At 32.7% G+C, this 110,829-nt stretch overlaps 8 protein-coding genes and 2 pseudogenes across 9 annotated transcripts; 5 read left to right on the top strand and 5 right to left on the bottom strand.

Annotated features, from left to right (window-relative positions):
- Positions 1-913: 913 nt before the first annotated feature.
- On the bottom strand, positions 914-2,340 carry LOC11427619 (putative disease resistance protein RGA1; annotated as a pseudogene).
- An 836-nt stretch (positions 2,341-3,176) lies between these two features.
- On the bottom strand, positions 3,177-6,597 carry LOC11437530 (glyceraldehyde-3-phosphate dehydrogenase A, chloroplastic). Its single transcript, XM_003624505.3, has 5 exons — positions 6,337-6,597; positions 6,071-6,187; positions 5,147-5,454; positions 4,201-4,445; positions 3,177-3,889 (listed from the first exon to the last, which is right to left on the bottom strand). The coding sequence occupies exons 1-5, from the start codon at positions 6,376-6,378 to the stop codon at positions 3,387-3,389; spliced, it is 1,215 nt and encodes a 404-aa protein (XP_003624553.1). The 5' UTR covers positions 6,379-6,597; the 3' UTR covers positions 3,177-3,386.
- A 5,623-nt stretch (positions 6,598-12,220) lies between these two features.
- Positions 12,221-13,639, bottom strand: LOC11437531 (WD repeat-containing protein LWD1). Its single transcript, XM_003624506.4, has one exon. The coding sequence runs from the start codon at positions 13,566-13,568 to the stop codon at positions 12,510-12,512; it is 1,059 nt and encodes a 352-aa protein (XP_003624554.2). The 5' UTR covers positions 13,569-13,639; the 3' UTR covers positions 12,221-12,509.
- Positions 13,640-17,633: 3,994 nt separating this feature from the next.
- On the top strand, positions 17,634-19,341 carry LOC11439015 (pentatricopeptide repeat-containing protein At3g26630, chloroplastic). Its single transcript, XM_024770520.2, has 2 exons — positions 17,634-17,752; positions 18,025-19,341. The coding sequence occupies exons 1-2, from the start codon at positions 17,705-17,707 to the stop codon at positions 18,985-18,987; spliced, it is 1,011 nt and encodes a 336-aa protein (XP_024626288.1). The 5' UTR covers positions 17,634-17,704; the 3' UTR covers positions 18,988-19,341.
- A 6,937-nt stretch (positions 19,342-26,278) lies between these two features.
- Positions 26,279-35,843, top strand: LOC11437257 (acetyl-coenzyme A synthetase, chloroplastic/glyoxysomal). The gene is made up of 19 exons (XM_024770689.2): positions 26,279-26,430; positions 26,566-26,908; positions 27,022-27,165; positions 27,260-27,415; positions 27,894-28,016; positions 28,148-28,316; positions 29,127-29,209; positions 29,519-29,620; positions 29,716-29,804; positions 29,903-29,993; positions 30,972-31,085; positions 32,165-32,241; positions 32,331-32,409; positions 32,627-32,695; positions 33,012-33,187; positions 33,376-33,432; positions 33,577-33,667; positions 33,812-33,910; positions 35,327-35,843. Exons 1-19 carry the CDS (start codon positions 26,423-26,425, stop codon positions 35,510-35,512), a joined length of 2,256 nt encoding a protein of 751 aa, XP_024626457.1. The 5' UTR covers positions 26,279-26,422; the 3' UTR covers positions 35,513-35,843.
- A 1,736-nt stretch (positions 35,844-37,579) lies between these two features.
- LOC11427620 (eukaryotic peptide chain release factor subunit 1-3) lies at positions 37,580-41,171 on the bottom strand. Its single transcript, XM_003624511.4, has 2 exons — positions 41,024-41,171; positions 37,580-39,200 (listed from the first exon to the last, which is right to left on the bottom strand). Exon 2 carries the CDS (start codon positions 39,173-39,175, stop codon positions 37,868-37,870), a length of 1,308 nt encoding a protein of 435 aa, XP_003624559.1. The 5' UTR covers positions 39,176-39,200; positions 41,024-41,171; the 3' UTR covers positions 37,580-37,867.
- A 6,903-nt stretch (positions 41,172-48,074) lies between these two features.
- LOC11435742 (transportin MOS14) lies at positions 48,075-67,242 on the bottom strand. 2 transcript variants are annotated; one of them, XM_024770424.2, is made up of 24 exons: positions 66,802-67,241; positions 65,189-65,287; positions 64,833-65,057; positions 64,615-64,734; positions 64,248-64,331; positions 64,102-64,161; positions 63,510-63,638; positions 62,222-62,283; positions 61,731-61,787; positions 59,584-59,704; positions 58,776-58,910; positions 58,289-58,369; positions 56,771-56,884; positions 56,588-56,667; positions 56,207-56,342; positions 55,769-55,918; positions 54,707-54,792; positions 53,111-53,298; positions 52,932-53,024; positions 51,851-52,038; positions 51,633-51,744; positions 51,196-51,353; positions 50,105-50,221; positions 48,075-48,797 (listed from the first exon to the last, which is right to left on the bottom strand). In XM_024770424.2, the coding sequence occupies exons 1-24, from the start codon at positions 67,009-67,011 to the stop codon at positions 48,573-48,575; spliced, it is 3,030 nt and encodes a 1,009-aa protein (XP_024626192.2). In that variant the 5' UTR covers positions 67,012-67,241; the 3' UTR covers positions 48,075-48,572. The 2 variants fall into 2 exon arrangements, with proteins under 2 accessions (XP_024626192.2, XP_039683282.1); XM_039827348.1 differs by lacking the exon at positions 48,075-48,797 and adding an exon at positions 48,805-49,698 and having other exon boundaries at positions 50,067-50,221; positions 66,802-67,242.
- Positions 67,243-71,989: 4,747 nt separating this feature from the next.
- On the top strand, positions 71,990-74,932 carry LOC11435743 (INO80 complex subunit D). Its single transcript, XM_003624514.4, has 2 exons — positions 71,990-72,541; positions 74,346-74,932. The coding sequence occupies exons 1-2, from the start codon at positions 72,096-72,098 to the stop codon at positions 74,599-74,601; spliced, it is 702 nt and encodes a 233-aa protein (XP_003624562.1). The 5' UTR covers positions 71,990-72,095; the 3' UTR covers positions 74,602-74,932.
- A 7,415-nt stretch (positions 74,933-82,347) lies between these two features.
- Positions 82,348-90,719, top strand: LOC11442447 (fatty alcohol:caffeoyl-CoA acyltransferase-like; annotated as a pseudogene).
- Positions 90,720-98,883: 8,164 nt separating this feature from the next.
- LOC11441023 (hydroxycinnamoyltransferase) lies at positions 98,884-105,143 on the top strand. The gene is made up of 2 exons (XM_003624518.3): positions 98,884-99,706; positions 104,121-105,143. Exons 1-2 carry the CDS (start codon positions 99,254-99,256, stop codon positions 105,003-105,005), a joined length of 1,338 nt encoding a protein of 445 aa, XP_003624566.1. The 5' UTR covers positions 98,884-99,253; the 3' UTR covers positions 105,006-105,143.
- The last annotated feature ends 5,686 nt before the right edge of the window (positions 105,144-110,829 follow it).

The raw sequence follows: 110,829 nt of genomic DNA on the forward strand, positions 1-110,829 counted from the left end.
TAAAAGGAACAATCAAACAGACAACAGGAAGAAAAGAAAACAATCTGAAACTGGTTTGATAGCATGTAGGTTTCATTTAACTTGTGATAACAAGATAAATATAACAACATTTTGGCATGATTTTTCACACTTACTCAACTTTTACTCTCTGTCCTCCTGGTTGAGAAGTAGACTAGTGGGGAGGTTTTTTTATAGTGCTCATGCCCAACAAGAGCAATTAGAAGAATGACAACATAGGAATATATCCATGGGGAATTCATGCTCCATAAAGGCAGTGACTTAAAAAGTTAAATGATGAGTACTGGCTTATAAAACAAATACTTTAGTTCAACACAAATGCTATTTCAAACATAAATGTTTGTTTGAATACTGGAACTTCCAATTCTTTGGCTTCATCAAACATACAGATACAAACATTTTGAGAATCTAAAACCTCTTGCTGCTGGCATGGCATTCGTTCATCTTCTCCAAAGCCATCAACTACTTGAATGCTGAGCAATCATACCTGACTGTGGTTAACATTTTCCGGACAACCCTCCAAGTATTCAAGGGTAGTGAGGCGATGCATGTCACTTGGAAGACTCAACAGTCAAAAATTAGGAGCCTCTTAAGACGAGTCATTGTTGCTAGACACTCAGGAAGGGTCATAAGATTGGGAAATTTATAAATGTTTCATCATCAATCTTTGGATTGGTCTTTTATTGTACAATGATAGGTTTATCATCTGACAGTCTGAAATTATCAGATCCTGTAATTTAGGAAAAATAAAGAGGTAAGGTAAGGACTCTAGACTACCACATGAAAGAATAGTCAATTTTTCAAGGGAATTGAGTTCTTGTGCTTGGCTGAATAGAAACTTCATATTCTCACAATCACAAAAAGACAACACTTGAAGATGGTACAAGTTTTCAAATTATGTCAGTGACATAACTGATTGCTTTCTTGTTATGTACAGTTCCCGAAGGCTAATCAACATCCCTAGCCCTCGAGCCAATGTTTCAATCTCCGTGCATCCAATGAGTCTCAAATCTTGCAAATAGATTGGGGAAGTCTTCTGATTTTGCGATTATTGATAAGGTTGAGAACTCGCAAATGCTCCAATTTAGCAATCGAGTTAGGTAGGGTATCAAAGGAAGAATCTCTTAAACCTAAATATCGCAAGTATTTGTATCTTGATATCCATGTGTTCAGCAAAGTTTGACTATCAAGGCCCACTCCTTTCATGGGAAATAAAATAGTTCTCAAACTTTTGGACTTGGGGAAAAAACCAATGTCCAGTGAATTATTTTCGACAACTGTTACGTGTCTTGTATGTTCAGGTATATTCCTAGTATGTGAATCTACCGCTACAAACTCCTCTTTCGCAACATAAAGAGGAAGATCATGTATCAAATCATGTACTTTGAACATAAAACAGTAGCCAAAGTGTTCGAAATCTTGAAGAAACAATCTAGAGTTTAACTCCTCAATATATTCTCTTGCAATATCCTTGAGTTGTTCAATTCCAATCCGAGATTGTACAATTCCAAAAGCCATCCAAAGACTACAAATATTATCACTAGAGAAGGCATAATCTTTGGGATAAAGGGAAAAGAAAGCAAAACATTGCCTCAAATAGGATGGCATTTGATCATAGCTTAACTTCAATGCAGGTAAAATATCATCTTTCTTCTGTTCTAAATTCCATATCTCAGAATCTCTCACAAATATCCACTTATTTAAATCATATTTTGAGAATAAGGAACTTCGTAATGTTCTCACAGAAAGTGGAACCCCTGCACATTTTTTCACAATTTCTTTGCCAATATGCACGAGATCTGGATATTTAACTACTTCACCTTCCTTAAATGCCCATTTGACAAACAAATTAAAGATAAACAATCTCCTAGAGAAAGACCTTCCAAAACGTACGAGGGAATAGTACCCATCATTGAAGCAAATGAGTTGCTACGTGTCGTCACTATGATTTTGCTTCCTGCTGCACCGACTTTTATCAAATCTATCAACTCAATCCATTTTGCACGATCATCATTCCATATATCGTCTAGGACAAGCAAAAACTTCTGACCAGCAAGTTTATGTCTTTAACGACTTTGTAGCTGCTCAATATCAAAGTTGTTGATGTTTTCTTGGTGAGCAAGAGAAACACTTGGTGGAACTGAAGCTGGAGCAAATGTTGAAGCAGAAGCGGAGTTGATGATGTTAATAATTATCTGATTGATGTTAAAATCATCAGAAATGCATGCCCAAGGGTTTGGATTTGGCTTCATATATGGCAGACTCATCAGCTAGCCACTCTTAGTACAAGTTGATGGTACAAGACACCGTTGATTACAGCAACTAAAACAGGACTCGATTTGATAATGTCAGGTTTTGAACTTATAACTTATAACTGCATATGTCAAAAATGATTTGCTTGGTAACGTTTTTCTCTTACGAGCTTACAAATTATTTTTACTAGTTTGTAGCTTATTTTGATAAGTTTATTCAATTAGCTTATAACTTGTTATTTTTTCCCTCCAATCAACTAACTTATCTGATATAAACTATATGTTAATTTATAAGTTCATTCAAAACATAGCCTTTGTCGATCACACTTTATAATGGACATTATGTTTTGATTCACTTCAATTATTTGCTGTAACTTCTAAGTTCTAAAACTGGTTGCTTTGTATCATGACAATGCTTGACAGCATGTAGTTTTCATTTTATTTTTGATAACAAGATAAATATAACAACATTTTGGCATGATTTCTCACATAATCAACTTTATTCTCTACCCTCTTAGTTGAGAAGTAGACTATAGGGAGGTTTTTTATAGTCTTCATGCCCAAGAGCAATTATAAGAACAAAAAAAATGAAAGGAATCAACGATGACGTCAATTTCATCATGAAAAACCAAATGAACTAAAACATCATAAAAAATAGATATAAAGAACTCGTAAATTAATTAATCCTAATATGTTAGGAGTTTTTATCACAGAAACCAGATGGTGATTGGCAGTTGAAGAGGAATAGGAAGATAGGTGGTCAGTTACTGTTTTCAAGAATAGATGAAATAACTTTCGCCATCCTTCTTGCATGATAAACTGGTCTATTTATATAGCAACATTCAATCATGAAAAAGAATACACTTAATATTTTGGAAAAGGAGAAACACACTATTAATTTGAATCTTGAATCCACATATAGATTTAAGGGCCTAGTCTCACATTTATATTTCAAGGTAAAAGAATTTATTGCACAATGAGGAGCAAGAGAAAATTGATGGTTCTATTTCTCAATACAAGTTTCGAAAGATAAGAGAAAAATGAAGCAAGAAGTGTACAAAATTACAATGGCACATGGTACATACATATATATAATTAGCAAATATTATTCGGCTCTCACTTCCAGTTATTGGCAACAATGTCAGCCAAATCAACAACCCTTTGTGAGTAACCCCATTCATTATCATACCAAGCAATCACCTTAACCATGTCATCTCCCATAACCATTGTCAATGACGAATCGACGGTTGAGGACACATCAGTGCACCTAAAATCTACAGACACAAGTGGCTCATCACAAACTGAGAGAATACCACTCAGCTCCTTGGCTGCACTGTCTCTGAAAGCCTCATTCACTTCTTCAGCAAATGTCTTCTTTGAGACTTGAACAACGAGGTCCACCACCGAAACATTTGGTGTTGGCACACGGAGTGCAATACCGTTGAGCTTGCCTTTGAGTGATGGGAGGACAAGGGCCACTGCCTTTGCTGCTCCGGTTGAAGTTGGCACAATGTTAAGAGCTGCTGCTCTTGCACGCCTTAGATCACGGTGGCTAGCATCAAGAAGCCTTTGGTCACCGGTGTAGGAGTGAGTGGTAGTCATGGTACCCTTGATGATACCTGTGTCCCAATGTATCTTAATATGTTAGAAATACACAAATGACATAAACAGCTTAATTAAAAAGAGTTCATCATACTAGAGATTATTTATGTATAAACTTTAATGTGTGGAGTTTATGAAATATAAACCGAGTATATCATAAGTTATTTCTATAAACTATTTTATATACTTCATATAAGTATTCATATAATAAAATAAGTTCAAATTAACTATTCCAGATGCTCAATCCTGTGATATACTCTTTCTGTTTTGTATTATAAGCAAAAAGGTACGCGTATTTATTAGAAAATATGGCGATAAGGTACATTACCGAATTTCTGATCAAGGACCTTGACAAAGGGAGCAAGGCAGTTAGTGGTGCAAGAAGCATTGCTGATGATATCATCAGCATGGCTGTAACCATCAGCATTGACACCAACCACATAAGTTGGGATGTCTCCTTTTCCGGGGGCTGTGATGAGTACCTTCTTAGCTCCTGCTGTAATGTGCTTCCCTGCACCTTCTCTGTCCACAAACACTCCAGTTCCTTCAATCACCAAATCTATTCCCAACTCCCTGCAATAGCAATAACAATCTTTATAATCTGTGCATTGCTGCTTAATAATGAGGTGATTAACAGTTGATATACAATATTAATGTATGCCTAATACGATACTGTGATCTCCTGTTTGTTGTTCCAATTTAGTTGCCATACAAACACCATCACACATCATATCAAATTAGATAACTGAGATCTATTTAAATGGTTGATATAATCTGACAAATATTTTTTATATGCACCGACTAGAGATCAAATCTTATTAGAGTCTATTTCGATTGACTTATTTGAGCTTACCTACTGACATAAACATTTGTGGGATTGTTTGACAGTTTATAGACTACTTATGACATGTCTATAATAAACTATTTCCATCTTATTTATTTACGTAGGCTCTACATGATAACTTATGAAAACAGCTTATCAGTTATACGAAAACAATTTGATTTGATTTTATCTTTTGTTGTCGAAATAGTTTATACCTAAACAGTTTTATGATAAACACATTCTATAAGCACCTAATTGAAATTCTTATCCAAATAGAATTGAATATCTATCACTTGTATCATACCATGACGGTAAACGATTTCTATTTCTTATTTCCTAATTTTAGTTAGTTACAAAACATTCACATTATATGAAGCAAAAATAGCTAAAAATGTGTTATCAAACCACACAATTCATTGCCACAAAATCAATGAATGAAGGAAGAGCTTACCCCCAAGGAAGGTTGGCAGGGTTACGGTCGGAGACAACTTTGATAACCTTTCCATCAACAGAGATACCATCAGTGCCAACAGGTTTAACATCAGCATCAAAGATTCCAAGTGTGGAATCATACTTGAGAAGGTGAGAGGCTTGCTTTACACCTCCGGTGTCGTTGATGGCAATGACGTCAAGAGGCGAGTCCTTACGACCATGCCAACATCTCAAGAAGTTCCGTCCGATCCTTCCAAATCCGTTTATGGCTACCTTAATTTTTGCTTCCACTACAACACCTTTCTTGGATCTTCCACTGCTTCCAACCTTAAAATGTACATACATAGATAGAAAGATTGATATATGAAAAATTGTAAAACATGTCTCTTAATTTGTTTATTCAGTTAATGGTAATCACCAAGTGTGTATTTTTGGGATCCGGCTACCCTGCAGTCAGGGATTCTCCGCATTCATGCAATAGGGACATAAGTGGCCGTTCTATCAACATCAGATGATCCATATTCAAACTTGATATTTTAAATTATAACGACAAAAAAACGATATTTTTTTAACATTTTGATCTTGATTGAACGGCCACCTATGTCTCGACTGCGTGAACGAGGAACCCGAGTTGATATTTTTTGTGCAAACACATGACCTAACACTAATGTGATATGATATGAAAACTAGATGAGCCAATATATGAATCTAAAAGACTTGTTCTATAAGTAAAATGGAAAGATTAAATTTATTACATAATTTTGTAGCTATACATTAATATTGTTGAGCATAGATTATCCATAGAAGTCATTAAGTGTGCCTTTAAAAAATCCATGTTAGACTTGGTGATTATGAAAATATCTTGTACTCATACACATACTTTTATCAAGTACTTTATTTTACAACTAAAATTATAAGTCATTCACTGGAAATAGAAACTTACTGCATTGGTTTGGAAGGAAATGACAGAATGAAAGTCATCTGAAGTTTTTCTAGAAAAGGGAAGATATCCTGATGAGTTACGGAGACCAGAGAATTCAGAAAAGCCTTTCCCATTTACCTATATAATAAACCAAAATAAATGAAACATTAGTATAAAGCAATTAGCCCTAGCTTTATTACTACAACATGGTACTACTAGTTAGTATATGAGTTTATAAAATAAAGATACGCTGCATTAATAAAACATTGGATAAAAGAATGTTGAACCTTAAGAGCTGGGTTGGCTACAGAGAAAGTAGCCGAAGCCATGATTAAGCCTACAAGGAAGAAGAAGTTGGAGTATAGAGTCTTGAAGGGAAGCAAATTCTTAGTTATATGTTATGTTACTATAAAGTGTAGTAAGATGTGGGTACGTGGATGTGTGGTTGTGACTCATGAACCCAACCAAGTAAGGATTAGATTTTGGATAGCATTTTCATTCAATGAATGGTTGTAATTCATGCTTTGTTTTTGTGCTTGTAGTAAGTCCAATCATGAATGTGATCTTACTCTCACTCACTCATTTTTTTTGCTATTGTAATATGATGGTTGGGCATGAATCTTTATGGCTTAGATTGGTTTTCTAGTTACATCAGTGGACAATAAAATTCTGTCAAATTATATAATTTTCTTTTTTATAGTTTAAACATATATAAGATCATTGTTTTTAGACTTAGTATCCTCCACAACCAACTATGAAGACTAATCATCAGGTCTTGTGGGATTCAAATGATGAGCAAACTCTTCTCAAGAGTTTATACGAAGTTGAATGTCTAATTTCAAATTTAAACGCATAATCTTGGTTAAGACATTGATTAAAATAGAAGAAACTTGTGACATCTTGTTTAGATGATTTTGGATAATATAAAATTATGTGAATATAATGTAGTAATTATGTGAATATAATGTAGTAATAACTTGTGACATCTTATGTAGATGATTTTGGATAATATAAAATTATGTGAATATAATGTAGTAATTATGTGAATATAATGTAGTAATAACTTGTGACATCTTATGTAGATGATTTTGGATAATATCAAATCCATGTTGAAAAAAACGTAGGTAAAAAATATAAAATAAAATATGTTGGCAACATGAGAAACCAACAAAGAAGGATTCAATGCATATAAAGTGAGTAGAATATATAAATAATTTAAAGAGAGAAAAACAAGATTTTTGTTGACAAATTCATGAATTGTTGTGATATATCTATAATATTTATCTTTAATTTATTTCTATGCAATATTAGAATTATTACTCATTTTACAGTTTAAAGTAAACTTTGGTTAGAATATAGTCTGATTTAAAAAAGAAACGACAAATATGTGACAGTGGGATACTAATGGACAAAGAGTCGTATGGCCATTTTTCATTTGGGGTCAAGTTGAACTCGACATTTGCTAACAAGTCTCGAATCCATTTTCCAATTTGTGTTTCTTTCTTAAGGTGATCACTCATCAATAAACAAACATGTATGTATGTATCAAGGATATGCTTACTTTTTCGACAAAGAAAAAAAAAATTAGAGAAAAGGATATGCTTCTCCATCCATATTCCATAGTATTCTCAATACTACTACTCTCCGTTTATATTGATAAATAAATATCAATTGAACTCTTAAAATGTTGGTGTCATTTTTTCACAAATTAAATTTGCAAGTTCAGATTTTCATAAGGACATCAACAACTACACTCTTGAGTTAAAAAAAAACCACTACACTCGCACCATGGGAGTCCACATATATTTGGGGTAGCTCTTTATGGACATTAAATTGTATTGATCAACTGATAAAATAAAAATTGTTTTATTCTCTCCTACTAGGTGAATAATTTGGATGAATTGCGAGACGAGTGGCAAATTGACAAAAACTACAGTTTATAGCTTCACAAAATCAAATATTGATGGTATTTCAAACCCGCACTCATCCAAACATGAGCTAAATCGTTTATTGTGAGTCATGTTTTCCACTCTCCCTCACTTTGAAACTCTGCCTCCCTCTATCTAAGCATTCTTCCTAGCTTCCTCTTCCATTTTCTATTGTGATTGACCTCATTCTTCCATTTCTTCACAAATCAAAGCCTCATTACCTGTCATCTTCAAGTACCATTGGGATTCATGCTATAGGTTATGATCAAGGTAATTGAGTAATTTTGCTATTATTGTTTGTTTGTGAGGTATAGAAACATGCTATAGCTTATCCTACACATTGCGGGGACCGGGGAATAAAGGGCAGCAAGCTATAGAACTCCAATGCTGCAGAATAAGATATTTAGAGGATAATATCTGTGACGCTACTTATTTTATAGGTGAGGTTTCACATGGGAAAGTTGATTCCTTTCCCATCATGGAAAATGTGAATTTTAACCTCCAAATGCAGGTCAACAAGTTACAATAGTTTTTTGTTTGTTTGATGGTTTTGACAAAATCAAAAAGCTAGTTTATCAAGAGAAAAAGAGAGAGACTAGACAGAGTGGAACAAAACTCAGCTTCCGCCTTCACCCTTCTTCTCCCTTTGAAAACAAAAACCCACCACCATCATAGCCTTTCCATCCGCCGCCGCCGCCGCCGTTAGTGTATGTTTTCATTTCATTTTGTCAGTTTTATGGTTGTGTTCAACAGAGCTGGAATTTAGAAGGGCAATAGTTATATATTTTAATAATTCATGATATGTTCAACCATATATCAATGGAATAACACAACAGTAATAAAAAGATAACTGCATCTCAATTTATTATGTGCAAAAAAAAGTTACAGAATTGTAATGGAGTAATTTACAATGTCATATATACTACTTAAATCTAATTACAATTCCAAAATTACATTCCACAAATGATTATAAAGTAGCTCGCCAAAATACATATGAGCAACCAGAAATAAAAAAATCAAAATCTGGAAAACCTAATTTGCTTCTTCAGTATCTTCTTCTCTAAACAAATTTGTGAAAAAATCCAACCAGTTTTCAATCCAATCTGCAGAAAATAAAATTCATATATTTTTCTATGTCTCCTCCTCTGAAAAATCCAATACAATTTTTGTACAAATCAAAACGATAACAGAGGGAGGGGCGACGCTCTGAAGGGATGGTCGACTGAGACAGTGATGGTGGTGGTTGCAGGAAGGCAGCGATATGGACTAAAGGGAGATGGGTTATGGTATGGGTTTATAAAACGGGTCTGAAATGCTCTGAACATAGTCAACAGCGAGAAGGGTGGTGGTGGTTAGATGACGGCGGTGAGATCCTCTGAACGTCGTTCTGATGATGGTGGTGGATTGAAGCTTTCGGCGGCGGCGGTTGTCGTTCAGAGGAAAGGAAAGGAAAGGAGGGTTGTGAATAAAATAAGATTTAACCTTGCAATGTGGGGTCACAATTTTTAAAACCAAAAAGTTAACAATAGGTTGGAGGTAACCCATCTCAACCATTAGATTTTTTTATTAATATATCAATGGTCAAAACATCACCTTTCCCATGATGGGAAAGGAATCAACCTTCCCATGTGAACACACACCTATTTTATATTATGTGGATTATATAAGAGGCAATTGTCCACTCAACTATGCTACTATATCATCTGTTTATTCCTCATCCAGAAACGGCCGACAGAAATGAATTATGTGGAAAGAAATGAATGTTTCCCTAAAATAATTAGAATGGTCAAACCGCCACCTTGCAAAGCACATTCTTTCCATCACCTTATATCCTATAATTTGACCAGTATAATATAATGTATAAGTACGATTTTGATTCATCTTCTAGACCAAAATGTATTTATTTAATACATTTCTAGCTCAGGTTCCTGCTGTATTTTGCATCTATAAAATATAAACTAGAATAGTCTAGCATGGTTGTAACCCTTGCTTGCTTATACTGGTCGGTTTAAGTTCTCTAAGTTTGAAGCCTCTGTACTTTAGCTAATTATAATCATTTTATACCATTTAGAGTAAAAAAGACACTGTATAAAACACTACAATACTTGACCCCCAAAAAAAAAAAACTACAATAAATGCATTATCATTAGTTTAAAATGCACCAGAATTCAGTGACATCAGATTTAGAGAATTTCAAACTCATTCCAGTTATTCTGAAAGTGGAGCAGTGGAGTCTGCTAAAATTATGTTCCCAATTGCAGGTTAGGCTCCTCGCTAATTGAACAACTCCAGTAATTGGAGGCTTCCATTTGTATTTCCTTTCCTCACACAGGACGTTCAGATTACAGCAGCACGGCTGATTACAACGACTATACAATAGTAATTCTAGTAACTGTAGTATATGGCTTGTATTCAGATTAAATGTTGTCGAATTGACTTTTAAAAGTTCAGTTTAGCATAATGTTTGAAAATCTCAGTCATCACCCATCCAATTCTACGGTATCGTCTTTCATCTAAACCAGGACTGATTCATGAAAAGAGAGAAAATAACAGAAAACATGACAGAACATATACATTTGTCAATTGCAGATCACGGGAAATAGCGGTTTGTTCAAATTCCGCTACGCAACACTGCTATAGTGTTGCATCATCACAAATTTTTGTAATAGATAGCGTATCTACCACATAGAATCACCACCTAACTTTTAATACAAACAAGAAACTATCTAGAATTTCAAAGCAAGGACATTTCCAACACTGTTTGATTTTGCAGATCCAATAGAGATTTTTATAAATGTTTTTAATCTTCTGTGGATTCACCGCAATCAGCATTGTGGGGAAGGACAATATATGCCGTAGTTTGGAGGATTTGATTAAACATTTGCTTTCAAAAACTATAGATTTCGTCTTAATCGGATAAGCATTGTTCCTACCGCTAATCAGTGGGCAGAGTGTTTAGTTTGTGATCTTTGTGTTTTAGACAATGTAATATAAATATGGTAGTCAATAGCGGCCAATAGCAGCGCTACAGCGGCCGCGCGTAGTATAGCGGTGACAGACTACTACGGTTGCCGTCATAGCATGGCTCTTTGAAATAGCAGCCGCGCCGGCCTGGATAGCAGAATTACGGAGCGTATCAGTCTCCGAGCGGGTAGCAGATCCAAGGCCGCTACTTCATTTTAATGGGAAAAACAAAATATACCCTGATTTTAAAACACTTTCGAGGGTATTTTGGGGATTTTCCTATAAACCCTAAAAAAAATCAACACTTTCCCTCTTCTCTCATCTGCAAGCACCGCGAAAAACACTTCCTCTCCTCTCTCTTTTCACAAACACAATCTCCTCTTCTTCGGTAAATTGCAGTCACGATTCCTCTCTTCAGGTTTGTTTCTTCCTCCTCTGTTCTCTTTTTTCTTTTCCTATGTTCCATCTTTTCCTCTGTTTTATTGATGTCTTTGGTTATCTCAATCTTTTCCTCTGTTCAGTTTTTTTATAAAAGGATTGTTTCAACATACTGGTTGTCTGGTTTAAAGGGTTGTACTAATTTTACAACATACAAATATCAAGGTTATGGATCAGATTTTATTCTGGTTTAAAGGGTTATGATCTTGGGCTTTATTGTGTTTATGTTTCATGCGATTTGAGTTTTATATTGATTAAATAGCGGTCATACTGCTATACGCTATCCCACTTATGGGGTCGGCCGCTACGCGCCGCCATCCAGGATTGACTACTATGAATATAATGTTATTTCCTATGAACTTCGATCTTTCATAACCTACTTATGTCTAAGATAACAGAGGTACACCACAGAACCCTGGTCTGTCCAAGGGAGACCAACATACATACCCACATGTAGAGATTTAAGAAAAGGAGCATGGTAGGTCTCCCTATCCCAATTACGCCACTTTCCATCAGCTTTCTATTAGGTATAGGGGTTTCCAAATAAATGTTAACAATTAAAGATATCAGATCATAACCCAATAATGCTTGGATAAAATGACATGTATCTCTTACGACTTAAATTGGGTCTCGGGATTGAACTCGATGCCTAAAAAGACAGCCTCGCAAGTCCAGCCACACACAGCTATGCTGAAGGTTTCGGGTGAGAAACGAAAAAGATATCGGGCCATAATCATAGTCATACAAACAAAAACAAAAGAAAAATGCACTCATTACTCATTATCCAGACAAAGCAATACCAAACACAGCCTAAGCACACAAACGATTAAAACCAAAACTCTTAAAACGTAAGCACCAAACACATAAAGAAAACATAAACAACACTGAAGTCTAAATACATTTACATAAATGGGATTTTCCAGCTAACAAGAATGTAACAATACATAATAGTATCTTAACCATCCAATATTTCTTCCACCAAACCCAAAGTATCTTAATCCTAAACCCAATGAAAGGTTAAATCTTTAACAACAACAAAAAAAAAAAACAAATACTAGTAAAATTTTCAGTTTTTCATAAGACTCAACTTGCCTCTTGAGGAAGACTCAACCAAGCAAATTTTCAATTTTTCAAACCCTAAGAATCTGAAGCTTAGTCGAAAAAGCAATAGCGACCCAATCAGGCTGAGAAGAAGACCATTGAAGCTGTTCAATCTCAGCACCAGCAGTATAAGCCAAAATAGGATCAAGCCCACCTTCAACAGGCTGCCCCATTGAAGAAAGATCCCAAATCAACGCCTGAGAATCATCACCAGCAGTGCAAATATGACAAGAACTATGTGGCGCCCACGCTATGGCATTCACACTAGCTTGATGCCTCTGCAACTCCACCACCGGTAGCGTCGGAAAACGAATATCCAGCACAACAACCTTAGCAGAATCCATTATAATCGTTGCCATATACCTAGGATCTTGTTTATTCCAACCTAGCCTAACCAACGGAGTATCAGGTTCAGAACTTTCGTAAATTATAGTAGAATGTTCTTTATCACGTAAATCAAAAACCCTAACAGACCCATCAGCAGAAACCGATGCAAAAACACCAACACCACCCCAAGCTATATCATAAACCTCTTTATCATGGGCAATTAACTGCGTATCAACGGTTTCTTTCTCAATATCCCAAATAGTACACGTTGTATCAATACTGGAAGTACCAATTCGACGAGGTTCAGCTTCATTCCAATCAAAAGAAGTAATTGGGCCACAGTATTCACTGTTTTTGTTACCATTGAGAAGAGTTTTGAGTTCGACGGCACGAGAGTCGGAAGCTGATTCGTCGGAATCGGAGATCCGCCAAATACGGAGGAAATCGGAGGAGGTGGCGAGGAGGTCGGGGCGTTGGCAGTCTTTGTCAGGGATGAAGATGGATTTGGTGGGTGGGTAAGGATGTTCGAAGGAGAGATTTGGGTCGGATTTGATTTCGCCAGTGGTGTCATCAAGTTGAACGATTTCGACGCGGTTAGGGTATTGTTCTAAGAGAGAAGCGATAGCGAGGCGATATTTTTTGTCGCGACGGACGCTCCAGTTCATAGCGTAGATGTGCCATGGTGCTTCGTAAGTGTAGATTTCGGAACGTTTTTGTTGCTCGTCGGAAGTGTCTTGGGTTGGGTCGCTGCTTGTGCCCATGAGTTGAGTGAGGAAGGAGAAAAGAGAGATTGAAAAGAGTGGCTATAGAAAGAGAGAGAGATAGGGTCAATCCAAATGGGGGGGGGGAATACTTTGGGACCCACCGTTTTGCCAATGTTTTTTTTTTTAGTGGGAAGGGAATGAAGATGTAGGAGTAATATTGACATTTGTCTGTGTTTGTTATGGTTTCTCTTTGGTGAGGTAAACTAAATCTTTGGATCTGAAGATTATGGCTTTCTTCTTAAGTTCATTGAGTGTCTCAGACAACCTACAAGTTAGTGAATTTGGAAAAAGGATCATGGTTTCAAACCATATAACATTGCACGTGATTCCACCCATGAACTTTAGGTTTATGATTTGAGATTTCTCGCCATTGAAATGATCCGTGAATCGTTCAAGGTACTCATTAACTTCCTCGATCTAACTAAGAAGGTTTAATACTTTTGTGTTGTTGGTTGTAAATTGGGATCTCAGATAGTCATTACTATCTCAAATACATGGAAGGGTGCTTACAAACCGGATAAGTCCCGCATATTAAGGAATAGTCTTCTAGATAGTGCTTCTAGTTGGTGAAGTCGTTCCCCCAATATGAGAAACAATTGGAAAAGTCTAATATCTTATAAAATACATGCTTCATTTACCACGAGGTTGACTTAAGGGGTAGTTTTCACACCACATCATCCCTTGTTAACCTCTATTTTTTCTTGCTTCTTCTTTATAGTGCTGAGTATTTTGTCTTGGATTGTACATGCATTACGGATCCTTGACCTAACAGCTTAATTGGTATTCGGGTTGAGCCTTTTAGATCGATACAATTACATAATGTCTTGATTTTGATGTAAAATTTGTCAAAAACAAAAGTCCAATGGTGCTTTTAGTTCACTTATTTATAAATAAATATTATGCCGTCTCTTCGATAAGTTATTTATACAACTATTTTTTCCATCATTCATTATTGTTGTGAGCGGTTTGGAATTTTTCTCTATCTAGTATAAAAGCTAAAAGATAAATATTATATATACATATATAATAAAAAATTGAATTTGATAATCATTAAGATTTTTACGTGAGATTTTTATTAAGATTAAATGATAAATTGAGTGAGCTAAAGGGGTAAACATGATTGATTCGAATTTTATAAATGGCTTCTCGTAAGTTTCAACTCCCAAAGTCTAAAACCTATTTAAACGAAGTTAACAAAGGTTAAATATTTTTATTTATAAAGTGATAAAAAAATCAATTTATTACATATACAAATGAATAAAAATATGCCTCAAATTCTCATGTTTGTTTATACATTCATCATCTTCTTTTCTCCATTTTTTGTTGTTACAAACGGCAGTATGTCCCTTTTTACACCATTTTCAAATTTATATTATACACAATATTATATTATCTTTCAGTAACATTTCATTTTTTCTTTCAAAAAAAAGTAACATTTCGTTTTTCTTATTTGTTAATGCAGCGACTTCTTGCATTACCGACGATGATTGTCCAAAGGCGGTTTCTTTTTTAGTTTTTAAGTGCATTGATAATATTTGTGTACGAGTTGAAATCTTGTAGATAAGGTTTTTCAAGAATTGCCATATTGGTTGACCCCCTCCCCTTTCTTTGTCTCTCTCTTCTCTCCTTCTCTCCTTCTCAAACCCTAGCTATCACCCTTTTCTTACTCTTCTTCTTCTTCTTCTTTTCAGAGGGTGATTTAGAGTCAATTTTGACCAAAAAAATCACCCCCTCGAATTGTTTTTCCTTCTATCCTAATTGAATAAGTGATTTCACATATTTTTTGTTTTCTTTCGTTGATTTTTGTGATTTCGTCGTCTCAGAACGACTCTGTTTGTTTTGATTTCCTGTCTTTGTGTGTATGTTTTTTATTTCCCGTCTTAGTGTGGTGTCTATTTGATTCAGGTTGAAAGATTAGTTTTGAGCAAGTGCAAATCCGATCAATGACAATGATTTTGGCGTCGCTAACGTTGCAAATCCGGAGACATGAGTATTCCAGAGACATAAATATAGTCATATTTGTAGGCATATATACTTTGTTGTTTTATGCTATTAACATGGATGTTGTGAGTTTGTTCACAGATTCATCCTTTTTGTTTTTAGTGAATTTAGATTTGTATTGTATCGATATACTCTATCAATTTGAATAAATGAATATCGTTTATTTTTGTCAAAAAAAAGAATTGCCATATTAATGAGTTATAATTCTCAACATTTATTAAAATAAATAGAGGGGCACGTTAGAATATTTTTAGAGGATATGCATGCATGCGTTTTTTTTTCAAGGGATACATGCATACGTTTTTTAAATGGGGGATATTATTTGATGATTTATACACAAAACTATAACAGAAATGATAGAGATATCCACGTCTTTTTTAAGAAATGGATATGACCCTTACTTTATAGGGTGCTGCTAACCAGTGTTTCTGGGGCATTAGATAAGAAATAATAAATATGCAATAAATAAATGAATCTCAATTGATTTATCTAAATTATAGTGAGATATAAGTCAACTAATTAAATTAAGATATAGTTATTTATCATCTACAAATAAAAACGATAATATAAAAAAAACATAAAGACAAGATGTAAAAAAAAGAACAATTTTTTTTTTTTGAATAATACCTAATAAATTGAACGTAGCGTAAAAAAAAGATTGAATATTTTATTTTTTGAAAGATAAAAAAAAAAAAAAAAAAAAAAAAGGAAGATTGAATATGCTATTGATGATGACAGAGAGATATTGAATATAGCATTTATTAATTTTAAATAGTTGAAATATTTTATACTTTAATTAAGGTAAACCAAGTGAGATCCATTTATTTATTGCTTATTTATTGTTCATTATCCCGAGAGCACCGATTAGCATTGCCCTACTTTATATCAACCACGAAAATCAGCTGACAAAACATCGACTTTAAAGTTGCAATAAATTATTTTAAATTGAGAAAATAATAATTCTTGAATTTTATGACAATATATTTATGAAATTGTAACACAAGTCAAAATAATATATTTAAATTTATATCATGAGATTTATTTAGGTCAAACATGAGGTATTATTGCATGACACATAAAATGAACACGTGGATCGCACATCGATTCTCCGTCACCAAAATTTTAAGTAGGACATTTTAAACTCATGTATTTTACATCAAGGAAGACAAGAAAACTAAAACAAGAAACATACAGCAGTTGAACTAATTCAAACCGCTGCATCATCACCCTTTGTCGCAAAATTAATTCCGGTGCAACATATTTTTGTGTCTTTACCCCCCAATTAAACACCTTTAAACACTATTATATTTATTGTCTTTTCATTTCTTAGACAATTTAATTCATATTTTTAGCGATGAACATATAAGATAAGAAAAATAAAGAACTACCCAAATATGGTCCATGTATAATGATTATTCACATAAATATATACTTGTGAATTGTGATGATACATAATACACAAAAGTCATACATTCATAAAAAAAATCCATTACACCTTTTAAAAATGTTAGAAATATATTTTTGGTCCTGATAAATATATACTATTTTGACATTTAAAAAAGGAAAAAACCATTTTACAATGAAAATGAATATTTTTCAATTCCAACAATAAAACTTTCTTTATAAAATGAGACAAATATTTGTTTTTTTTCTTCAAGTCAATCTAATAGTTATAAATTCACCGTAAAATAAATAAGTGAAGAATTTGAGATCCGAAATCCACATCATAAATATAGCAATGTCATACCAACTTAGCAATAGCTAAAGTACCTATCTTTTTTATTTATGGAAGGAAATATCACTCTTTGGACACATGCATACTTCATTCTATGGCTATGATTTTGACAAAATTCCCATTCATTTTACAGATGAATACTCTTTCTTCTAAGCACACACTCATCACTTTCTTTCCATTTTCTTGGTTTGGAATAAATGTTACCTTATCCTAAGTAACTGCAACTGCAACATAACAGAAACTCAAAAAATGAAGGTATCATGTTACGCTCCACATGTTAACATACCCCAAGAATTAAGATTTGGTTCAGAAGAAGCTCGTTTGTTTCTTCAAAACTGCAACAATTTCAAACAACTGAAACAAATCCATGCTAGAATAATCCGTTTTCGTCTTACTCATGACCAATTACTTATCAGAAAGCTATGTCAAATTTCTTCATCATATGGTAAAATTGATTATGCTTCTTTGGTTTTTGATCAACTTAATGATCCTGATATCTTTACTTGGAATGTTATGATTAGAGCTTATAATACAAGTGGTTTACCTCAAAAGAGTATTTTTTTGTTTAAGGATATGATTTGTTGTGGTTTTTTACCTGATAAATTTACATACCCTTTTGTTATAAATGCTTGTATTGCTTCTGGTGTTATTGATTTTGGTAGATTAACACATGGTCTTGCAATAAAAATGGGATTTTGGAGTGATGTTTATGTGCAGAATAATATGATGAATCTTTACTTCAAGATTGGGGGGGATGTTGATGATGGGTGGAAGGTGTTTGATAAAATGCGTGTGAGGAATGTGGTTTCGTGGACAACTGTGATTGCTGGGCTTGTAGCTTGTGGGAAATTGGATACTGCGAGGGAAGTATTTGAGAGGATTCCGTCGAAGAATGTTGTGTCGTGGACGGCGATGATAAATGGGTATGTGAAAAATGATAACCCGATTAAGGCTTTTGATTTGTTTGAAAGGATGTTGATTGATAATGTGAGGCCGAATGAGTTTACACTGGTGAGCTTGATTAAAGCTTGTACTGATTTGGGTAGTCTGAAATTGGGCAGACGAATGCATGATTTCGCATTGAAGAATGGTTTTGAGCTTGGACCTTTTTTGGGTACTGCTCTTGTTGATATGTATAGCAAATGTGGTAGTCTAGATGCTGCTGTTAAAGTGTTTGGTTTAATGGAAGTGAGAAACTTGGCTACCTGGAATACAATGCTTACTAGCTTCGGTGTGCATGGGTTTGGGAATGAAGTGCTAGACCTTTTCAAAGAAATGGAGAAGGCCGGTGTAGTTCCTGATGCTATCACTTTTGTTGGTGTTTTGAGTGCTTGTGTTCAAATTAATGATCTGGAACTAGGCCAGAAGTATTTCAGTCTCATGACAGAACATTACAGTTTAACACCTATCTTGGAACACTATACGTGCATGGTTGGACTCTATACTCGTGCTAATGAGTTAAATGAGATTCGCACATTAGGGGATACAATGTCATTGTCAATAGAAGCAAATCATAATGTTGCAGAATTGCTACAAGAGAGTAAACCCACTGGTTTTGATGACATGGAGAAACTCATACACAAGCATTACAGGGATTCAGATTTATCAGAATTCGTTTTAGATCATTCTGCAACTCCAACCCAACCAAATTCCAACCCTTGGATTCAAATTGTATCATGAATTCCTGATCCACTGGTCGAGATTTGACTGCACAGGGTTACTACAATATCAACCAAACAAGTACGTGAATTGTGACTTGTTTTAACGTTCTCTATCACACCATGTGCGAGCTTATGTGAATATATCGTCTCGGATGCTATTGAGAGAAGCTGCATACAATATAGCCAACTGGTGCCTCTAATTTTGTGTACAGTATGCTACTGGAATCATAATCATCTACACTGATATTTAGCATTATAGAATAATACCAATTTTTTAAAGCAACACAATGACATCAAGTTGATCTTGAAGTCATTTATATTTGTTGAGAATGTATTATTTGACCTCCAAAATAATATTTTTTACATTTTTGAAGGCATATAATGTTCTTCCCCACAAAGCTGATTGCGGTGAAAACATAAAAGATTAAAAACATTTATAAAAATCTCCATTGTATTAGCAAAATAAAAACAGTGTTGGAAATGTCCTTGCTTTGAAATTCTAGAAAGTTTCTTGTTTTTATAAAAAGTACGGTGATGACTCTTGTGGTGACTCTATGTGGTAAATAATTAATCTGTTGAAGTTGCTTTGTACTATGTATGTTCTGTGTCATATTTTCTGTTATTTTCTTTTTTCGATGAACTGGTCCTAGTGTAGACGAAAGACAATACAGTTGAATTGGATTGGTGATGATCGAGATTTTCAAACCATATGCTAAACTGAACTATTAAAAGTCAATTCGACAACATATAGTATAGTCATTATATAAGTCGCGCTGCTGTAACCTGAATGTGTTTTATGAGGAAAGGAAACACAGATAGAAGCATGCAATTACCAGAGTTGTTTCACTAGTGAGGAGCCTAAACTGCAATTGGGAATATATAGTTTTAGTAGACTCCACTGCTTCACTTTCAGAATAATTGGAATGGTTTGAAAATCTCTAAATTTGAAGTCACTGAATTTTGGTGCATTTTAGACTAATGGTGATGCATTTACTGTAGTATTTTTTACACTGTCTTTTTGTTCTAAATGTAATCATGATTATGATTATAATTAGCTGAAGTACTGAGACTTCAAACTTAGAGAATCTGGTATAAGCAAAGCAAGAGTTACAATCATTGCTAGAATTCAACTAAATCATAAATCATAATGGAATACCGTAAACTACTCAATGATATGCAATCAAAGATTCCCAATCAATAAAGAGATATATATGTGCACAAATTCTTTATATCAAAAAATATACAGCAGGAACTGAGCTAGAAATGTATTATTAAATACGTTTTGTTCTAGAAGATCAATCTAATCCTACTTAATTATGCATTATTATTATCCTGGTCAAATTATAAAATACGATAATGGGCATGAAATCCATCTCCACGAACTTGGAAAGGCGGTAGCTAGGGGTGGGCATGGTTCGGTTAACCCAAAAAACCGACCGAACCAAACCGAAATTTTGAAATGGTTCGGAAAAATTGAACCGAACCGTTTTAAGTTTGGAGCTAACCGAACTGAACCAAAGTTATGGTTTGGCTAACCATTTACTTACCTATTAACCATACCGAACCGAACCAAAACAAATATTTTTTATCCAATGAATAAAACCACTTTTATTATAAAAAATAACACATTAAAATTAAAAGTTAGAATAGTTTATTTCTTCAAAAACAACTTATCTTATGCAAAACAGTTTATTTTAAAAAACAGCTTATTCAAAAAAACTTATTTTATGAAAAACAATTTATTACGATCTCTTTTTAAAAAATAGTTTACTCAAAACCGCTTATTTTATGAAAACACCTTATTTTAAGAAACAACTTATTCAAAACAGCTTATTTGATAAACAACTTATTTTATGAAAAACAACTTATTCAAAACAGTTTATTTTATGCAAAACACCTTATTTTAAAAAACAACTTATTTTATGAAAAAAACTTATTTTTGAAAATAGCTTATTCAAAACAGCTTATTTTATGAAAAACAGCTTATTCTAAAAAGCTTATTTTATTAAAAATAGCTTGATACGATCTCTTTTTAAAAACAACTTAATCAAAACAACTTATTTTATGCAAAAAAAACTTATTCAAAACAACTTATTTTATGCAAAACAACTTATTTTAAAAAATAGCTTATTTTATGCAAAACACCTTATTTTAAAAAACAACTTATTCAAACAACTTATTTTATTCTAAACATGTTTTGAATAAGTTGTTTTTTTTAAATAAGTTGTTTTGAATAAGCTGTTTTTTTAAAATAAGTTGTTTTTTTTAAATAAGCTGTTTTTTAAAATAAGGTGTTTTGCATAAAATAAGCTTTTTTGAATAAGTTGTTTTTTAAAATAAACTATTTTGCATAAAATTAGATGTTTTGAATAAGTTGTTTTTCAAATAAGCTATTTTTTTAAAATAAGTTGTTTTCATAAAATAAGCTCTTTTGAATAAGTTGTTTTTTAAAATAAGCTTTTTATAATAAGCTATTTTAAATAAGTTGTTTTTTTTGGAAAGATCCAACAAAGAGTTCAAGTGGTTTCCTTAAAAAAAAAAAAAAACAGTTCAGGTGGTTTGGTTTGGTTCGGTTCAAGATGGTTCGGTTATGGTTCAAGAACTGTTAATAAATTAACGGTTCGGTTCGGTTCGTGAACCATTATAATGGTTCGGTTATTTTTTGCGCGGTTCAATTCGGTTCATGTTTTTTTGTCCACCCCTAGCTGTAGCATATTTACATTTGGTTCCCTCCGAATATATAGTAGGGCTCGAACCCGAAACTTTGAGATCAAGACATACATTTTTAGCACTATACCAAATATTTAAGTTTGAACCTTCAACTCCTTTAACCCTTAATTCAAACTCATTGATCTATTTAATTTCACTTTTGAAAACTTTATTGTATTTTTAAATAGAAAAATGATATTTGTACAACAATTTTGATACAATTGTCTCAAAGGTTATACCAAAATGGTTGTCAAAATATCAATACTCTTTTAAATATGCATGTAAAAATCTTAAACGATGCTACAATGTAGGAAGTAAAAACTAACCAAAAATTATTCGGGTCTAACGAAAGAAGTAGGATCGCAACATAGAGAAGTGAAGTTTAAATATCGATGGTAAGAGGTGTCCGTAAAATGATTGACACATCTAAAATAAGATTAACTTCAATTCAAAAATCTATTAGAAGTTAAAAATATTAAAAAATTAAGATTAATATGACATGATACAGATGTCAAACCAAAAGCAACCAAACTAACCCGCCGGCATGGTGCTACCTCAATCCAATCAAAAACAACAAACTCAAACATCGTCCAAATCCAAAGTTGCTCTCTAATCATTGTCCAAAAAGAGACCTATTTATATACCATTGAAAATGTCAAACCAAAGCTCTCGGAAATTACTAGTAAGTGCTACCTCATTCTGATTCAAATTCTTTGAGGAAATTGAGCATCCAATTCAAATTCAGTGTAAGTTTTTATTTCTTTTATAGTATTCCTTTTTTGATTAGTCAAAGATTTCAAACTTTTCATTTTTTTATTTTTCATACTTATAGTATTAACAAGTAGGTCAAGTAATTTAGTAGGTAAAAATTTACTTTTTATAGTAAATAAATTTGAATATCAATCCTTATATCGTAGCATTATATCTAAGGGACTACTATCCTTAAAAAAAAAATCTAAATGATTACTAAAATGTCTCTCATGATTGAGATAAACTTATGATGACATCGCATTAGTCATTTAGATTCCTTTAAACGATGGCTTTAAATAAAACAAAAGACCACGTTATCTTTGCTTCATGACTCTTTTTGCAATAAAAAATTACTAGTATTTTTGTAAAAAAAAAAGGTTAACCTCGTGTGCTCAACGCTGTCTTATTCTTTTAAAAGGTGTGTTATTTGAACAACCAATTCAATGACAACTTTTGTGACAACCACTAATCTATAAAAAAAAAGTAGATAGTGACACGGAAACCAAAGCAATAGAGAGAAAAAATAAAAAAAAATGTGAGTGTAAGAGATAAAGTTGTCATAAAATGGTTGTTAAAATACCATTTCTCTTCTTTTGAATACTAGTTGCTTTCTACTCAAAAAGATATTCCCTTTTTCTTTTCATTTTTTGATAAAATAATCATCCATATTTTTGTTGTTGAAACAATTGTCGCCATCCACTTTTACAAGCTTTGTTAGGATTTTCCATCACAACATGAAATCACAACAACAAACTACCAATTCTTCTACTTTAACAAACTACCGTCCAATTCTTTGATTTCTCCACCTAATCATTTGACCTACCCAATATCTCTCTCATGCAGCCTTTGATCTTTTGTCAGACCATGTACAATGGCAAAAAAATTTCAATGCCTTTCAACATCTATTTTTTCAATTCCCAACACTCCACATTATTTTCTCTCTCATAATTTAACACTCATTCAATTTTTACATCTCCAATGATTTTTTCATTCAACACCCTACCCCACCACCTTTTATTTCTTATTCTTATTTAATTTTATATTTTTGTTTTTATAATTACCTAAATGGTGGTGTTTGAGATGGATATTCCATCATAGATCTCTGATATGGATTAAAGTTGTTTGGAAAAGAGGATGGATGATTGAAATTTGATGCAAAACCAAAATTAGACATGTTTTGAGAATGTTGATTGGGAAATTGATTTGGATTTTGAGGATTTTGGTTGGGAAATTGATTTGGGTTTTGAAGATGTTGGTTGGGAAATTGATTTGGGTGTTGATAATTGTTGGAATTTTGATAGCTAAATGGGTAATCAGAAGAATTTTGGGTGTTAAATTGATTATTATTGGGATCCATTTCACTAAACAAAGACTAAAACTTCAAAAGAAATGCTAATTATAAGATTAAGAGAGTGAAAAATATGATTTTTTTTTCTGTGTCCAAATCAAATGTTCCAAGTCTCTATTTATAGAGAAAAAAAATTACGAATTTTGGTGCGAAAAAAAAATCATTTGCAATGAAATAATTGAGTCCAAATTATTAAGAAGATAAAAATCCAGTCAGCCAATCAGATTGCACCACGTGTCACACTTTTTATCCAAACTCTCTTCTCTCTCCGCGTACCCTGCCGCTGACGCGCCCTATCGACGCTGCCTTACACGCGCTTAGCGTGACCAACGAAAATGCGACGCGTGGCATCCGGTTCAGAATTTCAACATGTTGAAATAGTTCATCATCTCTTTCATCCACCTCATTTTCAATACCTCTTCTCCAATGGTTTCAACTATTGAATTTTGCTTTCAATAACCCCCATTGGGGGTGGTCTTAGTATGTATGTGTACTTTCACTGATTCTTTTTTCTTTTTTGGTGAAATACTTCTTCTTCAGGTTATAAATATAAGAACAAGAAAAAAATTACACGTAAGTTTAACTCAGTTGATAGAGATATTGCGGGATTTTGAACTATATTATTTCTAAATATAATTAAATAATATTCCTGTTGGATCTCTTGCTTTCAAGTTCTAATATTATATGTAAGGGTTGGGGTTCTAATTTCAGACGCTTTACCTTTTCACGTTTAAAATGTGTATCTAACCTATATATATATATAATGGTCCCCGTGAGCTTAACTCTGTTGGTATGGACATTGCATAATTTATGCACGGGCAGGGGTTCGAATCTCAGACACTCCACTTCTCCATAATTAATTGTGTGAGCTCTAGCCATTAGGCTACTAGACAAAAAAAAAAGGGTTAAATATGATTTTGGTCGCTATAAATATACCAACTTTTCGTTTTAGTCCCTCTAAAATTTTCCTTCAACTTTTAGTCCCTTAAAAATTTTCAATCTTCACTTTTGGTCCCTCCTTTATAATAAAATCATATGTAGAATTCATATTTTTGAATAAAATTTTGCAGAACAATTCATAATATTATAAGAATTTCTCCCAAAAAAATTTAGAATTTTTTAACAGAACATGAATTTTTATATTTTTTATGGTTAAAAATTCATATTAAATTTATGTTTAGTTAAAAAATTCTTTTTTTTTTTTTGGGAAATATTTTAACAATATTCTACACATTTCTACACAATTTCATTCAAAAATACTAAAATTAACTTTAAAAAAGTAGTGATAGAAAATTTTATAGGGACTAAAAGTTGAAGGAAAATTTTAGAGGGACTAAAACGAAAATTTTAAAATATGGTTCAAAATGTATTTGGATTATATCTGGACCAAATACATTTACAGTTTTGTTTATATTCAGTCATTAAGAGTAGGTTCAATATGAATTTTGATTAAATTTGGATCAAATACATTTACATTTTTGTTTATATTCCATCATAAGAGTAATATTTTAATAAAAAACTTGAAATAGATAAAAAAAAAAAATCACATTCAACCACCAATAATTAATTGATTCAGACGGTAAATAATTTTCGATTCCTTGAACAAGTGCATAAATTTATCCAATTTATGAATTTTGTATATGAAGAAAATTCAAATGATGCCGAAAAATTCATCTTGTGCATGACATTAACTATACGGTGGAAATTTCATACATATATAATACAATAAACAAAACAAATAACCACATCCAACGACTAACTGTATATTTTTTTAAGACAAAATGGTCGGCATCTTCTAAAACTCACATACACAATACAAAATAAAATTCGGATTCAAACTCAAATAAAAACATCTAACTTAACAATATCGACATTATTAATTGAAGGATGTGTACAAACGTTCAACAAACGGTTTGTGCATAGATTTCAAATTTGTTTTGTTCAATATGCATTTTGAATAAATTTGGACTATATACATTTACATTTTTATTTATATTCCGTCATGAGAGTAATATTACTCATAATAAAAAACTTGAGAAAGATAATAATCATATATTCAACAACCAACAATAGATTGATTGAAATGGTAAGTAATTCGGTTCCTTGAACAAGTGCAAAGGTTTAACCATTCCAGGATTTTGTACATAAAGAAGATTTGAACGGACCCATAATATTCATCTCGTGCACGACATGAGATTAAGGTCATTACTTTTTCTCATCTGATAAGTTCTTTGTGCGCCCTATTCGGATTTTAAAATCTGAATTGCATATGATGCGTGAGAACCTCATAAGGTGAGAAAAGAAACAATCTAAAATTTTATTGAGCGATGTATGGGGTTCGAACCCCAAACCTTTACATATAATACAATAAACAAAAATAATAACTACATCCAACGATCAGTATTTTTTTAAGATAAAATGGTTAGCGGTTCGGCACCTTCTAAAACTCACATATACAACTATAAAATCTAATAACACACTAGTACAAAATCTGATCTCAAATAACAATATCTAATTTAACAATATCGACATTATCAATTAAACTGCAATTTGTGTGAAGGTTTCAGAATTAAAATATATTTAACGTGATGGACACACAGCTACCCTCACTTTTATCAGTTATCACTTGGTATTAATTTCCATTTCTATGATGATGTATGTGATGCTGTAACTTAACCGAATACAATACTATTAATTTATTATTATCTTTCCTCATTCATTTGATTTCTTAACAAACAATTCATTTTTTATTAATTTTATTTATATACATATTGTTCATAACTATGGCAGAATGTTATCATCACAAGGTGTATTGGATCCAATTCTGTGTGTAACTCAGAAGAACAAGAACAAGAACCCTTTTTGTTCTTCCTCTGTTTCTTCTCTGTTCTGCAACAACATCAATAGTAGCAGTAGAAGAAGAAGGAATCATAAGAATTTGATGTCTACGAATCACAGAACAAATAATTACTTACGCCATTTAGAATCAATGAAGATTCTTCCATCTGGTGCTGGTCGCATTCCTCGTTTGAATGCTGTTATTCTTGGTGAATCTCTTGCTACTGAAGAAAATGATTTTGTTGTTCCAAGCCAAGATTTTGCTAATCAAGCAAATGTTAAATCTCCAGAACAGGTTTTTTCTTTCTTTCTGGGTTTTGTTTGATTTTGACCATGTTAGGTAAAAATTGTTTTTTTATGAAAAAATTTGAATTTTGATTAGTGGGTTTTTATATTGTGATCTGTTAGTATTTGAAGATGTATAAGAGATCCATTGAGGATCCTGCTGGATTTTGGTCTGAAATTGCATCAGAATTCTATTGGAAACAAAAATGGGGTGATCAAGTTTGTCATGAGAATTTTGATGTTAGAAAAGGAAATGTTAACATTGAGGTGATTATTTAACTTACTTAATTGTGCCATTTGGATCTAGATTTTTGTATGGAGTGTTTGATCAAAAGTTGAACCTTTTGTTGCATTGTTTCAGTGGTTTAAGGGTGGGATCACCAACATTTGTTATAATTGTTTGGATAGAAATGTTGAAGCTGGACTAGGTGACAAAGTGGCCTTTTATTGGGAAGGGAATGAACTTGGTGTTGATGCTACTTTAACATACACTCAGCTTCTACATCAAGTTTGCCAGGTATGTTTACTTTGGATAGACAAATGTTAGTGTATTGCTCCATCTGTTTTTGCACACATGCAATAAAGTTGTCAAAAGACATGACACAAATACTAAATCAATCTTATCGACTAGTGTGTTCCCAACCATTATATATGCAAAGTGAAATATAATGTTTTGGAAGTAACGTACATAGTATTAATTAGACCTCAAAATTTGAAGAGAAAAAAATTTACATTGAAAAGTGAAAACGACATTCATTTCAAAACAAATTTTCTTTGCTAAAGTGAGACTCATTGTGAGACAAAGGGGGTAGTTATTAATACTTTACTAGGTTTTGAACCTGGTCCTTTAACTCATTTAACCGTCAGTTCATACTAGTTGAGCTACCAGGTTACTTAAGTTTGAGACTCAAGTTTGAGACTCATTGTGAGACTCAAGTTTTAGTCCTTGAATGTTTTTTTAAATGATTGGAGATGTATTTTTTTTTTCATTTCAGGTTGCAAACTACCTGAAAGATATTGGTGTGAAAAAGGGAGATGCTGTGATTATTTATTTGCCCATGCTTATGGAGCTTCCTATCACAATGCTTGCTTGTGCCCGCATTGGTGCTGTTCATTCGGTATCACACTAAAACTTTTTTGTCCTTGTCAAGTTATTTCTTGTTTACTGATGATTTCAAAGTTATCACATTGTTTGATTTGTTTGACTTCCCAATTGAGTTAATACTGTTAGCTTTTTTTATTTCTGTAGGTTGTATTTGCAGGGTTTTCTTCAGAATCTCTTTCGCAGAGAATCATTGATTGTAAGCCAAAAGTTGTAATTACTTGCAATGCTGTTAAAAGGGGCTCTAAAGTTATCTATCTGAAAGACATAGTTGATACTGCCATCAATGATTCAACTCAAAATGGGGTTTCTATAGGTGAGAGTGTCATTTATTTGTTTATAGTTCCCGCACTATAATCTCTTATCTTCAGTTAACTAGGTAGTTTTGTATCATGTATTACAATTCAAACATGAGTGGATGCATACCCTAACACATTAGAGAGAGACCAGGATAGCTAATATGGTGCACCTTTTCATAGAAAATGGTAAGTGACAGAGAGTAATTTTAGCTTGCTAGTAGGAAGATTGGTCAATCACTTTCATTGAATAAAATGAGTATTTCCTTTTTACTTAATTAAGAAGCTTATCAGTGAACTTCTTAGTTCTCTTCTGGGTGTATTTTCATTCATTTTTCTTCCTTTTTTTTTTAGCGAGATATTAAGTATTTGATGTAGAGGATCATGAGTCCCATATCAGCTTGGTGTGAGACACATAACTATCATCTAAAGCAGAGGCTCCTGCCCCTTAACAGCCAGGCTTTTAGGACCTCTACATCAGTAATTTGATTGATAGTTTAAGAAAATGTTGTTGGATGAAACCAAGCCTTTAGAAAATGGCAAATATAATTGTAATATTTTTTACCTACTTCATTAGTTGATTGATATTGACTAATAAAGGGTTGGCTTGTATGTGATCAACCTTCTTCCTTAGCTAGTATTTGTCCAACTTTTTAGACTTCTCTCACCATGTAACAGACGTTCGCAACTGAAGTGAACAATAGAATCACTTGATACCTGTAATGTTTGTGCAGAAGTGTATGATGTAACCAGTTTCATTCAGAATACCTCATGTTACCTTCATTATCTTATTTGACCTTTTCCTTTTCACTTTGTGCATGTCTAAGCAGATGTATGCGTAACTTATGACAACAAATTAGCATTGAAGAGGGAGGAAACTAAATGGACGAAAGGGCGAGATATATGGTGGCAGGTTAGTCAATAAAAGTTTTTTCCGACATGGTTATCTATATGTACTAGTTGTAATTGGTAAATGAGTTCTCTCTTCTATATTTCTGCAAAACTCCTAGTTGCTGCATCCTATATGTGATCACTGATCATATACTTGTTAGTAAAAATAATTCAGATGAATTTATTTCTGATGATAAGTTTACTCGAAATTTGAAATTCTGTTTACGGATGCCGGATATGTTTTGAGTGTTCATGGTTTTGACTTCTATAATTATAAAAGCTCACAGTTTTTTTCCTCTCTTTTTTGCTCCTTTTATTGCCGGTGTTGCAGGATGTTATTCCTCACTGTCCAACTACTTGTCCAGTGGAGTGGCTTGATGCAGAGGATCCACTTTTTCTACTCTATACTAGTGGAAGTACCGGAAAACCTAAGGTATATGTGTGCTGTTATTGCTGTAATGTTCCCTTTTTCTTCTTTTTATGACTCAAGGTTTCCGCTTTCTAATATCTAATATATGTTTCTAAAAGGGCGTCGTCCATACCACTGGTGGTTATATGGTATACACTGCAACAACATTTAAGTATGCATTTGACTACAAGCCATCTGACATCTACTGGTATTCTTGAAAGCTTATATTACATCATTTTTTATCTTTGAAATGTTTTTAATGAAAACTGGATAGTCTTATTTAACTCCCTTATTCCCTGATTACAGGTGTACAGCTGATTGTGGTTGGATTACCGGGCACAGCTATGTCACTTATGGACCCATACTCAATGGTGCAACTGTTGTTCTGTATGAAGGGGTAATAAATTTCGATACGAACATAGTGCAATCATTTATATGCATGATATGACTAGATAAGATGAACCGAAGAAACTTTTTATTGGTGTAGCCAAACAAAATAATTCAACTCTAGAATATAAATACTAAAAAATAGTTTGGCTATGTAATAAGAAGATCAATGGAAGCCATATACAGGATACTCGATCAACTGGATTATGTTATTAGAGGTAGAGGAAGACCAAGAAAAACACTTGGTAAAACTGGTAAAAAAATGACTTTAATCTAAATGGCCTTCCTGAAATCTTGGTTTTTGTCATGATGACATTGTTTGATCCATGTAACTGACTCCACATAGTGTGAAAAACACTATTATTGTTGATTCTTGTTGGTTTGTAATTCATAAAGAAAAAGAACGAGTTTTACCAATTTGTAGAGTTGTGAGAAATGATATTAAATTTTCATAAAGAAAATTTTATCACGTGGGCTCAAAGAATCGTTAGTGAAAGCCAAAAAGAAAATGAGTTGTTACTCAATATTTTATCAACTAGCCACTCGGGCTTATCTAAAGTTGCAACTTGTTAGGAACTTAGGATACGGCAGAATTTGGGTACTATTAGACTGATACACTCTTACACAGCAAAATGCCCTTTAAAGTGATTTACTTTATATATCAACGGGCTGTGGAATAGGTGATGTAAAGAATTTCAAGGCCCCCATTTGCAACTGGTCAACAATTTATGCCAGGTCTATTGGTTGTCTAGGTTATGGCTACTTACATCATGTGATTTTGATTCCCTCAAGCAGAGCTTTGTAGATAGAAAAAGTTTGACTTGGCAACATATTTTACAAAGATTTATATTATGGGATTTTTGAATAAAACATACAGTAATTTCCACCAACGTCATTCTATTAGTAATTTAGCATTTTGAGTTAATGGATAAAACACTTGGGAATTGCAAAGAAATACTTTGTTCTAAATCTGATACCATGAATGCAGGCTCCCAATTATCCTGATGCTGGGCGTAGTTGGAACATTGTTGACAAATATAAAGTATCAATATTCTACACTGCTCCTACATTGGTGCGGTCCCTCATGCGTGATGGTGACGAGGTAAGATACCTCTATGCCTACTCTATACCTCCCTGAAAAATCATTTGTGATGGTGAGCAAAAGGTTCTGCACATGGAGAAACTTTAAAATTTTGTTGCAATTTTAAAGAAGTGAACTGTTATTGTATTTTAGAAGCATGACGTTTTCTTAGAAATGTCATCACCTTTCGAATTACCCATTTCCTTCTCTTTTCCAGATATATTATATTAACATCAGATATGTATTTTTATTACTTGAATTTTGGACCATAAACTCATTATTAGGCATTAAATTTGCCTTTGCATATAACATATATATTATTATGTAAGAGTTGGACAATGTTTTGTAGAGTTCTTGTCTGTGTGGAAGGTTGGAAGATTTCCGTTATCCTGAAAGGGTGAAGCTGATATTCTTGATAAATGACAGTATGATACTTCATGAATATTTGTATTCTTATTTGAATACTCATCCTGGAAAGTAACAGAAAAAACAGAAAATGAGGAAAAAAATATTCAATGTTAATGGGTAAAATTGGTATAACATTTTTGTCGCATCTCCTTAGTAGAGGCTTTTTTTTTTTTTTTTTTTATAACATTGATATTTTTAGTGTTTCATATTTCATTGAATGGTGGTTAGAAGAGCATACAAGTTTAGGCTAACTACTTTGTCATTAGAATCTTAGCGGAAAAAATTAAAGTAAAACATCACAAAAGAATGTATACAATGTCAAACAGGATTAGACATTCTTGCCTCTTCTGTTCCACCCCACATATATGCATGCCTTGCCTCTTCGTCAAGAACCTCTCTTGTTACTGCTTCCACGTATTCCGTTGTGAATAAACACATGCCTGCGAATATTTTTATTTTTATTTCAAGTTCACCGAGGTCAATCTTAATTATCCAATTATTCATCTAAAAAAGGTTGAATGCATCCTCATATGAGATTGATATCTTTGCATGTCTTAGAGGATATAATTTTTGTTTTATATACATCAATTGCATAGAACGAAGGAACTCTGTCCAATGCAGGTGTTTAGAGTTCCATTTGTTCTAGTTTTATTTAGTAGTTATTCGTTTGCTAAACATGGCTATTCATGCAGCATGTTACCCGCTACTCGAGGAAATCTTTACGAGTCTTGGGAAGTGTAGGGGAGCCTATAAATCCAAGTGCATGGAGGTTAGTATCTGTGTTTTTTCTAGGTAATTACAGCTTAACTTCCCGTATGAAATAACATTCTGATGCATACTTTGATCATTCTCTTTCAGATGGTTTTACAATGTAATTGGAGATTCAAGATGCCCTATCTCTGACACTTGGTGGCAAACAGAAACTGGTGGTTTCATGGTATTTTAACTTCTGATCGTTATCTTCGTTCAATATGATTCTCATGTCAGACACTGAACATGTAATTTAGGTTCATTCCATTAGTAACAGTACCGAATATGCATAGTTGAAGTGGGTAATAGAGAGCTGGGCTTTGTATAAAAGTTTTACCTTGCGCGCACACACAACTGTGTGCATCTTTGTCTTTTGGACTGAAATTCTTCACTGTCGCCTGCAGATAACTCCACTGCCTGGTGCTTGGCCCCAGAAACCTGGTTCTGCTACTTGCCCTTTCTTTGGAGTTCAGGTCTGTTGAGCAAACCTTATTTGTTCATTTTATAATATATGGTGATTTGAGGGGTAACCTTGGCGCAACTGGTAAAGTTGTTGTCATGTGACTGAAAGGTCACAGGTTCAAGTCCTGGAAACAGCCTCTTGTGTAAAACAGGGTAAGGCTGTGTACAATACACCAAATGGTGGGACCCCTTCCCGGACCCTGCATATGCGGGAGCTCTAGTGCACCGGGTTGCCCTTTTTTTTTATAATATATGGTGATTTCTTCCCCTCTTTTTTACTACAGTTCACTATGCTAACTTCTCTGATAAATTTTATTGTTACTTCAGCCTGTAATAGTGGATGAGAATGGTGTTGAGATCGAAGGTGAGTGCAGTGGTTATTTGTGTATTAAGAAATCATGGCCAGGGGCATTCAGAACTTTGTATGGTGATCATGAACGATACGAAACAACATATTTCAAGCCCTTTGCTGGCTACTATTTCAGTGGTGATGGCTGTAGCAGGTTAGTCTTCCTAATATTTGATGCTCATAATATACTTTCTAAGAGTCTTGCATTAATATCTTTGAATTTGTGTCTAGGCTGTGTAAATTATATTTTTGCAGTCTTGTGCTTCAAATACAGGAAACACCAGAAAGTAGTTGTAAAAATGTCTGGGATAATTATGTTGTCCGCACTTGACTTTGTTTCAGGGATAAAGATGGATACTATTGGCTTACCGGAAGAGTTGACGATGTCATCAATGTCAGGTATTCTTTAAATTTCATAAGGTCTCTCTAGTTATTTGTCATCCCTGCAATTTCATTCTTTATAGGTGCAAGCATGTATATTTGAATTGAATAGACGTGTAGTTCTCTTATGATGTTTAAATCTGATAGTCTTGTTTAACGCAGTGGGCATCGTATTGGCACAGCTGAAGTGGAATCAGCTCTAGTTTCACACCCAAAATGTGCCGAAGCAGCCGTTGTAGGCGTGGAGCACGAGGTAAGACTTTATAATGTTCTCCCACACGTATGGTCAAGATCAAGTGTGATTTTGTGTATTAAAGAATTTAAGTAGTTTCTGTATAGCATCAACATAGTATTGCTGTCTATATGAAATCTGAATCAACTACCATAACTAATGTAGGTTAAAGGACAGAGTATATATGCCTTTGTTACTCTTGTGGATGGTGTTCCATACAGTGAAGAACTGCGGAAGGACCTTGTACTCACAGTTCGAAAGCAGGTCTATTCTTGATCCATTAAAGCCTCCTACTGTACATTTTCCAAACATATGCAGAATTAAATGTTATTCTAGACTCTATGGTCAATCAATAATCGCCTGAGTAATGACTTATGTCAAGAGGTTGCATCCTGATAGAACAAATTTAGGCCCTATTGAACTACTACCGTTGTTAATTACTACCTCCGTCCCTAATTATAAGACCTTTTTGAAAAGAAAAAAATTGTCCCTTTTTATAAGACCCCTTTGTTATTTCCAACTACATTAATTATTTCTTTACATACATGCCCCTATTAATTATACATCTTTTTCTTCAATCAACAATAAATAACATGTTGAAAACATAAATCATTTCTCTCTTAAAGGATAAAATTGTAAAAACAATACTAATTACAAACATATTTAATATAAATATCCACCATCTTAATTCCCGTTATTTTTTCAAAAGGGCCCTATAATTAGGGACGGAGGGAGTATTTATAGGGATGGCAATTGGACCCAAGCCCAGTGGGCACCCGCAAAAAATACCCATGATGGGCGAGTAAATACCCACATTGTTGGGTATGGGCATGGGCACGGGTAATTACCCACAAATTTGAACGGGTATGGGTGCGGGTACGGGCATTCTAGCACCCACCCCGCCCCCTGCCCGCACATTATATATACTATACCAATAATTTTATTTATATTAAATTTAGTTAATTAATCTAAAGTATTTGATATTTATTGTAATATGCACTTATTTTTTATATTTTAAATGCTTTTATTTGGCTAAATAATATGATGTGTGATATTTGATATGTTGATTTATAATATTTCATATTGTATTTTAAGATATTTTTTATTATTTATTATCTTTTTGTTGTGAAAGTGCGGGTAATGAGTTCGGGTACGGGTACTTAGATACCCATCGGGTATGGGGACGGGCACCAATCTTATTGCCCACGAGGGTATGGGCTCGAGTATGGGGATTTTTTTAAAACGCAGGTACGGGGATGGGCACTATGGTACCCTGTCTAAAGGATACCCATTGCCATCCATAGTATTTAACACATTCTCGGTAATTTGACCACTTCATGGAGAATAACTGAAAATATGTTCTGAACTTTTAATCAAGGTTGTTAGTTCCTTGAATAATATGTGGAACCAATGGTACCCGAGATAACAAGTCTGTGCTCCAGCAAAACAGATTCTACATTACAATTTCTCGGCAATCGTGATCATCATGTAAATCCATGTCGAGTGATATTATTTTTCGGAACAAACATTGATGCTTTGTTTAAAAAAAAAAGAAAAAATTAACCTCTTCCTACAAAGTCTGGTGATGACCTGAATACCTGATTGGTCATCTATTATATAGATCAAATTGTATGACTTCATTTTATAACTTATTTTCACAATTTTTGTTTAACATTTCAGATAGGAGCCTTTGCAGCACCTGACAAAATCCATTGGGCACCTGGCCTCCCAAAAACAAGGAGCGGAAAGATAATGAGAAGAATTCTTAGAAAAATTGCTTCTAGGCAGCTAGATGAACTTGGAGATACAAGTACCCTTGCAGAGCCAAACGTGGTCACTGAACTTATTGAACTTGCTGATTCATGAAGCCCAAACTTTGTACTATTTAAGGTATATTATCAGAAAATTAGATCAATTACATGCTTTGTAGTCAATGGGAATTGAGAGGACAATTTTAAAATTATACATCTATCTGTAGTCTGTATTTTTGCGAATAATGATGCCCATTTATATGATAAATAAATAATTTAGTTTGAGCTGGGTTGGAAAGTGAGGGAAAATAAAGGAAACTGAAAGAAAATATTTATGAAATTTGAGATTTTTCATAAGTTCTCTCTACTGGAAATAGTTCTATTTGAACACTAAACGAGATACCATTGTTGTATGATATGTATAAAATAACATCTTAGTTGAGGTATATTACACTCACCTCCCCTAAAAGCATTGATCTCCCTTAAACTTTAACACCATTGAGTCATCGTTACTTATCTTCCCTTCTTGCTAAGCATTATGCCGCCTGGAACAGTATCAGCTGGGTAACATTTTGTATGAAGTAAACAAACAAGGGTCATTCTAAGAAAATAAAATATATAAACTTTTCATTAATAACAAATTTTTCACTTTTAAAAAGTTGAATATGCAACTTTTCACCACTTAAGAATACAACATTACTATATTAGTTTTCTTAACCATTGTCCCAGATACACTCTTTAACATCTCCCCCAACAAATAATATCAACAATTTAGTGTGCAAGTTTAAGAATTATTTTGTTGGTGGATAACTAAAAAATTTGAAATCAGCTTTGAACTAAGTGAGACTATGCGTTCATAGAAATCTATGAGGAGCAACTATTTAGATTAATAGATTTTTTTTAAGCCTTATTTTAGACTTAACCATTGAAGCCATTTTCTCTTTATCAAGGCTATCTTAATTAGAATTCAATGATATTATCATATTTCTATTTTATAATCACACATATATTTCTCTTTTATTACTGACTTTTCAACCTTGATTATATTATCATATTTCACTCTTAATTTTTATGATTAACCAAATAATATTTCATAATAGAACCAACTCAAGTACAATATGTGGAAACTTGAACAAAGCAAGAGCGAAACATATAGAAAGAACACAGAAATCTAACAAAACAGGGCATCGAAACATATGAATTTGACTCATTTAAAGTGAAAAAAATAAAAATTCATGTTTTAACTTCTCATGATTTGTTGTTATACATGTGTATATAATATCAACTATTATTTTATTTATCAACAATTAATATTAGTCACTTTACTTTCTAAGGTTTACCACCTCATAGCTAGTGCACTATACGTCATTATGAATATATAGTAACATTAAAAGGTTGGATTAAAAACGGGTTGGATCGATACTTAAAACAAAAAACAAGAACAGGGATCGACATAAACTCTACCTAAGGTTGGATTTATAGATCTCTTCAAAATGAAAGTGAATTTTGATCGGGACATCCATAACAAGCACCTTGAAACTCCGGCACCAATGGTATGTGGAATTCAAGCAAGAAGGGAGGAGCTAGATAGAATCAAAAGCTTGGAAGGAATGGGAAAGTTGGAAGAGATAAAAAGAGAATAGTGTGTTGAAGGGGCACCATGGCTTAAGCACACTAAAGGGTTGTCACCAAGAAAGTTTAGCATGAAATATATGAAGTCATTAGCAAAAACATCGCAGCATTCTTAGATTCCACACTAGAAAGTAGTGGGAATGCTTCTGAGTTCCGCTTGGTAAATGCAGTATGTGGTGTTTGATCTTATAAAGATGAATTAAACTAAATTTAAGTTATGTAAAAAGTTATCTAGCGTTTATATCCAATCTAAATGAATACATCAAGTGTTCAATTATACACACCATCAGCCTAAAACTATTAAACACATGCATTCAATTACATTTCATTATTCCCTCAACAAAAAAAAAAAAAATTACATTTCATTATGTAAATATTTATAAAATATTTTGGAAACTATGATAGTAAAATTACATTAGGATATAATTTGATTAGATGCATAACAATTACGCGTATTATAAAACTTTTTTTTTCCAAAAGAATATGAAAATGGAAAAGAACTAGTGGTAGAAGTTGCTGGCAGCCGCTTGCATTGACAAACCCAAAAATATAATTTAGGAGGCAACATAAAATAATAGTGAACAGTAAACTTATGATAGATGTAGCAACAAAGGACTGAGTATCAGTACCATCTCAGTAACACAAAATTCAAATGATCTGTAGGAAATATTTGGTGAAAGTCATTCATCCAATTATCCAAACAAAAAACAATGACAGGCACTAGAATAACAGATATTTAATGCATAATTGGAATCAATGTGAATTTGACAAATTTACGGGCACCGTGATTTTGTGGGACGCAGGTTCTGCCAAAATCATTGTCAATCCAAATACGCACTTAATCAGAATCCTCGTACACTTCATCATCAGATAACTCATCAAATGATCTGATATCAAGCTGGTAGCGAAGCATACCTCCAATACCACCAAACCCTCTGCAAAACTGTGACCCTTCTTGAGATTTGTTGGTCACGAATTCCAGCGAGCATCCAAATCTTTTGTACTCATTCGCAAACCACTCAAGTAACGGCATCTTCTCCTGAACCTCCAAATCTGCAGATGTGGCCACATCGCGGAAGTTGCTTTGATCATTTTCTTGTCCCTTCTTCAAATGCTTTATTACAATCTCACCAGTGGTAGCATTTTTCAGCACATACCTAGTAATATCCAAATTCTCCCATACAATGAGTGTTTCAACCGCACCCATTTCTAGAGCCTTCAATGTGTCATCAACTCCGTAAACATATTTACCAGTTTCTTGGCTTATCTCTTCAAAATATTTTCCTATCAAGCGTTTCTCTTGAATGAACTTCACATTAGATAGAATCTCTGCAGATAATTCAATAGCTTGATTAAAGCCATTTTCCCCACCATAAGAGACATCAACCACATTTAATATTTTTGCTTGCAAACGAGGATCAAACATATCTGATTGACTCAGCTCAGTCTTGAAGTCAGCTGAACCAGCAAGAATGAGTCCAGCAACATTAGGCTGACTGGTAGCAGGGTTGATGTAAAACTGAGTGGCAAGTTCTGCAGTCTTCCTGACGTAATTGTGTCGTTTTTCCATCCGAAGACGAGCAAAACGCAAAGCTGACTGTCCTCCTCTACCATGTTTCTTTGGTAGATCAACAGTAAATTTATGAAGCACCTCACGAGTATTTCCACTTAATGTCCCGAAAAGGGTTCCATTTCCATCCATAACAATAAAACCAAACTTGTCATCAGATTCTAGAAGTTCATTTAGAGCTTCTGTGTGAAATTTGTTGTCGCAGAGATAAAGTGATGCATTGATTGGTTTGAAAGGTTCAAAATCAAACGTCACCTTCTTTTCCTTGCCGTCCTCAGTGAGAATGGTACCAGTATACAGAACCAATCCATTTGGAGGAACCTTATTATAAAGTTTCAACCTCTGTTGTGCAGAAGTAATGGCTCCAAGCACTGATTGCCGGTTTACCCTACTTTTGATGTTTGAAGCAGTTCCAAATTCATCTCCCAACATCTTAGTGACACGAGATATTTGATCGCGTGGAGGCATTATCAGAGAAATCATGCTAGTACCATTACCTCTTGCAGCTTCCAGTCCTTTGATCAACTTTTTGATCTTCCATATCTCAATATTCTTGTCCGATTCACCATCAGCCATTGTTTAAGCAGACAGAAAGAATAACCTACAAACAAACCATGCATGTGAATTGAACCAAAATAATGAAACCATATATTACGCAAATACTTTTTGTTATACAGGACTTATGATTTTCATTTTATCAAATAGAGGCAAAATCATAGCTTATAAATTCACAAGAGGACTATAGTTCTTGAAAAACAACCCCTTAGCTTTGGTAAGTAATATTCATACATGTGCACAAATTGAGCCTTAATTGAAGATACTTCAGTATAACTTTTTCTCTTCTAGTAATCAAGAAATACTTGAAAAAACACAATAGAAAATATCTTTTCATTGCGTAACAAAAGTTAGTACCAAGTGCCTCAACTCGAAATAAAAGCTATTTTCAAAGAGACCGTGGACATGGATAGAAATTTCAAAGCAAGATCAAAATGGAGTCAAATGCAAATTTCAACCCATAATTTCTTGAATAAAATCACCTCTAGTCCCCTATAAGCTATAATGTTGAAGATTCTAAACCATTCGGTGGTAGACGATAGATGACAACTGACATGTAAAATACCTAGTTAAAGCTTACACATTATAAATGGCATAAATCATAGCATTAAGAATGATTAGGAAAGATTATGTAGTATTATACTAGCAAACACCTTGGTATACATACAAATGGAATGCTATCTATTTTCTACCTAAACTTGGTAAACAATCACAGAATATAATTGTAATATCTGAAATATGATTTCATAATTGGTTAAAAAAGTATAATTACAGATGAATAATGATAACAACAAGAACTTGGTTAAAAAATTATAATTACAAATGAATAATGATAACAACAAGAACAATTGAAGCATTTTCCCACCAGGTGCATTGGCTACATGGATCAATAAACACCATCATTTCTTGCCACAAACAAAATAACAGTATAATACTACATAATCCTGTCTACCTTGTTTCCCATGAGGAAATAAAATTAACTAAAAACATGCAACAAACAAATAGATTTGTTGAGGAAAAAAATTGAAAGCCAAAAAAGTATAGTATTGTCCAAAATCCAAATATCAATCCCATTAGAAAACAAGCTTTTACTCAATCTCCAAAGTAAAAATACAAAAAGTCAATTAGCAGTAAGCATTGCACCAGCACTTCATGTCTGATGTGCGTATCAGTGCTTCATAGAAGCAGAAAATAAAGGAACTTAATGAGAATTATGTCACTTAAAATACTAAACCCATCTCAATCAATCAACATTAATATTCAATCAGAACACCCCAAAAAAGAAAAAACCCATCTTCAAAATTTTCATTCTCCTTTTCTCAAAAAAAAAAAAAAAAAATTTCATTCTCCTAAAAAACAACACTGAGTAAAAGTGTTCAATTTCAAACAAGAATTTTAATAGAAAACGTTACTATATTTTTTTTGTTGAAAAAACCAAACTAAGCCCACCTAAATTGGCACTAAGTAGAATCAAACACCAGGCCAACCCAAGTGGGTTACTATATTATTTGTTATGTTTACTATTTTCTCTTATACCATGATTCGACCGCTAAACCTTTAACTCCTTGAATTTCTTAGCTCAACCAAGTAAGCTACACATGCCCCAACTTTCAAGTCAACACATGAAAATTTGAAGTCAAATTGCAAAACATAAAGCAAGTTATATCAGTAATCAGTAAAATGAAACAACCCTAGATGCAAATCTTTGATCTTTGCACAACTACAACTACCCATAAACAAATCAAATCAAAGATGCAAACTTAACTTCAAATAAATAAATAAATTGAAAAATTGAGTGAACAAAACAATGGAACGGTGATAATTGAATGACGAAAACTCGTAAAGGGTTGAATTGAATACGAATTTTACCTGTCGCAGAGGAAGGGTTGAGAGAAACTAGGGTTTTCGCTTGCAACAAAATATGAACACTCACAAAGTGACAAATTTAAAAGAGAGTAAAATATTGTATTGAATTTTGGATGAGATAGATTAATAAAACTTGGATCTGATTTCTCCACCGTTGGATTATAAATTATGATATTTTAATATTTGGGCCAAAGGACAAATAATTTAATGTTTTTAATGAAGGTTGAGATGCATCATGGGACTTCAATGATCATATTGTTACAACCAACTTGCTTTGGTTGCACTGGCAAGGAGCTCCTTTCATTGACGTACCCGAAATACCGGATTCGATTTATAGGGAAAACAATGTAACACCCCGTTTTCCCAATATACAAATTTCTTAAGCATTTATCAGAGTAAAAACCATAAACGGGATATCACATAGAAACGTAATCCAAAAACAGTTAAATAATAATTTAACTTTCACATAATATCTTAACATAGCAGCGGAATATTAGTTCAGAAATCATAAATCAGTTTGGCACGCAGGCCCTAACAAAGTATCTCAAAAGAGTAATCAAAACAGAAATTATCATAGCAGTTCACGTAAAAGAATGAAGCATGTTATAGCATATAACCCCATCCCGTTACGTATCAGAGCGACCTAGATGACACAGAGAAGGCAAGGCCACTCACGACGGCAACTGCACACTAAGCACGATCACCTGCAAGTTACTCATACGAAGGGCAACATTTTCAAGCAGAAGGGGTGAGATTTCATAACAAAATAACATTAATCAATGTAATTGCGAATCATAAATTAACATCATAATCATTTCTTTAACAACATTGCATAATTGCTAAACAGTTATCGCGTAATCATATATCCAATTATCATGAACAACATAACATAATTGATAAACACTTATCACGTAATCACATATTCAATCATTATCAACAAGGCATCTTAATCATGACAATGTGACAATGCTCTTAGACTCCTTATATGCATGTGGTACCAATCGTCATCATAAGTATTAATATACTTTAATCGTGCGGAGGACAAAGCTCCTATAAAACGTGCGGAGGACAAAACTCCTAATAAACGTGGTGAGGACTAAGCTCAATGATATGCTATGCATGGACTCTTAACAACAAAACACCGTAATCAACATATCAACATGCATCCAATAATTTGGAGCTAAACTTCATCATATACCATATGCACTTAGTTAAATAACGGAAGCAGCATAAACAAGTCACATAACAAGATGATATCATTATATCAACAGCAAATCATTTGCATCATAATTAACTTTCATATCTTACATGATTGTACAATACATTAATCATGCTTAATTAACGACAACATGTCTTAGAGGCTTTACAGATTGCATTAAACGTCATCATTAGGTTTCATTACCAATTAGGGGTTCACTCTTGATCAACACGTGCGACACAGATCGCACAAACACTCAAGCATCTAAATTCTGGTTGTGCTCGCGAGGCGAGAGTTCTTACTCGCCATGGCGAGTACCACTCATCTCCCAAACTAGTGTTGTTCTGGGTTCAATCTGATCCTACATTCATTCCTAATCAATACTAGGTATGTTCAGGCACTCTAAGGCATCCAAGGTCCAACTAAAAAGGTCGAAACACAAAATATGACATGCTCTCTGCCTAAGCTCGCGAGGCGAGGAAGGGTTGTTCGCCGTGGCGAGCGATGCCAGAAACGCTCGCGAGGCGAAGGGAAAGGGCTCGCGAGGCGAGCGATGAAGTTCATCACTCGCGAGGCGAGATTCATAGCTCGCCGTGGCGAGCGATGAATGTCGCTACGGCCAGGTTTCCTAAAATCACAAAAATCCGTCGATCCACATGGTTCTAAGCTTGTTTTTTATTCCAAAGTTCGTCCTAAACATTATCTAAGGTCTAGGAACACTTTCTACATCAATTAAACCAATTATCACTGTTTGATCATCAATTCTAAGGTTTTGACCTAGTTTTCGTTTTCTCCAATTAATCCTAATTCTTGCTAATTAATCATCAGAATTACAACAACTAATATTACTGAGTTATTAGTCTCACCCTTACCTTAAGTTTGCAGAAAATCGCAGCCCTCTTGGTCTCTTGCTCCTCTCTAAGCTTTTCTCCCTTTTTCCAAAAGTTTTCACGTACAATCAGTTTTTCTAACAATTAGGTCTCCCCTATTTATATCTCTTCTTAATTACTTATCTTATCTCACTTTCTCCCCCAAAACTATCTAAAATATCAAAACAGCTCTTAACTAAATATTTTATATTATTTTCAAATCTTTATTTTATTTAACAATAAAATAATTCTCATATCCTTATCAAATCTTCCAAAACTCATAACTCATCACGTCATCGATCAAATCATCATAAATCATCAAAACATATCAAAATCATGCATATATTATATAATTATAATATAATCACCTAAACTCGATTAAATAAACGATTAAACGAAAGTGGGCGTTACAAACAACGCTTGACATGCCTCTACGCACGAGTCGGATTAGTCGTTCACCTTTGGTGGATCGGAAACCGGTGTGAAAGCCAAAAAAAATAAAAATGATCATATTGTTACTTTTTATAAACAAAAATATGTTCAAAAAAAACTTTATTTTTTTAACAAGTCAAAATGAAATATATTACGATCACTAAAAGTGGTTCATCTCACACAAGACATGTTAAAGCGGGCCACACAAAGATAATACAAAGTCACTTGCGCCAAACCCAAGAGCGCGCCACAAAACATAAAACAAAAAAAAAAATGATTGCACAAAAACACTCATGCAGTATAAAGGGTAACACCACAGATCATGATAGCTGAATGCAAATGTAAACAAATTTGCCTTCAACCACATAAAAGATTGCAGCTTTACTTTATCTAAAATCTCATGTAAATTCAATGTCGTATTTTTAAAGACTCGATTATTCCTTTCCTTCTAGATAATCCAGACACAAACAAATCAAATCAACTTCATGAAAGAAAGAGATGAACGCGGTAGACCCGTCAACAGACCAAACTGAAGAAAATGGTCGCGTAACACACCAAAAAGAAAAGATTATCTAAGGTATTCGATGCATTTCATTTGAAGTCAAGATTTCAATAAGGTAAAAAAATGTATTGAAGCTTGATTTGATTTGATTTCATTTGTCGTAACGTATGTTCGAATCTACAATACTATGTCTTTCTCATTTTAATTGTCTCTTTTACAGTTAAACAACTTTTAAGGAAATGATTAGTTAGATTGATTTTTAATGGTTAAATAAGTATAATTTACTAAACATTCTTATTAATTGTAGTTGATGGAGTAGTTAAATGAAATGAAATTCATTGAATAATGGTATGTTAGTGGAAAAGAATAATAAATGCAACATTGATATTTTAGAATGACAATTATTCTGAGACAGAAAAAAATGATAAAGTGACGACGATTCAAATGAGATTGATTGAGTATTTCTCTTCTCTATATTTAATCTATGTTTAGCAAAAAACTATCGAATAATTGACAAGCTAGCGTACATCAAAATGAGTTTGTAGGAAGAACCAATTGTAAATAAGCTAATAAATTGAATTTATAGTATATGATAAAATTAGCGGGATGAATTAGTTTATAAATATAAAATGCCATGAAAAATGTATACTTAATTCATATTTATTTTTTACAAAATAAGATTGCATATAATTGAGATAAAAAAATATAAGTTATAAGTTATAAGCTGCATGAATTAGCTCATAAAAAGTTATAAGTTCGTCAAAAAACGATAGTTACCAAACACACCCTTAATGTTTGTAAGTTTTATCGCTAGTCTCTTCAAAACAAAAAATTAATACAATGTGGAACATGATAAAATAAATAGGAATGAGTTAGGAATAGTACCTTTTTTTTTTTGACAAAAGTTATGAATAGTACTTTCTTTTGTAAAGGAATGAGTCACATTATTGGTTTGACGCTTAATTACATTAAATTTGGATAGAAAAGAAAAAAAGGAATGTCAATGCAGTCGCTAACAATCATCCTAAATTTAGAGATTTCGAATTTGGGATGATTAATAGCTAAAATCACAATTTAAGAATCAATTTAAAAAATAACATTATTAGAATATCCTAACTTCATCATCTATTGGAGGGTCTTCAATATACTCATGACATCTCCTTTAATAAACATTTCACTGATTTCAAATAAAAATTGAAGAATTAAAAATAGCAAGTTTAAACTATTGTGATTATCAATTTTCACTGTAACACCCCGTTACCCAAAAGTAATTAAATAACAATTAAATACACATCAGAGTAAATCCCAAACGGGCATGTCACACTACATTTTCAAGCATTCTTAAATAGAATATAAAAACTATTTAATAAACATTAACTTAAACAGTTTCATCAAACTTCGCAGTGGAATATTCATCATTAATAACAACAGCATAAATGTGTGATTCTCCGATAACAGTCTTGGCATAAAAGTCTTACCAGAGTAAAACCATAATCCAATAGTTCAAACAAACATAGGGCTACAACATCAAGTTCCAAAATATGATACATAAGGAATGAAAATAAAATAAAGTAAACCCATCCCGAATGTATCAGAGCCCTAGACACGACACTTGAGCCACCACCGACTACTCAGGATCACCTGCAAGTTACCCATAAGAAGGGCAACATTTTCAAGCAGAAGGGGTAAGATTCACAACAATAAAATATAGATATTAAAATTCATCAATTGAATCTAACACCCTAAATATAATCAGATTATCATCATATATGTATAAATATATACTTCATAAAACACATCATCATCAAATCAAGTCTTCATCAATCAAATCATCATTATATGTGTATAAATATATACTCCATCAAACAACATCATCATCATCAATATGGCAATTACAACCAACAACACCGACTCATGCAAATGACATGACAACACCGACTCATGCAAATGACATGACAACACCACTAAGACAACACCTTAGACTCCTCAACAAATGCAAATATGCATGTGGTACCATATTCAGGGCCGAAGCCCTCACCGCTGTTTGAATGGTTAAAGCATTCATCAGGGCATAAGCCCTCACCGCTTTGAACAACAAGGTGTTCCAGGACATGAGTCCTCCCGCTTTGAACGACAAGGCGTTCCAGGGCAAGAGCCCTCCCGCTTTATATGCTTATGCAATGGACTCCACTTGTGTATATCTACATACAACTTACAATGCATATATATGTATATGACTTACAACTCCACAACTCAAAAACATGTATTAAATACTCTTAAACACCTTAATTGAACTCATATTACTTCTAGTTTTGAGCCTTGGAATTATCCCATAAGTTTTGGATTAACTTAGAAATGGTTATGCTGAATTTTCATAAGATTTCACTAAGACCTACCTGGATTATTTTCATCACATCTCAAAAACTAAAAATCATTTTCGAGTCAAACCAAAGCCATTGGAAAGCTAACAAAATTATCTACAACTTTCATGTTTACACCAAAGGTCAATTCAAAACAGAAACGTATGAAAAAGACACAAGAACATGAAACATGGTATGCATCAGACATACTGAAATTTACAGATTTTCTGTCAAAATCGCCTCACGATCACTGGAATCGCCTCACGATTTCGACAGCATCATACATGCTGATATTACAGATTTTTTTTGCGATTTTCTACCATGGGAGCCTCCTTGGCTCCGTTTTTTGACCCTAAACTCTCCAAAATCATTCATAATCATCATCATCTGATTACCCTATCATTAAAACGTTAATCCATCACTAACCTATCCGATTAACCACTCTTTTCACCGTTCAATTCTATGGTTTCTACACATCAATTCATCAAAACACAATAAGCCAACATAAACCCAAAATTCCCAATTCCTACCAAAAGCTTGTTAAACCAAAATCAGAATTCAATAACTATACTACTGAAGCAAACCTCGCCCTTACCTTAATTCAATTGAAAGGAATGCACAACACTTTGGTTCCTTGGTTCTACTTGCTCTTCTCTCCCTTTTCTCCCAACTTGACAGTTTTCACGTAAAAAATGTTTCTGACTCTTTTCTTTCTTCCTTAACTTCCTTCTTAACTTCCCTTTATTTCATTCTACTCCCCCTTAATTCTACTAATAAATTCCAATAACTCCCCCAAACTCCAAAATAATATTAATTTCCCACTTATTCTAATTATTATAAAATAAACTATATAATAAAATAATACGCACCACATCATCCACAAATATTATTTAAAATCATATAAAAGACTAAATAATTCAAAATAATTAATATATTGACTAGGGCGTTACATTCACCGTTTTTGAACTTATTGACTCGTTAATTCTCCAACGTTTTAAAGTCAACCAATTTTTCAATAAATACATTAGATACTTCAACATCTCACAATTTCACCATTCAAGAGTCAAATATTTTGGCTTAACCTACCACAAGTTATGGGATTCATATATTGAGTTTGTGATACATGGTCAAATCTATACATCACTATATTGTAGACTCTCCATCTAGCATGAAGAGTTCAGTTATAAGCAGTGCCATTTGTAAGTAAGAAAAGACTTAATAACACTTTTGAGTCCCTTAAATATCATAATTGTTACAATAAGTTCATCTTCCAACCACTTAAAACACATGGATGCTTAATTGCATATATTTGATTCACAGTTTGTGCAATGTAGCCCTAACTCAAACGTGATACCTTGTGTTGTTCATCACAATCGTAAAGTCCCGCCAAATTTATATCATACTCACATAATTTGATGAGATTGATGTTAATTTTGATCAATCGAAGAGAACATGTTTAAAAATTTGTTATGAAGTGTGTTGTTAACACTACTCAAATGATTGCGATATTTTGTTGATCCAAACAAAATAAATCTCTTTTTGTTATAACATTATTTTTTATTGCAAAATTGGGTAATTACATATCCACATTGAATTACCGCTTATTGTGGATATTGATTCCAAATATTCCTTAATGCATCATGCTATTGTATACGGAGTCCGTGTGTATACTTAATATGAGTAAAGCAAGTGATAATAAAACACAATTATTCACTGGCTAATAAAAGTCATTTTATTATGGACTCATCTATTCCATCTTTGATGAAATTACTGTACTTGACAACAAAAAACAACTTGAAATACAACAAATCATGTTATAATTATTCATGTTTTGTGGTACAACAAAAAATGACTAAATGACATTAATTTCCTTTCCTTCGAAATCTCTAATTCCATCAGCGGACGTCCCTTCACGGATATCCAGTACAATTTGGAAAGGGCTTTCTAGCCTGACTCTTGAGGGCCAAAATTGTGGACATATACAGAGGAAAAAGTTGCAGAAAAATAATGATGGAAAATGGTGAGGCAATTTAGAATGGTAGGGCGCCACGGTGGACTATACAAACCTCATCAATTTACAACAAATGATACAGGTACCGTCAGAAAAAAGAAAAGGTGCCTCATCAACTCTTCAATCTGCATGCTGAAATTTGCATCAGTTAAAGTCTAATCTAACATGTTCCTGCAGTTATCAAGTCAGATTTGGAATATTTCGGTGAGCATCGGCAAATTCCCGAACCAGACGCTTTAAAACTCTTCCGCCCTTCCCTTGCATATGTCCAAAATCGCTCTTCAATCCATTAGAGTTCTTGCTTTCAAGATAATCAGAGGCTGCGGCGGCAAGGGCCTTGGACCAAAGGGGAACTAGGGTCTCTGTTTCTCCATGGTTTAGGTATTCGGCGGGAAGAGCTTGAACCTGAAAATTCACATGGTCAATCAAACTTAGCACAACACAGACCCATAAAATCGCAATGCCCATATAGACAGCAAAATACATAACTGGGCTAGCCACCAACTAAGCTACACTGTTGATCAATCTGTAGGACCTGCCTGGATTTTTGACAAAAATGCATGAAATAACAAATACATTATGAAGCAGATTTGTTACAGTTTCATATCCATGCACATTTTTTTATCCCCAGTTCTCTGCCCTTGTTTATGCATTCAAACAGTAATCAGTCCGTTAATCCAGCACAAAATTAATTTCATGCCCGGCTTGTATTTAATTATTTATATACAGCTTCAGCAAGACTTATATTAAGTCTAGGAGGAGGTAAATTAAACCACTCATCAAGTGAGGCGTTGTTCAAGTTTGATAGAGTCTAGTTCAAGAAATCCTGAGTTTTGACACAATCAACTATAGCTCTTTGTACTTTAATCATTCTCTCAAGTTGAGGTTCGTCTCTGACTTATAGCTCATACATTAAGAAAGTTAACACTAAACTTGTTGTTATTTGGGTCTTATCTCAATTTGATGAATGAGGCTATAATATGCCTCACTGTTTGCAGCCTATTCAATTGACTGCAACCACATGCAACTCTCTTGACTGTAAACCTCTAGGAAAAACTTAACTGCCAATTCAAGTTCAGTCAAACGAAGCCAAAAAGAGCTCAGTTGACTAGGCAAGAAGCAATTCATCAAACAATTCGTAATTAAAATATAAAATGTTATGATACGGTGGAAAAGAAAACCACAACCATTTTACGATTCAAGTCTCAAGAACACAGAAAATTTAGAAGAAAATCCAACCCTAACTCCCTGATTTAGATAAAGGCAAGTCAAATAAAATAGCAAAACTTAAATGCAACATAATAACCAAGGTAGTCAGGAACGAGTCCCAGCATGTAGGATCACACGACCTTACGTGCCACAGCACCTCGACCGTGCTTCGATCCTACTTACGAACTGTGTTTTCTCTGTTTTGCTTTGTTTCCTCTGTTTTTTGCCGTTTTTTCCTCTGTTTTTCTCTGTTTTATTGCTTGGTTCCTCTGTTTTTCCTCTAATATCTCTGTTTTTATGTTTGGCTCCCCTGTTTTCCCTCTATTTTCCCTATATATTTCTCTCAATTCTATCGACAACCTATCGATCCTACTTACGAACCGTGTTACGTTCCTCGTGTTTACGTTCTTTCACCGGCCGACCGATCCTACGCAGGAACTCGTTCCTGACTACATTGATAATAACAATATATGCAGGAAAAAAGGCAAAGAGAAGAGAGAGACCGCTGACTGTAGCCATCCATTAAGAGTTTGCCAGCAAAGTATAGGTTTCCATGACGTTCTTTCAGATAAAGTGCAAATTGCTGCCAGTTGCTGCAGTACTGTTGCACACTTGTGAACCTATCATGTAAAACAGAATTCTCTTGGTTATGGATCAACCAAAATTACGAGCCGCACTATATATCAGGATAAAAGAACAATTAATATTGAAACAGCACCAATAAAGGTAGGGAGTAGGGAGGAAAAGAGAAAAGAAAAGAACATAAGAAAACTTGACCCCGAGACACTCTTGGGTTAAGAACATACTCCCTCCGTCCCATAATAACTGAGGCATTTGCAAAAAAATATTGTCCCAAAAAAATTGACCCATTTCACTTTCCAATACAAATATTAATTACTTTTTTCCAATTATAACTCTAAATAATACTACTTTCACCACTCCCAATTCAATATATTCTACTTTACATTTATGATAAAGAAGAATGCACCAATACTTAACAAAGGCACTCAAAACCATTTTTCTCTCTCCTTCACTTATACACTTTTTCTTAATATGTGTGAAATGAGCAAAAGGCTCATTTATAATGGAACGGAGGGAGTATCAAAGTAATCATATAATTAGAGAAAAGGCGGTTACATTTTCAATTTTTAAGTAAGGGTGAAGCAAAATATTTCCAAACTAACTAAAATAAAAAAAAATACGATTCAAAACCTATTTTTCAATTGTAAGTTGTTTTTTTAGCCCTCTTGCTTTTATGAATCACCGAAGTAATCCAAAAAATTATATTTTCCCCCTCAAAAAAATTATGTTTAAAACCCTAATAGACTTAAGGTCCTGCACTGAAAATGTAAAAACAGGGAAAATCTTGGTGGACAGTGACTAATTTCTACATGAGATGCTTCTGAGGAAAAGAGGAAAGGTTCCAACACAAAAACTATTTCTTTAAAAAACTATGCAGCCAATATTATCCAAACAGAATCAGAAACTCCGTATTCTATCATCTCCCATTGCTTTGCTTCAACTTCAGCATATAAACTTACATTTACCGGCTCTTGAGAATATTATAGCAATTCGTTTACAAGGAGATACTTACACGTGACATTGCAGACACACCGAGTAAGGCATACACCACATTAGATACAAGTCCCTCACCACTGTGGGATATGACATGAATGGTGGTCGTGTTGGATGACCCCTCTGCAATACAATTCATAGATTCTAACAAAGAAACAAGGCCCACATCTAAGAAACCTGAAGAGTCAAAGAAATGAAAATCAATCAACCACATGTAATAAGTATAAAAGGAGATATGCACCCTGAAAAATACGAACTGTTGTTACTCTAAGAATTATAAATCTAATTCCATGAACCTGGAGTAGAGATATCAAACTAAGATTAAGCACATGTATAATTTAGAACGCAATTACAAATTCAAATGTTAACATTACTCTTCTAGAATTCAGTAACTTAATTGAGGATTACTTATATTAAAAAAAAAAAAAAAAAAAAAACAATATAAACTTTTCTTACAAGACAAATACGACATTGCAGCTAGAGCAGCACCACGGTGCATGGCTGTGCAGCATATAGCTGCTTTTTGAATAGAAACTTCAAGAAGAGAACCACAAACTGAAAGAACATCCTGTGACATATCATCAAACTGGTAAATATATCGACTACATTTTGACCGCAGCGAATAAATCCAACAAAAAAGGAAATCATGAAAAAGAAAAGAAAAAAAAAAAGACCTTGTTACAGGAGCGAATAAATGTGGATGCAAAATTGGTGTATGCCTCCACTAAGTCAGGTTCTTGGTCACATATGTAGGAAGAATTTAGAGCCATTACAGAAGTTGAATGAGTAAATCTTTCAAACATGGTAACAAATAAAGGTCCATACTCCTCTCGGTGACCAAATTCTTCAACGACAATAGAAGCTGAAAAGTATTAACTGAATTAGCAAATAAGTAATAATCCATTGCAACAACCTAGAAGTAGCTCAAAAACATTATCCGAATATGAGCAATGTTATTTGAACAATCTTTTCTTGTAATAACTTGTTGGACAACCAAATTATACAAAGAAATTTAGGTAGTGGCACAAAAATCAAAGTAATGGAGAGAGAAAGTAGAAGGACAGTGTGAGTATGAGAGAGAAAGTTGTCATAAAAGTTGTCAAAAAATGGTTGTTCAAATATCATTTCTCATCCGAATATATAAACAAATGAAAAAAGAAGTACTCCCTCCGTCCCAAAGTCACTTTGGAAGAAAAAAAATTGCCCCAAATTATAAGTCGCTTTACAACTCCAATGAAGCACTAATGCTATTTTTCTTATTATATCCTTAACTAATTAATACTCTCTCTACTTTCAATTCTTTAATTTATCCTTCCCATACCATTTATGATGGACGATTTTGTAAAACAACTCATAATATCTCTTTCCCATACATAATTAATTACATTTCTTAATACGTGTGAAATGCCCAAAACGTCATATAATTTGGGACGAAGGGAGTAACATACAAACTCTTGATTTAATGTGTCATATGACAATATAAACAAATGAAAAAAGAAGTTCAAAACATATAAAGTAAGAAGCAAAATAATAAATTCGTTAATGGGGACCGCAAGATTTTCAAAACAAAATATACAACAGAAATGCTAGCAACAAATTTTCTAACACGTGTTTCCCAACACACTCCTTCATTGGTTGAATTGAAATTTATAAGGGTCCCACCAAATTTATGTGAGACCCAAATGATATCCAACAAACTTGGAATACTGATAATCGAATATTACATGAACACGAGATACCAGAAGAAAAGCCTACCAGTTCTTATATAGCACTCATGACTTTGGAACAAAACAAAATTTGTCGATAGCCAATCCAGCACTTTGGGCAGTAGGGTCATAAAATGCTGACCTGTATATTAAAAAATAAAATAACATTTCTCACGAGAAGAACTCATGAAATGTCAACAACTGTGTCCAAGAAGAAAAGGAGTAAACCTGAAGATTGAATAGCTGAGGAAAGAGCTCGGCAAGCTGCTATCGATAAATTGCCACTCTCCATATACTCGGAGGTAAAAATTTTCTCCAAGACGGGCCAGAAAACCCGTAGCAGTAAAAGTATCAAGTCATCAGCAACAGGTTCATTTGCCACAGATATTGAAAGATGACTGAATACAGTTCCTATTCTGAATTTAAAGGATTGTCAATGACAGAAGGGTCAGAAAAAGTGATCATGACAAATTTATACTGTCAAATATGGAACACATAAAGAAGGAATAAGAATGATAACAATTGATAGAAAAAACTTAAGGAATTCAATCCTACAAGAAACAGTCCATTCTATGAGCAAAATAGAGTATGAACAAGAGTTGTGTTAGCCTCTTATTGATATAGAGTCTATAAAAAAGGTGTCATTGTACATAATATTGTTGCTTTTTCTGGAAGTTCGGGAACATTCATTTATGGAAGTGTTTCCTTTATTGATTGAATCAAAATTGTCATAACACATTCTATTCTTTCAAGAGCCAGTTGGCAATATAAAACAAAGAGGAATGCCACATCACCCATTTTTTAAATCTTGACCTGCAAACCGGATAAGCAAGTTACAACGATATTTTATATCTTTTTTATTTTATTTTGTATTATTAATTATCACCCTTGACGTTGCCAATGACCGTCCCAATCACAACCTCTCTTGGCCGCTGTCTCTAGCAAGTGCTCTGTTGCCAACATATTAATTTTGATTTTGATTTTGGCTTCTCGCTGATGCATGTTGTTAAAAGTCATAAATAATAAACCTCTAAGATAATGGGGTTGGTGAAACATCCTGACGAATCAGTAATCTGAATCGAAGTAGTAATTAGTAGAAGGATATAATTCGTGCTAATTTTCTCACCATGGAAGTTCAATTTGAAGACAGGTTGTTCGCATGGCTGATTCATATTGCAAACTTCCGATTTGTTGTCTTGGGAAACAAAATAGATGTTTGATGGTGGGGGAGTAGCAGAGTCACAATTTCTGAGAAGAAAGCAAAGGCATGGTGTCTTTTGACATGCATTAACCAAGAGATCTAGCGATACAGTCGAAAAATACATAAACATCGATACAGTTTGGGAGAATTGGAGAAGATGGACCGGAAGATGAGAAGTTCAATCCAATTAATAATACAAAATAAAATAAAAAAGATATAAAATCTCCTTGTAACTTGCTTATCTGGTTTGTAGGTAAAGATTTAAAAAATGGGTCCGCATTAATTGATTGGAGTGTGTTAGAGGGTGTGACCCTAGCATTCCTCATAGAACAAATATTCAATGGACTGAGATATAGAAAAAGTGAAGTCCAGAAACAGCTGAAATGAAGATAAAAGTTACAAATTTATAGAAAAACTTGACAGATAACTCGTAATTTCATGAATTCAATAGTTTTGAAAATTCCACATCAGAAACTATCTTGGAAGTCCAAAACAGTGTTATATAAAAAATGCAATGAACAAGGGAAAAACCCAAGATCAATTTGTCCTATACTAAAGTAAACTTAATTGGTTTGAGTTAACATAACAGCCTGCACAATGTATATAAATATTCACCAGGATACCTGTGCAATCCTCTAGAGGCAGCATTCAAAATTTGGGTATAACAAGCAGGATTCTGTTTAAGAGAACCGTTGTTTTCTGGATCAACCTGAAAAAGCGTAGGATTAGATCACCCAATTCAAAGAGCACGTTAAATTTAAAATGTTCTAAAACAATTGCACTCAGAAATATATAATATGGCAAAAAAAAAAAAATATATATATATATATATGTTACAGTGCAAGAACAATTTGTTGCCCCTCACAGGAGCCAGGAATAGCTACAATTTATTAAGTCGTACGAACATTCTGGATAATCCAAATGTTCAGCTGCAACAAACATCGCAATTTTCCTGCTTGGACTTGCTTTGACATCAATAAATCTACTTTTTAAAATGTATGGCAAAAGAAAATTGATTTTATATGACCTCAGAAACAGAAAATCTTCTATTACAAGGAAGCAATAAAACGGTGCTTCTCCTAGGAAGCCAAAGTATAAACAAAAACAAAATTTTGTTCTTTATAATAGTGTTTTTATAGAAGCACTTTTAAAAATTATTATTCTTTTTTATATAGAGACTAAAGCAATTCTTACAAAAGCAGAAAATGCATAGTAAGGAGAATACATGCTTGGAACGCATGTGAAGTGGATGCTACTCCCTAGAAATAGCATACATACTAGTACTAGAAATTGAAAAAAGAAAGACAATCTAGTTTCGGAAACAGGAAACAGATGAACTCACAATCATCATATAATAACAAATGAAACAAGAAAGCAAGTCAAGAATCTATCCTTATCGATTAGCACCTCGAGCATTCAACATATCTAGCGAGAAAAATATTATTTAGAGAACATAATTTATAATAGTCAGTTAGCTAGTAACTTTTACACACTAAATTATAAGAATTCTTATCTTCACATAAAATTAACATACAGTGAGTTTTGATTTCACTCTCCAAGAAAACATTTAAAACCAACTACAGGTTAATCATGCAGACCGCTGATAAAATGCAACTGAAACAACCAGAAACCATCAAATATTGAAAAACATAGGCAGTGTGCAGAATGGGAAAAAGAAGGCTCACAAGTTTCCCAATGGCATCATAGCTAGACGAGAGCAATTTAGCCAATAAGTTGCTCTTCAATTCTAGATTGGGAACAGAACCAAGGACCAGACTTATTGTGTGCATAACTTCTTCCTCGTCTTCCAAAGATAAATGCCACTTCTCTAACCCCTACAAGAAAAAGGCATGAGTGCATGACTAATTGAGAAAGATATAATATACTGATTTGGAAAATAGAGAATATTCAGTAAAAGCAAATCATAAGTGTGCATTTAACTTAACATGCTGAGCATTTTTGGAACTGGACACTAAATTATAAGAATTCTTATCTTCACGAGTATCAAACATGTAGAGAAAGAAATGATATCAACAGAAATTCAAACACACTGCATCGCATAACTACATACATAATATTATCATTCAGAAATGTACTCTGTTGTAAGCGCAGAGAGTAACTACCTCTCCTATCCACATTAAGATTTCCAAATGTGAAGGTTCATAAATTACTACAGGAGCATCTTCACAGACTTTGCGCAGAGCAGACGCACAAGCATTTGAAGAAAGAGGTTCAGAAATCCCAATAGCAAGGAATAATCTGAAAGAAAAAATGTTATGGCCCACCATGAGACGTGGCTTTCAAAAACTGGTCCATCAGCAATAAGCAAATTAAGCTCAACACATTTATCTTTAGGTTTAATTGAACAAATATTAAATACAACATGGAATGTCTACCAGACATAAATGTTCGTAAGGTAGTTAAAAATAATAAAAACGAGATAAGAGACCAGTGGATTCACCAGTCGTGAATACCACAGGAAAATGGATTCTTTAAGTACTCACAGCAAGGGTCTAAAATTATCCTTAAAGGCAGATATCCACTTGGAATAAGAACCGATAGTATCCGCTAGAGATCTGTATACCTAAAACAAAAATACACTTTTAAATGTCAAGAAAGTAGAACAAACTGTTAAGAAGCAAATGCTGCCAATGGGGGATATGAGAGAAAGAACATATATTACTCACAATGCAAATGAAACCCTTTAAGCCATCAGAAGGCTTACTCGATAACATTGTCACCAACTGCATGACTGCAGAGAAATCGAAATGTTGGCCATCCTGTATGATTACATCGGCAGCCTGGAGGAAAGCAAGTGTTACCATAAATAACGTGGGTATAGAAAAAGTAGTCAACAATTTAAATTAGAAGTTAAAGCAATGCATTAGCTTTTCAGTAAGCAATAGTGACAGAGTGGACAGTCCACTACTGCTGAGATATATCCATAACTCTTGACTAGCAGCAATGAAAAACATCATGGGAAGTTAGGAACAAAAATACAAATCAAACATGCATTGAAATAAATTTCCTCACTAAAAATGTACAAATGGAAATAGTGATCCACAGTGAACATTTTTTATTACAGAAAATCAACACAGCCATACTTTAAAATGAAATATTTAAAGGTTGCCTCCATCAATATAAAGTGAAACAAATCCACTCTTAGAAGTATGGGCACACTATAGATGTGCAAAAGAATCATTCAACACAGTAACAAAGCAGTTGGGGTTGGCTACATGGACCATATGACACCATAATATCCTATCAAAATTCATGTCTAAGAACAAAAATATATATTTTTCTTAATGTTTGGCCTACAGCCTTTTTCTTGGTCTTCCCTTACCTCTAACTATTTGACTGCCCCATCAAATAAGTATTTAGTTAACAAATGCGGGCAACATAACCTTCTTTCTTCTGCAAAGTCTTTTTCAGTATCTCTCTAGGAACCCTACTATACGCCTTTTCCAAATTGTTGTAAACCATATCCATGTTTTTTAATTCTTCCTATATCTGTCCATCAAATCATGTTTTTCATTATCAACCTCCTTGAAATAAAACTAAATTGATTTTATATACTGTGTGCCACGTGTCCTAATATTTGCTCAGTTACCCTCTCTTAGAACTTCATATGATGCCTAATAAGCTTAGTCTTGTTATAACCTGTACAATTTTGCATGTCAACATTGTTCTTATAGATCCATTCACACGACATAAGTTCACAATTTATAATTTACCATGAAGGTGCTCTTTAAATATAATTTAAAATCTACAGAATATTTTGTGGCCGCTCATTTACAAGTTCATTAATTATAAAAAAAGACAACAACTTGAAGCAAGGATAAGGCTAAAGAAACACCCAAAAGGCCTTTAAATGTAATGAAATTAAGCATAACATTGCCAAGCCCTAATTGAACATTTAATAGTTAATCATTTGATATGCATGAACTGTTGATTTTGATGGATTCCTCAAGTACTCTCTATTACAATTCCATTTTGCTTTTGATTTGCACGAAATACTTTCTACCTGATTAATGTTAGATCCCCAACTTTCAGGTTTAGACTTTAGTGTAGCATGCATGCCAATGTTTGTTTCAACAAATAAATATTATCACCCGCCGTCCCTTTGTATCATGGCAAGTGTTAGCCTAAATGCTGCAATTAACAGGCTAATAAAGCATCCCATGAAAGATGCAAATGGTACTCACAGAATTAAGAGCAAATAACTTGCTTTCCATTTCTTTCCAAGGGAGTGATAGATTCGAAGATGCGGACCCGCCTATAAAGATCTGCAAATACACCCATAATACTGAAATTGTGAATTGAGATTTCACTGACAAAATTGAAACTACACAGAGATTTATGCTCATTACTGTTAGACATTCGATAAGAATGATTGATACATGTGAAAGCATACTATTGGGTAAGATTTTCATCGTAAGCAAGACTAAAAAATTACAAATTAAACTATGTGAACGATTTAGATCAAATCACCATTTTACCTAGCAATTATCAATAGTATATCCATTTATAATAACACAACAGGATCAAACAGACTAACAATTAGTGATTACCACGGTTATAACAGATATCAAAGTACCTATTATACCATAATAAAAGGGGTAAAACATAAACCAAAGCCCGGGAAATTAAGTCAGAAAAGAAAAGAAAAAATACGAAACTTTACAAAAGCACCTTTTGCGTAAATATCATAGATCCTAACAGGTGACATATATCCACCAAAAGTTCTACTAGGTTCATTCTGAAATGTACGAGGCCATCAGGCAAATCGATCACTCTTCCTTCATCATTGTATGTAGAATCATCCACCTGTTAACCATCAGAAGGTTAAAAAGTTACTATAATATTTGCTATTTAGATCTATGAAAAATTTCAACAAGAATCGACACAAAATAAAAAAGAAAATTAACCACCAGAGCTGTGCACATGAAGGAAAAAAAAAATGCTGAGTAAGTTACAGACAAAAATGAATTCCATGCTAAACATTTGTTTTAAAAGTAGTTGGTAGACATTTTTAATGGGACAAATAATAGATCAGTAACCCATTTAACTTCAGCTGACCAACTTTTTAATAGTACATTATATGATATGTCCAGGCCAATACAGTCTTCATTCATGCAACTAACATACAACAACCGTAATTCTGAAAATTCACGTGCAACAAGTCCAAAATAATATCTAATATTCATCAAATCTCGGTTACTAATTAGAACAAACTAAAAGTAGTTTGGAAAATTTTCATTCACTATTTAATTAAAGAATAAACCATTTTAAAGATTGCTTTGAAAGCAGATTTTCTCATCAGCACCAACTCATGTTCAATGGGAATAACAACTCATATAGAATGTCATACTTTAGATCCTTTTAGACAATATAACTGATGTGGATTGGTACAAAAAATAATAAATCACCACAAAAAAGGAAAGAACATTTACAGACATTGATGCCTATACTTCAAAATGCAAATAGATTAACAATTAACCTGAGAACGTAATAACAGCGAATCAAGTAATGCTGAGAACACGGGTGAAAAAATGGCTTCTGTGTGTTTTCTTTTTGCACCATCTACATCAATAGCAAGTATATAGCTTGCAAGAGTGGACCTGTGACAATATATTGTGCTTATGATGAGCGCGTACAAAGCCTTTGTCTAAAATAGAAAATAGAAAACAATTAAAAGTTGAAAAACAGAGAAGCTCAAGAGTTCAGCAAGGCCTACAAATCTCTCTGCATACTAGTACTCAGCCAGACATCAAAACTGTAACATCTCCTCACACATACATGCATTACTGTAATTACAATAATATTCACTCAACCGAGTTGGCTTCATGCACAGATAAGCACCAACCTGGTTGAGACAACCATATGATTTAGCGTGTGAATACTGAAGAATTCAAAAAACAACTGATTATGGATAAATTGTGTGTCTAGACAGTCCACACAAGGCCTCCATATGTGTTTCCTATAGGTTGTGAAGGCTCGTCTGTCAGGTGCAGGCCCAACTAACAGGGCCCACTTTAGGCTGATTGCTTGTTAGAAATTGAATAAGGGTAGGAAGTTGATAGGCATTCGGTTGTTTTATGTTGGATTAGGTGGGGAGACTATGCTCTCTAATTCCTAGAGGTAAGGTTTGTTAGTCGCAGTTAATTATATTAATTACAGAAGTTTGTAAATTGTCTCTGTTCTGTAACTGTCTCTTCTGGAGGTTATCTGCAGAGGGTGTTTAAATAATATTCCCAGTATTATTTTATCCGTTGCTCTCTCAAACATCAATGTTCTACCATTGTCATGCTACATGCAGTGAAGTAGAGTCACATGTCATTGGTCTAGCAATTCTGAGCCTCTTATCACAACCTCCTCAAGCATGTCTTGAAATATTGAAAATGGTTGACTATCCCTGGTTCAGGGGACTGCTAGAAAACACGGATTAGTGCATCAATTAATGCACTACAATACTCTTTTTGATGTAAGAAGACCAACATATGGAACATTCCCAAGCTTTCTGTTTAGGTGATTTGACTGACATTGCCTCGGAAACCAAAATTTCACATAGAACAAAACTTTTGAGTGGCAACCAGATCAATTTCCATGCGATAAAAAAGGACAAGAAACTTATGTCGGCTAAAATAGCAGAGTTATAGGCCGGCTGAATCAGAGGGAACATTCTCAGAGAAATCAAAAACATTGGAAATGGTCTCTCCTATTATGATTAATTGAATTGATATTACCAGAAACAAATAAGAGTAACAGTTGGAGTACGACAAAAAGGAATGGGAAAGTCTGAATATGCAATGAATCATCCAAAGAACACCAAAACCGTGGAACCCCTGGAATAGCCATCAGACATTATATATGAATGTCACCCAAAAGTTGATCGTCAGTGAAAATTCGCCAGAAAGTGTTGTGGTAGGAAGGGATTGCCAGATTAATGCCCAGTGCGGAAGGATTTCCCCCTAGGCAGAGGAGGCAGTGGATTTAGGATTTTGTTGGAAGAGAAAAAATGAAGTCTGCATATTAGCAATTCAAGAATTTCAAAAACAATCAGATTGGGATAGATTGTGAGTCTGGACAGTCTATTACATTGGGTCAATCCTAATTATACAGATCTATAATCCTAAAATAGTCCATAAGATTGCACCTAATCAATTCTACCATATGTAAGATATAAGATGTTCTGACAGGAACATAACCAGAGAACTTATATTGTTAGAGGCAAATGCTAACTTGTGCCCTCAAGGGCACATGTTAAGGAACTCATTATATAAATATACGTATCAAAAGTCGTGCATTCAACTTCTTAAAAGTTAAAATATTATGTTTTCCAATACAAAGTTGCTCTTTTCGGGTTCCTTAACATGTGCCCTTAGGGCACAAGTTAGCATGACCCATTGTTATATCATAACTCAATAATCAATTCGCAACATGAATAATAATCAAATGTTCCACATACTTGAGAGAATTTCCCGTAAGTTTGTAACTCTAGCAAACAGAAAGAGAAGCAAAAAGGAGAGCTGGTTGACAAAAGATAAAGCAACACAGGGATATCGCAGCATACAAATGAACAATATTCACAAGAGGATAGATCTGTAAGCTAAAACAAATTGTGAAGTCTTACTAAAACTGCATTACCAAAACTGTAGTGTTGAGTCTGCAATCTCCCAATCTTCACTTGGAAATGCCACACAGCTGCTAGCATATTCAACAGTTTAATTTAAACTGACCAAATCTATAATAATATGTTTTATGCGAGCAAGCTGATTAGAAATATGCAAAAATGACACAATATGAGAAAGTTGAGAAAGTTCCTTCTCAAATATGTGAATATGTGAGAATATGTCTGTGCAGGTTTCTAAATTGCAAATCTTCATTCATCTCAATTATTAATCAAACATTATCCTTTTAATATATATATATATATATATATATATATATATATATATATAATTTAATGTGACAACATCTTAGGTCCACAAACTACAGCATGAATAGTTCAAATTCAATCATTATGTTGAATGGAACATCGTCTAATAAATCTCTGAAATCCTTGAATCCATGGAATGAAAAAATAGCAAAAAAGACCACAGCTATGAAAAAATTCCGATAGATTGTTGAGATATCACCTCAAGAGTGCATCTGTCACTGCAAGGGATTCTGCACTTGCTTCTACAATTAGAGATGGAGCCTGCCACAGATTCAACCAGTGTTACAAGTTAAGTGAGAAACATATGGCTTGCTCACATGGAAATGAAAATGACCACAAGTAATCGAGTAATTCGCATACATCAAATAACATGTAAGATGAAATCATAGTTGTCAATGCGGCGCGGCCAACCCAAAAATTGGAGCGGAGCAGGAGCGGGGAGCAACGCGGACGCTATTTCATGACACGGACACTAAAACTAAATATTATATTATTAATTATTATCAATTAAAATACTAAGAAAATATGGAAAAAAATAATATATTTAGTATAGTATAAATGAAAAATTAAAGATTATTAATGTTTTTTAGTATTAAATACTGTTATAAAACTATATATTTAATAATTACTATTAATATAAATGAAACATATATATATTAGTACCACTTTTTTTAGAACCATTGTTATTTACTTATAAAACAAAACAGTAAAAAAATGGTAAAAGAGAAGGCCCAATCTGTTAAATGACCTAAGCCCAATCCAATCTCTACTATAAAAGAATGAAGTAATAAGAAACCCTAGTATCTCTCTCCCAACAGCTGCAAACACACTTTTAGATCTGCTTTTTTAATTTTCATGATTTTCTTGGCCTATTCTTTGTTTTCGGTACGATTTGCTGGTCTTTGACATAAACAAATGTATGTAAATGACAATCATCTTCATATCGGCCACTTCTTCTCCAGATCTCCACTTCTTCTCCATCTTTTTAACTTTGACCGTGTAAAATGATGTAGCGCCGCTTTGACCCGAGTTTGACTCGGTCCACACCGCTGCATATCGGCCGCTTTCCACATCCGACCTGCGCCGACGCGGCCAGGTGCGGTGGTCGTGATTTTTCCGCTCCGCACCGCTATAGCGGCCGGTGCGGCCGCTTTTGACAACTATGGATGAAATAAACAATAGTCACCCCATATGTATGAATTTATATTAAGGGTCATGCTAACAAATGGGCACTTGTTAAGGAAACAAACAAAAAAAGAAATAAAATAACATTTTTACAAGGAAAAGATCAATTCTTAAAATTTCAAGGTATTGAATGCACTACTTCCAAGATTAAATTTCTACATTAGGTTTCTTAACAAATACCCTAAGGACTCTTGTTAGCATTTCCCTCATTTTAATTAATCATACAATACAACAAACAAAAAGGTATCCATAAAAAGGACTTTCAAAGTCCCAGGGAACACAAATATACACTCAATACTTACAGCTTGCCCAATTTCTGATAACAAGCATGCAAGGCCACCAATTACTTTCATGTCTCCCCTATTAAGAGCTGGAAAAAGAAGTACCTCCTTCAGATAATGTACTCTGCATAGCAAAATTTGGGGCACTCCCTATAGAAAACCCAAATCAAAATCAATACATAACCTATTCTCAGTGACAGAGCATAGAAAAGTACAGTGTGTGAAAAGACGCTATTTTTAACTAGTAAACTGCCTAGAAATCCATCCCGTATTTACCTAAATAATAAAATATTAGACAAGAATATATAGAAAAGTTATAGTTTCATCTGCAGTTGAAACAACTAGTAAAAATCCATTTCTTATATAGTTCGTTTTCACATATGACAATATAGTTAGTTACATATGACAAACTTAAGAACCTGCCAAAATTATACAACCTAGTGTATAATAACTTCAAGTCTTGAAGACAATAGAGTATGAGAAAGTACATACATCAAGCACATAATAAAATAACTTTCTTAAACTCTTAAACAATTACATACACATTCAATTAAGCTAAACAGATCAAGACACAAGATTTAAATGGCCTTTCCATCAGAGTGGACAACCATACCTCGTGTTTAGTCACAAGCTCAACAAGAACTTCAATGGCAAGATCAAATGATGTAGAATCCTACACAAAGAAAGTGAATATAAATTAAATTTTAGTAGTCATCGATACTCCAGCTTTAAGAAACAAGTATATGAGAACTAAATTACCTGCAATGAGTTAAATACAAAATTAAGAAGTGGGTGAGCTGCCAATGTTCCTGGAGAAATTTCAGAGAAGCAACCAGCTCTAACCTAAACACAAGAAGGCCATGCAAGAATAAAATAAAAAAAACAGAAGTTTTTCAAAGAAGCTCGGGATAGATGAATATTCATGTTATATACAAAACAGGAGAACCAAGCAGAGGATGTCTTGCCCAGAAAACAATCAGGCTTAACAACAACAACCCACTAAGTGGGGTCAGCTACATGGATCAAATTACGCAGGCATAAACTAATATATTATAATACAACTCTAAAAGTATGCACCATGGTGAAATTGCCCAAAAACAAATGAGTCATCGATAGAATGTCATACCCAGCTCAACAAGCAGCGCAAAACTTTTCTGTTCCTTTCATTATGTTGTACTGCACCATCAAAATTTATTTCAGATTGCCGCAGCAGGAACTCGAGAACCATAGGTGTGTGAGAGAGAAGCTGTAAAACAAAAGTGTGTGTGGATATTCAGGGTTAGAGAAAGGAAGTACCGAAACACGGCACTTAGAGGAGCATATCAAAAGCAAAAGTTTCAAAACCTCTTGGGTATAGTGGCTTATGTGTAACGAATTAATTTTAGAATCAATACGTTGGTTGTCAACAACTTCCTCCGGCAGCACAGTGAGCATCTCCAGGACAGCAATATTGCCATTCTCTTCACTCTGCAGATTCCGGAGACTGTAAAAAAGCTGCTCAATTGGGTTTCCATGTGCAACAACTTGGAGTACGAGTGCAGAGAGTGCAAGACAGATTTGTGTTAAAAGCTGTCACGACAATAACAAAGAGCCGATTTAAACCAAATTGTTTTAGACATAAATCCATCTTTAAGACAGCTAAAAATGCCTCTACATTCCTGAAGAGGCATAAAATAATGAAAGAAAGAAAAACAATGCACCTGTGGAGGACCACTACTAAATCTTTTGACGGCAAGAAGAAGTGCATTTAACAAAGCGTCCTTAGGTCCTGATTGCAGTAGATAACCTTCGTTTTGTATCTGTAATTCGAAAAACGTAACAATAATCATCAGTCATAAAACCAGGTTTTAAATTTTGGTCGCAGTTGCTGCTATTGTGGATAAATGTTGTTGATTATGAATGTTTTCACGGACTTTTATTAGAATATAAAAAGTTCCATACAATTATCATCAGTTACAAAGAAAGTTCTAAGTTGTGTTTGTAGTATCACAGATAAATGTGAATGTGGTTGATGCAAGACTTGGTCATTAATGTTTCATGGATTTTTATTTGAATTTAGTTTATCGACTACACATTGACAATGTAAAACATTTTACACCAACAACCAAAAATATCTATCAGGATATAGAATAATGGTTAATTAGATTAGTTAAAGTGATTAAAAGTTGTTATAGAAGTTAGTTAGCTGGTTGGTTGTCTACCCTCTTCTGCGACTGGTTTCATGTTGACATAGCCTTTTGCAGTGTCTGCATGCTTGCTTTTGCCTCTCAATTCAAGCAGGACCACTTTACTTTCAGTTAGCTTATTCAACAATTTATCCATTTTGACTAAATTTTCATCCATTTCTAGTAACGTTGGCACTCTCTCGAGGATCCGGCAGGTCAGACCAATTGTTAGGAACCCGATAATTGGATTCTAAGGGTTTCCCCTTCACAATAGTGTTATTGCTCTATTCACAAGTGTTTGCAATGCTCAATAGTGATCAACTCTACATTGTATTTTCGTTTTTATAGGGACCCGGATTTGCTACCTTTAAGGCGGGAAAGGCACGGTGCATGTGTCTATCTCTCTCTGATATTACTCTCTTTCTCTCTCGTCTTATCCATCATTTCTCTTTCATCTTTCTCTCTCATAAAATACATTAAAGTCACACGGGCTTTCCTGCCACCAAAGTCACTGAATCCTAATCCTATTTAGGGCTAGTTTGGATTGGCTTATCAGAGCTTATCTACTAGCATAAGCACTAGTGAGACTATTTAGGAGAACTTAGAACTTATGAAAACAACTAATGGCATTTTCATACGCTGTTTTTAGCTTATTTCTTAAGCTGTTCGGGATAGTTTATGAACACTGCTTATAGCTTATAACACAATAATTTCACTTTATTTTATCTTGTGTAATAGAAGTAGCTTATTTATAAGAGGTTATATGATAAATGCTAATGCTACAAGCTGCAAATTAAGTTGTTTACCCAAACAGGGCCTTATGCAAATAGCCTGTAAAAACCTCAACTAACTAACTAACTTCTATAACAACTCTTAACTGCTTTACAACTCTAATTAACAGTTATTCTATATCCTAACAAAATGAGATTATGATAAAATGTGATAGGATGTTTAAGATTATCAACAAAAAAAAAGAGCTAAGATTATCTACGAAATACAAAATTGATCTTTTCACATAGCTAAAAAAAGTTACCACAGTAAAAACTCAGTTAGTTAAAAACGGAAACTGTTAGATTAAGAGTGTGAAGAAAGAGTGAATAAAGGAAAAATGGAAGCATTTGAAGTTGGAAGTGAATTACGAGAAGGACCTTGCGTTTGAGAATCTGAGCGGCGAAGAATTCGAGTTCGAAATTGGAGGCGTGGCGGCGATCGGAGGTGAGGATATTGGTGGCGACATCCCAAGCGGCGTGAGTTTGTTGAAACTGAACGAGCCATTGATTTGCTGCGACGCGGTTGCAGGATTGTGTATCGTGGTTCAGCACATGAACTGCTTCACCTACCTTCATTGCCAATTCCATTTCTGATTTTTTTGTCGGTAATTATAAAATAAAATAAAAAATTGGGGGAAAAAAGAGAGGGAAGAGAGTGATGAATGATGGAATTGGAAGAATGTGACGCCTGGAAGGGAAGGATTCTGTTAATCGTTGTTTTTTGTTCCTAATTCATCGGACGGCTATGGGGTGTGGGATGTAAGAATGAATCAACAAGTGACACAGCGACTGAGGGTTTGGTTTTCCCAACTTTTTTTTTGTTGGACTCTTTTGTCCTCCTTGTGATATTTATTCCACTCTTTGTTGATTGTGTTATTTTAATTTGGCTTAAATATTGCACTCGTCCTTGCAAATATGGCCCGTTTAAGTTTTGGTCCTTGTAAAATAAAAATTCAGAAATCAATCCCCGCAAAAATTTTTGTTTTTTAAAATAGTCTCTGGAGGGACTATTTTCAAAAACAAAAAAATTTGCAGGAACCTTTTTAAAACACAAAATATTTTGCAGGGACCAAAAACTACAAAATGGGTTCAATCAGCGTGCGCCACGTAGGCATTTTGGTGACTTGTCATGACTTAAATGGGTCCAGGGGTATTTTTAAAAGACAGATTTTTTTGCAGGGACTGATTTCTGAATTTTTATTTTACAAGGACCAAAACTTAAACGGGCTATATTTGCAGGGACGAGTGCAATATTTAAGCCTTTTAATTTTCAGCAAATTGTCACTTTAGTCTTTTAGTATGCATCTGATTGTTATAAAGGTCTCTAACTTAGGATTAAATACAAATAAGTCATTGATTCTGCATTTCGGTTATCACTTTAGTCTTTGGCGTTAAATAATTATGTTAACTGATGATGTGGCACACGTTTTACAATGACATGACATGTGAGGTGTCACATGGACTAAAGTGAAAGTAAAAAATGATCATTTTGGTCCCTGAATCAAAAATGAATATCCCTAAAATGAATCTCAAATACCTGAATGTCTTCTAATTCTCTATTTTGTTCAAAATCAATCTTTCATTAAATACCAACTTATTTGTAAGTCTCTGATTGTGCATACTTACTATCAGTTAGATCTCTGACACTAAACATGTATTCTCACCAAGGTCTTTTCCAAGTTGTACTTTAACATAATGCCACCTACGAACAACAATAATACATAAGTGCAAGAAGCATGAAGGAGGCATTTCGACATTTGATTTTTAATTTGTGTATTTGTATTAAAAGGTTGTAAATTATTATAACACTTGCGAAAATAATTCCATAATCAAATACAAAAATGTTTCCATAACATTACTATTGAGTTATTACATTAAGGTCAACCATGGAGCAATCAAAAGATTGCACCAAATTTGGGTATATAATTCAATAAGTCATTATATAATGATTCATCAAGATATTAAACAAAATATTGCACCCCAGTTGTGCTTATAATTTAGCAACTTCAGTACATACATAAACTAATGAACATCACATAGTTGACATTGTACCCTTTGGGGTAAATATTAGAGTTGGAATGAAAGATGTAAGCATTTGTTCTTGCTTCTTGTAAAGCATGGATAAGACCTTCATCATACAGAATAAACAAACACGACATTAGGGGTCAAACTCCAAATGCACGTATGAATGAACAACAGATATTTACATCTTTCATGCCAACTCTAATATTTACTTCAAGGTGTCCAATGTCAACTATGTGATGTTCATTGGTTTATTTGTGTATTGAAGTTGCTAAACTATAAGCACAATTGTGGTGCAATATTTTGTTTAATATTTTGTTGAATCATTATGTAACGACTTATTGAATAATATGTCCAAATGCGATACAATCTTTTGATTACTTTATGGTTGACCTTTATGTAATGACTTAATAGTTATATTATGGAAACATTTTGGTATTCAATTATGGAATCATTTGTCAAAGTGTTATAATAGTTTACAAGTTTTTAACACATATACCCAAAAAATCAAATGTTGCAATGCCTCCTTCCTGCTTCTTGCACTAATGTATTTTTGCTGGCAGTAGGTAGCATTCTGTTAAACTAACAACTTGTCAGGGACTTCAGTGAGAGTACATACTTACTGTCAGCGAACTAATTAATAGTAAGTATGCACAGTCAGGGACCTAACAATAAGTTTGTGTTTAATGGAAAATTGATTTTGAACAAAAGAGAGCATTAGATGACATTCAGGGATTTAGGCGCCTTGGATGTATAATGGAGGTCGAATTTCAGGTTTGGGTCAATCGAGCGAAGTGATTCAACATGCAAGAATTCATTATCTTGTTGATCATGAGAGTAATAGTTGGAATCACCAAATGATTTCATATTATCTTGATGATGCGATGGTTGAAGATATTTTCAAAACGCCTTTGTTTAGTCAAATGACGAAAGATCAGTTAATATAGAATTTAGAGAAAAATGGTCATTATTCTGTTAGAAGTGTGTATCGACTGTGTATGGAAGTTATCACGAATAATTCATTTCTACACCGTCCCGGTAATTGGTCTAGTATTTGAAAATTAAAGGTTCCTTCGAAAGTGAGAAATCTAGTTGAACAATTGTTTTTACTAAAACTTTTCATCATAAGTGATATTCTATTTTCACACGCCAAAACATATTGCAACTTAAGGAAATCGTTGGACCTTTTGAATATTGAGTCATGCTAATTTGTACTCTTAAGACACTATAAAAGGAATCAATTAATAAATGCATGAGTTTTTTTTTTCGATGAAGAGGAAAAAAGAAGACTAAGCAACTCGGTGCCTAAAAACTGTAGAGGAGTCGGCGAACAAGATATAATTTAGTTGTGGAGGAAGAGATGTCCATATCTTCAAAGCGTTAATGTTGCCAACCAATTGGCACATTCATTGCCTTTCCTTAAGGCGTGAGAAAAAGAAACCAACCAAAGGATTAAATAGATAAAACTTAAAGTTTTCAAAATAAAATATACACAATTTTCAAGTTTTTTTTTTCTACTTTTGGTTTTTACCAGTTATGAGTTGAGCGCTTTAACTTTTCAACCATGGATGCTTAGTTGTCGAGGGAATCCTATTTTGTGCTGTTAAATACTCCCTCAGTTTCTATTTAAGTGTCACATTTGCTAAAAAAAATTGTTCCTATTTAAGTATCACTTATGGAGTTTAAGATTGTAATATATCAATTATACCGTTAACCTCTCGATTATCAAATCTGACACATTAATTGCATAGTATTATTTAGAGCTGTCAAAACGGGCCGGCCCGTATGGGCCAGCCCGTTTAGCCCGAATAAATATAGGGCTTGGGTCTAAAATATTGAGCCCGAATTTTAATAGGGCTTTTTAGCCCGGCCCTTAAAAGCCCGGTACCCGTTAGGGCTAGCCCGAATGGGCCGCGGGTAGCCCGTTAGCCCGCATAACAAAAAAAAATTCTATAAATTATATATATTTTTCAAATAATTATTTACTTAGTTGATTATCAAAGTATAAAACAAAAGTGAAAATTCAATGAATTAACACAAATATAAATGTAATATAAAATTATATTTATTCATTTCGTTATTTATAGTTTTAAAGATCGAATATATAAATATCTATAACCATAACATATCTAATTTATTTAAAATCATTTTTCTCGTCGTTTTAGTTTACGACGTTTGTACGAAAATGTTTACAATTTACTTCTGTGCTAGACATTAATTAAACATATTAAAAATATTATTTATAAAAAAATTATAGTAGTGTTTTATAGTATTTTTTAAAATAAAAAAAAATATAATTTTTAATACGGGCCGGCCCGTTTAGCCCGCGGCCCGTGTAGGGCCGGGCTCGGGTAGTATATTTCAAGCCCGTTTTGTCAACCGGGCTTTTTAGCCCGGCCCGCTAAAGCCCGAAGCCCACTAGGGCCGGCCCGTTTAGGGCCGGACCGCCCGTTTTGACAGCTCTAGTATTATTGTAGCCTAATCCAATTCCTCTACTCCATTAGACACATTTTACTGAGGCAATGCTTTCTGCTAATAAATGCAATAAACCCACTCTTCATTGTTCCAATACATAGAGCCATGCATTTATGTAGTGAACGGCTCAATGATATACCAAGAAAAAGTTACACTACATATATTAAGTGTAGAAAAGGAAAAAGAGAGCTAATTATGCTCTGCCTTAGTTGTAGCAAGTTGGATAAAAGCGACACATATTAATGAACAGAGGGAGTACAAGTTAACATTGCCTTTGAATGGCTTGTCCAAAAAAAACACTGCCTTTGAAAATTGATCCTTTTAAATTGATTGGCCATTGACGCAAGTCATAATAGTTATCACGATCCAAACATACAATAATTCAAATTTACTTAGATTATTTTTTCGTGTCAAATTTTTGCTATAATTAAATTAGATTATTTTCCATGTCATATATGATTGGTCATTTTTACGGATCAAAATGAATCTTTGCATAAGGAAACAGTTGGCCATTTTGAATGGAATGACTATTCAGTCAATCATAATAATTTTCAAAGTTAAGGGATTAAAAATAATCAATTAATTTCGTAATTTCAAAACTTTGTTTTTTTAATAAAAAAATATAAACAATCAATTAGAATATAACATCTATAAAATTAACGTTGAATATTACGAACATAAAAAAAATCCCCCTTTATCAATTGATGAATTATTCAAACTAATCTAAATTTAATTTATGAGTAGAACAATTTTTAATCAAATTTTACTTATTTTTTTTATCAAACTTCGGATTAATCCCATTTTATGTCCTCTTATAATATCATTAATTAAAACTAATATTTTAATTTTGCAAAAAAAAACTAATATTTTAATTGTTTTAGTTTTTTTTTTAGAGATATTCTAATTTTTTTTTTGAAGGATCGGTTAGAGATATTCTAATTGTTTTAGTAAAAAAAAACTACTACTCTCTCGTTTTTTATTTCTTGAATTAATGTTTTCCACATCATTAATTAAAACTAATATTTTAATTGTTTCAGTCAAAAAAATAATATCCCGAGTTTCAATGCATATGATTCTGTTTCTCTTTTGAAAAAACAAAACTTCAAAATCAAAATCAAAATCAAATAAAACCAAAAGAATCGCCGAAAATCTCTCCAACCAATCCACCACCACCAATGGAAGACTCTCAACAACAACCACCGCAACAAATTGCGCCGATGACAATCGACGGCGCCGACGAAGACTTAGCACTCGCGGCCTCTTCCGTCTTAACCCGCCGCGAGGTCCTCGTTCGCCGCCTCCGCCGTGTCAGACAACTCTCTCGCTGTTACCGAGGTCATTACTGGGCGTTAATGGAAGAGCTTAAGGCTAAGTACAGAGAGTATTACTGGACTTATGGAAGGAGTCCGTTCAAAGAAGATGAAGAAAGAAATTCAAACGGTGTAAGGGATTCGGGTAACGCTTCTGCTGCTGGTGCTTTTGATAATGGTGATGATTTTGTTCGGTGTGCTTATACTGGCTGTAAGACCAAAGCTATGGCTCTTACTAAGTATTGTCATGCGCATATTTTGTCTGATCCTAATCAGAAGCTTTATCGTGGTTGCACTGCCGTGGCAAAAAGGTGAGTTTTTTTAATTATTTTTTAATTTTATTTTTTGATTTTTTTGGCGTTACTGTAATGTTGTGTGATGTAGAAATTTTTGATTAATAACAAATATGGATAATTGGGTTTCTTGCAATTTGGGAATTTGTGTTTTTAGGGCTTGTTGTTATGTAGAAGTAGATAATGTTGTTTTTTTGGATTTGGTTGTGTGGCTATGGAAAAGATTATTATTATTTTTGACTGGGTTTTGGAATGATGAGTATTGATTGTGGTTGATGAGTAAAATGTGTAACTTTGTTTGTTTCTGTGTTTTTGGTAATACTATGTTTTATGAGAAGCACCGACAAAGACACCGACACCCGAATGACAATGACACCTGTAATAGTTTGAGAAACTTGATTAATTAAACAGGAATGATAAATGAACAACCCTTTTGGTTGTTCACACCGTATTTTGCTACGTTTAGGTAATATAAGTTGAATTTTTTAAACATTTTGTTTTACCTTGGAATGCGTGTCAGCTTGAATTATGTCTTGGGGGTTATACGGTGTGGAATAAGTTGTAGGTTTTGGGTTGTCAAAATAACTGCTCTTAATTAAATGTGGTCATATATGTTTTGGTGCCTTCAATCAGAAGTGTTGGTGTTCTTGACATATTGGTTATTGACTATGAAGCACATGTATAGACACAAACTCGTCGACTCCAATAATTGACACGTGTCAAACACCGGGACATGTCTAATCCGTGGAGTGTCTTTGCTTTATAGGTTATTGATTGTTTTGCTTTCTTGCTGAATGAACGCTCTTTTGTTTTCTGTGTAAGTTTTGAATGATGGATATCGGTTCAAAATTGTTTTTCCTTTGGGTTAAAACATGATACTTTTTTCTCTCTTGTTTTTGGTTAACACATAAACACTTGTAGTCTATGGAGCACAAACATGACACTGACACATGGATATTAGTGAGGTAATAGGTGATCATTTGAAAAAATGGAACTGATTGAATGACCAGGTACACTGATACATGTTAGACACACCAGCCACGATTCAAACACTAGACACATTGTCAATCTGAAATGTTGGTGCTGCATAGCATGTAGTTATAATTGTAATTCAACATAGCGTGGGACATTTTTGTTTTGTCACTTTAATTCAATTTTGTAAACCTCAATCTTTCTTCAGTTTATGGACCCAAATGACACCCTTGATCTTTTTGGACAAGTTTGATTCGAAGTTTTTGAGAATGTAAAAATTGTCTTCTTTCAATTTTCTCATCCTTGCTTATGATAGAGACTTGGGTGTTATAGGACGCCTAAGTTCCACGTCAAGTAGTATGGGATGCTCGTTGGAGTACCTAGTGATTTGATTCTTCTCCCTTGACATGTAGATTTCAAGGAGAGTTTTCCAAGTGCTTGGGGTGCTTATCAGCTTGTATACAAAAATCACCCCACAACTTCCAAGCATCAATACATATCTGTTGACTTTAGTTTAGTTGTATGTCATGCAGTGTACATGTAAAAAGGGTTAACTTCACAACTTCACCAATGTGAATGAGCCATCTTGCATTATACAGTTTTTGATTTTATACAGAAAATCTCTCTATTCAAAACTTACACCTCTGTCTGTACCTATCCTACCAATTAAATTTAATGCTTGTATTGTACTGTATCATTGTTTTTATCATTTATGTCAATTGTCAACAATTGATAAATTGATTTTCTTGTCCTTTTCTGTTTTCATACATTGCTTATTGTTTTCTTATTTTTAATAATTATTATTACCTACAGAAGACAATTCAGCTGATAAACTTTTGGCTTTATGCAGTTTGCCAACAGGGCCAGTCTTTTGTAATAAGCCAGTATTGAGATCCATGGTTCCTTTGGTATGCCCTGCTCATTACCAATTAGGCGAAAAGTGCTTGCTTCGTGCTGTAAAAAGGGCAGGCCATAACGTCCCAGTTAATGGTAAGCCTAGTCCACAGTTACATCTATTAATTCCTGAATTTGTCCGCCAGATTCAAAATAAACGAAAGGCTGCACGCAAGGCAGCTTTACCTAAACCTAAACCTGAGACTGATTAACCAAAGCTAATGTTGCTGATTATTGGAAATATTATTGATTCACTAAAGACTTTGCACAGTATATAGGGAGGTTGGGTTCCAATATCTGAGAAACAGAGTTATGATTTGGTGTTTACTGTTGAAGCATCAAGTGTCAATAAGAAATGTACTTTAGATACCTGTAAATTGCGAGTATGCTAGTTATGTCCTTAAACTTTGCGACTCTTTATCCTTACCCGGTCATTTTATTGGCATTCTATGAGCAGCATTACAATACATTAAGTTGTTGCTTGTTATTCATAATAACAATTTGTTGGTTGGATTAGGAATTTCTATCCTAAAATTCTTGATACTAATATGGTAAAGTAATTTAACTTTATAAATTAGTGAAGTGCAAAAAGTGCCTGATGAATTCATGTGATCTGTTAAAACTCAACACGGCAAAGAATACCACCTCAGGTTCTGTTTTTATTGGGAAAAAATGAAAGCAAGTGCAATTATTGGCTCTTTTTATAGATTGAAATAAAAATGATTTTGGTATAAATGATTTAGAGATCATTATTTTTTATTAAGAGGTGTTTAATAAAAGCATCAGCTATTTTGTGTTTCTTTAAAATTATAAGATATTTTGGATCTCTCTCTCTCTATCCCTCACCTATTAAAAATGTTTTTCAGCGTAAAAATATTTTTTTAACAATGATTTTTGGAAAACAGCTTGCACAAACCTAACTAATACTATGTTTGGTTTAGCTTTTGCTAATGATAGATTCACGTTTGCAATGCATTTTACCGTGAATGTATGAAGCTGAAAATCTCAGCTTTCTAGGAGACGTTCGTGAAAAGTGTTTTTTATTTTTTAAAGTGAGTTTCTCCTCAAATAATCTTAAACAAACACAGTCAAACTAACACATGTCCATGGCAAAAGAGATGTTCATGACATTTCTGCTCTCGTGTTGCAAATGGTCCTAACTATTATATAGTATTAGGAAATATAAGTAGCTACTATTTCCTTTTGTTATTTTTGTTACATTTCTAAATGATGAACTGCTGACCGTTGTTCTACCTTAAGGTGATCAATCACCTTTATATGCTACTGTTATGGAAACTGTGTCATCAATCAAATACCTTAGTCTCATGATATTTGTTATGGTTATGTACATTCTTTCATAAGTTTTTTTCTTTGTCATGGTTATATACATTCTATCACATAAGTTTAATAAGATGGGAGTAGTTTTCCTCACCTTCCACATTTATAAAAAAACCATACATATTTTTGGAAGTATACTTTTAGGCGACATATTTTACTAGAAATGTACTTTCAGATAACGCAGCTTGTATTTTCCTCAATGATCTTTGGGTTTGGGAGAATTTCCTCACGGATGTTTCTATGTAATGTCTGGTCCTGTACTACAAATATTTTTCTTAACTTCTAACCATAATCTGCATCTCTAATTGGCAGGGCCGTTTTAACAAATTCATAGGCCCGGTTTTAATTTTATAAAGGATGCAAAAAAATAATAATTAGGGCCCCAAAAAATTAAATAAGTTATTTAAAAAAAAAATATTAGAAATCACATTTTGGTGGGTCTTGAACACATGACCTCACACTCAACAAAAAGTGGCCACGCCACTAAAGCAAGCTGTACAAATTGAAAAAATTTGCTTTTAATAGATATATAACCATTATTTTCATGTCTTACATATAAAAAAAATATTTTGGGTCCCAAAAAATTGGAGACCCAGTGTCGTCGCCCAGCCTCGACGGGTTATGGGCCGGCCCTGCTAATTGGAGATTGACCTTATAACCTTGAGAAGAGGTATTATGTACAATTCCAATGGGGATTGTGCAACGATTTTATGTCACAATCATCTTTTATTTAGTTTGACTAACGTGTGTTTTTCATATATCCACGTTGTATTTTCTATTTCCATTCATAGAGATTTTTTCCTCGCTTCAAGGGTTTTTTTGGAAGAATCTTTTCCTTTCTGGAAATCAAGATATATGCAGTATATTTACTATTTAGATATATAGAAGTTTTGATTTGACTGTTAACAAATTGAAGGCTCTTTTAAAGCGTTTTATGATTTCTTTGGTTATTGCTCAAATGAATAAGCCAATTTACTTCCTATTAATTTAAAATTTTACTTTGTTCATGATTATATCATGTGTTGAAGTGCATATTCAGCCTTGTAACAGAACCAATCCTTTTACGAAGAAAGTAGAAAAGAAGATCATCCAAATGAAGATGCAATATGCTTACATTTATATTCAATTTCACTAAATGACACAAAAAAGAAGTTGCTGCAGGGGTTAAGGTTCTAGTAAATCAGTTTAATATGTTTGGTTTGAATCCCATCACCATTAGTTTTTTTTTTTTCAAATTTTGATTTTTCTTCAAATATAAAAAGTCAAAGCAGTCGTTGAACCGTAAAGAACACATTCAGAGTAGAAATATTTTGTTATAATCAATGCATTTGTTTTTTTTTTATTTATTAATTAAATGTATAAAATTTAAGAGAATATTTTTAATTTTGGGTTGGTTAACATGTGCCCTTAAGACACAAGTTAGCTTTACCCAATATTATTAAATTGGATTGGTTCCAAAAATAAGTTGAGTCATCGGTTTTTAGCGAGTGACACCGGTTTACACAAGTTTAATTACATGACCGATTTGATATGTGAAACCGTCATACCCACTGGTTCGAATGACCAATCTGAACCGATCTTTAAAACTATGCTCTTAACCGTGGAAGAAGATGCATTAGCTCAACAGTCCTAAAAGCTCTTTTCATGGTCAACCCCTCGATAAAACCTCTATCTCGTCTAACAACCCCTCTGAACAATTTCACCATCAACGCCGGTCTTCCATTGTCCGAAGGGAACAACCCCCTATCCTGTTGAGAATATTATGATATATTTTAGTCATTTTATCATTTAAAAATTATTTAATACAAAATAAGGCATCATATTACTCTTGTTCATATTAGTCCCAAAAAATTACAAGTAAACTGAAATGCATTTTAAAAGTAATATGGAATATATAATTTTTATGTTGATAGGTTTCCTGAATATATATGTGATGATGGTGACGAAGGAGAAAATCTCCATGTAGTGCGGAATAAAGATGGAGGAGATTGTGAGAGATTGATGCGGGTGGGGGGTATGTTCCCCTCTCTACTTCGTTAAACAACACGTACTATTTAAATTTTTTTTTTTTTGGTCAAGCTATTTAAATTTATTATTGAAGATCGATTATTCAAAACCTTGTCTAACACAAGATAATTGAAGTTTATATTTTCCACACCTATTTGTCAAAGTATTAAAATTGTAAAAATACTATATACATTATAAACATACATGCATAATTTAAATTACTTTAACCTTTCAGTAAAAAGAGAAAAAAGAAATAGTTTAAACTTCATCATACAAAATTTATCATACAATACTTTAAAATAAATATCAATCAATAGTATTAAAATGAAAATGATTCTATGGATGGATGGCATAGTTGCATACAATAAAGGGAAGAACATGGTATGTGGCTTCTGCACACACCTTAACGCCCACCATAACTAAAAGTAGAATATGTGCATTTATTTAAATAAAGAGAACTGATAATTGTATAGATAAAGAGAAATGATATTTAAATAATCATTTTTTTGATAGTTTTTGTAACAATTTTCTTTCTCATATTTATATTATGTTTTTACTTTCTCTCTATTTTGAATCGGCTTTTATGTCAATACTTTATTTTTTATGTAAAATTTTAATTGTTTCAAAAGTTGTCATATAAATGGATGTTCAAATAACACAACATTGTAAGATGATATGTTGTCTCATTTAGATAATACACCCTCCGCTCACTATTATAAAAAAAATTTAATTGTTAGGTTCATTCATTCAATAAATAATATATGTGATCTATATAATAAACCGCATACATCACTAATTTAATAAAAATAAGTGAGAATGTATTTGAATAAAAAAATAAGAAGTGTTTGAAGTATTTTTCTTTTTTTTGGTCAAGTGGAATACTTTCTTTTGTTATGGAGTGAAATAAATAAATCGAGACTTTTGTAGGAATTGACGGGCATAGAGAAATGTTTGACAAGCCGATCAAATATCGACACGTCTTGTTGCTTATTGGGTAAATTTACCCGTTTTGTAGCATGTACTGACACGTTTTACCCAAAAATAGCAGTTCATTAAATTGTTGTAATTGGAGTTATTTATAGGCGAGTAGTTCATTAAATTGTTGTACTTTCTAGTTACTCGACGAGTACATGCACCCAATTCTTAACTCTTGAAGTATGAAAATTTAGGCTAAATTATTTTACATTATTTAATTATAATAAATTAGTTTTTCTTTTTCTTTTTCCCGTACCACTTAATTCCTTTAAGTTAACTAATATGTAACAAGCTATAATATTTTTTCGTAACACTTAGGTTCTTAAAATTATTTAATAGAAACTTTTAGGTCTCAAATAAGTTATATTTTTAAGATCTAAATTTCTTAAATTGTTACGGTTAAACAACATAAATGACCTAATTGAAACGAAAAAAACTTAAAAAACAACTTGTTGCAATTAATTAACTTAAATGACTTAAGTTGTATGAAAAAAACCTAAAAGATCAATTTATTACAATTAAATATCCTAAAAGACTTGTGGTGTAATTTAACTAAAAATTTATTAGTATAGAAACTTTCTCATGAAAATTTATTCACAATCTCAACCACTCAATAGCTATTATCTTGAGAATTTATTCCTATTTTCCTTTTCCTTTTCTATCAACCAAAGGCAAGTTTTTAACTTTACCGTTTCTACCATGTTTTTGCAAATAATTTTGTTTGGAGTAACTCATTAGATAGTATTATAGCAACTAAATATAAAAATATATTAACTTCATAAGATAAAATTTAAAATGAAATTAGCCCAACCACCTCATTACGCCAATGAAGATTGACTAAATAGGTAAGGAGTTGACTCACCTGCAAGATCGTGAGTTCAACTTCCGTTGCCGATGCGATAACCTCTTAAATAAATGATCTGTAAGACGTCAATAAAGTTAGTCCACCACTATAAACTCATCGTGTATTCAAGTAAACTACAAATTATTCTATTTGCACCTCAATAAGAATTGCTTTTCAAAGTATTCACAAGGCTTATCCACCTTAGGAAGTCTACCAACACACCATCCTCTCTAGGGCAAGCGAACGACGATATTCAAGTCTTCTATAAAAAAAGAAGACAATACATAAATGTATTTTACTCACTATCTAAATTGACTAAACTCACACGCCGAAGATACTACGAGAAAAATAATAATATTTATAATTGAACAAATCATCAATTTAGTCTTAAATAAATACCACTCATTCTCCAATTTAGTTTTTAAAGTATAAAAATATAATAATTAGTTATCAAACTATATAAAAATGTCAATTTTGTCATTGCTATTACGATGTTAGAGATTGAATTAAGGGAAATGCTAACCGGTGTTCCCGGGGCACTGGTTAAGGATAATAAAAAGGGAAATTATATGTTAATTATTGCATTAAAAATTGTTTAATTAATCCATAAATAAGTCAACAAAACTTCCTTTTATGGTAAGAATTTCCTTTTTTTGTATGCTTAACCGGTGCCCTCAGCATGACCCTTGAATTAATTGGTTTTCAATAAATTCAAGTATTTAATTGACAGATTTGATATACTTTAAAGAATAAATTGATGTATTTTATATATTTAATGAACTACATTATATTTATAAACTTGGGAAACCAAATTGAAGAGAGAGTGATATTTTAGCGATAATTAAATCGATGATTTATTTTTCTAGAGTTTTATTTTACTAGGGTCAGAGTGTCAACCACTTTAACTCTTTATGAAACTTTGTGGTATGATATATGAAACAAGGTGTATTCTTCATCTCATCAAGAACCATAGGCTAAATGTTGCGTTGTAATTAGGCAAACTTTTTTTCTTGGTAAAGAAAAGTATGTTTGAGTTGGGACCAATGATCTGACCTGAATCAGGGTATACCTCAAGGTTCAAAGAACGATTACAGGGATATTTGCAGATCATCAACTAATGAGATACTCACATCAGTAATGGGGTTGAATATGATCTTGACGGCAAGTTAACTCCTTACCAACCGACCCAATCTTCATTGACGTGATGAGATAACCTTGGCTATTTTATTTACTATCTAATGAGTTACTCCAAACAAATTTATTTGTTAAAAATCAGTAGAAACGGTAGTGTTAAAAACTTACTTTTGATTGGTAGATTTATTCATCTTGTTTTGACACTTTCAATCTCTACAACAATTGCAAACAACTTGTCAATAATAAAAATTGACAAGATTTATAGTTAAAAGCAAAATAGTCGATGATTTTTTTTTTTTATTCTCGTAATTACATTGAAAAATACATTGATAGGCTATCTCCAATACTATATATAATGAGAATATATGATTTTGGGGAGGTTTTTTCATTCCAAATTATACCCTTAAAAAAATTTGCTTATAACAATGCTATATTATTGGTGTCATTCCAAAAGAGAATAATTTATATTATATTTGTTATACGGTGTCATTGTAAAATGTAAGTATAATTTGTTACAATATGAAAAGTGCAAAATATATATACCTATTATTTTAATCAAAATTTCATAAAAATTATTGTTCATAATTTATCCTCTAAAAGAATTATTTCTATTTATATGCATTATTGTAATAAAAATAGAGAATTGATTAATATTGAGTGTATTTTCTAAACGCTAGTTTAGAATAAATTCAATTAGGAATGAATTTGACTCATTCAAGCGTCGTCGTTAAGTTTAACCTGTTGAAATTAATCTAATAATTAGTCGATACACGACATGCTCAATACACATTTTATAACTAAAATCATATTTTAGTGCAGAAGCAAAAGAAACATATAAGTATGCATATAAACTTAGGATTTACACCTTGCTGATTTATTCTATAATCGATTGAAAATGATATATCAATCTAAATTAAATGAACATTGTAACAAGATGAGAAATCAAATAATACTGCATTAAGACAACAAACAAAATAATACAGTTATGAAATAGCAAAATCACGAAAAAGAGGAAAATTATATATAAGGTTATCTGAGACCATAAAATGATCTAAAACTACCCCAACATTTCAGTTTTTTACAAAACGTAACACATAATTAAAAAAAAAATTTGCTAACAATTTTGATTAAGCTGCAATGGTTAACTAGTTTGCAGTTATTAACAAATTAACTCGAAATACCATTAATAGTTGGTTGATTCTTGCATAAACACAATTAGAATGTTTCAATTTTCATTAATTGTTGAATATTCTTTTCTATCATAAGAGATCTACAAACAAATTTAATTTCTATTTCTTTAAAAATGATTTCGTGAAAACATTTAAGTTTGATTTTGCGACTAACATAGAATTTGGGGAAAATCACACCAAACTAAATGGAGAAGAACTTATCAACGTTTGGGAGATAGAAAGGATGGAGAAGAGTTTAGAGCACTGCTCGGAGATTAAGTTGGTCAGTTGGAGGAGATATGTGTGATAGAGATTGAGTGAGTGTTTGAGATTTTGGGTTAAGGGAGTGTTTTTGAGTGGAAAAAAAAGAGTGGAGTGACATGAGTTGAGTTAGTATTTCTCTAAGTCTATGGATAGGTTTAGTTTGGGTGGTAAAATAAAAACCGTAAATTAGACCAAACCGCATAGTTGGGTGAAAAATTGACACGAACACATCCAAACTAAACTTGGTTTTTTATGGGCTTCGAATTGTGTTGATTCGGATTGCCCTTTTTTATTGATTGGTTTGATTTTGAATACCCATAATTGGCACGCAACAACGTCATATGGATAGGCTAGAATTCCCTATGTATAAATGTGAAGGCCACACCAAACCAAACACACACATACTAACTTGCTAATTTTTTTTTTCCAACAAGGGATGGAAACCACTAGCCAAGAAACTACACCTCTTCTTCAAGACATGAAGGTGACAATCCACAAAACTTCAATGATTTTCCCATCAAAACAAATCGAAAAGAAATCCTTGTTCTTATCAAACATAGACAGAGTTCTCAATTTTCATGTGAAAACGGTTCATTTCTTCGAAGCAAACAAAGATTTTCCTCCTCAAATAGTGACCGAGAAGTTAAAGAAAGCTTTAGAAGATGCTCTAGTAGCTTATGACTTCCTTGCTGGAAGATTAAAGATGAACACTGAAACCAACAGGTTGGAGATAGATTGCAATGCAGAAGGTGTTGGCTTTGTTGTGGCTTCAAGTGAATACAAATTGAATCAAATTGGAGACTTGGCTTATCCTAATCAAGCTTTTGCACAATTTGTTCACAATGCAAAAGATTTTCTTAAGATAGGTGATCTACCACTATGTGTTGTCCAGGTACAAATATATTCTTGTCAATTTATCATCCTTAGTAAAGGTTTCCTTAAGTAAAGGTTTTTGAGATTTTGATAAACACATTTTGATCGTATAAAATCTGTATTTGTCCATAGTTTTTCACAATAATAAGGATCATGACATTGCGACACCTTTGACATATTTTATTTTAGATTGAATTACAATTTTAATTGTTTTTTTAAGGAATTGTTTACATGCTTTTTTTAAGGATGGAATTGTTTAAATTTACGATCGTGTGATTTTAGTTTCTCAATTTTTCTTTTTTTGAAGGGAGTCTCTCAAATTCTTATTGCGCAAATTGAAATTTGCAAGTACTACAATTGTTAGAATTTAACCTTGCATCGATTAATCGTTTTTTTTTAATCATCGATTAATCATTTTTTGGCATTAACCTTTTGGTTCTCATAAAAAGGGGTCTAATAATCCGAAGTTCGGCTGTGAGAAAAGTAAAGTTTGACTAATAATTGTTTCACTAAAAAATCATACTTACGTTCTCCTGAACAATTCGTTCTTGATGGAGTTCATTAACCACTTAAGCGTAATTGTTTTACCCTTCAATTTTCTCAACTAAAAACTAAGGACAAACCTCTAACGAAAAAGCTATGGACCAAAATTATACTATAAATATAAAATTAAGGGAGAAATTCATATGATATTTCTATTATGGGTCAAACTCCGTTGGCGAAACCGGCTAATAAATTTAAATCTACTCGTACTTATAAATATTTTGTTCATTTAAGGTGGGATTCTTAATACATCTTCCCCATACCAAAAACTGAAAATCTTAAACATGGCCTAATAATGATGAACTGATAGCATGTGGCCTCCTCAAATGACTTTGTTCCATTGAGTCGCTTGATATGATCAGGTCATCTCTATCGTGTCACTCAAGTCACATTCCAGATGTCCAGTCACTCCTGAGTGTAAGGAGGCGTGTTAAAAAATCTCATATTTAAAGAGATAACATGAACATGTATTTATAAGTGGGAGTAATCTTAACCTTACAAGTCAGATTTGTAGGATTCAATTAGATCTAACCCAAAATTCTAATAATTTCCACAATAAAGATACATTTGATTTTAAAAAAAATCCTCAGTTTTCAATGTAATATTAACCTCTATCTATGGTAAAAAAAAAATCACTATTGTATAAAAATATTAATCTATTTTCCCCAATTACACCCTCTAATTTATATTATATGCATCACTCTCAAGTTATTATTTTACAGTTTGCATTAATGATAATAAAATCAACAAATAATTAGTAAGGTTAATTTGGTAAATCATTACCTTTTTTTCTTCAACTATAGTTTTTTTTTTGTCAAGTAGTCCAATGGCTAGAGCTCACACAATTTAATTGTGGAGAAGTGGAGTGTCCGAGGTTCGAATCCCGACCCCCTACATATAAAATACAATATCCCAACCAACTAAATGAAGCTCGCATGGATACTATAATTTCTCTTTAATCTCTATGAAACAGTGGAATATGACAATTTGTGTATGAGAGGTCGGGGTATGAATAGGTAGGGCCAAACTAGGTTTTACAAATCACATTTTATTTTAGATTTAATTACGCATTTAATTGTTTATTATGAGTATATTATAATTGTGCAATTTTTTTACGATATAATTGTGCAAATTTTAATCCCTCAAAATAAATTTTTGAATAATTTATGTTTTCATGTCTCTCATATGATTACTTTTTGGTTGAAAATAATTTTTTTTGGATTATGTCACTTTAACTTGAAGTTTTCATTGTTTTACTTTTCGTTAGTGGTGTACAAGACCTAACAATCCGTCCCAATCGAACACAATGGATTGGATTTGACCTTGTAAAAAAAAACAAGAAAGGCAGTGTCAAAAATAAAGGGGCGTGATATGGACACATATGAAATAGACATTTATATTTGGGACGATTTCGTCATTTATATTTTTTTGCACGTAATCTTTATCCTTTTGGCCTGTTTGTTTTTAGATTTTCAAACATCAAATCCAAAATTCATATGAAAACATGAGTGAAGAACAATAGATTTAAAAACTACGAGTTCATATCAAATTAAAACCATAGATTTGAATCTTAAAAATCAATATGTGAATTGATTAAAAGGACGAACATGACGTAAAAAAAAAAAAAAAAGACAAAGGACAAAATCGTTACCTAAAGTTAAATTAAGGAACCACATAAGTAATTTTGCCTATTTTATAACACTCTCAAACTCCAATATACTCTTTCACACACAAACTCATACTTTCTAATACATGAAGGTGGCTTTACATTCTATATATTCATGCTATGAATTTGATGTTTATACACGTACTATGTCGCCATGGTTTATTTTTATGTAGAACCACAGATAGTGACATAAAAAAATACTAAACTTGTGTGTTGAAAGGTCGCATATGATTTTCCTATCGGCTAGTGCACAAAATTGTTGTGCAAATGTGTTAAAATCAACAAATGAATTTAATGTTTTGGTTGTCTGAGTGGTTCTCATATATTTGGGAATAGTTATATTTTGTGTGCTCTCAAAAAAAAAAAAAAAAGTTATATTTTGTGTGGCATAGGTGTAGCCTAAGTTTTTTATTTTTTTATTTTTTTTAACATTGTATAGCTACCAAAATTCATTTTGATTATGTTTCACGATTATAAAAAATTTGTTGATTAATTATTTTAAAAAAATATATTTATGTATTAGGGATTTGTCTTGGAACCAATCCGATCTTATCTTGATATTGTCCCGTCTCTATTGGACCCATAACTCATCGGGTTTGATAGATTTTAGGGTTGAGTTGGTTTATGTTTTCAACATAGTATTTATTGTTGATTGAAGAAAAAGATGTAAAATAAATAAGGGTATGTTGGTAAAGAAATACTCCCTCCGATCCTATATATAAGAAACAATTTACTTTTTTGATTCATTGAATAATTGATGTATTTGGTCTATTTCTAGGCTAGGTACATCAATTACTGAATGAATCTAAAAAATTAACTTTTTCTTATAAATAGGACCGGAGGGAGTAATTAATGTAATTGAAAATGCTAAGAGAGTCTTATAAAAAGAGACAAATTTTTTTTTTCAAAAGGGTCTTATAATTATAATTAGGGACAGAAGGAATATTTTCATTTTGTTCATTTAATTGGGCAAAGTCAAATTGTTGGCTTTTTTCTTTGTTTGAATTATTTTGGAAACAAATATGTTAGTACTAGTACTCCCTCCTATATATAAGCAATATTTGACTTTTTTATTAATTCCATAAATGATGTATTTGGTCCATATTCTATACCATATAAATCAATTACTCAATGAATCTAAAAAATTAATTTTTTCTTATAAATTGGACCGAAGGGAGTATTATATTACTATTATTGATGCCCTCGTAAGCTTAGCTCAGTTGGTAGTGACGATATATGCAAAGGTTCAAACTCCGACTACCACAAAAAAAATAGATAGATATAAAATCCCTGGTTGAAACGAAAATATATTTAATGTATTAATTGATTCAAATTAACTTTAGTTATATACTAGAAACTAATGTTATTACTGATTTGCTTTGATAGGTAACATCCTTCAAGTGTGGTGGTTTCGCATTTGGCATCACAAGAAGCCATGCAGCCATTGATGGGCATAGCCTCAAAATATTCTTAGACAACCTTGCTGCATTGGCTGCTAACATGCCACTGATTATGACACCCTTCAATGACAGACAACTCTTAGCCGCACGATCCCCTCCACATGTCGATTTCCCCCACCCTGAGATGATCAAGCTTGATAACCTACTACCTTTAGGCAATGAATCTGGTGTCTTTGAAGCATCCTCAGAAGAACTCGACTTTAAGGTTTTTCAATTAACCTCTAAAAATATCAACAAACTGAAGGAAAAAGCAAAAATTAATAGTATTGCCCGTGTCACTAGTTTTAATGTAATCACCACACATCTATGGAGATGCAAAGCGTTATCTGGGCCGTATGATCCTAACAGGTCATCAACTATACTATATGCTGTTGACATACGTTCAAGATTGAATCCTCCATTGCCGAGAGAGTACGCTGGGAATGCAGTTTTAACGGCGTAAGCTTCGGCAAAGTGTGAGGAATTGAAGGAAGGTGAATTCTCAAGGTTGGTGGAGATGGTGTGGGAGGGTACAAAAAGAATGGGTGATGAGTATGCAAGGTCTATTATTGATTGGGGAGAATTGTATAATGGTTTTCCGAATGGAGAGCTTTTGGTGTCTTCATGGTGGAGGTTAGGGTTTGAAGAGGTGGAGTATCCATGGGGGAAGCCTAAGTATTGTTGTCCAGTGGTTTATCATAAGAAGGATATTATACTATTGTTCCCTTCTTTTCACGGAGTTGAAGGTGGTGATGATGGGGTAAATATTATTGTGGCTCTTCCTCCTCCGTTTGGTTCGAGAGTTTTGGAGGGGAGGGGAGGGAAGGGGAGGGGAGATTTTTAATTTGAAGTGTTTGGTTCAATTTTTAGAAGGGAAGGGAAGGGGAGGGGAGGGGAGCAAATCTCTTTAAAATTTTATTGCATTGCCATAATTATCCTTAAATTAATTTCAAATCTCAATATTAACCTTGTAACAACTTTTATTATTATTAGATTATATTATTTTTGTAACAATCTTATTATTATTATTAGGTTATCTTATTCTTGTAACAATTATTATTATTATTTTGTTATATTTTCCTTGTAACAATTTTTATTATCAGTTTAAGATAAAATAGCGGCTTAGATGTGTGCTTGTCTTTGTCAGTTTCTGAAATCGTAAAAACAAACAGTTTCTTTTATTTAATTAAGTTTAAGTGTAAAATGGTAAAATACTGTTAAAATCCCTCCCCTCCCCTTGTGAACCAAACACACTTTTAATTAAAAATATCTCCCCTCCACTCCCCTCTGTAAAAATCCCTCCCCTCCCCTCCCCTCCTAATTCTCGAACCAAACGAACCCTAAAGAAATGCAAAACTTTAAGGGCCTATTTTACAGGTTCTTGATTTGATCTATATAGATGCCCGAAAACGAATAATTTTTAGTTGGACACAAGAATTCAAACATTTAATTTGGTCACACCAAAAAAAAAAGTACACATGCTATAATTATTATTTAATTATTTCTTTTTTACTTTTTTTCTTTCAAATTTTCTATGATCATAATCTTCTTTACTTTCCAAATTCAAGAAATAATTTAATAAATTCAGTTTTCAAAAGAAACATCTTCAAAATTCAATTTATAAATCGTATCTAGCATACATTACACCTTAGTTCGGTCATCTTAACTGCGGTTGGATTCGCGAATTCATAGGCCTGGCAAGTCACTCTCAACCGCTGCCAGGAATGTACTTCAAGTCTTAAGGAGAGAAGGGAAACTAAAGGGATTATGCTAGCAGGAAAATCATTTTTCAAAACTGACCTTGAACTTTTTTCTCGAGAATGTTGTCATTCCCCATTCTCAGCACGATTCCATGGGCGGCCATCCCACTAAACCCTACTAAGAATCTGAAAACAACAACAAGCTATAGAACAACAAAGGACTCCCTAACCGGCCGAATTAATTCTAAAGATTGATGGGAGAAAAACATCAAATCAAATTTGTATCCATAATAGAGTTTAACATTGGAAACTTGCCATATCATAAGTTAAAATATACTGAATTCATTAAAAATGGAAGTTGAGGGAATAAGGTTGTGAATCGGAATCAAGTGGTTTCTTCACTCTTCTATGCAAATCAATCTGAGAGTTAATTGATTTTTCAATCCCAAATTTTCATCATTAATGGTAGAGGGAAAATCACATAAGAGGGAAATATTTAATGTTACTAACGGTGTTAACCCCCAAGGGAGGTGAGTGTTGACTTTAAAATTAAAGAGGATGTTTGTGATATTCAATGAAAATTTAAGGGAGGTGAATGTAATTTCCCCTATTTAATACTCCCTCCGTCCCTAATTATAAGACCCTTTTGAGAATTTTTTTTGTCCCTTTTTATAAGACCCATTTGTTATTTCCAACTACATTAATTATTTCTTTACATACATGACCCTATTTATTATACATCTTTTTCTTCAATCAATAATAAATAATATGTTGAAAACATAAACTAACATTTTTTCTTAAAGGATAAAATTGTAAAAACAATAGTGATTACAAACAACTTTAATACAAATATCCACTATCTTAATTCCCGTGATTTTGGCAAAAGGGTCTTATATATAGGGACGGAGGGAGTACTATGTAAATTTCTCCCAAAATATTATATCCTGCTTTGAATTTATGATAGTGGAAAACATATCAATAGTAATAAATATAATTCAGTAAGGTCTCCGTGAGCATAGCTCAGTTGGTAGGGACATGCATTATTATATGCAGGGGTCGGAGTTCGAATCCCGGACACCCCACTTATTCATATAAAAAAAGGTGAATTTTAACCACTGGACTACTTGACCAAAAAATAAATAAATAAATATAATTTAGTGTAAGATTATTATTATGATTACTATTAGTATTCCTCTATTTATTGCAATAACATAGAGATTCATTTGAACAGAGAGACTGACTTAGTGTTTTTAAAATTAAGCTTAACTTTTTGTCAAAGCCTTTCTTTACAATTAAAAAATATATTCTAATATGCAACTGAAATTGAACTTGAAGGTTAATTTCTATTAGGAGAAATTATATTTGAACATCTATTTAGTGACAATTTTTGCAACAATTTTTTCTCTCATACTCACATTATTTTTTACTTTATCTCTCTATTGCTATGGTTTCTGTGCCAATACCACTTTTTTCTTTGTAAAATATGGTTGTCAAATAAGTTGTCACCAAATTGGTTGTTCAAATAACACTCCTCTTCTATAAGAGCTTGTTGGCCGGTGTCAATGTTAATGATTTTTTGTTAACTGAAGTGGCTACAGTTTTAAATTGTCGAATTGGGAGGCTACCTTTTGAGTATTTTGGTCTTCCTATATGTGGTGATGCACATCATATCCATTTTTGGGATTTGTTGCTTAGTCGTATCAAGACTAGACTGTTGGGCTGAAAAAACAAGAATTTATCTTTGGGTGGCCAACTGGTTCTTCTTAAATTTGTTCTATTATCTCTTTATATCTATGTCCTTTCCTTCTTCAAATCTCCCTCATGTATCATTTCCTCTAGTGAATCTCTTTTAATTCACTTTTTATGGGGGGGGGGGGGGGGGGGTGAGGATGGTAGGAAAGTTTCTTGGGAATCTATTTATTTGGGAAAGGAGTTTGGTGGGTTGGGGGTTAACCGGATGAGGGAGTTTAATATTGCTCTTTTAGAAAAATGGTGTTGGAGGATGATGGCGGATAGAGGGGGGTTGTGGTTCAGGGTGTTGGCGACGCAGTTTGGTGTAGGGGGTATGAAGGAGGGTGGTAAGGAGGGGCTTGTTAGATGGAAGGAGTTGGTGCGAATTCGTAATGGGGAAGGTTTGGTGGTGGGGAGGTGGTTTGAGGATAATATAAGGTATAAGGTGAGTAATGGTGCAAAGACTTTTTTTTGGACAGATCCGTTGTTAGGGGAGTTCAAGCTAAGAGATCATTTTAGAAGGTTGTTTGACTTGTTTGATAATACTTGGTTGACGGTGTCAAATATGTTTTCTTTAGGGTGGGGTGTCGAAGGAGGGGCTTGGAAGTGGAGGCGGCGGTTGCTGGCTTGGAAGGAGGAGATCGTAAAGGAGTGTAGGACTTTACTTAACAATGTACATTTGCAGGTTACTATTGTTGATCATGTTGAAACCAAAATATTTTTGATGAATGTTTTAATGATAACAAACCTTATGGAATAAACACTAAGTTTTATGAATGGTGATCTACTGATGTTTGCACTGAAGTATTTTAAGAGAAGTAGACAAGAAATAAGTCTCTTACAAGTGCATATATATACTCAATGAAAGAATACCAAAACAGTAGCATCACAAGATCAAAGAAGATATAAAAAGAATATTGTTTGTATCAAATGAATGTTGATTGTAGATTCAACAAGAAAATGTATTTTATGATCAATTGACTCATCCTCGTCACCACATGGTTTTCAACAAAGCCTTAAAAGATTCGAGGAATAAATGGTTAATATTTGAAAGATACTCAATGCACAAGAAATATTGTTTGGAATCACTGAGAGGAATTATGATAAGAATTGCATCATCAAATAATTCAAGGTTAATTAACCAAGAAGATGGTGTCTTCTCATATAGAAGAGAACCTTATCAACTTTGATGAAAAAAATGTTTTCTTGATAAAGATGATTGTCACACTCGAAATTATTCTCATTACTTCATCAAAATAATTAGAATCAACTCTGAAGAAAAACCAATCCATGAATGAATTATGAATTAAGTCATTCATTAATTGGAGAATGATCATATGGATGAAAATTCATGATCATATGCACGGAGGTTCTATCATAAAAGAGTTAGGAAGATCCAAGAATCTTCCATCATTATTCAAGATATGATTTGGGAGAATAGAAATCAATCAAATAAATTTTTAATTTGAGAAAGGTTTCTCATGTTCTTACAAAGAACATTCTTGGTCATACAAAGTCAAAAAAACATCATCATTTGATGTTTTAAAAGATAACAAAAATATTACAATTATTATTTTGTTATCCACTAATTTATTTTATGAGAATGTTTCAGCGAGAATGTTCTGGAAAACGTTCCGATCACTGTTACAAGAACATTCTGGTTTCACAAAACAAATAAATCATTTACATCAGAGATAAATCAGATTAAATCAAGTTTGAATATGCACATGGGCCATGGAACTTTTATGGAATAAAATCAGTAAAAGCTCCTTGGATTTTTTCGACCAACATAGGAATAAAATGGAAGAATCTTCAAAGGAATAATCACAAAGTTGTGCCTTGGAAATAAAGATTGTGACATCATGGTATGACAACATAGTGACATATACATCCTAGCAAATGGTTACAGCTCAACAACACGATGCAAAACGTGTGAACTTTGGCACAAGAAAGATGGAACAAAGAAAGCACGTTCTCTTGACAGCTTGTGCACCCATTCTCCAAGCAATCTTTGGAGCGCATTTTTCAGTTTGAAAAGGTTTCAAACAACTCTCCCATGACTTGTCCTTCAAGGTTATTCATGCTCTACAAATAGAAGAGGACTTTGAAGGTAAAAGATAAGAGTTTTGATAAATAAAAGCTTTGATATCTCTCTCTCAAAGTTAAAGAAATCAATCTCTTCATCAATCTTTCAACAAACACAAAACAAATTCCATAATCTTTCACTATATTTATCATCTTTATCTCATTTATTTGAGAACATCTTTTTGAGTTTGTATTTGTAAAAGGATAGTTTGTTTGAGACGCAAAGATTCAAACAACATTCTACAATATTTTTGTTTGAGACGCTAGATCCAAACAATCATCCTACAAAGTGTAAACTAGATCTCAAGTCTATTGGGCTTAATAGTTTAAGATAGGAAAGTTCGAACCTTTCTTGTGCGAAAACAAAAAATTGTAGAAGCCTGCGGAGGTTGATAATACAGGGGTTACAGACTGATCTGGTGTGATCAAGACCTTATAGTGTTGGTTAGAAGTTTCTACCAACTGAATACTATAGTGGATAATCTCACACGAAGTGTGGGGACCGGAAGTAGCCGGGTTTGGTGAACCAGGATAACTCTCCTGTGTTATTCTTCTTTCTCTGTCCCTCTCTCTATCTTTTATTTTTACACGATATGCACACAACTATCACACACATTAATATCTATTTATCTCCAGAATATTCTGGTCCTAATTAATCACAACCAAATTAATCAAGAGTTCTCTGGTCTTTAAATAACCATTAATATTGTTTTCAGCTTAATAATTAATTATAACTGCTTTATGTTTATCCAGAGTTCTCTGGTCCTTAATTAATCATAATATTATTTTATCATTCAGTTTAAATAATTAATCTTATAACTGTTATCCAGAACATTATGGTCCTAATATAACCACTTAATAATTACATTCTTCCAGAGTTCTCTAGTCATTGGTAATTATTAATATTGTTTTATTATTTTAGTCTCTTTATAAATTATATAATTATTATCCAGAACATTCTGGTCCTTGATAAAACAACTGTTTAAATATCTAAATATTTTATAATCTTCTTTTATCTAACATTTACCAAGAATTTTCTCGAGTACATAAACTTGTTAAGTTTCAGGATTAAATTTAAAAGGGTCGCAATTCAAACTCCCCCTTTCTTGTGACTATTTCTTCCACTTCAAATCCATGGTGCTGGCAGTTGGATCAAGTTGATGGATATTCGGTGCGTGGTGCATATTTGTTACTCCTTAGGCGAGAGCCATCTCATTTTACCGTTGTTTTGGATCTTATTTGGAATAAAGATGCCCTCACAATAAAAAGTTTTGTGTGAGTGGTGCGGTCACATTGAAACAACTAATCATCTGTTTTTATCTTGTAATATATTTGGTCATTTTTGGGTTTTGGTGCATAATTTGTTGGGTTTGTCCTCGATTGATCCATTTGTAATTTCGGATCATTTCCTTGAGTTTTGCAACTCGCCAGGTATCTCTAAAAAGCGGCGAGCCTTAATGCATTTGATTTAGTTCGTTGATGTTTGAATTATTTGGAATGAAAGGAATAGCATGATTTTTAAAAATAAGGAGCATGCATTTACTCAGCTTCTAGACACAGTTAAACTTCTTTCTTTTTTGTGGCTAGCAAAATTTTATAATTTTGTTATAGGTTATCATAGTTGGTGATTTCCCCCTTTTGCTTGTTTAGGCATTGATTAATCCCTATTTTTTTGTTGTTTTATCATATCATTATGTTATAAACTTATAGTGTTTTCTTTGGCACTTCTTGTGTTAAGGGAAAAATATGTGTTTCATGTTATTATAATTCAATTTTACTTGTTGAAAGAAAGATGTTTGGGTACGTGTTATACCATTAAAACAAAATATGCTACGTATGTTGTGCTAGAGTGAAGGCTATTTGGTAGTGACTAAACAACCAAAAACAACCTTTTTCGATTAATTGGAATACTTACGTTTTTAAGTAAATGATTCTGATTAATATGCAGAAATAGAATTGAACTAGGATCCAATATCAATAGGAAAAAGGAAAATACAAGTTTGGGAGGACTTGGAGGGTACGTACCAACAGAGATCATGTCTTCAATAGAGGTCCAAGATAGCACTTGGAGGGTACGTACCAACAGAGTCTCCAACATAATAAATAAAACTATTTTCATGATGTCGTAAGTTATCAAAAGACTGCAAAGTTCTGCCATAAAAAAAATAAAAAATAGAACCAACAAAAACTAAAGGAAGCTTCAGTGCAGTGTCTATCCAAAAACTAAATCTGGACAATTTTACTATGATTCTTTCACTAAAATTTCAGTAATGGAGCTAAGAGAGATGGAGAATCATTATCAAACTTCAAGGGATATCTTCCTTTAGGCCGCTCTTTTTGGAACGGGTTTGAACACCTTCATTGGTTGACATTTTAGTTTGATGCTTCCAATTACCTTTCCTAACACACTCTTAGGTTTTATTTGGAAGTTTGGAGGGAAGGGGAAGGAAGGGCTTTGGGAGGTGGGAAATATAGAGGGAAATAGAGAAATCTTTCACTTTTTTTTTTGAAAGAGTGTTCTTTTAAAGAAGATAAACTATTGTTTATGATTCATATATTTTTAATATTAAGAATATTATAATAACATAAAATAAAATTTGAAGAATTCATATAAATCCTCCAAAACCCACAAAACCCTTCTCCAATACAACTTTTTAGTTCCCCAAACGAGGATAATTTTGTATTAGGAAGAAAAATTAACCCCTAAAACCCTCCCCTTCCAATGTACTATATTTCTTCCACTTGCTCCTTTTTCTTTTCTTTTCAAAATCCTCCTTTCTCTTTCCCTCCCCAAACTCGCAAACAAAGCCTTAGAAGGAAAATGCTCAATCCCAGAGAGAGTAAAATTATGGATGACAAAATGGACCGGTTAGATAAATTTAGATTTGATTGTGATGGATATTCATCTCATCCATCCACCTAATTGTTTTTTTTTAATGATTTTCAAAACTAATAGTTCAAATATATTAAATTATTTAAGGTATTATGATTAATTTATTTAATTAAAGACCGATAAATTAAATAAAGACAATGCCCAAAGGGTGGTTGGTCGTTATAGTAATGCAATGATAGTTTTCAGGAAGAGGTCCACGGTCGGTGGTTATATTTAAAGTACTATTATGATTTCGACCTTCAATGATTGGCATGCCCATTTCTTTTTCCAGAAATGCAATTGGGAGAATTCAACTTCTACGCCGCAGTCAGAAAATTAATTTTTTTAAAAAGTTAATTTTGATCTTAATGTTTGATTCATTTTTAAATTGTTGATTATTGATGAATGATTAATAGTAATTCATCTAGTAATGCTTGCAACATCTTAGACTTACATGTACTATTTTATCGTTGGAATCTTTAACATGCAAACAGAGTTGATGATATTATGCGATAGTCTTAAGTGTTACACTTTATGGGGTGTTACGCTTAAAACAAGGTAGGATAAAACTAAATTAACTGTAGTCTTGTTAATCTAATGAATTGATGATACTACGAGGACTGAACTTTTGATGCCATTGTACAAACAGTGGTGTGTTACTCACTACATTTTTGATGTTATATTGTTAACTTCACCAAAAAAATCATTTTCATGACTTCACCATAGAATTTTCCTTCATAAAATGGGTAAAATATGATCTATTGAATTCATAAAAATTAAGTGGGAGAATTATGATCAGTCCATCACATAAAATGGGCGAAATAAAGTTTCCATTTTAAAGTTCTTAACTCATTTCAAAGTCCATTATATTCTTAAAAGCATTTTTTTTTAAAAGTCTTCAAAGCATTTTCTTTATTATAATAAGTTAATACTCCATCTATTTCTTTTTTCAATTTTTCTTAATCAAGCGAAGAAAATCAACAAAACGATTGGAGAGAGCCAGAACCCTTAGAAAAAAGCTTACATCAGAGTGTCTCAAAACAAATATACAAAATTACAGTAAAACAAAGTGCAAAATTAGATCAAAATTATAAAATAAGGGAGACCAACACCATCTCTATAATCCTAGAATACACGCCATCTTTGATTTATCAAAGATGTTAGAGATACATAAGTTTCAGAATAAAGTCTCTTAGTGACAACGATCTCAAACATAGATATATATATATATATATATATATATATATATAACAATTATCCATTGGCTTGTGGTTCTTCCTTCCTCAATTGAGACTTCTTATGTGTTAGACAATCTTTATATGGAAAGAAGAAACAATATACAATTTCTCTAATATATTGAAAACCATGGTCTATTTATAGTTTGATGATGGATTAAGAATTTTATCACTTAACTCTTTAATTTCTTTGATCCTTTGGCCAATTAGATTTTAAATTTATAATCCTAGAATACACGCCATCTTTGATTTATCAAAGATGTTAGAGATACATAAGTTTTAGAATAAAGTCTCTTAGTGACAACGATCTCAAACATAGAGAGAAATATATACATATAACAATTATCCATTGACCTGTGGTTCTTCCTTCCTCAATTGAGACTTCTTATGTGTTAGACAATCTTTATATGGAAAGAAGAAACAATATACAATTTCTCTAATATATTGAAAACCATAGTCTATTTATAGTTTGATGATGGATTAAGATTTTTATCACTTAACTCTTTAATTTCTTTGATCCTTTAGCTCAACCAAGTGAACTAACCATCCCCACCAATTAGATTTTAAATTTATAATTATTTTATTAATACTAGCATTAAGATGACGGCTCATTTTTCACTTTTCTATTACGTTAAATTGTATATACTTTTTGAACATACCACAATCAAATAAATATTTAATTTACATTGTTCCTATTGTAGTTGAGTTGTTTCTATATAATGAAATTTTACTAACTTTGTTAATTAAAAATTTATATTTAAATAATATTATTAGAAAATAGAAGTGTAATTATAAAAAAAATAAAAAATGAAGAAGAAAAAAACCTACACTAAAATCATTTTCGTAAAAGAAAGATGTTCATAACATTTCATTAATAATAAGAGTATCAATATTTGTACTAGAAAAATAAATAAATAAGAGTATCAATACAAGAGGGTATATCAAAATAAGTGGTGGGACTACCTGATAACGTGGTTTTCCTTGCAAGGGCGTGAGCAACCGCATTTGATTCTCGTCTATTAAACTCCACCCAGGAGTTAGTAAAATGAGAAGCAAAATAATCTTTTAAGCTGAGATAATATTATCAAATTCCGTAGCAACTACCCGACAATTGTGAAAGCTGATTGTTGTTGTTTTGGAGTCGAGCACAAAGTCCACATCATCAAATTGTATATCGTGTTAACCCATTTTAAAATGGAAAATTCTATGATACATCCAAAAATTTGAGTGTACCGGTACACCAAACTGTTAAATTATGAATTGAATGAGTTGTTTTTTTGACGAAAAAGAATTGTTTTCTATCACTGACAATTATAATAATTAAATCTTATTTACTAAAAGCGTTGACGAAATAAAATTTACTTTTTTTGAATTTTTATTACTCATAACAAAGAATATTGATTATTTTTTATTAGAAAATGTAAAAAATTTAATATAACTCTTATAAAAAATAAAATGATGCTTTCTAAAATATAAATATTGATCTTCCAAGGACGTACTCGAGAAATACCAGTTCGATTCCCAGGGGGAACAACACTTGGCCGGTGTGTATGCCTCTACGCACGAGCCGGATTAGTCGCAGACCATTGATGGGTCGGAAACGGGTGCGAAAGCCAAAAAAATATATAAATATATAAATATATTTTTTTAGGGAAAAAAATATATAAATATTGATAAATAACTTTTTATTTCATAAAATATCGTTAAATTATAAATTTTTGAAGCAGGAGTATCGGTACACCTCAATTTGTTTGGTGTACCGTAGAAGTTCCATTCTAAAGCATGAAATAATTCTAACGCTTCACCTGAGGGTGCTCACGGTGCTGTTTGGTTCGATTTTTAGCATAAAAGTCATCCAAATCGCGAGATAAAAAAGCATGCGGTTTGGTTGGTTCGGTTGATTTTTAAAAAGTCATCCAAACCAAATCAATGCGGTTTGGATTGGTTCGGTTTGTGCGGTTTATCGCGAGATAAAAAATATTACATTAACTCTAATATTGCCAACTTGTTACAAAATAAACATAGGACATTTTATTTTGCTGTTCAAAAAAAAAAAATTAGGTAAAACTTATATCAAAATAGGTAAAATTAAGAAGAAACATAAACATGAAGCAAATTATTGGAAAGTAAATGAAACAAATTCATCAGTGAGAATGAATTGAAATAGATGGAAAGGAATTAGAATCGAACCTGATGGTGCAACAATGGAAAAATCGAATCAAAGGAGATTATTCTTGAGCTATGTAATTGGGCTAGTACATGTTTAAGTAATATTCATTATTCATGCGGTTTGGTTTGGTTGCTGAGATGCAAACCGCAAACCGAACCGAACCGTGCGGTTCAGTGCAAAAGCCATCCGAATTCATCCAAACCAAGTGCGGTTTTTTACGGTTTCGATTTGGATTGATTTGATTTGTGGTTTTTCTATTGGGTTGGTTCGGTTTTAAACACCCCTGGCTTCATCAACATCCACATGACACGAAGGAGTAAAGCATACGTTCTTGCCAACACAAAAGCCCCATCCTCGCCACGTAACCACATGTCAATACTTGTTATGTTCGATTGACCTGAGCTGGAGTAGAAATCAAAGACTATGTCGAGAACTGCATATTCCAAGGTGTAGCTGTGCGAGGTAGGTTATGGTGAATATCATTTGTGGCATTGTTCGCAAGCGTCCAATCCTCCAAGAATTGATGAGCTCTGACAACCACTTGAGCGACGACCATCTTGTGACATCATAAAACCCCTTCTTCTTTTTTTCAAGTCATAAAATCCCTTTTATAGATACGTATAGAATTGATGATATTTGACCCCATCTTAATGTTTTTGATAAACCCCATTCTAAATTTTATGCTAGCTTTTCTTTCAAAAAAAAAAAAAAAAAACTTATGCTAGCTTTGTCACTGATCTCAATATCGCACCAACTATATATATAAAGGACCCAACAAAAACACAAACACACTCGCTATAATTTTTCGATAGATAGGGGATGGGAACCACAAACAAAGAAACTAAACCTCTTCTTGACATGAAGGTGACAATCCACAAAACTTCAATGATTTTTCCATCAAAACAAACCGAGAACAAATCCATGTTCTTATCAAATATAGACAAGGTACTCAATTTCTACGTAAAAACGGTTCATTTCTTCGAAGCAAACAAAGATTTTCCTCCTCAAATAGTGACCGAGAAGTTAAAGAAAGCTTTAGAAGATGCTCTAGTAGCTTATGACTTCCTTGCTGGAAGATTAAAGATGAACACTGAAACCAACAGGTTGGAGATAGATTGCAATGCAGAAGGTGTTGGCTTTGTTGTGGCTTCAAGTGAATACAAATTGAATCAAATTGGAGACTTGGCTTATCCTAATCAAGCTTTTGCACAATTTGTTCACAATGCAAAAGATTTTCTTAAGATAGGTGATCTACCACTATGTGTTGTCCAGGTACAAATATATTCTTGTCAATTTATCATCCTTAGTAAAGGTTTCCTTAAGTAAAGGTTTTTGAGATTTTGATAAACACATTTTGATCGTATAAAATCTGTATTTGTCCATAGTTTTTCACAATAATAAGGATCATGACATTGCGACACCTTTGACATATTTTATTTTAGATTGAATTACAATTTTAATTGTTTTTTTAAGGAATTGTTTACATGCTTTTTTTAAGGATGGAATTGTTTAAATTTACGATGGTGTGATTTTAGTCTCTCAATTTTTCTTCTTTTGAAGGGAGTCTCTCAAATTCTTATTGCGCAAATTGAAATTTGCAAGTACTACAATTGTCAGAATTTAACCTTGCATCCATTAATCGTTTTTTTAATCATCGATTAATCATTTTTTGGCATTAACCTTTTGGTTCTCAGAAAAAGGGGTCTAATAATTCGAAGTTCGGCCGTGAGAAACGTAAAGTTTAATTAATAATTGTTTCACTAAAAAATCATACTTACGTTCTCCTGAACAATTCGTTCTTGATGAAGTTCATTAACCACTTAAACGTAATTGTTTTACCCTTCAATTTTCTCAACTAAAAACTAAGGACAAACCTCTAACGAAAAAGCTATGGACCAAAATTATACTATAAATATAAAATTAAGGGAGAAATTCATATGATATTTCTATTATGGGTCATGGGTCAAACTCCGTTGGCGAAACCGGCTAATAAAGTTAAATCTACTCATACTTATAAATATTTTGTTCATTCAAGGTGGGATTCTTAATACATCTTCCCCATACCAAAAACTGAAAATCTTAAACATGGCCTAATAATGATGAACTGATAGCATGTGGCTTCCTCAAAAGACTTTGTTCCATTGAGTCGCTTGATATGATCAGGTCATCTCTATCGTGTCACTCAAGTCACACTCCAGATGTCCAGCCAGTCCTGGGTGTAAGGAGGCGTGTTAAAAAATCTCATATTTGAAGAGATAACATGAACATATATTTATAAGTGGGAGTAATCCTAACCTTATAAGTCAGATTTGTAAGATTCAGTTAGATCTAACCCAAAATTCTAATAATTTCCACAATAAAGATACATTTGATTTTAAAAAAAATCCTCAGTTTTCAATGTAATATTAATCTCTATGGTAAAAAAAAAATCACTATTGTATAAAAATATTAATCTATTTTCCCCAATTACACCCTCTAATTTATATTATATGTATCACTCTCAAGTTATTATTTTACAGTTTGCATTAATGATAATAAAATCAACAAATAATTAGCAAGGTTAATTTGGTAAATCATTACCTTTTTTTCTTCAATTATAATTTTTTTTTTGTCAAATAGCCTAATGGCTAGAGCTCACACAATTTAATTGTGGAGAAGTGGAGTGTCCGAGATTCGAACCCCGACCCCCTACCAACTGAATGAAGCTCACGTAAATACTATAATTTCTCTTTAATCTCTATGAAACGGTCGAATATGACAATTTGTGTATGAGAGGTTGGGGTATGAATAGGTAGGGCCAAACTAGGTTTTACAAATCACAAGCCTGATCTAGTAAACAAAATATGTTTAAATTTGTCTTGTAGCTCGTTATTTTAGGCCTAAGCATGACATTTTCAAAAGATTTTTTTTGACATGTTAGCAATCTAGTCACAAGTATTTATCATTAAAATCTACTCATCTAATTATTTCCTAAGGAGAAATGGTCACTTTAATCCCTAACTTTCCACTTACTTAGAATAAAGGTAAAATAGTCTTTGAATATGTACCTCCATTACCAGTTTAATCCTTAACATTAAAATTGACCGTCAAATACTGAAATAACAATATATTTGTGTGACAAGAATGTGCAAATGGATCTAGGGACCAATATTTTGTTATTAAATGCGTTTGTTCTTTCAAGAGATTTTTGTTACTCCCTCCGTCCCAAATTGTATGACGTTTTGACCATTTCACATGTATTAAGAAATGTAATTAATATTGTGTGGGGAAGAGAAATTATGAGTTGTTTTACAAAATTATCCTTAATAAATGGTATGGAAAAGATAAATGAAATAATTGAAAGAAGAGAGAGTAATTAATAGTTAAGGATATAATAGGAAAAATAACATTAATATTTCATTGGTATTGTAAAGAGACATATAATTTGGGACAAATTTTTTTCCCAAAGCGACATACAATTTGAGACGGAGAGAGTATTAAATTCGTTTGTTTATTGTTATTAAATGCGTTTGTTTCTTCAAGAGATAGATACACCCGATCTTAGAGAGTTTATCCACATTGATGACACAACTGTTTACCATCTACTCCCTCTAATCAGAAATAAATACACTCAATTTTATATATAAACAAAAAAAAACACTTTTCTTAAAAAAAAAAACTATTCAACGCTCTTGTTATGCTAACGAGTGTCTCTAAGGTTTAATTATTACTCCTCCGTCCCAAATTGTATGACGTTTTGGACATTTCGCACATATTAAGAAATGTAATTAATATTGTGTGAGAAATAGATTTTATGAGTTGTTTTACAAAATTGTCCTTAATAAATGTCATGGGAAATATAAATGAAAGAATTAAAAGAAGAAAGAGTAATAAATAGTTAAGGATATAATAGGAAAAGTAACATTAATGTTTCATTGGTATTGTAAAGCGACATACAATTTGTGACACTTTTTTTTCTCTCAAGTGACATACAATTTAGGACGGAGGGAGTATAAAATAAACAATTATTTTTTTTAATTTAAAAATTAGATATTTCGATTTCCAATACATTGAATATACACATTTTTTTATAAATACTTCATATTTACGATTCTTTATCTCGAGACATTCGTTAATAGTTTCCTTAAAAATATAATTAATTATATTTAATTCTTTAAGTAATAGAAAAAATAATTGTATTCATTAATGTATCTCTCCCGAAATCTTTAAAGTTTATCTCAATTGATAAGATGTGAACATTGCATAATATATGCAAGAGTTTAAACATCATATATTTTTCACTTATTTATCTTAAGATGTGAATTTCTGGTCACGAGTTACTTGACAAAAAAAAGTATCTCTCACGATAATTTGTTCCATGAATATTTAAAAAAGTCATGCTAATATGTGTTATAATGACACATGTTAAGGATATTAAAATTTGTTCAAGTATAAATAACAGATATTTCTTAAGTTACATTACATTTAAATAAAATGTTTATTAATAAGTGAGTTAAAATTGTGGGATCCAATATGAGTTTTTAAAAAGTTCCGCTATTAGAACAAAAATTAACAAGTTGTTTGAAAATGATGTGGCAGTATAGATCCCATTAACAAGTTGTTAAGAGGGGAAATATTAGTTGCATAGTACTATTTAAGGTTTTTACACATATTTCTTTTAACTCCATTTTAAGAACTTTTCTCTAATGTGCAATCTTTCATTTTGCTCATTCAAGTATGGTTTAATATTGTTTGCTTCTTTCTTAATTTGTTTGGATATCTTTTAAAACATTTACTTTAATTACATATGTTACTATTTATCATTGAATAATGTTAGGAACATTCTTTTTTGAACAATTTCTTTAATATCCACTTTTTTATTCGGTGAAATCAATATAAATCCTACCATTTTATGTGGGTCTCATTTTTAAAGTATACGACCGCGTTAATTTCATCCAATAAAAAAGTGGATGATATGAAGAGATTTATAAAGAAAGTGTTGCTAACACTCCTCATTTAGCATTTCCCTTATACTATATGTGGGGTTTGACTGACTTTTTTATTTTCTAGTTGTTTGTGTTCGGTGTCTAGCACTTTTTTTTTTTTTTTTGTCTGGGTTTTGGCTTGTTTTTTTGTCGCATTTCTGCAATTTTGGGTTCGAATATTCTGCCTATATACGATGTATGTGTTGTATTTTATTTATGGGTCTTGTTAACGAGTGTTCCTGGGGCATTCTTTAAGCATTCCAAAAGGAGAAATTATTCCATAAAAAAAATCAAATGTTTCAATTCCCAATACATTGATTACAAAATATTTCAAAAAAAATTACCTTTTAAAGGTCTTAAAAAGTGTCCCGAAGGCACTCGTTAGCATTTTCCTTTATTTATTTGTGCCTGGCTCTGTGTGTCTTGTGCAGATTAATCGTTTAATAAACTCTATCTGTTTTAAGAAAAGAGATAGATATTTAACTCCCGTAAATGCAACTCGGTTAGTAGCTTCATGGATATTAATGTGCAATGGTTGGAGCTTGAATCCCAAATTTCTCACTTATACACATTTATAGTGTGTGAGTATAACCAGAAGACTATTTGACAAAAAAAAATATTTAATTCTTTGGTTGAAAAATATATGAAACATTATTTCAATCACAATTGATTAAAATTAAGCTTAATTAGAAACTAATGATGTTGCATTAATTGCTTCACAGCTAACATCCTTCAAGTGTGGTGGTTTCGCTATAGGCTTCACAACAAGCCATGTAACCTTTGATGGACTTAGCTTCAAAAATTTCTTAGACAACCTTGCTTCATTGGCTACCAACATGAAACTGACTGCGACACCCTTCCATGACAGACAACTCCTAGCTGCACGATCTCCTCCACATGTAAACTTCCCCCACCCTGAGATGATCAAGCTCGATAATCTACCTTTAGGCATTAAATCTGGTGTCTTTGAAGCATCCTCAGAAGAATTTGACTTCATGGTTTTTCAACTGACATATGAAGACATCAACAACCTTAAGGAAAAGGCAAAAGGTAATAACACCTCTCGTGTCATCAGTTTTAATGTTGTCGCCGCACATATATGGAGATGTAAAGCATTGTCTAAATCATATGATCCTAATAGATCATCTATTATTTTATATGCGGTTGATATACGTTCAAGATTGAATCCTCCATTGCCGAGAGCGTACACTGGGAATGCAGTATTAACAGCGTACGCTTCGGCAAAGTGTGAGGAATTGAAGGAAGGTGAATTTTCAAGGTTGGTGGAGATGGTGGAAGAGGGTTCAAGAAGAATGAGTGATGAATATGCAAGATCTATTATTGATTGGGGAGAGTTGTATAATGGTTTTCCAAATGGGGATGTTTTGGTGTCTTCATGGTGGAGGCTAGGGTTTGAAGAGGTGGAGTATCCATGGGGGAAGCCTAAGTATTGTTGTCCTGTGGTTTATCATAGGAAGGATATTATACTATTATTTCCTTCTTTTAATGGAGGTGAAGGTGGTGGTGACGGAGTAAATATTATAGTGGCTCTTCCTCGAGATGAAATGGAAAAATTTAAGAGTTTATTTTACACTTTTTTGATTTAATCTACATTGATATATGAAATCTACAAGTCTAGTCTTCATGACATAATATATGTGTGGAGATCAAACATAATTGAGTTGTAATAATTATTTAAATATCGATGGGATTCACGGCTTAATTTGTAATGGATGGTTTTTTTTATTTAAATTGTAATGGATGGTTTATCTTCCATTACGAAAATCCATGAATTTGAGTTGACTTTTTCTTTTTTAAATTTATCCTTTGTTAAAGTATTTTATTTACTATTAAATTTGTTTGGGGTGGGATGAGCAAGGAGATGTTTGGAATTGGACGCGTCATTTGTTTGTGTGGGAGCAGTTGTTAGTAGTGGAGTGTAGGACTTTACTTAACAATGTTATTTTACAGGTTAGCAACAGTGATCATTGATAGTGAAAATTAGATCCGACGGTTGGTTACTCTGTCAGTGGAACATATTAATTGTTAGCTCAACCTATTCCCCTTGTTCATACTCATGTTTCAGATCTTCTTTGACACAATGACATTTCTTTGAAGGTATATGTATTTGGTTGGCATCTTCTAAAAAATTGGCTTCCTACCAAGGACAACATATTTAGATGAGACATCCTTAATTAAGACTCTTAACTTTGTGTTATAGGGTGTGGTGCTTCAGAAACGGCTAATCACTTGTTTTTGAATTACAATTTTTTTGGCATCATTTGTTAGCATGTTCGGCAGTGGATTAGTTAAATTTTTGTTATCATGGTTGGTAGCGTAACCATTTCTCTTGCTTGAGCATTGACTAACAACATTATTTCCATTTCTACAATTTTCGGTCGTTTGTGTTCTCTTTGTAAGACTTTGGCGTTTCACTTTAGTACAATTTATATTATGAGAAATACTTTTATTGTTTTTTTAGCAAGGCAAAATGAAATATGTTACTAACAACAGTAATTCTCCTGCACAAGAAGTGCTAAAAGAGAACACCGAAAACAATTACAATGTCAACAGTGCCAATATACAGAAGGCACCATCAGAAAATCAGCAAAAATAATTACACGTGGACATCCATACAAAGAAACGAGTGTTTCTACCAGTCATGATAACAAAATGAGCTAAACGATGTTAATATAATTCATTTTAGTTTGTTAGAAAAAGTAAATTTTCTATTACGTTGAAACTTTTGCTTTTTTTAAGGAAAAACTACGCCCACCTCTCTTTAATTTCGTTTACACTTACAAAACAGAGGAATTTTATGTATTGTTTAGACATATAATAATAAAAAAAAAGTGTGTCACGTAAATAGATATGAAGAAAAGGAGTGCAAATTTCTCTCACGATTGTTTGTTTTTAAAGTAAAGTTGAGTGTATTTTTATTGAAGGATGAGAAGAAACACAAAAATGATCGATAGAGAATGAAAGTTGAATAAAGAAAAGAATTTTAGTGGGGTTATGGAAAAGATCTTATAAAGATCTTTAGCTATGCCACAAGTGGTTGTTCCAAGGATAAAAAGGCTTCGGGTATATCTTTTTGTCCTGCTACAACTTGGTTGTTTTGAGGATAAAAAAGGTTTAGTAATGATTTGAAATTGAGCTGGAAGTTACTATTATATGACATGAGATTCTCTTTTGGAGAGAGAAAGATTTATAAAATAAAATATAATATTTGATGTAGTAATTTTTTTTAGATTATATTTACCTTACAGCCGAATTCTGAATTATCAGAACTCTTTTTTTTATGAAAATCGGATAATGAACCCTTGAAATAATCATTTTAAAATAATATTATTTTATTGGCAAAATAATACAATTAGTCCCTTAATTTTATTTTAGGTAACACTTTTATCTTTTATCTTTTTTTTGTCACAATTTAGTCCTTTATGTTATAAAATGACAATATCTTATCATTTTTTATGAGATTTTTTTTCAAAGAAATTTGATTTTCTATGCTTGTATGATGAAAATTTACGTTTACCTGTGAGTTTGATGATTTTTTTTGGAGTTTTTGATTTTTTTTTTCATGAAAAAGGATAACTATATTGTTATTTTATAACATAAAGGACTAAATCGTGATAAAAAAAAGATAAAGGACGAAAGTGTTACCTAAAATAAAATTAAGGGACTAATTGTGTAATTTTACCTATTTTATTTTATAAGTTTATCTCTTTTTGAATCGAAGTGCTCATTAAAAAGATATAATCTTAACTACAAATATATACCCACACATAGACACACACACGAAGAGATCAATCAATTTACTTATGGAGTGATTCTTCGTAGAGTTCTTCCGCTTCATAACTCATTATTAGGTTTTAGTAATTGACCGCTCCATTAAAAGTTTTCATTGAGTGGTTCAACTCTACAAATTTTTATAAAAATTCAACAATTTGTAGCTATGTGATTGAATAGTCGATATTTACTTTTTTTTTTAAAAGTTCATTATATGGTCAATTGAAGTCATTAAATGAAAAATCATGCTAACTTGTATCGGGCATAAGTTAAGAAATAAAAAAAAATATTATAATTTTTGAAACTTTTAAGATAGTTAATGCACAATTTAAAAAAAAAAAAATCTATAATATTTGGTTTCTTAACTTATGTCTTAAGCGCACAAATTTTTTTATTTTTGAAGAAAAAAGCGCACAAATTAACATTTCCTTAAGTTCAAACTCTTATAAAGAAGTAAATATTAATCTAACAACTATTAAACTAACATAAAATATCACATATTTTTTAAATGTATAAATTTTTATAAAATTGATCTACTCAATAAAAAAAGTTTAGTTGACAACAAATCTCATTCCTTGATTAATCCTAAAACAATTACTAAAATATTTCATGAGATTAAATTCTTAGCGATTTCTCGTAATTTTTTTTAGGGGATTTCTCGTAATTTTTGGCACTATGAAGTTTTGACATATACAAGTATCATATAAGGTAAAATTAATTTAAAATATTTAAATAAATATATACCAGTAAATAGGATGTCATTGAATGATGAATGTGTATTCAAACTCAAGCTTAATAAGATGAACTCTCTATCAACCTCGAGGTTGAATACAGATTCATTGTCAAGTTATTTTAAACTAATAGAGTTCACCGATTTGTTATGTAAGTATAATTCAGTTGGTAGCATAATGCAAAGTCCACGCTCAAATCCATTATTCACATTTAAAATAAAATGTGTGAGTTTTAACCATTAGATTATTTGACAAAAAAAAAAATCATCGATTTTTAATCATCATTTTCTCTTATCATTTCCTCTTCCTCACTTTTCTGTCGCCACCAATTTTCTTAATCTTTTTTTACATTGATTCCTCATAGGAATCACAAATAGGGAGATTTTGGACGGAACATTTTCATCAGTGGAATTAGCATGAGGGAATATTTTCTAGCCAAGAGGGATGGAATTTTATGTCTTTATATGTTTTTCTTTTTTAGTGCTTGATTCAACATGTATGGACAATATGGTGACTTATAAGACTTAAATTTTATCACATAATACGAGTGAGATTGAACAACCGCTCATAACAAACAAGAGGAAAAAGAAACATTATTCAAAAATCATTTTTTTAGACATTATTTCGTAATGTTAATTATTAGTAGATTGTATATTATTATATTTTGAATCAGACATTATTACTTTATAGTAACTTTAAACTATTAATATTAATAAAATATTACAATTATATTATAAATTGAATCAATTGAAAAACGATTCAATTTAAATCGCATTTAATTTGATTAGATCACATCATATTTTCTTAAGGACTCAACTAAATCAAACTCAATGTAGTTTTAATCTTTGAATGAGATAAAAAGATGGATATTGAAAACACATATTATATCCGGTTTTAGTGTTTTTTTTTTTTTTGTCAAGTAGTCTATTGGTTGTCCGGAGTTTGAACGCCGGCCCCTGCATATAACAATGCATGTTCCTATCAATTGAGTTATGCTCACGGTGACGTTTCTGTGTCATTTCTAATTTGAATTATGACGTTGATTCATTTTTTTAAGTACTTTCTCCAAGAGAAAGACAAAGGTGTGTGTATAAACAAAAATTAACATAAAAATATAATTTGATTTGTAAATTGAAAATCAAATGATTCAAATTGCAAGCTAACAAAACCACTGTAAATAAATTAGCTAGCTAAGTGTTGTGTGTCAAGTGTGAATTAGAACTCACATAATAACCTAAAAAGGGAATGTTGATCAACATACAAATGAGATGACTTGTATACCTAATATATTAAAGTTTTAGATTAATAGGTGGTGTTGAACTCATTTGTGTACTTATAATTGCTCTAAGCATAATATGATGACGCTCAAACCCCCTTATAATCCAACAATGGTATTAAAACATATGGTTACTGATTAGAAGAACAACGTCTGGTGAGCAACCAGGTGGTTGGAACGACATAAGTGCATGCATAAGACATCTTGAAGCTCAAGTTGGCATGTCAGCAACAAAGAGTCAAGGGAGAGATTGTTCATATCTTGGAGGACTATTTGATTCCTCTTTTATATAGTTAAAAAGGAGATCCACCATTAAAGGTGGACAAATATTAGTCGACAATTACGAAAGGTGGTGTTTTGTAACCGTCGACTGTTGAGGTCTAAAAGGGGATAAAGGCGTTACGATTTCAAGAGAGTCTTAAGCTTCTATCTGTTGCGAGCACACCTCCCTGCAAGAGGAGAGTATGAATACCGCTTGTTGGACCCAATGGATTAGGCCTAGTTATTGGATCCTAGATTGGGAGCAATGCTTTTGGGCAATCCAAAACAATCACTAAAGGGACTACCTCCCAATCTCGAAAGTCTTTCTAACAACATTGGTCAGGCCGAACAAGTATATGTGAATGAAAAGAAACCTATGTTCGAGAGAAATCATAATGTGATGAATGCAATGAACTCACACTTAAAAGTCTCACACTAGATAAAAAAGAGAATGGTAAACAACATATAAACGGCATGATTCATATTAATCAAAAGTCCCACATTGATCGAAAGCCTTAAGATTTTAATTTAAATAGTGTCTAACTAACTTGTTGATCAATATATATTAATCCTTTAAACTCCCTCATGATGCAATTACAGTCAAATCCACATTCAAGAATCGTATATATGTCATTCAAGAATGTCAATACAGTAGACAAAAGAGCAAGGTTCCAATAAGATTAATTAAACAAGTAATGGGTAGCCACAAAAAATATAATGCATTGAATTCTAATATTCTTACAAGCTTCTGAGGCCAGTGCTCTTTTTGGCTTCATTAAAAGGCAAATTCAAAGGGGACGATAAAGTGCAAAAGCTGAACATCACCACGTGCTTGCAAGTGTTTAATCTATTCGACAGAATGTAATGAGATTCCTAATAGGAGCACAAGTAGATCAACAAGATGAGGACATAATGCAAAGATGAGTTAATTTCTAACCAATAATAACCAATAAATGTTGTACTTCTTTATATGAGATAAAATAATTATTCCTAGATATTGAATTTTTTCATTTTAGCCAATCGGATGCTGAAACGTTTTCGGTCATTTTCATTTAAAAAGTTCTGTCTGTGTAACCTATTCATTCATACATTACGGAAGCAAAAGCTTTCTAATGTTTTGTTTTGCTTCCTAATGTTTTGTTTTGCATTGCTTTTAACACACATATAGCTAGGTGGACAGCTTTAATTAGTCTATGTTTTACTAATGTCGAAAACTTGACCATAGTTTGATCATTGACACATAACCGGAAGGAGATGACAAATGATTTTACTAAAGAGTCTCACGACGGATATAGTGACGGATTCAAAAATTTCACTTTGAGAGAGCAATAATTTATATAATTAATACAAATTTTTTAGCTTTATTAAAAA

Source organism: Medicago truncatula, chromosome 7 (genome assembly GCF_003473485.1).
Source record: "Medicago truncatula cultivar Jemalong A17 chromosome 7, MtrunA17r5.0-ANR, whole genome shotgun sequence".
Taxonomy (NCBI): Eukaryota; Viridiplantae; Streptophyta; class Magnoliopsida; order Fabales; family Fabaceae; genus Medicago; species Medicago truncatula.

What these genes read in the sequence shown, in the direction of transcription:
- LOC11437531 (XM_003624506.4), bottom strand. Translation starts at nt 13,568, where the DNA reads ATGGGCACAAGCAGCGACCCAACCCAAGACACTTCCGACGAGCAACAA.
- LOC11435743 (XM_003624514.4), top strand. Translation starts at nt 72,096, where the DNA reads ATGGAAGACTCTCAACAACAACCACCGCAACAAATTGCGCCGATGACA. An exon ending in TGCACTGCCGTGGCAAAAAG is followed by an intron (nt 72,542 to 74,345) that starts GTGAGTTTTTTT and finishes GGCTTTATGCAG; the next exon opens with TTTGCCAACAGGGCCAGTCT.
- LOC11439015 (XM_024770520.2), top strand. Translation starts at nt 17,705, where the DNA reads ATGACCAATTACTTATCAGAAAGCTATGTCAAATTTCTTCATCATATG. An exon ending in TCAAATTTCTTCATCATATG is followed by an intron (nt 17,753 to 18,024) that starts GTAAAATTGATT and finishes GTTTATGTGCAG; the next exon opens with AATAATATGATGAATCTTTA.
- LOC11441023 (XM_003624518.3), top strand. Translation starts at nt 99,254, where the DNA reads ATGGGAACCACAAACAAAGAAACTAAACCTCTTCTTGACATGAAGGTG. An exon ending in TACCACTATGTGTTGTCCAG is followed by an intron (nt 99,707 to 104,120) that starts GTACAAATATAT and finishes ATTGCTTCACAG; the next exon opens with CTAACATCCTTCAAGTGTGG.
- LOC11437530 (XM_003624505.3), bottom strand. Translation starts at nt 6,378, where the DNA reads ATGGCTTCGGCTACTTTCTCTGTAGCCAACCCAGCTCTTAAG. An exon ending in TTTCCTTCCAAACCAATGCA is followed by an intron (nt 5,455 to 6,070) that starts GTAAGTTTCTAT and finishes GTACATTTTAAG; the next exon opens with GTTGGAAGCAGTGGAAGATC. An exon ending in CCTGCCAACCTTCCTTGGGG is followed by an intron (nt 4,446 to 5,146) that starts GTAAGCTCTTCC and finishes TTGCTATTGCAG; the next exon opens with GGAGTTGGGAATAGATTTGG.
- LOC11435742 (XM_024770424.2), bottom strand. Translation starts at nt 67,011, where the DNA reads ATGGAATTGGCAATGAAGGTAGGTGAAGCAGTTCATGTGCTGAACCAC. An exon ending in TGAGTGCTATATAAGAACTG is followed by an intron (nt 52,039 to 52,931) that starts GTAGGCTTTTCT and finishes AATACTTTTCAG; the next exon opens with CTTCTATTGTCGTTGAAGAA. An exon ending in ATGGATGGCTACAGTCAGCG is followed by an intron (nt 48,798 to 50,104) that starts GTCTCTCTCTTC and finishes GTGAATTTTCAG; the next exon opens with GTTCAAGCTCTTCCCGCCGA.
- LOC11437257 (XM_024770689.2), top strand. An exon ending in GACGATGTCATCAATGTCAG is followed by an intron (nt 33,433 to 33,576) that starts GTATTCTTTAAA and finishes TGTTTAACGCAG; the next exon opens with TGGGCATCGTATTGGCACAG. An exon ending in TACTCACAGTTCGAAAGCAG is followed by an intron (nt 33,911 to 35,326) that starts GTCTATTCTTGA and finishes TTAACATTTCAG; the next exon opens with ATAGGAGCCTTTGCAGCACC.
- LOC11427620 (XM_003624511.4), bottom strand. Translation starts at nt 39,175, where the DNA reads ATGGCTGATGGTGAATCGGACAAGAATATTGAGATATGGAAGATCAAA.